The sequence below is a fragment of the Chiloscyllium plagiosum genome, unplaced genomic scaffold (genome assembly GCF_037043375.1).
Source record: "Chiloscyllium plagiosum isolate Xiang-an unplaced genomic scaffold, Cpla_swu_hap1 HiC_scaffold_47, whole genome shotgun sequence".
Lineage (NCBI taxonomy): Eukaryota > Metazoa > Chordata > Chondrichthyes > Orectolobiformes > Hemiscylliidae > Chiloscyllium > Chiloscyllium plagiosum.
Window position 1 is genome coordinate 40,715,632 of NW_028270185.1, and position 144,179 is coordinate 40,859,810.

Below are 144,179 nucleotides of genomic sequence, written 5' to 3' on the forward strand. Positions count from 1 at the left end.
TTTATAAGCCCCTACCGCTACGAACCGTGACTCCAATCAACACCTCTTCCTTCTCCATCAAGTCACAATTCTAAATCCATTTTAATCAGTTTGTTCAGATGCATCGCGAGATACATCTGTGAGCTTTACACCTAGACCGTTGTGCCCTGAGGTGGGGACACCAGCACCACTCCGCAATACCCATAAAGCTGTAACAGTATTTTCCTCTGTGTTTGTTCATCAGCCTATTCTGACATGATGTGACATACCTCTGCAACAGGCAGGACTTGAATCCAGGCTTTCTAGTCCAGACCTAGGAACACTACCACACAAGTTCTGGAATTGGAATAAAATCCAGAGCTCTGGATCAGAGACAGGGACACTACCCACTACACTACCATACCCAGATTTTGAGTCATATTTTAGTGTCCACTTTCAGCTCAGTGTGGATTTATTATAATCAGGTTACCATTACTGAATTACACAAAACACTTTGTATTGTTAAACAAATGCAAGATATTTGTCTCACGTGCTGACCCATCGAAACTATGATCGTCTTTAATCGCTATTATCTATAGTCTGCAATATTAAGGAAATACATCCTGCAGACACACTCTGCACAATGAAGGGTCTCAAATGGATATTTATTACTGAACACCAGAGACGAAGGAAGAGCTTAATTTCTGGCTCCAAAACACCGATTACTCGTACCAACCTCTAACGTGCGACTGCCCTCTTCCTAAAACCATGAAATGATACCAGGCCGCTGATTACAGTCCAGCCTCTCCTCCACACTGACAGTATGTGCAATCTGTCCCTCCTCTCCCTAACCACACAAGGCAACTCAAGCTCAGGGCCTTTCTGAAAATCAAGGCAGGAGTGTGCAGGCCTCCTGGAGAGGGGGATGGGTATTTTAAAATTGAAGGGGAAGGGTGAGATGGCAGTAATGTCTCACACTGGGCTAAAGAATGGCAGATGGAGTTTAGTTTGGATTAATGCGAGGTATTGGATTTGGTAAATTAAACAAGAGTAGGACCTATACAATTAAAAGTAGGGTTTTTGGTAGTATTGTAGGACAGAGACCTAGGCCGTCAGGTATAATTCTTTATAATTTGCATCTTATTCAACTAGTGTGGTTAAGAAGGTGTTTAACACACTTGAATCATCGGTCAGACCTTTGAATATCAGAATTGGGACATCATGTTGAGGTTGTACTGCACATTGGTGAGACCTCTTCTGGAACACTGTTTCCAGTTCGGTCACCCTGCCCGCTCATTCCATAGGCACACCACTCTCTGGGTGAAAAAGCTGCCCGCTAGGTCACTTTTAAATGTTTCCCTCTCATCTCAAGCCTATGCCCTCTAGTTTTGGTCTCCCCTATCCTTAGAAAATACCTTGACTATTCACTTTGATATTATTTACCTTGATATTATTAAGCTGGAGAGGGTTCCGAAGAGATTAACCTGGATGTTTCTGCGAATGGTGGGAGTGAGCGATAAGGAGAGGCTGGATAGGCTGGGACTTTTTTCACTGGAGAGTATTAGATTAAGGGGTAACTTTACAGGGCTTTATAAAATAATGAGGGTTACAGAGAAGCTGAAGGGCTGATGTCTTTTCCCTCGAGTTGGGGATTCAAAGCTGAGGGATATTTTAAGGTGCGAGGAAAAAGATTTACAAAAGTCACGAGAGATAAATATTTTAGACAGAAGCTGGCTTGTGTGTGAAATAAGCTTCCAGAGAAAGTGGTAAAAGCAGGGACAGTTACAACGTTTAAAGGACATTTAGATTAGTCCATGGATAAGACATCAGTTTGGATGGTGCTGTGAGCAGTTACCCTCCCCCTCCCCCTCTCTGAATGAATCCCTGTTGGTTTTCACCCTCTGCCAATGCCTGTGTAGTGGCGTGTAGAGGCCAGCAGAGGATGGCATTGCATAATGTTAAGCACCAAAGAGACTGCCAGACCTGCCCCACACAGAGATAAACAGACACACACACATGGGAATGGTTAGTACACGACGTGAAGCTCAACTGGTAACTTAAATGAAACATAAAGAAATGCTCAATTCGCCTCGTAAACTGTTAAAATATGAGGGGCAGATCTGCTAAATTCCACTGTTTAAATGAAAACATAAATTTATTTTTTCACTCTGAAAGTGAACATTTTACATCAACTATTCACAAATCTGCGACCCCCTTTCTCTTAATCACTTATTACCCGACCCCAGCTCTACAGCAATATACTGTTTCTGGGCCTGCCATCCTCTCGTATCACATGAGCTTGTAAAATCTCTGTTCAGAACAGCATTCACCTTCGCTTAAAGGTACAGTACACACTTTCAACTTCATCACATTATACCCTGATGAATATAGATAAATGGAACCTATCCTATTTCTCTTGCTCTGTGGTTTGTCAATATTTCATCTAGTCTGTCTCGTATGTGTCAGGAGTTTTGTTGCTCCATTGACAGCATGTCATTATTCGACTCTGTCCGTGGGAATATATCAGTATTTCACATGCACAAGTTGTGAGCATGACATGATTGCAGTTGTTTCATGGGGACTGTGATGCTATGACAATCTCAATGTTTGTAGATGGCACCAAACGTAGAAGAACTCTGCAGTCGATGGAGGACAGTGTGGAACTCTAGCAGGACAATCACACGTTGATGTAGTGTCCAGATTAATGGCAGATGGGGATAAATGCAGAGCTGTGTGAGGTGATGCACTTTGGTAGGAAAGACAATGAAAGACAATATAAAACAGGCTGTGCCATTACAAAGGGGCTGCAGGAGCAGAGAGCGCTGGGTGTATATGAGCACAGATTGTTGAAGATATCGGGACAAGAGGGGAGAGCAGTAACTATCTCAGATTAGTTTCAGTATCTGAGCTGTTTCCGGGGGAGATGTAGGAGGGAGTCACCGTGCTCCCTTTCTGGGAGGTAGTGGTGACGATGTGTTGTGAGCCCATCTCCTGCCCACCGAGACCGTGGGGAATCCATTTGTACCAGCTCAACACAAAAGGGAGATAGCATCAGGGCCACGACTTCTAAGTTGTGCCGGGGAGAAACGGAGCTGCCAGTGGGTTTAAAGTGAGAATTGCCCTCCACTGAAAATTCCTCCTTATTCGGTCGGTGGGACGTGGATGTTTCAGAATCTCCACACGAGGTGTCCCGGTCCTCTCCGGGTCGTACCAGGGTCCTCACTACATGGCAGGGGGAGGGGGTGAGGGAACGGATATCGGGCAATCCACCACCCTGCTTGGCCCTTTCTGTCCTATTCCAGGCTGTTTCTCCTAGAATGGGAGAAGGGGAGGGAGGGAGTGAGGGTGGGAGTGGGTGGCCCTATTGAAGTTCTGGTGTAGGTGGGGACTTGGGAAGGGATCCGGAGGGAGTCAGTCCACAGTGTTGGATCCATGAAGTGTTATTAATGTGAGGGGTAAAGTGGAGGGAGGGAGTGACAGAGAGAGAGATGGGAGAGAAGGGAGAGAGAGAGAGAGAGAGAGCGCACGGTGGGGGGAAGGTGCTGTAACAGATATACAGTGAGTGTGAGGGAGCAGAGAGAATACGGTGACCCTTATCCTGACAGAGTGGGAAAGGTTCTTCATGCTTATCCTGTTTTGCTGGAAATTTCTTCAGACCGCAGATCCTGCACTGAGCTCAGACCATGCACGATGGGTATGGTGGTGTGGACCCCTCTGGGAAGTGAATGGTCCCCTTCTGTACTAGCCCATTCACCAGGACCTCTGTGCCCCTGTCGACAAACCGTGCTGTAAATGCCACTTATCTGCCATGCTCAGGGAAAACCGTGCAGGACAGCTCCGAACAGAGAAAGCTCAACTCAGTGCCCATTGGCCTTTTAAAGGTGGCACCAGTGCCAGGGATCAAGGAATACCCAGGGTTATCCGCGCGAAGGTGAGTACCTTCAGTCCTGATGGGTGGAAGAATCGGGCTGGAATTGAATGAGAAGGACACCGTGGTGTGGGCTGGGTAGTTAATGAGGTGAGTCCGATAAGTTAGCACCAGGAAACTAGCTCGGTCTCGTGCGGATGAGCCCTCTGTCACACTCAATTAAATGGCACTGAGAGAAATTATTGTTGGAATCTGCTCAATGAGCATTGGACTCTGTTGAAACCACTCCCATGTACAAAGCTGTAGAACAAATGTTCATCCAAAACTCTCCATCATTTAACCTCACACCAAAATCCCCTTTAACCGTCTTTACAAGGAAGGCTGACTCATGTTACCGGTTGCAATCGAAGTGTCGACATTTCAGCATTCTGAAACCTGGGAACACATCCTTCCATGATACTGTCTCTCAGTCTCCCCATCTCTGTCTATTTCCCTAACCCCTCCCATGTGGTGATATTTTAACTCATACCCCCTCCATCTCTGTGTCTCGATGTCAGTGATATTCACACCCACATCGCCCCCTTGTCATGGCACAATGGAGATATGGAGCTGTAAATGGATGGGGGGTGCATATCCTGTCACTTCCAGCATGGGCTGCAAGTTTCCCCACACTGGGCAGTGATCTAACGCAGTGTTCCTGAGCAATGTACTGGGGTGGTGTACACAGCCCTACATACTGGGAGGGTAATGCTCCTCGTTGAGAGATAAATGCACTGGGGTGGTGTGCACAGTCCAACATGCTGGGAGGGTAACTAATCCTGGTTTACAGATCAATGCACTGGGATGGTGTACAGAGTCCTACATGCTGGGAGGGTAACTGCTTCTGGTTTACAGATGAATTCACGGCTGATCACTGCACAGGTCGCTGTGCTGGTCAGACTGTCTGGCTGAGGTTTATAGATAATGCAATGATGTGGTCTGTGCAGCTCCCGGTGCTGGACAGATACCTAGTTCGGGTTTATAGATCAATGCCCTGCTGTGGTCTGCACAGCTCCCGGTGCTGGACAGATATCTAGTCCGGGTTTAGAGATCAATGCACTGCTGTGGTCTGCACTTCTCCCCGTGCTGGGCAGATATCTAATCCGGGTTTATAGATCAATGCCCTGCTGTGGTCTGCACAGCTCCCGGTGCTGGACAGATATCTAGTCCGGGTTTAGAGATCAATGCACTGCTGTGGTCTGCACAGCTCCTGGTGCTGGACAGATACCTAGTCCGGGTTTATAGATCAATGCACTGCTGTGGTCTGCATCGCTCCCCATGCTGGGCATATATCTAGTCCGGGTTTATAGATCAATGCACGGGTGTGGTCTGCACTGCTTCCCATGCTGATTACTTGCTGGAGGAACGCAGGAATCCAAGCAGCATCAGGAGGTGTAGAAGTTGATGTTTCGGGTGTAGCCCTCCTTGCAGAATTGTTACACCCGAAATGTGGACTTCTCCATCCCTTGATGCTGCCTGGTTTGCTATGTTCTCCCAGCTTCCTGTCTTTCTACTTTGAATTCCAGCATCTGCACCTTTTCTGTTTCTATCCCGGCTTCCTAAACTGGACAGCGGTTTAGTCTGCGTTTGAAGATATGTGCTCTGACAGGATTTGGGCATTGTTTCACTCTGGACAGATTCCCGGATTGTATTGACCAGAGCAATGAATGAATCTGCACAGTGTTCCACTCTGGCCAGATTGCTGGGTTGTACTGAGCAGTAAACGTTGCTTGGTCTACACAGTGTTCCACGGTGAACAGATATCTCCTCTGGGTTGATGGTGTCTGGGATGGTTCTGGGAGGCGGATTGAGAATATGGTATGCTGGAAATGTGTTGCTGGAAAAGCGCAGCAGGTCAGGCAGCATCCAGGGAACAGGAGAATCGACGTTTCGGGCATAAGCCCTATTCCTGAAGAAGGGCTTATGCCCGAAACGTCGATTCTCCTGTTCCCTGGATGCTGCCTGACCTGCTGCGCTTTTCCAGCAACACATTTCCAGCTCTGATCTCCAGCATCTGCAGACCTCACTTTCTCCTCTGAGAATGTAGTATAACTAAACATTTCGGTTGATCTGGAAATGCCTTTAGTTCCCATTCCTGTGATCGGACCCTCCATCTCTCACATATGTTACAGTGTGGCCAGGCACAGTACATCATGTTTATGGGGTGGATAGGGGGGTGGGGGTGGGGGGTTAAAGCTGATGGACAGGCAAGGGGTTTCGCTAAACGTTCTGTCCCTGACATTCTATAACTGACATTACCCGGAACGTTCTGTCCCTGACATTATATAACTGACATTCCCAGAAAGTTCTGCCCCCAACAATCTATAACTGACATTCCCCGAAACGTTCTGTCCCCGACATTCGATAACTAACATTCCCAGAAAGTTCTGCCCCCAACATTCTATAACTGCCATTCCCCGAAACGTTCTGTTCCCAACATTCTATAACTGATATTCCCCGGAACGTTCTATCCCTGACATTGTTTGTGAACTGCCGAACGTCATTGAATTGAACAAACGATAAGATCCCGAGGGAAGAGATCACGTTCCAGGGAGAAGGAGACACTGTTCCCAAGGCCCCTCAGGCAATTAAAGGGGTGAATACGTTTTCCCTCCGTTTACATTTCTCCACGACACAAGATCGACCACAATTTAGACCAAAATACAGGAATTCTCAAACTCTGTTTGTCTTCAGGAAACTGGGAGAGAATCCTTCAGGACAGCAACGTTTCCACCCTCCGTATTAGGAACTGGGAAGGAGTGACCTGTGTCTGCTCTCGAGTGATCAATTGTGTGGGAATGTTCTAGAAACCATCAGTCCTTATTGATGTGTTTGGGGAGGGAGGGTTTATTGTGGTTTATGTCACATTTTGTCAGTAATTCAGACCTTCCCATTTGTTATTCCAGATCCAATTATTTTAATAAATCCCTGAATACAAGGACACATTTGAAACTCTCACTGGGTCCCCGATCAAACGAGTCTTTTTGCCTCCAGGCTGATGGATAATGAGTTTGTTTTCCTTCCTCACAGTTAACGTAGTGACCATCTACGTCCTGCTTTATAAAGATTGTGGATTGTCTCCATGTGTCAGACGTTGCCTGGGGGCCATGGCGGCGGTGGATCTCCTGGTCATTATCCTCGACCTGATAATGAGACACATTCCCATTGTTTATCAGGAACAGTTTTATTTCCTGAGGGACTCCGTCCCAGTGTGTAATATCCACGCCGTCCTGCTTTATGCAGCCACTGACTGCTCTGTCTGGTTCACCGTCACTTTCACCTTTGATCGGTTTGTGGCCATTTGTTGCCAGAAGCTGAAAAGTAAATATTGCAGTGAGAAAACGGCGGCTGTGGTTCTGGGAGCAGTGACTGTGCTGAGCTGTTTAAAGGACATTTCCTGGTATTTTATGCTCAAGGCTCGGTATCGGCTGCTGAACAATCCCTGGTTTTGTGATGTAACAGACGCTGTTGCAGTCTCCATTGTCTGGGTCACAATCGAGTTCCTCCACCACATTCTAACCCCGGGGGTCCCATTGTTCCTGGTTCTGCTGCTCAATGTTCTCACCGTCAGACACATTGTAGTGACCAGCAGAGCCCGCAGGAGACTCCGCACTCACACCAATGGGGACGCTCAGTCTGATACTGAAATGAGAAACCGAAAAAAATCCATCATTTTACTATTCGTGATCTCGGCCAATTTTATCCTGTTATGGTCAGCGTTAATGCTGTATTCTATTTGGCTGCGGCTGATTGCTATTGTGTATATCCTTGTGTATCTCCATGACTTTGTGCGGGAATTGGGCTTCATGCTGCAGCTCCTCGGTTGCTGCACAAACACCGTGATTTATGCCGTGACCCAGACTAAGTTCAGGCAGCAGCTGAAGAATGTGCTGAAATATCTTTTTACCCAAATCCATCCATCCATCAAATTCCCTCATTAATCAATCCATCCGGGATTTTCTCATTTCAGTTCAGTGTTTCAGCGATGGAGCAGCCTGTCGCTATGGTAACAGACTAACGGTAGCGCTGGTTTGGCCATCCTTCTCCCACAGGGGGGTTTCAGGGACACATTTCAATGTTTCTTACAACTCAGGGGCCGGTGAGAAAAGGCACCATCCCACTGACTGTATCCATCACTTCCATTTGTAAACAATAAAAATGTTGATTAAAGCGTGCCGAGCAGCAGATTGACCGATGTTGTTGTGTGTCTTTGTGTTGGACAAACTGAGCTGGAGAGAGACAGACTCAGCCCCAAGTCTTGGTCGTCAGGGAAGGGGAGAGCACTGCGCCCTGAGCTCAGGAGTTGGGTTTAACTCCTTCTGTCCTTACTTTCATCTCTGGGTCTCCAACTCCAAATTGGCTCTCAGCAGAATTCACCTTGCTCCCTTTGTCACTCTCTCTGTACATATCCCTCTCACTCTCACACTGCACTGCTATTTCTCTCTCATTTTCCCATTTACACACTCAATTCCACTGTCGTTGCCTTCCCCAATCTCATTCTCTCCCTCTCCATCTTGCAAACATAACCTCCCAATGTTACTGTCTTCCTTGAATCCTTCAGTGCTGGGGGAACCGAAGAGAGTTGTCGATCTTCAGGCTAATGTTACGGAACAGATATTGGGACGACATGTCAGGCCATTGTCAGGGCAACAGTATGGAGCTTGGGCCAAATGCCATTGCTCGGGGACATAGTGGGTGTGAGAACACGAGCCGTTACTAGGGGGTATCAGGTGGAGTGGTACCGTAGGCTGTGGCTGAGACTGGTACAACACGATATCACAAACAGAACATATTGTGTGGGACATACTTTCTGTTACTCAGGGAATAGAATGGGGATGTGGTTAAAGGCCATTTAGAGGGGATCAACTGGGTCGGTGTTCACAAGCAGGAGCTCAGTTTAAGGTGTGTGAGGAGTGTGATAGAACATAGAACATAGAACATAGAACACGACAGCACAGAACAGGCCCTTCGGCCTACGACGTTGTGCCGAACATTTGTCCTTGCTGAAACACCCATCCATGTACCTATCTAATTGCCGCTTAAAGGTTACCAAAGATTCTGACTCTACCACTGCCACAGGCAGCGCATTCCATGCCCCCACCACTCCCTGGGTAAAGAACCCACCCCTGACATCTCCCCTATACCTTCCACCCTTCAACTTAACTTTATGTCCCTTTGTAACACTCAGTTGCACCCTGATGGTGGGAGACTGCGTGGGCGTGTGAGTGTGATGCTGGGGTAGTGTGCAGGGGAATGAAAAGGACAATGGGAGTGTGCGATGGAGTGAGTCTGATGGTGGGGGAATGTGTGTGGAAGTGAGCGTGACGGTGGCGGTGGTGTGGGGCAGTGTGTGTGAGGGTGATGTAGTGTGTCGGGGTGAGCGTGACGGTGGTGGTGTGGAGCAGTGTGTGTGAGGGTGGTGGAGTGTGTGGGGTGAGCGTGACGGTGGTGGTGTGGAGCAGTGCGTGTGAGGGTGGTGGAGTGTGTGGGGGTGAGCGTGAAGGTGGGGATAGTTTGGGGCAGTGTGTGTGATGTTGGTGGTTGTGTGTGGGGGTGTGCGTGACTGTGGGTGGGGTGTGGGGCAGTGTGTGCGGCTAAGTGTGACAGTAAGGGTGGTGTGTGGCAGTGCGTGTGAGGGTGGTGGAATGTGTGGCGGTGAGCGTAACGGTGAGTGTGGTGTGGGACAGTGTGTGTGAGGGTGGTGGAATTTGTGGGAGTGAGCGTGATGGTGTGGGTGGTGTGGGGCACTACGTTTGAGGATCATAGAGTGTGTGGGGGGTGAGCGTGACGGTGCGGATGTGGGGCAGTGTGTGTGATGGTAGTTGAGTGTGTGGGTATGAGCGTGACTGTAAGGGTGATGTGGGGAAGTGTGTGTGAGGGTGGTGGAGTGTGTGGGGGTGAGCATGACGGTGAGGGTGGTGTGGGGAAGTGTGTTTGAGGGGGTTGGAATGTGTGGGGGTGAGCGTGACCACGGGGTTGGTATGAGGCAGTGTGCGCGAGTGTGGTGGAGTGTGTGGGGTAAGCGTGTCGGGGATTGTGGTGTGGGGTAGTGTGTGTGAGTGTGGTGCAGTGTGTGCGGGTAAGCGTGTCGGTAAGGGTGGTGTGGGGCAGTGCGTGTGAGGGTGGTGGAGTGTGTGGGGGTGAGCGTGACGTGGGGATAGTATGGGGCAGTGTGTGAGATGGTGGTAGATTGTGTGGGGGTGAGCATGACTGTGGTGGTGGTGTGGGGCAGTGTGTGTGATGGAGGTGGAATGTATGGGGGTGAACGTGACGGTGGGCGTGTTCTGGGGCAGTATGTGTGAGGGGGTGCAGTATGTGGGTGTGAGCATGAAGGTAGGGTGGTGTGGAAAAGTGCGTGCGATGGTGGAATGTGTGGTGGTGAGCATGATGGTGAGGGTGGTGTGGGGCAGTGTTTGTGATTGTTGTGGTGTGTTTGGGGGTGGGTGGAACTCTGGGGGTTGTGTCGGGAAGTGTGAGAGAGTGTGGAGGAGTGTGTAGGGTTGAGTATGACTGTGTGGGTAGTGTGGGGAACTGTGTGACAGTGTAGTGGAGTGAATCGGGGTGAAAGTGACTGTGGGGATGATGTGGGGCACTGTGTGAGATTGTGGTGGAGTGTATGGGGTGAGCATGACAGTGAGGGTGGTGTTGGGCACTGTGTCAGATGGTAATGGAGTGGGGGTGAGCGTGACTATGGGGGCGTGTGCGGCAGCGTATTTGATGGTGGTGGAGTGTGTGGGGGTAAGCGTGACAGTGGGGTTGGTGAGGGGCAGTGTGTGATGATGGGGTTGCTGTATGTAGCGGTGAGCGTGACGGTGGGGCCGTATGGGGCACTTTGTGTATTATGGTGGTGGAGTGTGTGGGAGTGGACGTGATGGAGGGTGATGGTGGTGGCAGTGTGTGTGACGGTGGTGGAGTGTGTGGGGGTGAGCGTGTCGGTGAGCGTGGTGTGAGGCAGTGTCTGGGAGGGTGGTGGAATTTGTGGGGGTAAGCGTGTCGGTGAGGGTGGTGTGGCGCAGTGCGTGTGAGGGTAGTGGAGTGTGTGGGGGTGAGTGTGATGGTGAGGATGGGGTGGGGAAGTGTGTGTGATGGTGGTGGAGTTTGTGGTGGTGAGCATTACAGTGAGGGTGGTGTGGAGCAGTATGTCAGGGCCGTGGAGTGTCTGGAAGTTAGTGGGAGTGTGTGGGTAGTGTGGGGCACTGTGCGAGTGTGTGGTTGAGTGTGTGGGAGTGGGCGTGATGGAGGGAGTTGTGGGGGCAGTGTGTGTGATTGTGCTGATGTGTTTGGGAGTGAGTGTGATGATGGTGGTAGTATGGGGCACGGTGTGTGAGGGTGGTAGAGTGTGTGGTTGTGAGCAGGAAGGTGAGGATGGTGCAGGGCAATGTGTGTGAGGGTGGTGGAGTGTGTGGAGCTGAGCATGAAGGTGAGGGTGGTGTGGGGAAGTGTGTTTGAGGGTGGTGGAATGTGTGGGGGTGAGCGTGACCGTGGGGGTGGTATGAGGCAGTGTGTGCGAGTGTGGTGGAGTGTGTGAGGGTAAGCGTGTCGGCGAGGGTGGTGTGGGATAGTGTGTGTGAGTGTGGTGCAGTGTGTGCGGCTAAGTGTGACAGTAAGGGTGGTGTGTGGCAGTGCGTGTGAGGGTGGTGGAATGTGTGGCGGTGAGCGTGACGGTGAGTGTGGTGTGGGACAGTGTGTGTGAGGGTGGTGGAATTTGTGGGAGTGAGCGTGATGGTGGGGGTGGTGTGGGGCACTGCGTTTGAGGATCATAGAGTGTGTGGGGGATGAGCGTGACGGTGCGGATGTGGGGCAGAGTGTGTGATGGTGGTTGAGTGTGTGGGTATGAGCGTGACTGTAAGGGTGATGTGGGGAAGTGTGTGTGAGGGTGGTGGAGTGTGTGGGGGTGAGCATGACGGTGAGGGTGGTGTGGGGAAGTGTGTTTGAGGGGGTTGGAATGTGTGGGGGTGAGCGTGACCACGGGGTTGGTATGAGGCAGTGTGCGCGAGTGTGGTGGAGTGTGTGCGGTAAGCGTGTCGGGGATTGTGGTGTGGGGTAGTGTGTGTGAGTGTGGAGCAGTGTGTGCGGGTAAGCCTGTCGGGAAGGGTGGTGTGGGGCAGTGCGTGTGAGGGTGGTGGAGTGTGTGGGGGTGAGCGTGACGTGGGGATAGTGTGGGGCAGTGTGTGAGATGGTGGTGGATTGTATGGGGGTGAGCATGACTGTGGTGTTGGTGTGGGGCATTGTGTGTGATGGAGGTGGAATGTATGGGGGTGAACGTGACGGTGGGCGTGTTCTGGGGCAGTATGTGTGAGGGGGTGCAGTGTGTGGGTGTGAGCATGAAGGTAGGGTGGTGTGGGAAAGTGCGTGCGATGGTGGAGTGTGTGGGGGTGAGCGTGATGGTGAGGGTGGTGTGGGGCAGTGTTTGTGATTGTTGTGGTGTGTTTGGGGGTGGGTGGAACTCTGGGGGTGGTGTTGGGAAGTGTGAGAGAGTGTGGAGGAGTGTGTAGGGTTGAGTATGACTGTGTGGGTAGTGTGGGGAACTGTGTGACAGTGTAGTGGAGTGAATCGGGGTGAAAGTGACTGTGGGGATGATGTGGGGCACTGTGTGAGATTGTGGTGGAGTGTATGGGGGTGAGCATGACAGTCAGGGTGGTGTTGGGCACTGTGTCAGATGGTAATGGAGTGGGGGTGAGCGTGACTATGGGGGCGTGTGCGGCAGCGTGTGTGATGGTGGTGGAGTGTGTGGGGGTAAGCGTGACAGTGCGGTTGGTGAGGGGCAGTGTGTGATGATGGGGTTGCTGTATGTAGCGGTGAGCATGACGGTGGGGCCGTATGGGGCACTGTGTGTATTATGGTGGTCGAGTGTGTGGGAGTGGACGTGATGGCGGGTGTGGTGGGGGCAGTGTGTGTGACGGTGGTGGAGTGTGTGGGGGTGAGCGTGTCGGTGAGCGTGGTGTGAGGCAGTGTCTGGGAGTGTGGTTGAGTGTGTGGGTGTAAGCGTGTCGGCGCGGGTGGTATGGGGTAGTGCGTGTGAGGGTGGTGGAGTGCGTGCGGGTAAGCGAATCGGTAAGGATGGTGTGGGGCAGTGCGTGTGAGGGTGGTGGAGTGTGTGGGGGTGGGTGTGATGGTGAGGATGGGGTGGGACAGTGTGTGTGATGGTGGTGGAATGTGTGGTGGTGAGAGTGACAGTGTGGGTGGTGTGGAGCAGTGTGTGTGAGGGTGGTGGAGTGTCTGGAAGTTAGTGGGAGTGTGTGGGGCACTGTGTGAGTGTGTGATTGAGTGTGTGGGAGTGGGCGTGATGGAGCGAGTGGTGGGGGCAGTGTGTGTGATTGTGCTGGTGTGTTTGGGGGTGAGTGTGATGATGGTAGTGGTGTGGGGCACGGTGTGTGAGGGTGGTAGAGTGTGTGGGTGTGAGCGGGAAGGTGAGGATGGTGCAGGGCAGTGTGCCAGATGGTGGTGGAGTGTGTGGGGGTGGGGGTGACGGTGAGGGTGGTGTGGGGCAGTGTGTGAGATGGTGGTGGAGTGTGTGGGTTTGAGTGTGACGGTGGGGGTAGTGTGGGGCAGTGTGTGAGAGTATAATGGAGTGTGTGGGTGTAAGCGGGAAGGTGAGGATGATGAAGGGCAGTGTGCGTGATGGTGGTGGAGTGTGTGGGTGTGTGCGTGACGGTGAGGGTGGTGTGGGGCAGTGCATGTAATGGTGCAGCGTGTGGGGGTGAGCGTGACGGTGGGGGTGGTGTGGGGCACGGTGTGTGAGGGTGGTCGTGTGTGTGGAGATGAACGTGACGGTGAGAGTGGTTTGGAGAAGTGCGTGTGAGGATGGTGGATTGTGTGAGGGTGAGCCTAACAGTGGGGGAGATGTGGGGCACAGTGTGTGAGGGTGTTGGAGTGTGTGGGGGTGAGCGTGCCGGTGGGAGTATTGTGGGGCTGTGTGTGAGGGTAGTGGAGTGTGTGGTGGTGAGCGTGACGGTGAGATGGAGTGGGGCAGTGTTTGTGATGGTGGTTGAGTGTGAGGGTAAGAGCGTGACTGTGGGTGGTGTGGGACAGTGTGTGTGAGGATGGTGGAGTATGTGGAGGTGAGCGTGACGGTGAGTCTGGTGTGGGACAGTGCGTGTGAGGGTGGTGAAGTGTGCGCAGTTGAGCGTGACTATGGAGGCGTGTGAGGCAGCGTGTGTGATGCTGGTGGAATGTGTGGGGGTAAGCGTGACAGTGGTGTGGTGTGGGGCAATCTGTGATGATGGGGTGTTGTATGTAGGGGTTAGCGTGACGGTGGGGGTGATGTGGGGCACTGTGTGTGTGTTATGGTAGTGGAGTGAGTGGAGGTGAGCGTGATGGTGAGGGTGGTGGGGGCAGTGCATCTGAGGGTGGTGGAGTGTGTGGGTTTGAACGTGTCTGAGGGCGGTGTGGAGCAGTGCGTGTGAGGGTGATGGAATTTGTGGGAGTCAGTGTGACGGTGGGGGTGGTGTGGGTAACTGCGTTTGAGGATCATAGAGTGTGTGGTGGGTGAGCGTGACAGGAGGGTGTGTGTCTGTCTGTGTGATCGTGGTTGAGTGTGTGGGTATGAGCGTGACTGTGAGGGTGATGTCGGGAAGTGTGTGTGAGGGTGCTGGAGTGTATGGGGGTGAGCGTGACCATGGGGCTGGTGAGGGGCAGTGTGTGTGAGGGTAGTGGAGAGTGTGGGTGTGAGCGTGAAGATGAGTGTGGTGTGGGGCAATGTGTGGGAGTTTGGTTGAGTGTGTGGGGGTAAGCGTGTCGGCGAGGGTGGTATGGGGTAGTACGTGTGAGGGTGGTGGAGTGCGTGCGGGTAAGCGTGTCGGTAAGCGTGTTGTGGGGCAGAGCGTGTGAGGGTGGTGGAGTGTGTGGGGGTGAGTGTGTTGGTGAGGATGAGGTGGGGCAGTGTGTGTGATGGTGGTGGAGTGTGTGGGGGTGAGCGTGACAGTGAGGGTGGTGTGGAGCAATGTGTGTGAGGGTGGTGGAGTGCCTGGAATTTAGTTGGAGTGTGTGGGTAGTGTGGGGCACTGTGTGAGTGTGTGGTTGAGTGTGTGGGAGTGGGCGTGATGGAGCGAGTGGTGGGTGCAGTGTGTGATTGTGCTGGTGTGTTTGGGGGTGAGTGTGATGATGGTGGTGGTTTGGGGCATGGTGTGTGAGGGTGGTAGAGTGTGTGGGTGTGAGCGGCGAGGTGAGGATGGTGCAGGGCAGTGTGCCTGATGGGGGTGGAGTGTGTGGGGGTGAGAGTGACGGTGAGGGTGGTGTGGAGCAGTGTGTGAGATGGTGGTGGAGTGTGTGGGTTTGAGTGTGACGGTGGGGGTAGTGTGGGGCAGTGTGTGAGAGTATAATGGAGTGTGTGGGTGTAAGCGGGAAAGTGAGGACGATGAAGGGCAGTGTGCGTGATGGTGGTGGAGTGTGTGGGTGTGTGCGTGACGGTGAGGGTGGTGTGGGGCAGTGCATGTAATGGTGCAGCGTGTGGGGGTGAGCGTGACGGTGGGGGTGGTGTGGGGCACGGTGTGTGAGGGAGGTCGTTTGTGTGGAGATGAACGTGACGGTGAGAGTGGTTTGGAGAAGTGCGTGTGAGGATGGTGGATTGTGTGAGGGTTAACCCATCAGTGGGGGTGGTGTGGGGCACTGTGTGTGAGGATGTTGGAGTGTGTGGGGGTGAGCGTGACGGTGGGTGTATTGGGGGGCAGTGTGTGTGATGGTAGTTGAGTGTGAGGGTAAGAGCGTGACTGTGAGGGTGGTGTGGGGCAATGTGTGTGAGGTTGGTGGGGTTTGTAGATGTGAGCGTGATGGTGAGTCTGGTGTGGGGCAGTGCGTGTGAGGATGGTGGAGTGTGTGCGGGTGGGCGTGACTATGGGGGCGTGTCAGGCAGCGTGTGTGATGCTGGTGGAGTGTGTGGGGGTAAGCGTGACAGTGGTGTGGTGTGGGGCAGTGTGTGATGATGGGGTGCTATATGTAGGGGTTAGCGTGAAGGTGGGGGATGTGGGGCACTGTGCGTGTTATGGTAGTGGAGTGTGTGGAGGTGAGCGTGATGGTGAGGGTGGTGGGGGCAGTGCGTCTGAGGGTGGTGGAGTGTGTGGGTTTGAACGTGTCTGAGGGTGGTGTGGAGCAGTGCATGTGAGGGTGGTGGAATTTGTGGGAGTGAGCGTGACGGTGGGGGTGGTGTGGGGCACTGCGTTTGAGGATCATAGAGTGTGTGGGGGGTGAGCGTAACAGGGGGATGTGGGGCAGTGTGTGTGATGGTGGTTGTTTGTGTGGGTAGGAGCGTGACTGTGAGGGTGATGTGGGGAAGTGTGTGTGAGGGTGGTGGAGTGTGCGGGGGTGAGCATGACGGTGAGGGTGGTGTGGGGAAATGTGTGCGAGTGTGGTGGAGTGTGTGAGGTGAGCGTGTCGGTGAGGGTGGTGTGAAGTAATGCGTGTGAGGGTGGTGCAGTGTGTGCGGGTAAACGTGTCGGTAAGGGTGGTGTGGGGCAGTGCGTGTGAGGGTTGGTGGCGTGTGTGGGGTGAGTGTGATGGTGAGGATGGAGTGGGGCAGTGTGTGAGAGGGTGGTGGAATGTGTGGGGGTGAGCGTGACGGTGAGGGTGGTGTGGGCACCATGTATCAGGGTGGTGGAGTGTCTGGGATTGAGTGGGAGGGTGGGGGTGGTGTGGGGCACTGTGTGAGTGTGTGGTGGAGTGTGTGGGAGTGGTGGTGGTGTGGGGCACGGTGTGTGAGGGTGGTAGTTTGTGTGGGTGTGAGCAAGAAGGTGAGGATGGTGCAGGGCAGTGTGCCTGATCGTGGTGGAGTGTGTGGGCGTGAGAGTGGCGGTGAGGGTGGTGTGGGGCAATGTGTGAGATGGTGGTGGATTGTGTGAGGGTGAGCGTAACATTGGGGGTGGTTTGGGGCACTGTGTGTGAGGGTCATGGAGTGTGTGAGGGTGGTGAGCGTGACGGTGAGGGTCGTGGAGTGTGTGGGGGTAAGCATGACGGTGGGAGTGGTGTGGGGCAGTGTGTGTGAGGGTGGTGGAGTGTGTGTGGGTGAGCGTGACGGTGGGGGTGGTGTGGGACAGTGTGTGTGATGGTGGTGTAATGTGTGGGGGTGAGCTTGACGGTGAGGTGGTGTGGAGCAGTGTGTGTGAGGGTTGGTGGATTGTCTGGGAGTGAGTCGGAGGGTGTGGGTGGTGTGGGGCACTGTGTGAGTGTGTGGTTGAGTGTGTGGGAGCGGGCGTGATGGAGGGTGTGGTGGGGGCAGTGTGTGTGATTGTGCTGGTGTGTTTGGGGGTGAGTGTGACGATGGTGGTGATATGGGACACGGTGTGTGAAGGTGGTAGAGTGTGTGGGTGTGGCTGGGAAGGTGAGGATGGTGCAGGGCAGTGTGCCTGATGGTTGTGGAGTGTGTGGGTGTGAGAATGACGGTGAAGGTGTGGGTCAGTGTTTGAGATTGTGGTGGAGTGTGTGGGGGTGAGCGTGACGTTGAGGGTGGTGTGGGGCACGGTGTGTGAGGGTAGTCGTGTGTGTGGAGATGAACGTGACGGTGAGGGTGGTGTGGAGCAGTGTGTGTGAGGGTGGCGGATTGTGTGAGGGTGAGCGTAACAGTGGAGGTGGTATGGAGCACTATGTGTGAGGGTCATGGAGTGTGGGGTGGGGTGAGCGTGGCGGTGGGGGTATTGTGGGACAGTATGTGTGAACGTGATGGAGTGTGTGGGTGTGAGCGTGACGGTGGGAGTGGTGTTGGGCAGTGTGTGTGATGGTGGTGGAGTGTGTGGCGGTGCGCATGACGGTGAGGGTGGTGTGGGGCAGTGTGTGTGAGGGTGGTGGAGTGTGTGGTGGTGAGCATGATGGTGAGGGTGGTGTGGGGCAGTGTGTTATATAGTAGGCGTGAGGGGGTCAGTATGAAGGTGAGTGTGAGGGGAACAGTGTGACAGTGATGAAGGGAGCATCAGTGGGTCAGGGTGACGGTGATGGAGTGAGTATAATGGGGTCAGGGTGCGGATGATGGAGCGTGTAGGAGGGGGTCAGTGTAACAGTGATGGAGTGAGTGTGAGGGGGTCAGGGTGACGGTGATGGAGTGAATGTGAGGTTTACAGGGTGACGGCAATGTAGTGAGTGTGAGGGGGTCAGTGTGAGTGTCATGGAGTGAGTGTGAGGTGATCAGGGTGACGGTGCGGGAGTATGTGTGAGGGGTCCGAGGTGAGGGTCATGGAGTGAGTGTGAGGGGGTCAGGGTGACGATGATCGAGTGAGTGTGAGGGGGTCAGGGCGAGGGTGATGGAGTGATTCTGAGAGGGTCAGGAAGATGGTGATGGAGTGAGTGTGCGAGAGTCAGTGTGGCAATGATGGAGTGAGTGTGAGAGGGTCAGTGTGACAGAGATAGACAGAGAGAGGGTGTCAGCGTGACGGTGACAGAGTGAGTGTGAGGGGTTCAGCGTGACGTTGATGGAGTGAGTGAGAGTGGGTCAGTGTTACAGTGATGGAGTGAGTGTGTGGGGGTCAGTGTGACGGTGATGGAGTGACGTATGGGGGTCAGTGTGACGGTGATCGAGTGAGTGTGAGGGTTTCAAGGTGACGTTCATGGAGTGAGTGTGATGGGGTCAGGGTGACGGTGATGGAGTGAGTGTGAGGGGGTTAGGGTGACGGTGATGTAGTGAGTGTGAGCGTTTCACGGTGACGGTGATGGAGTGAGTGTGAGTGGTTCAGGGTGAGGGTGATGGAGTGAGTGTGAGAGGTTCAGGAAGACGGTGAGGGAGTGAGTGTGCAGGATTCAGCTTGGCAGTGATGGAGTGAATGTGAGCCGGTCAGTGTGATGGAGATGGAGTGAGAGTGCCGTGTTCAGTATGACAGTGACAGAGTGAGTGACAGGGAATCAGGGTGACGGTGATGGAGTGAGTGTGAGGGATTCAGGGCGACGTTGATGAAGTGATTATGAGGGGTTCAGGGTGAGGGTTAAGGAGTAGTGTGAGGGGGCAGGGTGACAGTGATGGAGTGAGTGTGAGGGCATCAGTGTGACGGAGATGGAGTGCGAGGGGCTCAGGGTGGCAGTGATGGAATGAGTGTGAGGTGGTCAGGGTGAGGGTGATGAAGTGAGTGTGAGAGGGTCAGGAAGAGGATGATGAAGTGAGTGTGCGGGAGTCAGTGTGGCAGTGATGGAGTGAGTGTGAAGGGGTCAGGGTGACGGTGTTGGAATGAGAGTGAGGGTGTCAGGGTGACGGTGATGGAATGAGAGGGAGGGGATCAGGGTAGCAATGATGGAGTGAGAGTGAGGAGGTCAGGGTGACGGTGATGGAGTGAGTGTGAGGGGTTCAAGGTGATGGTGATGGAGTGAGTGTGAGGGGGTCAGGGTCAGTGTCATGGAATGAGTGTGAGGGGGTCAGGGTGACATTGATGGAGTGAGTGTGATGGGGTCAGGGTGACGGTGATGGAGTGAGTGCGACTGGATCAGCGTGGCGGTGTTGGTTTGAGTGTGAGGGGGTCATTGTGACTGAGATGCAGTGGGTGTGAGGGGGTCAGCGTGACGGTGAAGGAGTGAGTGTGAGGGGTCAGGGTGACGGTGATGGAGTGATTGTGAGGGGTTCAGGGTGATGGTGATGGAGTGAGTGTGACGTGTTCAGGGTCAGTGTCATGGAATGAGTGCGGGGTGGTCAGGGTGACGGTGATGGAGTAAGTGTGAGAGGGTCAGGGTGACAGTGATGAAGTGCGTGTGAGCGTGTCAGGGTTACGACGATGGAGTGAGTATGATGGGGTCAGTATGACTGTGATGAAGTGAGTGTAACTGGATCAGCGTGGCCGTGATGGTTTGAGTGTGAGGGGGTCATTGTGATGGAGGTGCAGTGGGTGTGAGAGGGTCAGCGTGACACTGATAGAGTGAGTGTGACGGGGTCAGAGTGCGGGTGATGGAGAGAATGTGAGGAGGTCAGTGTGATTCTGATGGAGTGAGTGTCAGGGTAAGGGTGATGGAGTGTGAGGGGTCAGGGTGACCGTGATTTATTGAGTGTGAGGGGTCAATGTGACAGTGATAGAGTGAGTGTGAGGGGGTGAGGGGTAGGTGATGGAGACAACATGCGGGGGTCAGTGTGGCGGCGATGGAGTGAGTGTGAGGGGGTCAGCATGGCGGTGATAGAGTGAGTGTGAGGGGGTCCGGGTGCGGGTGATGCAGAGAATGTGATTGGCTCAGGGTGACAGTGATGGAGTGAGTGTGAGGGGAACAAGGTGAGGGTGTTGGAGAGACTGTGAGAGTGTCAAGAAGAGGAGGATGGAGTGAGTGTGTGCGAGTGACGGTGGCAGTGCTGGAGTGAGTCTGAGGGGACAGGGTGACAGTGACCGATTGAGTGTGAGGGGTTCAGGGTGACGGTGATGGGGAGAGTGTGAGGGGTACAGGGTGAGTGTCATAGAGTGAGCGTGAGGGGGTCAGAATGACGATGACGGAGTGAGTGAGAAGGGGTCAGGTTGACGGTGATGGATTGAGTGTGAGGGCGTCCGTGTGACAGTGATGGAGTGAGTGTGACAGAATCAGGGTGACTGCGATGGAGTGAGTGTGAGGGGGTCAGAGCGATGTGACTGAGTGAGTGTGAACAGGTCAGTTTAAACAGGTCAATGTGAGTGGGTCAGGATGACGGTGATGGAGAGAGAGTGAGGGGGTCAGGGTGACGGTGATGGAATGAGTGAGAGGGGGTCAGGGTGGCAATGATGTAGTCACAGGTTGAGGGTCAGGGTGGCAATAATGGAGTGAGAGGGAGACGGTCAGGGTGACGGTGATGGAGTGACTGTGAGGGGGTCAGGGTGACGGCGATGGAGTGAGACTGAGGGGGCCAGGGTGACGGTGATTGACTGAGTGTGAGGGCGTCAGTGTGACAGTGATGGAGTGAGTGTGACGGAATCAGGGTGAGCATGATGGAATGAGTGTGAGGGGGTCAGGCTGATTGTGATGGAGTGAGTGTGAGGGGGTCATAGCGATGGTAACTGAGTGAGTGTGAACAGGTCAGTGTAACGGTGATTGAGTAGGTGTGAGGGGGTCAGGGTGACGGAGATGGAGTGAGTGTAGACTGTCAGGGTGACAGAGATGGAGTGATTGTGAGGGGATCAAGGTGGTAATGATGGAGTGAGTTTGAGAGTGTCAGGGTGTCGGGGATAGTGTGAGTTTGAGAGGGTCAGGGTGACATTGATGGTGTGAGTGTGAGGATGTCAGGGTGACTGTGATGGAGTGAGTGTGAGGGGGTCAGGTGAGCGAGTGTGTGTGAAGATTCCAAGGTGAGGGTGATGGAGTGAGTGTGAGGGGTTCAGCGTGACGGTGATGAAGTGAGTGAGAGTAGGTCAGGGTGGCAATAATGGAGTGAGAGGGAGAAGGTCAGGGTGAAGGTGATGGAGTGACTGTGAGGGGGTCAGGGTGACAGCGCTGGAGCGACCCTGAGAGGCTCAGGGTGACGGTGATGGACTGAGTGTGAGGGCGTCAGTGTGACAGTGATGGAGGGTTGTGTGACGGAATCAGGGTGACCATGATGGATTGAGTGTGAGGGGGTTAGGCTGATTGTGATGGAGTGAGTGTGAGGGGGTCAGAGTGATGGTGACTGAATGAATGTGAACACGTCAGTGTGATGGAGATGGAGTGAGTGTGAGGGTCTCAGGGTATCGGGGACAGTTTGAGTTTGAGAGGGTCAGGGTGACATTGATGGAGTGAGTGTGCGGGGGTTAGGGTGACAGTGATGGAGTGAGTGTGCGGGGGTCAGGGTGACATTGATGGAGTGAGTGTGATGATGTCAGGGTGACGGTGATGGAGTGAGTTTGAGGGGGTCAGGGATATGGTGAGCGAGTTTGTGTGAAGAGTCCAAGGTGATGGTGATGGAGTGAGTGTGAGTGGCTCAGGGTGACGGTGATAGAAGGGGGTCAGTGTTGCAATGATGGAGTGACAGGTTGGGGAATCAGGGTGGCAATAATGGAGTGAGACGGGGAAGGTCAGGGTGACAGTGATGGAGTGATTGTGAGGAGGTCAGGGTGATGGTGATGGAGTGAGTGTGAGGGGTTCAGGGTGACCGTGATGGAGTGAATGTGAGGGCGTCAGTGTGACAGTGATGGTGTGAGTGTGACAGAATCAGGGTGACCGTGATGGAGTGAGTGTGAGGGGGTCAGTCTGATTGTGATGGAGTGAGTGTGAGGGGCTCAGAGCGATGGTGACTGAGTGAGTGTGAACAGGTCAATACAACGGTGATGAAGTAGATGTGAGGGAGTCAGGGTGTCGGAGATGGAGTGAGTGTGAGGGTGTCAGGGTTTCAGAGATGGAGTGATTGTGAGGGGATCAAGGTGGCAGTGATGGAGTGAGTGTGAGAGTGTCAAGGTGTCGGGGATTATGTGACTTTGAGAGGGTCAGGGTGACCTTGATGGAGTGAGTGTGAGGATGTCAGGGTGACGGTGATTGAGAGAGTGTAAGAGGTTCAGGTGAGCGAGCATGTGTGAAGAATCCAAGGTGAGGGTGATGGAGTGAGTGTGAGGGGTTCAGCGTGACGGTGATGAAGTGAGTGAGGTTGGGTCAGGGTGACGGTGATGGAGAGAGTGTGAGGGGTCAGGGTGACGGTGATGGAATGTGTGAGAGGGGGTCAGGGTGGCAATGATGGAGTCACAGGTAGGGGTTCAGGGTAGCAGTAATGGAATGTGAGGGAGAAGATCGGGGTGACGGTGATGGAGTGACTGTGAGGGGATCAGGGTGACGGCGATGGAGTGAGCCTGAGGAGGTCAGGGTGACGGTGATGGACTGAGTGTGAGGGGGTCAGTGTGACAGTGAATGAGTGAGTGTGACGGAATCAGGGTGACCGTGATGGAGTGAGTGTGACGGAATCAGGGTGACCGTGCTGGAGTGAGTGTGAGGGGTTCAGGCTGATTGTGATGGAGCGAATGTGCGGGGGTCAGAGTGATGGTGACTGAGTGAATGTGAACACGTCAGTGTGACGGAGATGGAGTGAGTATGAGGGGGTCTGTGTGATGGAGATGGAGTCAGTGTGAGACTGTCCGGGTGACAGAAATTGAGTGATTGTGAGGGGATCACGGTGGCAGTGATGGAGTTAATGTTAGGGTGTCAGGGTGTTGGGGATAGTGTGAGTTTGAGAGGGTCAGGGTGACATTGATGGAGTGAGTGTGAGGGGGTCAGGGTGACATTGATGTAGTGAGTGTGAGAATGTCAGGGTGACGGTGATGGAGAGAGTGTGAGAGGTTCAGGTGAGCGAGTATGTGTGAAGAGTCCAAGGTGAGGGTGATGGAGTGAGCGTGATGGGTTCAGCGTGACGGTGATGACGTGAGTGAGAGTGGGTCAGGATGACGTGATGGAGAGAGTGTGAGGGGGTCAGGGTGACGGTGATGGAATGTGTGTGAGGGCGTCAGTGTGACGGTGATGGAGTGAGTGTGATGGAATCAGGGTGACCGTGATGGAGTGAGTGTGAGGGGGTTATGCTGATTGTGATGGAGTGAGTGTGAGGGCGTCAGAGCGATGGTGACTGAGTGAGTGTGAACTGGTCAGTGTAATTATGATGGCGTAAGTGTGAGGGGGTCAAGGTGACGGAGATGGAGTGAGTGTGAGACTGTCAGGGTGTCAGAGATGGAGTGATTGTGAGGGGATCAAGGTGACAGTGATGGAGTGAATGTTAGAGTGTCAGGGTGTCGGGGATAGAGTTTGAGAGGGTCAGGGTGACATTGAAGGAGTGAGTGTGAGGGAGTCAGGGTGACAGTGATTGAGTCAGTGTGAGGGGGTCAGATTGACGGTGATGGAATGAGTGAGAAGGGCTCAGGGTGGCAATGATGGAGTGACAGGTAGGGTGTTCATGGTGGCAATAATGGAGTGAGAGGGAGAAGCTCAGGGTGACGGTGATGGAGTGACTATGAGGGGGTCAGGGTGACGGCGATGGAGTGAGCCTGAGGGGGTCAGGGTGATGGCGATGGAGTGAGCCTGAGGGGGTCAGGATGACGGTGATGGACTGAGTGTGAGGGCGTCAGAGTGACAGTGATGGAGTGAGTGTGACGCTATCAGGGTGTCCGTGATGGAGTGAGTGCGAGGATCAGGCTGATTGTGATGGAGTGAGTGCGAGGGTGTCAGGCTGATTGTGATGGAGTGAGTGTGAGGGGGTCAGAGTGATGGTGAATGAGTGAGTGTGAACAGGTCAGTGTAACGGTTATGGAGAAGGTGTGAGGGGATCAGGGTGACGGAGATGAAATGAGTGTAAAGGGGTCAGTGTGACGGAGATGGAGTGAGTGTGAGGGGATCAGTGTGATGGAGATGGAGTGAGTGTGAGAATGTCAGGGTGACGGTGATGGAGAGAGTGTGAGAGGTTCAGGTGAGCGAGTATGTATGAAGAGTCCAAGGTGAGGGTGATGGAGTGAGCGTGATGGGTTCAGCGTGACGGTGATGACGTGAGTGAGAGTGGGTCAGGATGACGTGATGGAGAGAGTGTGAGGGGGTCAGGGTGACGGTGATGGAATGTGTGTGAGGGCGTCAGTGTGACGGTGATGGAGTGAGTGTGATGGAATCAGGGTGACCGTGATGGAGTGAGTGTGAGGGGGTTATGCTGATTGTGATGGAGTGAGTGTGAGGGCGTCAGAGCGATGGTGACTGAGTGAGTGTGAACTGGTCAGTGTAATTATGATGGCGTAAGTGTGAGGGGGTCAAGGTGACGGAGATGGAGTGAGTGTGAGACTGTCAGGGTGTCAGAGATGGAGAGAGTGTGAGGGGATCAAGGTGACAGTGATGGAGTGAATGTTAGAGTGTCAGGGTGTCGGGGATAGAGTTTGAGAGGGTCAGGGTGACATTGAAGGAGTGAGTGTGAGGGAGTCAGGGTGACAGTGATTGAGTCAGTGTGAGGGGGTCAGATTGACGGTGATGGAATGAGTGAGAAGGGCTCAGGGTGGCAATGATGGAGTGACAGGTAGGGTGTTCATGGTGGCAATAATGGAGTGAGAGGGAGAAGCTCAGGGTGACGGTGATGGAGTGACTATGAGGGGGTCAGGGTGACGGCGATGGAGTGAGCCTGAGGGGGTCAGGGTGATGGCGATGGAGTGAGCCTGAGGGGGTCAGGATGACGGTGATGGACTGAGTGTGAGGGCGTCAGAGTGACAGTGATGGAGTGAGTGTGACGCTATCAGGGTGTCCGTGATGGAGTGAGTGCGAGGATCAGGCTGATTGTGATGGAGTGAGTGCGAGGGTGTCAGGCTGATTGTGATGGAGTGAGTGTGAGGGGGTCAGAGTGATGGTGAATGAGTGAGTGTGAACAGGTCAGTGTAACGGTGATGGAGAAGGTGTGAGGGGATCAGGGTGACGGAGATGAAATGAGTGTAAAGGGGTCAGTGTGACGGAGATGGAGTGAGTGTGAGGGGATCAGTGTGATGGAGATGGAGTGAGTGTGAGACTGTCAGGGTGACAGAGAAGGAGTGATTGTGGGGGGATCAAGGTGGCAATGATGGAGTGGAGTGAGTGTGAGGGGTCAGTGTGATGGAGATGAAGTGAGAGTGAGGGGGTGAGGGCCGTCGTGATGGAGTGAGTGTGAGCGGGTAAAGATAACGGTCATGGAGTGAGTGTGAGGGTTTCAGTGTGTGGGTGATAAAGTGAGTCTGAGTGGGTCAGGTCGACGGTGATGGAGTGAGTGCGCCTGAGTCAAGGTGGTGGTGACAGTGTGAGTGTGAGAGTTTCAGGGACAGTGTCATGGAATGAGTGTGAGGTGGTCAGGGTGACGGTGATGGTGTAAGTGTGAGAGTGTCAGGGTGACAGTGATGAAGTGAGTGTAAGGGGGTCAGGGTGACATTGATGGTGTGAGTGTGAGTGTGTCAGGGTGACGACGATGGAGTGAGTGTGAGGGGGCCAGGGTGACGGTGATGGGGAGAGTGTGAGGGGTACAGGGTGAGTGTCATGGAGTGAGCGTGAGGGGGTCAGAATGACGATGACGGAGTGAGTGAGAAGGGGTCAGGTTGACGGTGATGGATTGAGTGTGAGGGCGTCCGTGTGACAGTGATGGAGTGAGTGTGACAGAATCAGGGTGACCGCGATGGAGTGAGTGTGAGGGGGTCAGAGCGATGTGACTGAGTGAGTGTGAACAGGTCAGTTTAAACAGGTCAATGTGAGTGGGTCAGGATGACGGTGATGGAGAGAGAGTGAGGAGGTCAGGGTGACGGTGATGGAATGAGTGAGAGGGGGTCAGGGTGGCAATGATGTAGTCACAGGTTGAGGGTCAGGGTGGCAATAATGGAGTGAGAGGGAGACGGTCAGGGTGACGGTGATGGAGTGACTGTGAGGGGGTCAGGGTAACGGCGATGGAGTGAGACTGAGGGGGCCAGGGTGACGGTGATCGACTGAGTGTGAGGGCGTCAGTGTGACAGTGATGGAGTGAGTGTGACGGAATCAGGGTGAGCGTGATGGAATGAGTGTGAGGGGGTCAGGCTGATTGTGATGGAGTGAGTGTGAGGGGGTCATAGAGATGGTAACTGAGTGAGTGTGAACAGGTCAGTGTAACGGTGATTGCGTAGGTGTGAGGGGGTCAGGGTGACGGAGATGGAGTGAGTGTGAGACTGTCAGGGTGACAGAGATGGAGTGATTGTGAGGGGATCAAGGTGGTAATGATGGAGTGAGTTTGAGAGTGTCAGGGTGTCGGGGATAGTGTGAGTTTGAGAGGGTCAGGGTGACATTGATGGTGTGAGTGTGAGGATGTCAGGGTGACTGTGATGGAGTGAGTGTGAGGGGGTCAGGTGAGCGAGTGTGTGTGAAGATTCCAAGGTGAGGGTGATGGAGTGAGTGTGAGGGGTTCAGCGTGACGGTGATGAAGTGAGTGAGAGTGGGTCAGGGTGGCAATAATGGAGTGAGAGGGAGAAGGTCAGGGTGAAGGTGATGGAGTGACTGTGAGGGGGTCAGGGTGACGGCGCTGGAGCGACCCTGAGAGGCTCAGGGTGACGGTGATGGACTGAGTGTGAGGGCGTCAGTGTGACAGTGATGGAGGGTTGTGTGACGGAGTCAGGGTGACCATGATGGATTGAGTGTGAGGGGGTTAGGCTGATTGTGATGGAGTGAGTGTGAGGGGGTCAGAGTGATGGCGACTGAATGAATGTGAACACGTCAGTGTGATGGAGATGGAGTGAGTGTGAGGGTCTCAGGGTATCGGGGACAGTTTGAGTTTGAGAGGGTCAGGGTGACATTGATGGAGTGAGTGTACGGGGTCAGGGTGACAGTGATGGAGTGAGTGTGCGGGGGTCAGGGTGACATTGATGGAGTGAGTGTGATGATGTCAGGGTGACGGTGATGGAGTGAGTTTGAGGGGGTCAGGGATATGGTGAGCGAGTTTGTGTGAAGAGTCCAAGGTGATGGTGATGGAGTGAGTGTGAGTGGCTCAGGGTGACGGTGATAGAAGGGGGTCAGTGTTGCAATGATGGAGTGACAGGTTGGGGGGTCAGGGTGGCAATAATGGAGTGAGACGGGGGAGGTCAGTGTGACAGTGATGGAGTGATTGTGAGGGGGTCAGGGTGATGGTGATGGAGTGAGTGTGAGGGGTTCAGGGTGAGCGTGATGGAGTGAATGTGAGGGCGTCAGTGTGACAGTGATGGTGTGAGTGTGACAGAATCAGGGTGACCGTGATGGAGTGAGTGTGAGGGGGGTCAGTCTGATTGTGATGGAGTGAGTGTGAGGGGCTCAGAGCGATGGTGACTGAGTGAGTGTGAACAGGTCAATACAACGGTGATGAAGTAGATGTGAGGGAGTCAGGGTGTCGGAGATGGAGTGAGTGTGAGGGTGTCAGGGTTTCAGAGATGGAGTGATTGTGAGGGGATCAAGGTGGCAGTGATGGAGTGAATGTGAGAGTGTCAAGGTGTCGGGGATTATGTGACTTTGAGAGGGTCAGGGTGACCTTGATGGAGTGAGTGTGAGGATGTCAGGGTGACGGTGATTGAGAGAGTGTAAGAGGTTCAGGTGAGCGAGTATGTGTGAAGAATCCAAGGTGAGGGTGATGGAGTGAGTGTGAGGGGTTCAGCGTGACGGTGATGAAGTGAGTGAGGTTGGGTCAGGGTGACGGTGATGGAGAGAGTGTGAGGGGTTAGGGTGACGGTGATGGAATGTGTGAGAGGGGGTCAGGGTGGCAATGATGAAGTCACAGGTAGGGGTTCAGGGTAGCAGTAATGGAGTGAGAGGGAGAAGATCGGGGTGACGGTGATGGAGTGACTGTGAGGGGATCAGGGTGACGGCGATGGAGTGAGCCTGAGGGGGTCAGGGTGACGGTGATGGACTGAGTGTGAGGGGGTCAGTGTAACAGTGAATGAGTGAGTGTGACGGAATCAGGGTGACCGTGATGGAGTGAGTGTGACGGAATCAGGGTGACCGTGCTGGAGTGAGTGTGCGGGGGTCAGGCTGATTGTGATGGAGCGAATGTGAGGGGGTCAGAGTGATGGTGACTGAGTGAATGTGAACACGTCAGTGTGACGGAGATGGAGTGAGTGTGAGGGGGTCTGTGTGATGGAGATGGAGTGAGTGTGAGACTGTCCGGGTGACAGAAATGGAGTGATTGTGAGGGGATCACGGTGGCAGTGATGGAGTTAATGTTAGGGTGTCAGGGTGTCGGGGATAGTGTGAGTTTGAGAAGGTCAGGGTGACATTGATGGAGTGAGTGTGAGGGGGTCAGGGTGACATAGATGTAGTGAGTGTGAGAATGTCAGGGTGACGGTGATGGAGAGAGTGTGAGAGGTTCAGGTGAGCGAGTATGTATGAAGAGTCCAAGGTGAGGGTGATGGAGTGAGCGTGATGGGTTCAGCGTGACGGTGATGACGTGAGTGAGAGTGGGTCAGGATGACGTGATGGTGAGAGTGTGAGGGGGTCAGGGTGACGGTGATGGAATGTGTGTGAGGGCGTCAGTGTGACGGTGATGGAGTGAGTGTGATGGAATCAGGGTGACCGTGATGGAGTGAGTGTGAGGGGGTTATGCTGATTGTGATGGAGTGAGTGTGAGGGCGTCAGAGCGATGGTGACTGAGTGAGTGTGAACTGGTCAGTGTAATTATGATGGCGTAAGTGTGACGGGGTCAAGGTGACGGAGATGGAGTGAGTGTGAGACTGTCAGGGTGTCAGAGATGGAGTGATTGTGAGGGGATCAAGGTGACAGTGATGGAGTGAATGTTAGAGTGTCAGGGGTCGGGGATAGAGTTTGAGAGGGTCAGGGTGACATTGAAGGAGTGAGTGTGAGGGAGTCAGGGTGACAGTGATTGAGTCAGTGTGAGGGGGTCAGATTGACGGTGATGGAATGAGTGAGAAGGGCTCAGGGTGGCAATGATGGAGTGACAGGTAGGGTGTTCATGGTGGCAATAATGGAGTGAGAGGGAGAAGCTCAGGGTGACGGTGATGGAGTGACTGTGAGGGGGTCAGGGTGACGGCGATGGAGTGAGCCTGAGGGGGTCAGGATGACGGTGATGGACTGAGTGTGAGGGCGTCAGAGTGACAGTGATGGAGTGAGTGTGACGCTATCAGGGTGTCCGTGATGGAGTGAGTGCGAGGATCAGGCTGATTGTGATGGAGTGAGTGCGAGGGTGTCAGGCTGATTGTGATGGAGTGAGTGTGAGGGGGTCAGAGTGATGGTGAATGAGTGAGTGTGAACAGGTCAGTGTAACGGTGATGGAGAAGGTGTGAGGGGATCAGGGTGACGGAGATGAAATGAGTGTAAAGGGGTCAGTGTGACGGAGATGGAGTGAGTGTGAGGGGATCAGTGTGATGGAGATGGAGTGAGTGTGAGACTGTCAGGGTGACAGAGAAGGAGTGATTGTGGGGGGATCAAGGTGGCAGTGATGGAGTGGAGTGAGTGTGGGGGGTCAGTGTGATGGAGATGAAGTGAGAGTGAGGGGGTGAGGGCCGTCGTGATGGAGTGAGTGTGAGCGGGTAAGGATAACGGTCATGGAGTGAGTGTGAGGGTTTCAGTGTGTGGGTGATAAAGTGAGTCTGAGTGGGTCAGGTCGACGGTGATGGAGTGAGTGCGCCTGAGTCAAGGTGGTGGTGACAGTGTGAGTGTGAGAGTTTCAGGGACAGTGTCATGGAATGAGTGTGAGGTGGTCAGGGTGACGTTGATGGTGTAAGTGTGAGAGTGTCAGGGTGACAGTGATGAAGTGAGTGTAAGGGGGTCAGGGTGACATTGATGGTGTGAGTGTGAGGGGGCCAGGGTGACGGTGATGGAGAGAGTGTGAGGGAGTCAGTATGAAGGTGATGGACTGAGTGTGAGAGGGTCAGCGTGACTGTGATGAAGTGAGTATGACTGGATCAGCGTGGTGGTGTTGGTTTGAGTGTGAGGGGGTCATTGTGACGGAGATGCAGTGGGTGTGAGGTGGTCAGCGTGAAGGTGATGGAGTGTATGTAAGCGTCAGCGTGAGGGTGATGGAGTGAGTGTGAGGGGTTAAGGGTGACTGATAGAGTGAGTGTGAGGGGGTCAGGGTGATGGTGATGGAGTGAGTGTGAGGGATAAGGGTGACATTGATAGAGTGAGTGTGAGGGGTCAGGGTGATGGTGATGGAGTGAGTGTGAGGGGGTAAGGGAGGCATTGATAGAGTGAGTATGAGGGGGTCAGGGTGCGGGTGATGTAGAGAATGTGAAGGGGTCAGCGTGGCGGTGATGGAGTGAGTGTGACGCTGTCACGTTGAGGGTGATGAAATGTGAGTGGGTCAGGGTGACAGTGATGGAGTGAGTGTGAGGGGGACACGGTGAGGATGATGGAGAGAGTGTGAGAGCATCAGGAACAGGATGATGGAGTGAGTGTGTGGGAGTCAGGGTGACAGTGATGGAGTGAGTCTGAGGGGGAAGGGTGACGGTGACGGAGTGAATGTGAGGGGTTCAGGGTGACGGTGAAGGGGAGAGTGTAAGGGGTTCAGGGTGAGTGTCATGGAGTGAGCGTGATGGGGTCAGGATGACGATGATGGAGTGAGTGAGACGGGGTCAGGTTGACGGTGATGGAGTGAGTGTGAGGGCGTCAGTGTGGCAGTGATGGAGTGAGTGTGACAGAATCAGGATGACCGTGATGGAGTGAGTGTGAGGGGGACAGGCTTATAGTGATGGAGTGAGTGTGAGGGGGTCAGAGTGATTGTGACTGAGTGAGAGTGAACAGGTCAGTGTAACGGTGTGAGGGGATCAGGGTGACGGAGATGGAGTGAGTGTGAATGGGTCAGAGTGACGGAGATGGAGTGAGTGTGAGTCTGTCTGGGTGTCGGGAATAGTGTGAGTTTGATAGGGTCAGGGTGACATTGTTGGAGTGAGTGTGTGGGGGTCAGGGTGACAGTGATTGAGTCAGTGTGAGAGGGTCAGGGTGACGGTGATGGAGTGAGTGTGAGAGGTTCAGGGAGATGGTGTTTAGCATGTGTGAAGAGTCCAAAGTGAGGGTGCCGGAGTGAGCGTGAGGTGTTCAGCGTGACGATGATGAAGTGAGTGAGAGTGGGTCAGGATGACGGAGATGGAGAGAGTGTGAGGGGGTCAGTGTCACGGTGATGGAGTGAGTGGGAGGGAGTCAGGATGGCAATGAAGGACTTACAGGTAGCGGGTCTGGGTGACAATAATGGAGTGAGAGGGAGGAGGTCAGGTTGACGGTGATGGAATGCCTGTGTGGGAGTCAGTGTGACAGTGATGGAGTGAGTGTGACGGAATCAGGGTGACCATGATGGAGTGAGTGTGATGGGGTCAGGATGATTGTGATGGAGTGAGTGTGAGGGGGTCAGAGTGATGGTGACTGAGTGAGTGTGAACAGGTCAGTGTAACGGTGATGGAGTAGGTGTTAGTGGATCAGTTTGACGGAAGATGGAGAGTGAGAGAGTCTCAGGTTGAGAGAGATGAAATGCTTGTGAGGGGATCAAGGTGGCAGCGATGGAGTGAGTGTTGGGATGTCAGGGTGTCGGGGATAGTGTGAGTTTGAGTGGGTCAGAGTGACATTGATGGTGTGATTGTGCGGGGGTCAGGGTGACGGTGATGGCGTGAGTGTGAGGTGTTCAGGGTGACCTTGATGGAATGAGTGGGAGGGGGTCAGGGTGACGGTGATGGAATGAGTGGGAGGGAGTCAGGGTGGCATTGATGGAGTTAGGGGGAGGAGATCAGGGTGACAGTGATGGAGTAGCTGTGAGGGGGTCAGGGTGACGGCGATGGAGTGAGCCTGAGGGGGTCAGGGTTACATTGATGGAGTGAGTGTGAGGGGTTCAGGGTAATGGTGATGGAGTGAGTGAGAGGAGTTCAGGATGACAGTGATGATTTGATTGTGAGGGGTCGGGGTGACATTGATGGAGTGAATGTGAGGGGATCAGGGTGGCGGTGATGGAGTCAGTGTGAGTGGGTTAGAGTGGTGGTGATGGAGTGAGTGAAAGTGGGTCAGGTTGATAGTGATGGAGTGAGTGTGAGGGGGTCAGCGTGACAGTGATGGAGTGAGTGAAAGTGGGTCTGGTTGACAATGATGGAGTGAGTGTGAGGGGGTCAGCGTGACGGTGATGGAGTGAGTGTGAGGGGGTCAGGGTGACGGTGTTGGAGTGAGTGTGACGGGGTCAGTGTGACGGAGATGGTTTGAGAGTGAGGGGGTGAAGGTGGCAGTGTGGAGTGAGTGTGAACGGGTCAGGGCGACATTGATGGAGTGATTGTGACGGTGTCATGGTGACGACGATGGAGTGCATGTGAGGGTTTCAGTGTGACGGTGATCGAGTGAGTGTCAGGGGTCAGGGTGATGGTGTTCGTGTGAGTGTGAGGGTTTCAGGGTGACGTTGATGGAGTGTGTGTGAGGGGATCAGTGTGACGTTGATGGAGTGAGTGTCAGGGGGTCAGAATTTCGGTGATGGATTGAGGTGTGAGGGTATCAGTGTGTCGGTGATGGAGTGAGTGTGAGTGGATCAGGGTGACATTGATGGAGTGAGTGTGAGGGTTTCAGGGTGATAACGATGGAATGCATGTGAGGGATTCAGTGTGACGGAGATCGAGTGAGTATCAGGGGGTCAGGGTGACGGTGATGGAGTCAGTGTCAGGGGGTCAGAGTGACGGTGATGGAGTGAATGTGAGAGGTTCAGGGTGACAGTGATTGAGTGAGTGTCAGGGGGTCATAGTGATGGTGATGGAGTGAATGTGAGGGGGCCAGGGTGACGGCGTTGGAGTAAGTGTGAGTGGCTCAGGGTGACGGTGTTGGAGTGAGTGTGATTGGGTCAGAGTGATGGTGATGAGTGAGTGTGAGATGGTCATGGAGATGGTAATGGAGTGAGTATGAGGGGGGTCAGGGTGATGGTGTTGGAGTGAGTGTGAGGGGGTCAGTGTGACGGAGATGTAGTGAGATTGAGGGGGTGAGGGACGCCGTGATGGAGTGAGTGTGAGCGGATCAGGATAACGGTGATGGAGTGAGTGTGAGAGTTTCAGTGTGTGTGTGATAAAGTGAGTGTGAGTGGGTCAGGTCGACGGTGATGGAGTGAGTGCGACTGGGTCAAGGTGGTGGTGACAGAGTGAGTGTGAGGGGTTCAGCGACAGTGTCATGGAATGAGTGTGAGGTGGTCAGGGTGATGGTGATGGTTTAAGTGTGAGAGTGTCAGGGTGACGGCGATGGAGTGAGTGTGAGAGGTTCAGTGTGACGGTGATGGAGTGAGTGTGAGGGGTTCAGTTGACGGTGATGGAATGTGTGTCAGGGGTTCAGTGCGACGGTGATGGAGTGAGTGTCAGGGGGTCAGGGTGACGGTGATGGAGTGAATATGAGGGGGTCAGGGTGACGGTGTTGGAGTAAGTGTGAGTGGTTCAGGGTGATGGTGATGGGGTCAGGGTGACAGTGATGGAGTGCGAGTGAGGCGGTCAGGTTGAGGGTGATGTAGTGAGTGTGAGGGATTCAGTATGAAGGTGATGGACTGAGTGGGAGAGGGTCAGGGTGGATGTGATGAAGTGAGTGTGACTGGATCAGCGTGGCGGTGTTGGTTTGAGTGTGAGGGGGTCATTGTGACGGAGATGTAGTGGGTGTGAGGGGGTCAGCGTGACGGTGATGGAGTGTATGTGAGGGGTCAGCGTGAGGGTGATGGAGTGAGTGTGAGAGCGTCAGGAAGATGATGATGGAGTGAGTGTGTGGGAGTCAGGGTGGCAGTGATGGAGTGAGTCTGAGGGGGCAGGGTGACGGTGACGGAGTGAGTGTGAGGAGTTCAGGGTGACGGTGATGGGGAGAGTGTGAGGGGTTCAGGGTGAGTTTCATTGAGTGAGCGTGAGGGGGACAGGGTGACGATGATGGAGTGAGTGAGACGGGGTCAGGGTGACATTGATGGAGTGAGTGTGAGTGCGTCTGTGTGACAGTGATGGAGTGAGTGTGACAGAATCAGGATGACCGTGATGGAGTGAGTGTGAGGGGGTCAGGCTGATTGTGATAGAGTGAGTGAGAGGGGGTCAGAGTGATGGTTACTGAGTGAGTGTGAACAGGTCAGTGTAACGTTGATGGAGTAGCTGGGAGGGGGTCAGTGTGACAGAGATGGAGTGAATTTGAATGGGTCTGCGTGAGGGAGATGGAATGAGTGTGAGGGGGTCAGTGTGATGGAGATAGAGTGAGTGTGAGTCTGTCAGGGTGACAGAGATAGAGTGATTATCAGGGGATCAAGGTGGCAGTGATGGAGTGAGTGTGAGGGGTTTAGGGACAGTGTCATAGAAAGAGTGTGAGGTGGTCAGGGTGACGGTGATGGTGTAAGTGTGAGAGTGTCAGGGTGACAGTGATGAAGTGAGTGTGAGGGGGCAGGGTGACATTGAAGGTATGAGTGTGAGCATGTGAGGGCGACGACGATGGAGTGAGTGTGAGGGGTTCAGTGTGACGGTGATGGAGTGAGTGTGAGGGATTCAGTGTAACGGTGATGGAATGTGTGTCAGGGGTTCAGTGCGACGGTGATGGAGTGAGTGTCAGGGGATCAGGGTGACGGTGATGGAGTGAGTGTGAGGGGGCCAGGGTGACAGTGTTGGAGTAAGTGTGAGTAGTTCAGGGTGATGGTAATGGGAGTGAGTGTGATGGGGTCAGGGTGACAGTGATGGAGTGCGTGTGAGGCGGTCAGGTTGAGAGTGATGTAGTAAGTGTGAGGGGGTCAGGGTGACTGTGATGAAGTGAGTGTGACTGGATCAGCATGGCGGTGTTGGTTTGAGTGTGAGGGGGTCATTGTGACGGAGATGCAGTGGGTGTGAGGGGGCCAGCGTGACGGTGATGGAGTGTATGTGAGGGGTCAGCGTGAGGGTGATGGAGTGTGTGTGAGGGTGTAAGGGTGACGGTGATGGAGTGAGTGTGAGGGAGACAAGGTGAGGGTGATGGAGAGAGTGTGAAAGCGTCAGGAAGAGGATGATGGAGTGAGTGTGTGGGAGTCAGTGTGGCAGTGATGGAGTGAGTCTGAGGGGACAGGGTGACGGTGATGGAGTGAGTGTGAGTGGTTCAGGGTGACGGTGATGGGGAGAGTGTGAGGGGTTCAGGGTGAGTGACATGGAGTGAGCATGTGGAGGTTAGGATGACGATGATGGAGTGAGTGTGATTGCGTCTGTGTGGCAGTGACGGAGTGAGTGTGAGGGTGTAAGGGTGTCGGGAATAATGTGAGTTTGAGAGGGTCAGGGTGACATTGATGGAGTGAGTGTGCGGGGGTCAGGGTGACAGTGATTGAGTCAGTGTGAAGGGTCAGAGTAACGGTGATGGAGTGAGTGAAAGTGGGTCAGGTTGACAGTGATGGAGTGAGTGTGAGGGGGTCAGCGTGACAGTGATGGAGTGAGTGAAAGTCGGTCAGGTTGACAATGATGGAATGAGTGTGAAGGGGTCAGCTTGACGGTGACGGAGTGATTGTGAGGGGGTCAGGGTGACGGTGTTGGAGTGAGTGTGACAGGGTCAGTGTGACGGAGATGGTTTTAGAGTGAGGGGGTGAAGGTGGCAGTGTGGAGTGAGTGTGAGCGGGTCAGTGCGACATTGATGGAGTGAGTGTGACGGTGTCAGGGTGAGGACGATGGAGTGCGTGTGAGGGTTTCAGTGTGACGGTGATCGAGTGAGTGTCAGGGGTCAGGGTGACGGTGATCGAGTGAGTGTGAGGGATTCAGGGTGACGTTGATGGAGTGTGTGTGAGGGGATCAGTGTGACGGTAATGGAGTGAGTGTCAGGGGGTCAGGGTGACTGTGATGAAGTGAGTGTGACTGGATCACCGTGGCGGTGTTGATTTGAGAGTGAGTGGGTCATTGTGACGGAGATGCAGTGGGTGTGAGGGGGTCAGCGTGACGCTGATGGAGTGTATGTGAGGGGTCAGCGTGAGTGTGACGGAGTGAGTGAAAGTGAGTCAGGTTGACAATGATGGAGTGAGTGTGAGGGGGTCAGCGTGACGGTGATGGAGTGATTGTGAGGGGGTCATAGTGACGGTGATGAAGTGAGTGTGACTGGATCACCGTGGCGGTGTTGATTTGAGCGTGAGTGGGTCATTGTGACGGAGACGCAGTGGGTGTGAGGGGGTCAGCGTGACGCTGATGGAGTGTATGTGAGGGGTCAGCGTGAGTGTGACGGAGTGAGTGTGAGGGTGTAAGGATGACATTGATGGAGTGAGTGTGACGGGGTCAGGTTGCGGGCGATGGAGCGAATGTGAGGGGATCAGCGTGGCGGTGATGGAGTGAGTGTGAGGCTGTCAGTTTGAGGTTGATGCAGTGTGAGTGGATCAGGGTGACAGTGATGGTGTGAGTGTGAGAGGGACAAGGTGAGGGTGATGGAGAGAGTGTGAGAGCGTCAGGAAGAGGATGATGGAGTGAGTGTGTGGGAGTCAGGGTGGTATCGATGGAGTGAGTGTGAGGGGGTATGGGTGATATTGATAGAGTGAGTGTGAGGGGGTCAGTGAGCAGGTGATGGAGAGAATGTGAGGGGGTCAGCGTGGCGTTGATGGAGTGGGTTTGAGGGTGTCAGGGTGAGGGTAATGAAGTATGAATGGGTCAGCCTGACAGTGATGGAGTGAGTGTGAGGGAGATTAGGTGAGGGTGATGGAGAGAATGTGAGAGCGTCAGGAAGAGGATGATGGAGTGAGTGTGTGGGAGTCAGTGTGGCAGTGATGGAGTGAGTCTGAGGGGGCAGGGTGACGGTGATGGAGTGAGTGTGAGTGGTTCAGGATGACGGTGATGGGGAGAGTGTGAGGGGGTCAGGGTGAGTGACATGGAGTGAGCGTGAGGAGGTCAGGATGACGATGATGGAGTGAGTGTGAGGGCGTCTGTGTGGCAGTGATGGAGTGAGTGTGAGGGTGTCAGGGTGTCGGGAATAGTGTGAGTGTGAGAGGGTCAGGGAGACATTGATGGAGTGAGTGTACGGGGGTCAGGGTGACAGTGATTGAGTCAGTGTGAAGGGTCAGAGTGACGGTGATGGAGTGAGTGAAAGTGGGTCAGGTTGACAGTGATGGAGTGAGTGTGAGGGGGTCAGCGTGACAGTGATGGAGTGAGTGAAAGTGGGTCAGGTTGAGAATGATGGAGTGAGTGTGAGGGGGTCAGCGTGACGGTGATGGAATGAGTTTGTAGGGGTCAGGGTGACGGTGTTGGAGTGAGTGTGACGGGGTCAGTGTGACGGAGATGGTTTGAGAGTGAGGGGGTGGAGGTGGCAGTGTGGAGTGAGTGTGAGCGGGTCAGTACGACATTGATGGAGTGAGTGTGACCATGTCAGGGTGATGACGATGGAGTGCGTGTGAGGGTTTCAGTGTGACGGTGATCGAGTGAATGTCAGGGGTCAGGGTGATGGTGATCGAGTGAGTGTGAGGGGTTCAGGGTGACGTTGATGGAGTGTGTGTGAGGGGATCCGTGTGACGGTGATGGCGTGAGTGTCAGGGAGTAAGGATTTCGATGATGGATTGAGGTGTGAGGGTTTCAGTGTGTCGGTGATGGAGTGAGTGTGAGTGGATCAGGGCGACATTGATGGAGTGAGTGTGAGGTTGTCAGGGTGACGACGATGGAATGCATGTGAGGGATTCAGTGTGACGGTGATCGAGTGAGTATCAGTGGGTCAGGGTGACGGTGATGGAGTCAGTGTCGGGGGTCAGAGTGATGGTGATGGAGTGAATGTGAGAGGTTCAGGGTGACGGTGATTGAGTGAGTGTCAGGGGGTCATAGTGACGGTGATGGAGTGAGTGTGAGGGGGCCAGGGTGACGGCGTTGGAGTAAGTGTGAGTGACTCAGGGAGACGGTGTTGGAGTGAGTGTGATTGGGTCAGAGTGATGGTGATGAGTGAGTGTGAGATTGTCATGGAGACGGAGATGGAGTGAGTGTGAGGGGGGTCAGGTTGATGGTGTTGGAGCGAGTGTGAGGGGGTCAATGTGACGGAGATGATGTGAGATTGAGGGGGTGAGGGTCGCCGTGATGGAGTGAGTGTGAGTGGGTCAGGATAACGGTGATGGAGTGAGTGTGAGGGTTTCAGTGTGTGTGTGATAGAGTGAGTGTGAGTGGGTCAGGTCGACGGTGATGGAGTGAGTGCGACTGGGTCAAGGTGGTGGTGACAGAGTAGTGTGAGGGGTTCAGGGACAGTGTCATGGAATGGGTGTGAGGTCGTCAGGGTGACGGTGATGGTTTAAGTGTGAGAGTGTCAGGGTGACAGTGATGAAGTGAGTGTGAGGGGATCAGGATGACATTGATGGTGTGAGTTTGAGTGTTTCATGGTGACGGCGATAGAGTGAGTGTGAGGGGTTCAGTGTGACGGTGATGGAATGAGTGTGAGGGATTCAGGGTGACGGTGATGGAATGTGTGTCAGGGGTTCAGTGCGACGGTGATGGAGTGAGTGTCAGGGGATCAGGGTGACGGTGTTGGAGTAAGCGTGAGTGGTTCAGGGTGATGGTGTTGGAAGTGAGTGTTGGTGGTTCAGTGTGACAGTGATGTAGTGCGTGTGAGGCGGTCAGGTTGAGGGTGATGTCGTGAGTGTGAGGGGGTCAGTATGACGGTTATGGACTGAGTGTGAGAGGGTCAGGGTGACTGTGATGAACTGAGTGTGACTGGATCAGCGTGGCGGTGTTGGTTTGACTGTGAGGCAGTCATTGTGACGGAGATGCAGTGGGTGTGAGGGGGTCAGCGTGACGCTGATGGAGTGTATGTGAGGGGTCAGCGTCAGTGTGACGGAGTGAGTGTGAGGGTGTAAGGTTGACAGTGATAGTGTGAGTGTGACGGGTTCAGGTTGCGGGTGATGGAGCGAATGTGAGGGGGTCAGCGTGGCGGTGATGGAGTGAGTGTGAGGCTGTCAGTTTGAGGGTGACGCAGTGTGAGTGGGTCAGGGTGACAGTGATGGAGTGAGTGTGAGGGGGACAAGGTGAGCGTGGTGGAGAGAGTGTGAGAGCGTCAGGAAGAGGATGATGGAGTGAGTGTGTGGGAGTCAGTGTGGCAGTGATGGAGTGAGTCTGAGGGGGCAGGGTGACGGTGACGGAGTGAGTGTGAGGGGTTCAGGGTGACGGTGATGGGGAGAGTGTGAAGGGTTCAGGGTGAGTTTCATGGAGTGAGCGTGAGGGGGTCAGGGTGACGATGATGGAGTGAGTGAGAAGGGGTCAGGGTTACAGTGATGGAGTGAGTGTGAGTGAGTCAATGTGACAGTTATGGAGTGAGTGTGACAGAATCAGGATGACCGTGATGGAGTGAGTGTGAGGGGGTCACGCTGATTGTGATGGAGTGAGTGTGAGGGGGTCAGAGTGATGGTGACTGAGTGAGTGTGAACAGGTCAGTGTAACGGTGATGAAGGTGAGAGAGAGTGGGTCAGGTTTACGTGATGCAGAGAGTGTGAGGGGGTCAGGGTGACGGTGATGGAATGAGTATGAGGGCGTCAGTGTGACAGTGTTGAGTGAGTGTGGTGGAATCAGGGTGTCCATGATGGAGTGAGTTTGAGAAGGTCAGGCTGATTGTGATGGAGTGAGTGAGTGGGACAGAGTGATGGTGACTGAGTGAGTGTGAACAGGTCAGTGTAACGGTGATGGAGTAGGTGTGAGGGGGTCAGGGTGACGGAGATGAACTCAGTGTAAAGGGGTCAGTGTGACGGAGATGAAGTGAGTGTGACGGGATCAGTGTGATTGAGATGGAGTGAGTGTGAGACTGTCAGTGTAATAGAGATGGAGTGATTGTGAGGGGAACAGGGTGGCAGTGATGGAGTGAATTTTAGGATGTCAGTGTGTCGGAGATAGTATGAGTTTGAGAGGCTCAGGGTGACATTGATGGAGTGACATGTAGGGGGGTCAGGGTGGCAATAATGGAGTGAGAGGGAGGAGGTCAGGGTGAAAGTGTGAGGGATTCAGGGTAACGGTGGTGGAATGTGTGTCAGGGGTTCAGTGCGACGGTGATGGAGTGAGCGTCAGGTGGTCAGGGTGACGGTGATGGAGTGAGTGTGAGGGGGCCAGGGTGACAGTGTTGGAGTAAGTGTGAGTGGTTCAGGGTGATGGTGTTCGGAGTGAGTGTGATGGGGTCAGGGTGACAGTGATGTAGTGCGTGTGAGGCGGTCAGGTTGAGGGTGATGTAGTGAGTGTGAGGGGTCAGTATGATGGTGATGGACTGAGTGTGAGAGGGTCAGGGTGACTGTGATGAAGTGAGTGTGACTTGATCAGCGTGGCGGTGTTGGTTTGAGTGTGAGGGGGTCATTGTGACGGTGATGGATTGTATGTGAGGTGTCAGCATGAGTGTGACGGAGTGAGTGTGAGGGTGTAACGGGGGACATTGATAGAGTGAGTGTGATGGGGTCAGGTTGCGGGTGATGGAGCGAATGTGAGGGGGTCAGCGTTGCGGTGATGGAGTGAGTGTGAGTCTGTCAGTTTGAGGGTGATGCAGTGTGAGTGGGTCAGGGTGACAGTGTTGGAGTGAGTGTGGGGGGACAAGGTGAGGGTGATGGAGAGAGTGTGAGAGCGTCAGGAAGAGGATGAAGGAGTGAGTGTGTGGGAGTCAGGGTGGTGGTGATGGAGTGAGTGTGAGGGGGTAATGGTGATATTGATAGAGTGAGTGTGAGGGGGTCAGTGTGCGGGTGATGGAGAGAATGTGAGAGAGTCAGCGTGGCGGTGATGGAGTAAGTGTGAGGCTGTCAGGGTGAGGGTAATGAAGTGTGAATGGGTCAGCGTGACAGTGATGGAGTGAGTGTGGCAGTGATGGAGTGAGTGTGACAGAATCAGGATGACCGTGATGGAGTGAGTGTGAGTGGGTCATGCTGATTGTGATGTAGTGAGTGTGAGGGGGTCAGAGTGATGGTGACTGAGTGAGTGTGAACAGGTCAGTGAAAGGGCAATTGAGTCGGTGTGAGGGGATCTGGGTGACGGAGATGGAGTGACTGTGAATTGGTCAGAGTGACGGAGATGGAGGGAGTGTGAGGGATCAGAGTGATGGAAATGGAGTGATTGTGAGGGGATAAAGGTGGCAGTGATGGAGTGAGTGTGAGGGTGTCAGGGTGTCGGGAATAGTGTGAGTTTGAGAGGGTCAGGGTGACATTGATGGAGTGAGTGTGCGGGGGTCAGGGTGACAGTGATTGAGTCAGTGTGAGATGGTCAGAGTGACGGTGATGGAGTGAGTGAAAGTGGGTCAGGTTGACAGTGATGGAGTGAGTGTGAGGGCGTCAGCGTGACAGTGGTGGAGTGAGTGTGAGGGGGTCAGGGTGACGGTGTTGGAGTGAGTGTGACGGGGTCAGTTTGACGGAGATGGTTTGAGAGTGAGGGGGTGAAGTTGGCAGTGAGGAGTGAGTGTGAGCGGGTCAGGGCGACCTTGATGGAGTGAGTGTGACGGTGTCAGGGTGACGACGATGGAGTGCGTGTGAGTGTTTCAGTGTAACTGTGATCGAGTTAGTGTCAGGGGTCAGAGTGACGGTGATCGAGTGAGTGTGAGGGGTTCACGGTGACGTTGATGGAGTGTGTGTGAGGGGATCAGTGTGACCGTGATGGCGTGTGTGTCAGGGGGTGAGGATTTCGGTGATGGATTGAGGTGTGAGGGTTTCAGTGTGTCGGTGATGGAGTGAGTGTGAGTGGATCAGGGCGACATTGATGGAGTGAGAGGGGTTCAGGGACAGTATCATGGAATGAGTGTGAGGTGGTCAGGGGGACGGTGATGGCTTAAGTGTGAGAGTGTCAGGGTGACAGTGATGAAGTGAGTGTGAGGGGGTCAGGGTGACATTGATGGTGTGAGTGTGAGTGTGTCGTGGTGACGGCGATGGAGTGCGTGTGAGGGGTTCAGTGTAACGGTGATGGAGTGAGTGTGAGGGATTCAGGGTGACGGTGATGGAGTGCGTGTCAGGGGACCAGGACAACGGTGATGGAGTGAGTGTCAGGGGGTCAGGACGACAGTGATGAAGTGAGTGTGAGGGGGCCATGGTGACGGTGTTGAAGTAAGTGTGAGTGGTTCAGGGTGATGGAGAGAATGTGAGGGAGTCAGCGTGGCGGTGATGGAGTAAGTGTGAGGCTGTCAGGGTGAGGGTAATGAAGTGTGAATGGGTCAGCGTGACAGTGATGGAGTGAGTGTGGCAGTGATGGAGTGAGTGTGACAGAATCAGGATGACCGTGATGGAGTGAGTGTGAGTGGGTCATGCTGATTGTGATGTAGTGAGTGTGAGGGGGTCAGAGTGATGGTGACTGAGTGAGTGTGAACAGGTCAGTGAAAGGGCAATTGAGTCGGTGTGAGGGGATCTGGGTGACGGAGATGGAGTGACTGTGAATTGGTCAGAGTGACGGAGATGGAGGGAGTGTGAGGGGTCAGAGTGATGGAAATGGAGTGATTGTGAGGGGATAAAGGTGGCAGTGATGGAGTGAGTGTGAGGGTGTCAGGGTGTCGGGAATAGTGTGAGTTTGAGAGGGTCAGGGTGACATTGATGGAGTGAGTGTGCGGGGGTCAGGGTGACAGTGATTGAGTCAGTGTGAGATGGTCACCATCACCGACACACTGAAACCCTCACACATCAATCCATCACCGAAATCCTCACCCCCTGACACTCACTCCATCACCGTCAAACTGACCCCGTCACACTCACTCCAACACCGTCACCCTGACCCCCTCACACTCACTCCATCACAGTGATGGAGTGAGTGTGAGGGTTTCAGTGTGACAGTGATGTAGTGCGTGTGAGGCGGTCAGGTTGAGGGTGATGTCGTGAGTGTGAGGGGGTCAGTATGACAGTTATGGACTGAGTGTGAGAGGGTCAGGGTGACTGTGATGAAGTGAGTGTGACTGGATCAGCATGGCGGTGTTGGTTTGAGTGTGAGGGGGTCATTGTGACGGAGATGCAGTGGGTGTGAGGGGGTCAGCGTGACGGTGATGGAGTGTATGTGAGGGGTCAGCGTGAGGGTGATGGAGTGAGTGTGAGGGGGTAAGGGTGACAGTGATAGTGTGAGTGTGACGGGTTCAGATTGCGGGTGATGGACCGAATGTGAGGGGATCAGCGTGGCGGTGATGGAGTGAGTGTGAGGCTGTCAGGTTGAGTGTGATGCAGTGTGAGTGGGTCAGAGTGACAGTGATGGAGTGAGTGTGAGTGGGACAAGGTGAGGGTGATGGAGAGAGTGTGAGAGCGTCAGGAAGAGGATGATGGAGTGAGTGTGTGGGAGTCAGGGTGGTGGTGATGGAGTGAGTCTGAGGGGGCAGGGTGACGGTGACGGAGTGAGTGTGAGGGATTCAGGGTGACGGTGATGGGGAGAGTGTGAGGGGTTCAGGGTGAGTTTCATGGAGTGAGCGTGAGGGGGCCAGGGTGACGATGATGGAGTGAGTGAGAGTGGGTCAGGGTGACAGTTATGGAGTGAGTGTGATTGCGTCAGTGTGCCAGTTATGGAGTGAGTGTGACAGAATCAGGATGACCGTGATGGAGTGAGTGTGAGGGGGTCAGGCTGATGGTGATGGAGTGAGTGTGAGGGGGTCAGAGTGATGGTGACTGAGTGACTGTGAACAGGTCAGTGTAACGGTGATGAGGCTGAAAGAGAGAGGGTCAGGATTACGTGATGTAGAGAGTGTGAGAGCGTCAGTGTGACAGTGATGGAGTCAGTGTGTGGTGGGCAGGGTGACATTGATGGTGTGAATGTGAGCGTGTGAGGGTGACGACGATGGAGTGAGTGTGAGGGGTTCAGTGTGACGGTGATGAAATGTGTGTCAGGGGTTCAGTGCGACGGTGATGGAGTGAGTGTCAGAGGGTCAGGGTGACGGTGATGGAAAGTGTGAGAGGGCCAGGGTGACAGTGTTGGGGTAAGTGTGAGTGGATCAGGGTGATGGTGTTGGGAGTGAGTGTGATGGGGTCACGGTGACAGTGATGGAGTGCGTGTGAGGCGGTCAGGTTGAGAGTGATGTAGTGAGTGTGAGGGGATCAGTATGACGGTGATGGACTGAGTGTGAGAGGGTCAGGGTGACTGTGATGAAGTGAGTGTGACTGGATCAGCGTGGCGGTGTTGGTTTGAGTGTGAGGGGGTCATTGTGACAGAGATGCAGTGGGTGTGAGGGGGTCAGCGTGACGGTGATGGAGTGTATGTGAGGGGTCAGCGTGAGGGTGATGGAGTGAGTGTGAGGGGGTAAGGGTGACATTGATAGAGTGAGTGTGAGGGGGTCAGGCTGCGGGTGATGGAGCGAATATGAGTGGGTCAGCGTGGCGGTGATGGAGTGAGTGTGAGGCTGTCAGTTTGAGGGTGATGAAGTGTGAGTGAGTCAGGGTGACAGTGATGGAGTGAGTGTGAGGGGGACAAGGTGAGGGTGATGGAGAAAGTGTGAGAGCATCAGGAAGATGATGATGGAGTGAGTGTGTGGCAGTGATGGAGTGAGTCTGAAGGGGCAGGGTGACGGTGATGGGGAGAGTCTGACGGGGTGAGTGTGACGGTGTTGGAGTGAGTGTGAGTACGTCAGTGCGACAGTGATGGGGTGAGTGTGACAGAGGAGAAGGTGAGGTCTGCAGACGCTGGAGATCAAAGCTGAAACTTTATTGCTGGAACAGCACAGCAGGTCAGGCAGCATCTAGGGAACAGGAGAATCGACGTTTCCGGCACATGCCCTTCTTCAGGAATGAGCAGAGAGTGTTCAGCAGGAGAAGATAAAAGGTAGGAAGGAGGGACTTGGAGGAGGGGCGTTGGAAATGTGATAGGTGGAAAGAGGTCAAGGTGAGTGTGATAGGTTGGAGTAGGGTGGAGGCGGAGAGGTCAAGAAGAAGACTGCAGGTCAGGAAGGCGGTGCCGGGCTGGAGGGATTCGGCGGAGACAAGGTGGGGGGAGGGGGGATGAAGAAACTGGTGAAGTCCAAGTTCATCCCCTGTGGTTGGAGGTTTCCCAGTCTGAAGATAAGACGCTCCTCCTCCGACCGTCGCGTTGTTGTGGTTTGGCGGTGGATGAGTCCAATGACCTGCATATCCTCGGTGGAGTGGGAGGGGGAGTTGAAATGCTATGCTACAGGGTGATTGGGTTGGTTCGTCCGGGTGGCCCAGAGGTGCTCTCTGAATCGCTCCGCAAGTAGGCGGCCTGTCTCCCCAATATAGAGGAGGCCACACCGGCTGCAGCGGATGCAGTAGATAATGTGGGTGGAGGTGCAGGTGAATCTGTGGCGGATATGGAAGTTTCCTTTGGGGCCTTGGAGAGAAGTGAGAGGGGAGGTGTGGGCGCAAGTGTTGCACCTCCTGCGGTTTCAAGGGAAGGTGCCGGGAGTGGAGGTTGGGTTGGTGGGGGGTATGGATCTCACAAGGGAGCCGCGGAGGGAGTGGTCTCTACGGAAAGCTGATAGAGGAGGGGAGGGAAATATATCCTTGGTGGTGGGGTCCGTTTGGAGGTGGCGGAAGTGACGGCGGATGATGCACTGTACATGGAGATTGGTGGGGTGGTAGGTGAGGACCAGTGGGGTTCTGTCCTGGTGGCGGTTGGAGGGGCGGGGCTCAAGGGCGGAGGAGCGGGAAGTGGAGGAGATGCGGTGGAGGGCATCGTCGTACACGTCGGGGGCGAAATTGCGGTCCTTGAAGAAGGAGGCCATTTGTGTTGTGCGTATTTTGAACTGGTCCTCCTGGGAGCAGATGCGGCGGAGACGAAGGAATTGGGAGAATGGGATGGCGTTTTTACAGGGGGCGGGGTTGGAGGAGGTGTAGTCCAGGTAGCTGTGGGAGTCGGTCGGTTTGTAGTAGATGTCTGTGTTGATTCGGTCGTCTGAGATATAAACAGAAAGGTCTAGGAAGGGGAGGGAGGAGTCCGAGACTGTCCAGGTGAATTTGAGGTCGGGGTGGAATGTGTTAGTGTAGTGGATGAACTGTTCGACCTCCTCATGGGAGCACAAGGCAGCGCCGATACAGTCATCAATGTAGCGGAGGAAGAGATGGGGGGTGGGGCCAGTGTATTTGCGGAAGATGGATTGTTCCACATACCCTACGAAGAGGCAGGCATAGCTGGGGCCCATGCGGGTGCCCATGGCTACTCCTTTTGTTTGGAGAAAGTGGGAGGATTGGAAAGAAAAGTTGTTCAGGGTGAGGACCAGTTCAGTCAGTCGAAGGAGGGTGTGGGTGGAAGGGTACTGGGTGGTACGGCGGGAAAGGAAGAAGCGGAGTGCTTTGAGTCCTTCGTGATGGGGGATGGAGGTGTACTGGGACTGGATGTCCATGGTGAAGATGAGGCGTTGGGGACCGGGGAAGCGGAAATCCTGGAGGAGGTGGAGGGCGTGGGTGATGTCACAGACGTAGGTGGGGAGTTCTTGGACTAATGGGGACAGGACCGTGTCGAGGTAGGCGGAGATGAGTTCGGTGGGGCAGGAGCAGGCTGAGACAATGGGTCGTCCGGGGCAGTCAGGTTTGTGGATTTTGGGCAGGAGGTAGAAACGGGCGGTTCGGGGTTGTGGTACTATGAGGTTGGAGGCGGTGGATGTGAGGTCCCCTGAGGTGATGAGGTTATGGATGGTCTGGGAGATGATGGTTTGGTGGTGGGGGGTGGGGTCATGGTCAAGGGGGCAGTAGGAGGAGGTATCTGCGAGCTGGCGTTTGGCCTCAGTGGTGTAGAGGTCGGTGCGCCAAACTACTACTGCGCCTCCTTTGTCAGCTGGTTTCATGGTGAGGTTGGGGTTGGAACGGAGGGAGTGGAGGGCTGTGCGTTCCGAGGGTGAGAGTTTGGAGTGGGTGGGAGGGGTGTGGGAGTTCAGGTAGCGGTTAATATCGCGGCGGCAGTTTGCAATAAAGAGGCCAGCACGGGGTGTCCAGGTGGACGGGGTGTGTTGGAGGTTGAAGAAGGGGTCGTCAGAGGGTGGGTGAGGGTCTTGATTGAAAAAGAAGGCACGGAGGCGAAGGCGGCAGAGAATCGTTCAATGTCACTCCGTGTATTGAATTCATTGACCCGAGAACGTGTGGGAACGAAGGTGAGACCCCTGCTGAGGACTGATCTCTCATCCTCAGAGAGCGGCAGGTCCGCAGGGATGGTGAACACACGGCAGGGCAGGGAGCTAGGAGGAGAAAGTGAGTCTGCAGATGCTGGAGATCAAAGTTGAAACTTTATTGCTGGAACAGCACAGCAGGTCAGGCAGCATCCAGGGAACAGGAGATTCGACGTTTCGGGCACAGGCCCTTCTTCAGGAATGCAGCAGGAGAAGATAAAAGGTAGGGAGGAGGGACTTGGAGGAGGGGAGTTGGAAATGTGATAGGTGGAAAGAGGTCAAGGTGAGGGTGATAGGTCGGAGTAGGGTGGAGGCGGAGAGGTCAAGAAGAAGACTGCAGGTCAGGAAGGCGGTGCCGGGCTGGAAGGATCCGGCTGAGACAAGGTGGGGGGAGGGGGGATGAAGAAACTGGTGAAGTCCAAGTTCATCCCCTGCGGTTGGAGGGTTCCCAGTCGGAAGATAAGACGCTCCTCCTCCGACCGTCGGGTTGTTGTGGTTTGGCGGTGGATGAGTCCAATGACCTGCATATCCTCGGTGGAGTGGGAGGGGGAGTTGAAATGCTGTGCCACAGGTTGGTTGGGTTGGTTCGTCCGGGTGGCCCAGAGGTGCTCCCTGAATCGCTCCGCAAGTAGGCGGCCTGTCTCCCCAATATAGAGGAGGCCACACCGGCTGCAGCGGATGCAGTAGATGATGTGGGTAGAGGTGCAGGTGAATCTGTGGCGGATATGGAAGTTTCCCTTGGGGCCTTGGAGAGAAGTGAGGGGGGAGGTGTGGGCGCAAGTGTTGCACCTCCTGCGGTTGCAAGGGAAGGTGCCGGGAGTGGTGGTTGGGTCGGTGGGGGGTGTGGATCTGACAAGGGAGTCGCGGAGGGAGTGGTCTCTACGGAAAGCTGATAGGGGAGGGGAGGGAAATATATCCTTGGTGCTGGGGTCTGTTTGGAGGTGGCGGAAGTGACGGCGGATGATGCGCTGTACAGGGAGCTAGGACCTGGTGTGGGACTGGAGCTGGATGTGGGGGCGGGGTTAGGCCTGGGGGCGGGGACAGAGGTCGGCGGGGGGGGCGTGGTTAGGCGCGGTGACGGAACTCGGCCGGGGGGCGGGGTTAGGCGCGTTGACGGATCTCGGCCGGGGGGCGGGGTTAGGCGCGGTGACGGAACTGGGCCGGGGGGCGGGGTTAGGCGCGGTGACGGAACTGGGCCGGGGGGCGGGGTTAGGAGCGGTGACGGAACTCGGCCGGGAGGCGGGGTTAGGCGTGGTGACGGAACGCGGCGGGGGGGCGGAGACACATGCGGCGATGTCCGAATGCAGGTCGCGACGTCACTGGAGGCGGAAGTAGCTGCGGCGACCACGGAGACAGAGTTTTTCCCCATACTCGCGGAGGTTTCCAATCTGTTGGCAATCTGAAGGGCAGGAGAGGCTGAAATGACAGAGTAACAATATTAACCAAAATGATGCAAGGAACGGGGTGGAGGGTGCAGTGGGAAAAGAGAAGAAACAGAAGATGGGGTTGTAAATTACAGGATCCTTACCAACTGTCATCTGAAAGGGATCGAAACAAAAGAAAACTGACAGCGATAACAAAGAGAGATACTCTGTCATGTCCCCTTCACTGTTTACAGGATGCATGATGACTGTCAGATTCTGAATCAATTCTTTCTGTTTCTCATTGTTAACTCAAATATGCCCATTTACTCTCAGTTTTCAGGAAATGGACCTGGAGTCAAGTGACCAATTCATTGGTTTTACAGAAATTCTGTTCCAACCCAGTTTCAGTGGGAGGACACAGGCAAATGTCCTCAGGCTGTTGGTGCAATGGGCCTGTCTTCTCAGGGCACTGTCATATCCCAAGAATTCTGTACTAACCAAAAACCCACTCTGTCTGTCACTGATGAGCAATCTTTGTTGACATGACAAAGAAAATTTACAGCCCAGGAACAGGCCCTTCAGCCCTCCAAACCTGATCCGATCCAAATCAACTGTCTAAACCTGTCGCCCAATACCTAAGTATCCCTCTGCTCCCCACCTACTCATGCATCTGTCCAGATACATCTCAAATTAATCTGCCATAGCTGCCTCTACTACCTCTGCTGGGAAGCCATTCCAGGCACCTACCACCCTCTGTGTAAAGTACTTGCCGTGTGTATCCCCCTTAATTTTTTCACCTCTCACCTTGAAAGTATGACCTCTCATTATTGAATCCTTCACCCTGGGAAAAAGCTCATCTCTACCTAGGAAAAAGTGAGGACTGCAGATGCTGGAGATCAGAGCTGAAAATGTGTCACTGGAAAAGCGCAGCAGGTCAGGCAGCATCCAGGGAACAGGGGAATCGACATTTCGGGCATAAGCCCTTCTTCAGGAATGAGGATTCCTCATTCCTGAAGAAAAGCTTATGCCCGAAACGTCGATTCTCCTGTTCCCTGGATGCTGCCTGACCTGCTGTGCTTTTCCAGTGACACATTTTCAGCTCATCTCTATCTACCCTGTCTCTCCACTTCATGATTTTGTAGACCTCAATCATGTCCCCCTCAATCTCCTTTTTTCTAATGAAAATAAACCTAACCTACTCAACCTGACCAGAACTATATGCAGTATTCCAAATGTGACCAAACCAAAGTCCTATACGAGTGTAACATGATCTGCCAGCTCTTATAGTCAATACCCTGTCCGATGAAGGCCTTCTTGACCACTCTATCCACCTGTGCCGCAACCTTGAGGGTACAATGGACCTGCACTCCCAGATCTCTCTGCTCATCAACTTTCCCTGAGGCTCTTCCGTTTACAGTACAATTCGCTCTAGAAATAGACTTCCCAAAATGCATCACCTCACGTTTACCTGGATTGAACTCCACCTGCCACTTCTCTCCCCAACTCTCCAGTCTATCTATATTCTCCTGTATTCTTTGACAATCCCCTATGCTTTCTGATAGTTCACCAATCTTCGTGTCATCTGCAAACTTGCTGATCATACCAACAGTGCCCTCTTCCAGATCATTTATGTATATCACAAACAATAGAGGCCCCAGTACAAACAACAGTGTCCCTGCAGAACCTTTCTCCATTTCGAGAAACTCCCTTCAACTACTACTCTCTGTCTCCTGTTGCTCAACCAGTTCTTTATCCACCTAGCTAGGACACTCCACACACCATGTGGCTTCACTTTCTCTATTGGTTTACCATGGTGAACCTAATCAAATGCCTTACTAAAGTTCATGTGTTTGACATCTACAACCCTTCCTTCATCTATCAACTTGGTCACTTCCTCAAAGAACTCTATTAAGTTGGCAAACGCACAATCTCGCCCGCACAAAACCATGCTGCCAATCATTGATAAGCCCATTCTGTTCTAAGTATATATAGATCCTATCCCTCAGTACCTTCTCCTACATATTTCCCACCATTGACATCAGGTTCACTGGTCAGTAGTTACCTGGAATATTCCTTCTACCTTTATTGTACAGGGGCACAACATGAGCAACCCTCCAGTCCTTCTGCACCTCACCTGTTTTTAGGGATGCTACAAAGATATCTGTCAGGGCCCCAGCTATTTCCAGTCTCGCCTCCCTCAGCAATCTGGGATAGATCCCATCTGGTTCTGGGGATTTGTCCATCTTAATAACCTCTAGCCTACCCAAAACAACTTCCTGACTGATGTTAACGTGATCCACGCTAATCAAATATGTATCTCTAATCTCGACATTCATCATGTCCCTCTCTTCTGTGAATATTGATGCAAAGTAATCATTCAGAATCTAACCCATTCTCTCAGGTTCAACACACAGCCTTCCTTCATTATCCTTTAGTTACCCGCTTGCTTCTTATATAAGAATAAAAGTCTTTGGGATTGTCCTTAATTCTGCTTGCTAAAGTTATTTCATGACTCCTTTTAGCCCGCTTGATTCATCATTTAAAACTGGTCCTACTCTTCCAATATTCTTCCAGGGCCCGTTCTGTTCTTAGCTGCCTTGACCTGATGTACGCTTCCCCTTTCCTCTTGGTTAGTTGTATAATTTCTCCTGTCATCCACAGTTCACGAATTTTGCCTTTCCTATCCTTTGCTTTCAATGGGACATGCCTACCTACCCTGCACTAACTTTAAGCTATCTTTGAAAGCCTCCCAAATATCAAATGTGGACTTCCTTTCGAATAGCTATGTCAAATCCACATTTCCCAGCTCCTGCCTAATTTTGATATAACTGGCCTTGACCCAGTTTAATACTCTTCCTTTAGGACCACTCTCATCTTTGTCTACAAGTATTCTAAAACTTATAGAATTGTGGTCACTGTTCCTAAAGAAATCCCCCTCCACAACTTTTACCACCTGACCTTGCTCTTTCTCCAACACCAAGTGCAATATGGCCCCTTTCCTCATCGGAATATTGACATACTGCTCTAAAAACATTCTCCTGGACGCTTCTTATAAGTTATGCCCCATTCAGACCTCTGACACTACGTGTATCCCAGTCAATGTTGGGAAAATTAAAATCTCCCATCAGTACTACCCTGCTGCCTCTACATCTTTCCAAAAAGAATGTTTACCTATTCATTCTTCTACTCACGCTCACTGTTAGGAGGCCTGTAATACAGCCCTAACAATGTAACTGCACCCTTATTTCTCAGCTCCACCCATAATGCCTCGCTACTCAAGCCCTCCATCGTGTCCTTTCGCACAGCCGTGCTATCATCCCTGACCAGCAATGAAACTCCTCTCCCACCTTTGATTCCCTGCCTGTCCTATCTGAAGCGTCTATATCCTGGAGAGATAATGAAGGGGCTGGAACAGGATAAGGAGGGTGTAGGTGCTGGAAGGAAATTATAGAGATAACGAGGGGTGTTGGAGCTGGAGGAATTTACAGAGGTATGGGTTGGAGGCTGTTGGAGAGATATGGAATAATGTTGATGGTCAAGATGGCTTCTCACACAGGGAGGGATGTAACTGCTGGATGGTGACACAGAAAGAGGAAGGGATGTCGGGGATAGGGACAGATGCAGTGTCTGGGGAATGTTACAAAGATAGGGATGAGTTTGGTTGGATGGTGGAATTGAAAGAGATAGTGAGGTTTGTAGGTTTGGAAGGATTCTAGGTGCTTTAGGAGGTTACAGAGATAGGGATGGGTGCTGGGGCTGAGGGACGTTATAGTGAGGGTTTCAGTAACTCCCTGTTTGATCGCAGTGAGGCCTCTTGAACTGGACAGGTCAAAGTGTGACCTCACCGTGTACATCACAGAGAGAGCTCAGACATCACAATTGGTTTATAAACTGGCTTCATCGGAGACACGAGGCTGCTCCAGGAAACACAGGGAAGGAAACACTGACTGTGCCTCTGTCTGATCTGTCTGAGAGTGAATGTGATCAGCAAGAAGATCAAAACAGTTTCATTTCACAGACACCACATTATATTGTGTAAATCCCATTAGCGAGGTGATCAGGCAGAAGGTGGTGAGGTTTGAAAGGTCCCTGAAAAAAATCTTTGTCTTGAGGTTTTGGTGGAGATAGGGGAAGACAAGACAAGCTGCTTGATCGATGGGAGGAATGAATCCAGTTTGTGGCTAGAAGGAGAGATGAGGGCTGGGAAGGGAGTCGGGGATAGGAAAGGGGGTTACTTGAAATTGGAAAACTCAGTGTTGAGTATTCCGTGTTGCAGGCTGCCCAGATGGAAGATGAGGTGTTGTTCCTCCAATTTGTAGTTTAATTTGTTGTGGCAGTAGAGGAAGCCAAGGATTGTCATGTCAGAAAGGAAGTGGGAAGGGGAATTAAAATGGCCTGTGACTGGGAGGTCTCGTCGGCCTCTGTGAGCCTGGCTGAGATGCTTGGAAAACCATTCACTAAGTTTACCTTTGGTCTCCCAGATGTAGAGAAATCCACACCAGAAGCACTGGACACAGTAAACTAGGTTGGAGGAGAGGCAGGTGAACCTCTGTCTCACCAATGATGCAAAACCTACCAGCACACCACCCCCATCACCTCCATCCAGTGCCCCAAACAGTCCTTACAGGTGAGACAATTTCAGATAACCCCCTTTCCCATCCCCTGATTCCCTTCCTAGCCCCTCCCTCTCTCTCCCTTCCATTCCTCTCATCGACCCTTCCTCCAAGCCACCAACCGGATTCACTCCTCCCATTCACCAACCAGGTCATCCCCTCTACCTGTCTTCACCGATCCCCATCACCTTGCCCCTGCCAACCCCTTTATCTGCAGCTCCCCACAAACCCACCCCCAGTCCTGAAGAAGAGTTACCCCCAAAATATTGCCTTCTCCACCTCCTGATGCTGCCTGGCTTGCTGTGTTCTTCCAACCTCCTGCTTGTCTCCCTTGGAATTCAACATCTGCAGTTTTGTTTTGTCTCTGAGCAAGGAAATGGTCAGCCTGTGGAATGTGGGATTCTGGGAGGTTTCCTATCTCCTGGAAATGTGACAGTGTGCATCAACTGGAGTTCTGTTTTCGAGAATGGGAGTAACTGTAGGCCATCCACGGGACTGAGGATGAGGGAAATAACACATTTATGGAGGTGGCTACATCACAGTTAGTGTGTATGGGCAAATAAGGAATACGTGACAGCCAGGTATCTCAGCAGTCCCCTGAGATGATCGAGATCAGACATCAGTTTCCTGCTTTGGAAGCTTGTAATGGAAAGAATTCATCAGAGGAATGCAGACAGAGTCACGTCAGCTGGACAGGGTGGTAGGAAGAGTGGGTACACAATACTGATAATGGGTTCGTTAGTTAGGGAAACAGAGTGGAGTTTCTACAGTTATAAACATACCTTCAGCATGCGATGATAACCTCCTTGCTACCAGGGTCAAGGAAATCACAGAACAGCTGCAGGAAATTCTGCTGCAGGAAGATCAAACGACAGAGGTATTGCTCCATGTTGGTGACAAAGACCGAGGTGGGAATGCAGGGATGTGGTCCATGAAACAGATTTGAGGCAGCAAGGAATGAGATTGAAAAGCAGGATGTGGAACACAGTATTCTCAGAATCACTGCCAGTCCCATGTGTTGATCAGAAACGAGCAGAATAATTGGATGGTCGAACATGTGTCTGGAAAACGGGTTCAGAAGGTCAGGCAGCATGTTTCAAGGCATTAGGACCAGCTCTGGAGCAGGTTAGAACTCAACAAGATGGACAGTTTACGTCTTGGTAGGACTGGAATGAACATCCATACAATTCCCCCAAATAGGTTTGTGAGTGCTGTTGGGGAGGTGATAATCAAGATTAGAAATGGCTTGGGAATGTAAGTGGCATCTTGGCTTCAAGGGAAGGCTGCATTCATAGCAGAACATCGAACACTTTCATATTGAGTTTATGCAACAAGACTCACAGAATCCGAAAAAACAAATGAAATCAGTGGAAGAACATGGAACATTTTGGATACACGAGTGAGAATTTAAAATGAGAATTTGGAGGACAATATGCCTGTGTTGGTTCTTGCAATCACAGGATGATCAGGGAAAATTGGGATATGCTGGGATACGCAAAGCAGGAGGGAGGAAGACATTTGGACAAAGTAAAGGTATGGAGTTTATAATCTAGTCTCAGTCGATATTTTAAATTCTCACTCATGTATTCAGGATGTTCAGAAAGAGAATAAAAGTGAATGGGAGAAGTGGTGTTAAAAATGTTTCAATACATCGATAACTCAGCGAATGAGCATCATTATAATATCTGTAGGTGGTGTAACAGTACCACGGAACATTGTTAATGATCATTTCGGCTTCAAATAAAAAATAGTTGGGAATATTCTTTAAAGAAAGGAAAATTCAGATTATTGCTAGAACCCTCATTACAGTTTTCTCTGTGCAATACTGAGATGTCATCTGATGAATACAAATAGCAACAAATCGATCAAAAGAAAAAGTGACAGTGAACCAAACAGAACAATCAACTGTCAAGCAGCTCAGGGCATAGATGGCGCTACAAACAAGAGTCATGTCCAGAAGGCACCATGGATAATAATAGTAAGTAAACTTATGAAGCATGATATCAAAAGTAACGTACAGTAGATCAGACACTGCCATGGTTACCAGATAGCGAGTGGTGCATGTCGAACGACCACACTTTCCCACAGACAAGATTAGAATTGCTGCTGGACTAACTGTGAGAGAGAGAAAGGAAAAAAAAGAGACAAAGTTACTGGTCAAATATTCTCTATGCATGATGTATTTTAGCACAAAGATAATTGTTGCTCTGTGTCTTATCATCTGAACCATTATAGTAACACCTCTCAAATCAAACAATTGCCCTTCTAGAGACACATAGGGAAATGCATCAGGAGCAAATCACTCCCAGAAACATGTTAATATACTCAATATTAACAATATTAATATACTCAATATTTTTGGGGGAAAGTAGAAGTTGTTTCTTCTCTTTCAGAGGTTACTGTGACTGGCAGGAGTTTCCTATAAGACCACAACATCTGTTCCTCTCCCCCACACACTAACTCTCTGTTCCTCTCCCCCAACACACACACACTCTCTTTCTCTCTCTCACACACACACACACACACATAAGTCAATGAGTGAATTTGCATTTGCAGAATTGTATTTGCAGATGCATTCTATTTTATATTATTGACCAGAGACAAAGTAATTTGTGTTTTAACTCATCCATAAACACAAAAGCAAAAGCAAATTCAGCAAAACAGTGTGATTCTCATTGCGGTCTTCTCATTCTAACGCAGCAAACTGAAATACTGAAAGAACCCTCAAGATTATTTTGTAGCAGCAGAGAGAGAGCTCTATTGACAGTTTTAATTCCAAAACACCAAGTTCAACAACAGATAGCAGAATCTAAAACTTTGGGAGTTTGTGAGCCTGACTCCATCCACTCAGGATGTTGTGTAAATTTTAAAAATATCAAAGCTATTTACTCTGCTTTCCAAGGATCAGACACCTCACCATTAGTTGACAATAGCTCTCTTCAAGAGAAACAGGACAAAATAAATCTCTCTTAAAGGCATATTTCCGACACACTGTAGTCCCATGTAGACCAGACTGTGTTAGAATGAAAGCTTTCCTTCTCTGAAAGACATTTGTGAAGGAGATGGGATTCTTTTTTCCTGACAACTGATAACAGTTTAGTGGTCACCATTAGACTGTTAAGTCTAGATTTGTATTGAATTCACCATCTGCCATTGGGGATATCGAACCCAGCTCCCCTTGTTCTCTGAACTCATTGTCTCACAAGACCAAAACATCATCATCTCCCCTAATCTTTGACATTGGACTGGATCCACAGCAGCAGTCCCTGATACCATGCTCCAAAAAGGCAGTGGAGTAGGATGTTCCAGCCAGAACTCATCTGCGCCACGTGTTCTTCTTTCTCTTTTCCTGTCCTTTTCTTCCTGGCCGCTGGTGAGCAATGATTCCTTGCCTGTAGAGATGATTCCCAGCCTCTGGCAACCACTCCCGTCCTCTGGGGAGCAAAAGTCCTTGCCAGCAGAGATGATGTGCACCCTTTGGTGATGACTCTTGGCCTGGCACAGAAGCCTCCTCTCACGGTCTCTTGGCCTGGCCCAACAGCTTCCTGGCATGTTGTGGGCAGCCTTATGGTTCCCATAGCAGCATTCCGGTGAGGCGTGACATCCTCCTGGCCTGTTGCAAGGGCCTCCCAGCCTAGCGCAGCAGCCTTTCAGCATGGCGTGCCATCCTCCCATCCTAGCGCAGTGGCCTCTCAGTGTGGCATCCTCCTGACCTGGTACAGTAGCCTTACAGCACAGTGACCTCCCTGCCTGGTGCAACAGCCTCCCGGGGTAATATGGCAACGGTCTAGTCTGGCGTAGCAGCCTCCTTGCATAGCGGCTTCCCGGCATTGTGTGTCACTGGTGCGAACTGAAAACTAGCTGCCAGCGTGGTCTGCTGTCCTGAACTTTTACTTTTGTATCTCAGTCGGTACTGTAATTGGTGAGGTATAAACTCCTCACTGTACTCACCGTGTAAATGTGACAATAAAGGCTATTCTATGTTTGCTCTCCTAGAACAAAATTGTGGTGTAATTCTGGTGATCTCCATGGAGAGTGCTAGTTAAACCATGAAGACTCCTAGCCCTAGTGTGTGCTCCAAATCTGGGAGGGGGATTTCCATTCACAGGGAGAGGGACTAGGAGAGAAGGTTGGGTGCATGAACCTGGACATCAGGTAAGAAGCTTTACTGAATCCCAGATAAAGTATCTGATTTCTAAACTGGAAAGATGCAATGAACTATGTTACATGGAGTCAGATTTTATTGGGTGTGAAGACTGTGGTTTAAAGGCTTGAACATGTGGAGGAATTCCATCACAAATATTGGAAGTTGGGTGGCATGGTGGCTCAGTGGTTAGCACTGCTGTCTTGCAGCACCAAGAAGACAGGTTCAATCCCAGCTTCTGGTGACTGTGTGCTGATTACACATTCTTCCTGGGTCTGTATCAGTTTCATCTGGGTGCTCTGGTCTCCTTACACAGTCCAAAAATGTGCAGGGTCGGTGGATTGGCCATGGGAAACACAGCATTACTGGGATTGAGAGGCAGGTGTTTGAGTGGGACGCTCTTCAGAGAGTTGGTGTGGACTTGTTGGGCTGAAGGACTTGTTTCTACACTGTGCAGATTTTTTTTTAAAAGCACTTCTTTTAATTTTGGTGCAATCTAACCTGGGACATGGTGGTTGGATTCACTGCTGAATACCTTCAAAGTTCTGATTGTCAGTATGTTCAGTCCTGTGCATGAGGGAGTGACTCAATGTCCAATCATTCACCTGTCCATAATGTTGAGGGCATCCATTTCTGGTTACTGTGAAGTGATTCCATATCTTGTACTGTCCTTCATAAAGTGTGGATATAAAATTCTGGAGGCAATCTGAGCTGTGGAGACTCCAAAACTGAATGCAAACATTTTGCAGTTAATGTCCATGTCAGGTGTCTCCCATTCTCTACTTTATTGATCCCAGATGTCTTCTTGTGGATGTTGTGGTCTTATAGGAAACTCCTGCCAGTCACAGTAACCTGTGAAAGAGAAGAAACAACTTCTGCTTCCCCCAAAAAATATTGAGTGGAGTGTTTAGAGGTGGAGTGTTCGATAGCCACATTTGATACCCATGAGGATGGCCTCAACGGGATCTGGGGTTCATGTTCCACTACAGTTGACTCCACTACAATATACGCACACATACACACACATTCTTATATGCACATACACTCACATTGACCCACTCACATACATATTCTGTCTCTCAGCCACACACACATATAATCCCCACTTGCACACCCTCTCATAGGTTATACTCCGTCACACTCACAGTCTATCAAGCATACACACACACTCGCGCGCACACACACTCCCTTACACACACACATGCAGACACATGCATGCACATACACACACCCTCCTCTCTCCCTCACATGTACACACACAGACATTTAAGTCAATGGGCTGAATTGTATTTGCAGATACAATTTATTTTGCTCAAAAAGCACATAACTTGCAGGCAGTGAATGCAGGCAGTTAATCCATGTAACATTTTATAAGTTCCTACGTTGGAACTAGAACCAGTCTGACTCAAGGATGGAATACAGATCGTCTCTAACCTCACACATTTAATGCATTGTCTGAGCAGTATTGTCAATTTTTTTGTAAAACCTTAAGTTATCTCGGGAATATGACTTGAAAGAAATTCTGGAATTTACATATTAATGAACTAAAACCCGCAATCCTTTCTAAAAGAAAGACTTAACAGCAATCTAGATTTCTTCAATATATTGTATCAGTTGCATGACACTATGATCTTGTGCTCTAAATTCTGTGTCTTATGAACCTGCCCCATGAGCTACCTGATGAAGGAGAGGTGTTCCGAAAGCTACTACAGGTAGACAATCCTTTATCTGAACCCTCGGGACCAGTTGGTTTTTGGAATTCGGAAGTTTTTGCATTTCAAAATAAGTGACTGTTTAATTGTGAAATTTTTAAAAATTGTACTGAACAGCAGTCTCATTGGTGAGTATTACAGGCCCTGAGACAGAATTGATGCCAGCCAGTGCTGGGTCATGCCCCCACATTACATCTGAGTGATGTGGGTTGAGTGGTTATGGAGTTGGGTTAACTGTTTGCACGCCAAACAACTTTGTGAATGAGAAAAATCTTCACAAAAGGAACTTTGGATTTGGGAGCTTTTCGGATTTCAGGATTTTGAATAAAGGATTGACTACCTGTGCTTCTAAATAAACCTGTTGAACTATAAAAGCAAATTACTGCGGATGCTGGAATCTGAAACCAAAAGAGAAAATGCTGGAAAATCTCAGCAGGTCTGGCAGCATCAAAGCTTTGACAAAGGGCCAGTTAGACTTGAAATGTCAGCTCATTTCTCTCCTTACAGATGCTGCCAGACCTGCTGAGATTTTCCAGCATTTTCTCTTTTGGCTGTTGAACTATAAGTTGGTGTCGTATGATCTGATTAAGATCTGATTAAGGAACAGATATTCTGTAAATGCAATTCAAACAGTCCTGAGTTTGTCACACTTTAGAGTTAACACTTGCTTCTTTGGAAGCGGCTGGGAATAAAAAATGGGCAATGTGTGACATAGTCGGGACAACCGACAAAGTCAGAATATTTGTCATTATCATACGAAAAGAAGACAAATGCCCGCAACTCGAGAAATTGGATTTGTGAGTTCTGTTAGTGACATTAAATATGCTGGGCAAAATCGAGTCGTAATGTCTTAAGTCAAATGTCTCATTCAAGATTTTCTCTATTTAATGGCCCACATTCTGCATTCTGTACTGTTAATTCTCTGACATACTCTCAAACTCAATTATTAATCATAGTCACAATATTGCAGATACTAAACTCAGTTATTTGTTGAAACAGATATTTTTATTCCTATTAATATTTTTTTATTCCTGTATGTCCATCCTCCTATTCACGTGTCCACTCCACCCCCTTCCATGAACCAATCACAATTACCCCCACCTGCATCCACCTATCACCATCTCACCTGCCCTTCCCCCAGCCCTACTCCCCATTTATTTCTGAGCTCCCGTCCCCTTCCCTCCCTCGTCCCAATGAAGGATCCCAGCCCAAAACATCATCGACTTCCCTGCTCCTCCAATGCAGACTGACCTGCTGTGCTTCTCCAGCTCCACATTGTTGACTTATATTTGTTTATCTCCAGCGGATCATTTAACTTTGGAAACTTTGGACCAAACATATCCACCCAACTGAGAATATTTTCCCACATGCAATCCATCACATTTCCAAGCTACATTCATGGCTCCATTTGTGAACAGATCAGAAATGATAAATATAATAAAAATAAAGCATCACATGGTTTCAAATAAGTTATCATTCTATTTCCCACTGCAGTCAGACATTCCATTGCATTCAGTTCCTCACAAACAATTACAATTTATAGTCTGAGATATACCTCACGGGTATTCTGCTATTAGTGCTCCACATTTACTCCAATACTATATTTACAGATACCCACAGAAAAACAAGAATACTGGCTCAGAAGTTCATATCTGAGCAGTTACCCACACTCTGTACAATTCCACAATGACACATCCTCTTAGCAACATGAGGTTCCAGCCTGAGGTTTATGATCCCCATTCAGTACAATTCCATGATCAGAGTGATTCCTGGAGATCTGGATCAACAGTACACAACATTACAATCAATCTCTGGATAATGCAGAGTGTCTGTGAGCTACAGACAGAGTTTCTTTCCTCAGTTGAGGAATTACACCATAGAGTAAGTTTGAAAATGTTAACTGCAGACATTAATCTCACACAATGGAAACTCGCATTAACCCAGTGATCTGTCCTCACCAATGTCATGACCCCACACATCCACTGACTGATAAAAACCCACAAGATGGTCAAAGCCATCTCGGCTGACCCTCACTTTTTACTCCATAATAACCTGCTGTATCCATTGATTAGCACTGCTGCCTCACAGCGCCTGAGACCCGGGTTCAATTCCCTCCTCGGGCGACTGTGTGGAGTTTGCACTTTCTCCCCGTGTCTGCGTGGGTTTCCTCCGGGTGCTCCGGTTTCCTCCCACAGTCCAAAGATGTGCCGGTCAGGTGAATTGGCCATGCTAAATTGCCCGTAGTGTTATTTAAGGGGTAAATGTAGGGGTATGGGTGGGTTGCGCTTCGGCGGGTCGGTGTGGACTTGTTGGGCCGAAGGGCCTGTTTCCACACTGTAATGTAATCTAATCTAAAAAATCCTCCAAACCTGGCAATATCCTTGTAAATCTTCTCTGAACCTTTTCCAGTACAATATCTTTCCAAAAGGAAGGAGACCAGAATTGCACCCAATATTCCTAAAGTGGCCTAACCAATGTCCTGTACAGCTGCAACATGGCCTCCCAACCCCTGTACTGAATACTCTTGACCAATAAAGGGAGGCATAACAAACGTCGCCTTCACTATCCTATCTACCTGTGACTCCACATTCAAAGAGCTATGAACCTGCACTCCAAGGTCTTTTTGTTCAGCAACACTCCCTCGGACCTTACTATTAAGTGTATAAGTGCTGCTAAGATTTCTGGCTGTGACAGTTGCTCCATTTTTGAGGTTGTTTTAGGTGTTTGAGGTGATTTCCTCGAATTCCAGGAGTAGCAATTACTGTTTTATTTGCTGTTGTATTGTTATGGAACTTTGGAGAGTTATTGATTAGATTCCCTACAGTGTGCAAATAGACCCTTTGGCCCAACAAGTCCACACCGACCCTCCAAAGAGTAACCCACTCAGTCCCATTTCCGTCTGGCTAATGCACCTAACATTATGGGTATTTTAGCATGGCCAATTCACCTGACCTGCACATCTTTGGACCTGTGGGAGGAAACCGGAGCACATGGAGGAAACCCACGCAGACACGGGGAGAATGTGCAAACTCCACACAGTCACCCAAGGCTGGAATCAAACCTAGGACCCTGGTGCTGTGAGGCAGCAGCACGAACCACTGAGCCATCGTGCCGCCCAAACTGAGAAGGTGACCAAACTGATGGAGGAGGGTAAAACTGTTGATGTGGTGTATATGGATTTCAGTCAGGCGTTTGATAAGGTTCCCCAGGGTAGGCTAGTTCAAAAAACTATGGAAGCATGGGATTGAAGGTAATTTAGTGGGTTGGATCAGAAATTGGTGAGCTGAAAGAAGACAGAGGGTGGTGGTTGATGGTAAATGTTCATCCTGGTGTACTGCAAGGATCTGTGTTGGGTCCATTGCTGTTTGTCATTTTATAAATGACCTGGAACAGGGCACAGAAGGATGCATTAATAAATTTGCGGATACCACTAACGGCGATGGAGTAGTGGACAATGCCGAACAATGTTACAGGTTACAGAGGGACATAGATAAACTGCAGAACTGGGCTGAGAGGTGGCAAATGGAGTTTACTGTGGGAATGTGTGAGGTGATTTACTTTGGAAGGAGTAACAGGAATAAAGAGTACTGGCCTAATGATAAGATTATTGGGAGCGTAGATGGGCAAAGATCTCAGTGTCCATACAAAGACCCCTGAAAGTTGCCACCCACGTTTAGGTTTAAAGAAGGCATACAGTGTGTGAGGTTTTATTGGTAGAGGGATTGGGTTTTGGAGCCACGAGGTCATGTTGCAGCTGTACAAAACTCTGGTGCAACTGCACTTGGAGTACTGTGTACAGTTTTGGTCACTGCATTATAGGAAGGACGTGAAACCTTTGGAAAGGTTTCAGACAAGATTTACTAGGATTGCCTGGTATGGAGGGAAGGTCTTATGAGGAAAGGCTGGGGGACTTGTTTACATTCGAGACAAGAAGGTTGAGAGGCGACCTAATTGAGACGTATAAGATAATCAGAGAGTTAGATAAGGTAGACAGTGAGAGCCTTTTTCCTGAGATGGCAATGGCTCATACGAGGGGACATAACTTTAAATTGAGGGGTGATAGATATGGGACAGATGTCCGAGGTAGTTTCTTTACTCAGAGAGTAGGAGGGGCATGGAAAATCCTGCCTGCAACAATAGTATACTCACCACCATCGAGGGCTGAATGACCTCTCCTGCGCTGTATTGTTCTGTGTTCTATTTTCACCGTGAGGAATTGAATGGAAACTAAGTTTGCTATTGTTGAATATAAATGTGCAATTCAAAGACACAGAGACCTGACACTATGTTATTTCCTCTTTTAAACTTCTCATGTTTTTGTGTTAATTTGCCCAGACGTGTGTGTCAGAGTATTCAGTGAGGAAGAGTGAACAGGAGCCTGTCGTTGCATTTCCCTCTCTGGCCTGCAGTGAAAGATTACATTCCTGCCTCAGGTAACTGTCTGTGTGGGGTTTGCACATTCTCCCTGTGCCTGCGTGGGTTTCATCAGTTTCCTCCCACAATCCAAAGATGTGCAGGTCAGGTGAATTGGTAATGCTAAATTGCCCACAGTGTTAGGTGCATTCGTCAGCAGCAAATATAGGGGAATGGGTCTGGGTGGGTTACTCTTCAGAGGGTCAGTGTGGACTTGTTGGGACAAATGGCCTGCTTCCATACTCTGAGCAATCTAATCTCATCTCATCTAATACTCACCTACCTCCATATCATTTATTTTTCTACCCACTTCATTCACTGAGAACAGATTACTTGATATGAATGTTACTTTTGTGTGTATGTAATTCATCTCTTGGTTTTGCTTGTGTTGTTCCACTTCCTACTAATTGTTGCTGATTACTAACAGCACTTTACACTGGCTTTACACCTCCAGTCTCTGTCATTTTGCCCCTCAGATGGAGTCATTCCTTGCCCATGAGGAAAGGAGTGTTATCATGTTGCTGCTCCTCCTTCTCCTTTCGGTCCATTCCTCACGTGGACTCCTCGTTCCGTTCTCTGCTGCACCTAATGTTGGCTCTGAGTTACTTTGATTGATTCACCAATTGAATTATTTTTATAACTGGATATGTCATGGCGTACTTTAACTGGTCTCTGAAATGTTTCTGTGTCACCACATAAATAAGGGCATTTGTGCAGCAACTGAAGTTCCTCAGCATGTATCCAATCTGACCAAAGAGACGAAAAGAAACTTTATCCAAGGAATAACCAGCATTAAAGAAATATAAAATATGCAACAACCAGAGAAGTATGAAGCTGGCAGATATGGCAAAGAATACAATCACAGAATTCTTCCTGCTCTCCACCTCTGGATCATTCTGTGTTTTTCTCTGACCTCTCAGTTCCTTCCGCACCTTAATGGCCTCGAAGATATGTCTGACAGTCAGAATGTTGATAAAGAGAATAAAAGTGAATGGGAACAATGGTGTTAAAAAAGTCTCAAAATATCTAAAACCTATCCACCGAGGATCATTATAATAACCAGACCAGGTATAACAGTACCATGGAACATTGTTGATCATCTTTCCAGGTCTATATACAAAGGCATTTGAAATGTTCTTTAAACAAAAGAAGATGCAGATTGTTGCTAGAACCCTGGTTGCAGTTTTCCCTGTGCAATACTTAGTTTTCATCTCATGTAAACAAATGGCAACAAATCGATCAAAGGAAAAAGCAATGGTGAACCACACAGAACAATCAATGGTCAAGCGGTTGAGGACATAGAGAATGGTACAAACAGGAGTGATTTGCAGGAAACACGGTGGATAATAATAACGTTGAAATCGGTGAAGGATGATACAAAAAACAATGAACAGTAGATCTGACACTGTCATAGCCACCAGATAGTGAGTGCTGCATGTAGAAAGGCCACATTTGCCCCAAGCTAAGTTTACAATCACCACTAGACTTACTGTAAGAGAAAAAAAAAAGGTTTTAAGTTATTAATCAAAGTTTTTTTGTGCCTGAGCCCAGACTGTAAGTAATGACACAAAGATAATTGTTGTTCCATGTCATATGAAGCTTAAAGAATCTGAACCACATCTCTCTAAATTAATCATTTGCACTTTTAAAGGATATAGGAGAACATGAGCAGCAGATTACTCACAGAAACACGGTCATATACTCAAGGTGGTTTTGGGTCAGCAGCTGCTTTACAGGTTAGTCTAACTGGCTGACATTTCCCCTAAGTCCCCAGCATTCACACAAAGACACCTGGTATTAGGAAAACAAAGAACATCAGACACCTAACATGGATATTGATCGCAAAATTTCTGTATTCGGTTTTGGAGTCTCCATAGTTCAGTTTGCCTCCAGAATTCTATATCCACACTGTATGAACTGCAAGAGAGGGCATTTAATCACTCCACAATGTCCAGGAAGGCTGGGTTCTATATTATGGACGAACAAATGATAAGGCATTGAATCTCTCCCTCGTGCACAGGATTGAACATCCTGACCATCTGAACCATGAAGGTGTTCAGCAGCAAATCCAATCACATTGTACCAAGTTGGATACACACTACAATCAGGAAGACTTCAACATTTGACCCAACTCCTCCACCTGTCCAAGTTTGTACAACATAGCCCTCAGCAAATAAAACCTGAATTCATGCAACTTTGGTCACTCTAACTGTCCTGAAGAAGAGCCCTGCTTGAGACCTCTACTTTCTTCCTCCTGAGATGCTGCCTGACCTGCTGTGCCTTTTCCAGCACCATGCTCTATCTGCAGCCCCCATAGTCTCCTCATTCCTAATGACCTGCTGAACCCACCCATTGCCCTGCTTTATCTGGGCTCCCATTTGGAGCGAGCTGCCTGAGCAAGATCCACCAACACAATCCCTTTCCATCAAGGAATGGGAAACACCAGGTGTCACTGAGAGGTGGGTTGTTACAAAACCCATCTGACCGATAGCAGACTGTGAACTACCACAGAGAGAGGGTGGTCTTCCAAAACTAGCCAGGGGCCGGTGATCAGCCAAACTCCATTAATGTGGTCTCTGTCTAAACCCATTCTGCACATTTTAGAAAAACACAATGCTGAGGACCCTCCTAACTGACAAACTTTAAACTCAGTCAGTAAGGACACTATTATCTGACAGTGGGATTTGCCTTCCTAAACGAAAATATATTATTATCAGTTGTTGATAGAGCATAGAACATTGCAGCGCAGTACAGGCCCTTCGGCCCTCGATGTTGCGCCGCCCTGTCATGCTCATCTGAAGCCCAACCCACCGACACTATTCCATGTACGTCCATATGCCTGTCCAATGACGACTTAAATGCACTTAAACTTGGCGAATCTACTACCATTGCAGGCAAAGCATTCGAGACCCTTACTACCCTCTGAGTAAAGAAACTACCTCTGACATCTGTCTTATACCTATCTCCCCTCACTTTAAACTTGTGTCCCCATGTGTTTGCCGTTCCCATACTTGGAAAAAGGCTCTCTCTGTCCACCCTATTTAACCCTCTGATTACCTTGTATGTCTTATTAAGTCACCTTCCAGCCTTTTTGTCTAATGAGAACAGCCTCAAGGCCCTCAGCCTTTCCTCGTAAGACATTCCTTCCATACCAGGCAACATCCCAGTAAATCTCCTCTGCACCCTTTCCAAAGCTTCCACATCCTTCTTATAATGCGGTGACCAGAACTGTACACAATACTCCAAGTGTGGCTGTACCAGAGCGTTGTACAGCTGCAGCACAACGTCCTGGTTCCGGAGCTCAATCCCTCTATTAATAAAGGCCAAAGCATCCCCTCTATTAATAAAGGCCTTCTTAACATCCCTATCAATCTGGGTGGCAACTTTCATGGATCTGTGTACATGGACACCGAGATCTCTCTGCTCATCTGCACTCCCAAGAATCTTACCATTAGCCCAGTACCATTCCGATTACGCCATCCACACTTGTCCACATTAAACTCCATTGCCACCTCTCAGCCCAGCTCTGCATCCTATCTATGTCTCTCTGCAACCTACTTCATCCTTCTTCACTATCCACAACTCCACTGCCCTTAGTGTCGCCCGCAAATTTACTAACCCACCCTTCTAAGCCCTCATCCAGGTCATTTATAAAAATGACCAACAGCAGTGAACCCAATACCGACCCTTGCAGTACACTGCTAGTAACTGGACACCAAGATGAACATGTTCCATCAACTACAACCCTCTGTTTTCTTTCAGCAAGCCAATTACTGATTCAAACTGCTATGTCTCCCACAATCCCATTCCTCCGCATTTTGTATAATAGCCTACTGTGGAGAACCTTATCGAATGCCTTGCTGAAATCCATATACACCACATCAACCAGTTTAATCTCATCTATCTTTTGGTCACTTTGTCAAAAAAGTCAATAAGATTCGTTAGGCACGACTTACCCTTCACAAAACCGTGCTGACTGTCCTGATCAGATTATTCTTTTCTAGATGGTTATAAATCCTGTCTCTTATAACCTTTTCCACCACTTTACCAACAGCTGAAGTTAGACTCACTGGTCAGTAATTACCAGAGTTGTCTCTACTACCCTTTTTGAACTAGGGAACCATATTTGCTATCCTCCAGTCCTCAGGCACTATTCCTGTAGACCCAATGGTGATTTGAAGATCAATATCAAAGGCTCGGCAATCTCTTCCCTTGCTTCCCGGAGGATCCTAGGATAGATCCCATCCGGCCCAGGAGACTTGTCTATTTTCACACTCTGCAGTATTTCTAATACCTCTTCCTTGTGAACCTCAATCTCCTCTAGTCTAGATGCAAGTATCTCTGTATCTTCCTCACCAACATTTTCATTTTCTATAGTGAACACTGTCGAAAAATATTTATTTCATGCTGCCCCTATCTCCTCTGACTCCACACACAACTTCACACTATTATGTTTGATTGGCCCTAATTTAACACTCGTCATTCTTTTATTCCTGACATACCTATGGAAAGCCTTAAGGATAATCCTGATCCTATCCACCAACAATTTCTCATGTCCCCTCCTGGATCTTCTGAGCTCTCTTTTTAGGTCTTTCCTGACTTCCTTGTAATCCTCAAGTGCCCTAATTGAGTTTTCACATTTTGTCCTAACATAAGCCGCCTTCTTCTTCTTGACCAGGGATTCCACTTCCTTAGTAAATGTTTTAAAAAATTCTCAAGGTCAGGTTTGTAGGAGAGTAGTCTGACACAGAACAAACAGCCAAGAGGCGAGTCTGCTAGAATATGAGCATTTTATTCCCCGCAGCGTCGCCACAACCAGGTCTCATACTTACAACGGGTCTGGCTTATACTCACTCTACATGTAACCGGAACTGGGAGCCGTCAGTTCTCGTAGAGCGGTTGCCAACAACCCACGCTCGGCGGTTAAACGTAACCCCGGAGCAGACTCCCGGGTCTGGCTTATACTCACTCTACATGTTACCGGAACTGGGAGCCGTCAGTTCTCGTAGAGCGGTTGCCAGCAACCCACGCTCGGCGGTTAAACGTAACCCCGGAGCAGACTCCCGGGTCTGGCTTATACTCACTCTACATGTTACCGGAACTGGGAGCCGTCAGTTCTCGTAGAGCGGTTGCCAACAACCCACGCTCGGCGGTTAAACGTAACCCCGGAGCAGACTCACCAAACTGGAGACTTTTCCAGCTGATATACTCTTTTCGAGATAAACATTCATGTGAACAGCAGAGCAAGGCTAAAAAACACATTCCATACTGGTTACATACAGATAAGAAGGTTCACACGGGACTAAGCAACACCTTAGATTCACACATGTATTGGGACATAATTTTAACTCTTTCACCACAGTAAACCACAGCTCAAGTGCTCTATATCTTCTTCCCTGCCTGACAGGTACATACTTATCTAGGACACACAGGAGCTTTTCCTTGAATAAGCTCCACATTTTTAATGTGCTCATCCCCTGCAGTTTCTTTCCCCATTCTACGCTTCCTAAATCTTCCCTAATTGCATCGTAATTTCCCTTCCCCCAGATGTAACTCTTGCTCGGTGGAGCACACCTATCCCTTTCCATCACTAAAGTAAACCTGACAGAATTGTGATTGCTGTCTCCAAAGTGCTCACTTACTTCCAAATCTAGCTCCTGGCCAGGCTCGTTACCCTGTACTAAATCTAAAGTGGCTTTGCCCCTTGTAGGCCTGTCTACATACCGTGTCAGGAATCCCTCCTGCACACACTGGACAAAAACTGACCCATCTATAATACTCGTACTGTAGTGATCCCAGTCAATATTTGGATAGTCGAAGTCCCCCATGACAACTACCCTGCCTCTCTCACTCCAGTCGAGAATCATCTTTGCTATCATTTCCTCTACATCTCTAGGAGTATTCGGAGGCCTATAGAAAACTCTCAGCTTGGTGACTTCTCCTTTCCTGTTTCTAACCTCAGCCCATACTACATCAGTTAATGAGTCCCCAAATATCCTTTCTACAACTGTAATATTGTCCCTGATCAACAAGCCACACCTCTCCCTCTTTTACCATCTTCTCTGTTCTTACTGAAACATCTGAATCCCGGAACCTGCAACAGCCTTTCCTGTCCCTGCTCTATCCATGTCTCCGTAATGGCCACAACATCGAAGTCCCAGGTACCAGCCCACGCTGCCACTTTATTTCGGATGCTCCTCTCGTTGAAGTACGCACACTTCAATCCAGGTTCTCGCTCGCCAGTGTCAGGTACTTGATTTGGGAACTCCCTACTCTCATCCTCTTCTGTACCTCTCCTACAATTTTGGTTCCCATCCCCCTGCTGTATTAGCTTACATCCACCTTAATCACTTTAGCGAATTTCCCACCCAGGACATTGGTACCCCTCTGGTTTAGATGAAGACCATCCTGCTTGTAGAGGTCCCACCAACCCCAGAAAGAGCTCCAATTATCGAAAAACCCGAAACTCTCCCTCCTGCACTATTCCTGTAGCCACGTGTTCAACTCCTTTCTCTCCCTGTTCCTCACCTCACTAGCACGTGGCACGGGCAGCAAACCAGAGAAAACAACTCTGTTTGTCCTAGCTCTAAGCTTCCATTCTAGCTCCCTGAATTTCTGCCTCAAGTCCCCATCTCTCTTCCGACCTATGTCATTGGTGCCAATGTGGTCCATGACTTGGGGCTGCTCTCCCTCCACCCGAAAGATCCCAAAAACACGATCAGTGACATCGCGGACCCTGGCAATCGGGAGGCAACACACCAACCATGAGTCGCTCAGAGAACCACAGAACCTCCTATCTGTCCCCCTATATATCGAGTCCCCAATGACTACTGCTCTGCTCCTCTTCCCCCTTCCTTTCTGAGCAGCAGGTGCGCCTCAGCTTTCCCCTGGTAAGTCACCCCTCCCAACAGTATCCAAAATGGTCTACTTATTGTTGAGGGGAATGGCCACAGGAATAAGGATGATTCAATGCAGAGTTTTGTATGAGCTAAGTTGTTACAAGACTTACCAGGAACACCAACCACAGCGAGGATGGTGTCAAACACCTGATCCACCCTTTCTCTGAGAAGATGCATTTTGTTGTTTCTTTCCCTTCCTGCTGCTGGCAATCTGTTGGAATCAGAGAATTCTCTCGGAGATGGAGCTGACACACTTCCAGAGACTTTATTTTATACTGTGTGGTATCTCCACTGGGAAACCGTGATTACATCTTCAAATTTTTATATCATTTTGAACAAACAATTAATTACAACACATTTATTTTAATGATATGATATCATTGAGATTTAAGTCTGTATTTGAATACTCAAAAGACTACATTAATCTGATCCTGTTAGGTCTCAAATGTTCATTCCAATTTGTCTTCAACAACAATACTTGCAATATTTCACTCACTATCAATCCCATCAATATCTGAATATCTTTTGATATCCTTTTCAGTGATGACCTTCATTCTGCTGAGGTTATTCAGACATTCAATACCTCATGTTGTCGAGCTCCTTGAGAGCTGTTCCACTGCTCCCTGTTATCCCACAGCTTTCCTTGTTAATTCAGTTACACGACTGCTTTGGGAAATTCTCTCTGTGAATGAGCACTCTCATACAGAACCTGAAGCTGATACCGACCACACCGACAGCTGGAACTTCCACTCGGTCGCATTTTCTCAAAACAAAAATCAGAACCTTACATTCAAGTTAATACCATGATGGCATCATTCGGGATAAATGTCCCGTTTGGTCCATCGAGTTTGTACCTCCAAAATTACATGAAAAGCAGCACAAGTCTCAGTCCCCAGCACTTCGTCCATGGTCTTGAATGTTTTGACATTTCAGTGCATATCCAAGTACTTTGTGACGGTTTTGAGGATTTCTACCTCAACTCCCCTCCTGGACGATGAAGCGCAGGCCCCTATCCTCTGGGTGGCATGTCCTCTCTAAACCATTTGCCATTCAGCTTAAAATTACACCATCTTGTTAATTGCCTTCTGACTAAGGGGGAAAACTGCTTTCCATTCACCCTGTCCACATCTCCTTTGGTCTTATATACCTCGATCTCTGCTCTAAAGAAAGCAGCCTGAGCTTATCCAGCCTCCCCCTTCACAGCGAAACTGCTGCAGCCCAAGCCTGTTCTGGTGAATGTCCTTTACCCTCCCTCCAGTGCAATCACATCCATCCCATGGTGCAGTGACCAGAACTGCACACAACACTCCAACTGTGGCCTATCCAAATGGCTGTAGAGCGCCAACAGGACCCTCCCTGCTCTGATAATCTCTGCCTCAAAGGGTAAATACATGTTTCCTATCTGCCTTCTTAACTGCCCATTTAACTCACTGGCCTCCGCACTGGGACTCGAGTCCCAGTGCAGAGGTCAGTGAGGGGAATCGAGTCCCAGTGTGTGAATGTGTGTGTGTGTGTGTGTCTGAGAGTGTGTGTGTCTGAGAGTGTGTGTGTCTGTGTAAGTGTGTGTGTGTGGACACACACACAGAGACACACAAACACACACACAGACACACACACTTACACAGGCAGATAAACACACATACACAGATAGACACGCAGACATGCACACACACAGACACGCACACACACAGATATGCACACACACAGACACAGACAGACATACACACATACAGACACAGATAGACATACACACATACAGACACAGATAGACATATGCAAACACAGACACAGATAGACATGCATAAACACAGACACAGATAGACATACATAAACACAGAGACACACACAGACATACATAAACACAGAGACATACACACACAGACAGAGACACACACACACAGACAGAGACACACACACACAGGCACACACTCAGACACACTGACAAACACAGATACACACTGACAGACAGAGACAGACAGAGACAGATACACCACAAAGACTCACACACATAGACGGAGATACACGGTCACACACACACACACACACAGACTCTCACAAACACACATACACAGTCTCATACAGACAAACAGGCACACACACACAAACACCCTGATTCTCTGACTTCTCATTTCCCTTTATTGACATTTCTGTTTATATTTCATGGGATAGACTGGACGCCAATGTCTATCATAAACACCTTGCCTATACATCCACACATCCTGCATCCTGCAAAGACTGTATTCCATTCTCCAACTTGGCAGCGGTCCTCAAGGCAGGCCAATTCCTCCAGAGCAGTCCCACCTCCTTGCAGGCATGACACCGCATAGCCTTCACTGACCAGAATGCCAGGTAAGCAAAGACCTCCTTTAGACCAAGCAGTACTGACCCCATCCCTGAAAACATCTCCCCGAGCTGGCAAAGGTGTGATGGAAGTAAATCAAATGGAAAAAAGGGCAGGATGTTCAACAAAATGACCCTCTGGGAAATTACCTCCAGAGGGTCAACAGGCAATACCATCGTAGTGACAGTAAGGCCCTTCTCCAGGGTGGGTTGCACCACCTGCTCAGTCTTCAGGAAGAACACTGCCTTCCCATAAATCTTTGATGCAGCGACAATGGTGGGGAACCAGACTAGCCCCATCAAGGCCGCTGACAGGTCTTAATGGTCAGGTTGGGGTGAATGTAACATTTCATCCCGAGCTGGTTTGTTAAATAAGGAAAGGGTGACGATGCCCCGGGAGGGGCTGGTGGGGGAGGTGAAAGATGCATCCACCCCCATGTAGGAATGACTGGGCCCCACCCTCGGTGTTGTTTTACAGAGTCCTGTGATTACCATCGCCCCTCACAACCTAGACAAACACCTCCCCACACACAAATAGACAGTAAAGGAAACTGAGAGAGTCCTGTCAGGCTTGACCTGTCAGTCCAGTCACCCTGGCAACCATGCCCTGACCTGCTACCCAAACCACAGGTGCAAAGCAATTGCTCCCCAGTGCCCAGAGCACTAGTCCCTGGCAGCAAATAGGTTACAGTCACAAAGCAGCAGCCAAAAGGAGATGGTCCAGGCTCCAAATAGTTCCAGGACTCCAACATACAGCCACTCACTGTAAGTGTTCAGCTCCCTCTCCCCCCTCCAAGAAATTAGTGTCCATGCCAGAATCCCCAAACTGAAGAAGTCATCCAGGCTCCAGAAACAAATCTTCCAGGCACCGGTGAATAGAATTGCAGACCCTCAGGCTTCTCAGGGCAGCAGCAGCAGTGACAGCAAGTCCCAAGTTTGGTCCCCTCCAAGCTGCAGTACCTAAGGCCCAGGCTGTAGGCCCCAATCCTCAGCATTTTCTCCCCTGCATAGGAGGTGCAATTACAGCAGTCTTCAACTCACTGAGGAAAAATACAGGCCACCAGGCTTACAAAGGCAGTAAAAGGATCAAAGAATCCCAGGTTCAAGTGCTTCCAGGCAGGCAGGCTGCAGTGCTAGAGACTTCATGTTCTAGGCCTCAACCGACTCAGCTGCTCTCAGTTGCAACAACTCAGCATCTATTTTCCAAGGACAGCAGCAGCAGAGTGCAGACTCCCTACACACTGCCCTCTATGGGAGAACAATCCTCTGCCGTCACTCTGTCCCCTGACATTAAGCCAGTTTTGTATCCAAGTGGCAAGATCACTCTGAATCCCTTGCGATCTAACTCGATTAATTAGTCTACTTTGTGGAACCTGTTCAAAGACTTTACTAAAGTCCAAGTATACAACATCTACTGCTCTGCCCTCATCCATCTTTTAGGTAACTTCTTCAAAAAGCTCAATTACATTTGCAAGACACGATTTTCCTCATACAAATGGATGCTAACTATCCTGAATCAAATTCTGCCTCCATAAATATCCAAAAATCTTAGCTTTTGAGCTCACCTTCAACAATTTAACAACAACAGATGTCAGTCTCACAGGTCACTAGTTCTCCTTACAACCCTCCTGAAATAAAGGCACAATATTAGACACTGTCCAGTCACCAGGCACCTCACTTGTAGTATAGATGATGAAAACATTTTGCAAGGGGCCCTGTAATTCCCTCCCTTACTGTGTATATCTGAGTGGGATGCATTAGACCAGGTGCCAGAGATTAATCCATCTTTATATTCCCTAAAACCTCCAGAACATCATCTTCTGTGATGTGAACTGTTTTTAAAACATTAATATTTATTATTACATTAAAGGAAGAGGCTAATTAAAATATCAGGTGTCATTTTATGACAGTGAATTCAGAGCAATTTAGAACCCAGCAAAGGAGGACCAAGAAACTGCTCGGGAAATCAAAAGGAGAACGTGAATGCAAACAAGGAACAAACAAATGGACAAAAAGCTTCAATCGATATTAGAAAGGGAAGTGAAAGCAAAGTCCAATGTGGACCAGTGAATGTGTGGACAGGATAAATTATTGTAGAGAACAGGGAAATTACTGGGAAAATAAACAACTACTTTGTGTCTGTTTTCATGGAGGAAGATCCAGAAAATCCCCCAGAAACACCAAGTGACCGTGGGTCTTGTGCAAATAAAGAAAATAAAACCCTTCGTATCAGGGAGGAGGTAGGATTTGGAAATAAAGCTGGATTGAGCATTGATAAGTCTGATAGATGAAATGTACTTCATATCAGAATTCCGGAGGAAGCAGCAATAGAAGCATTGATTGCATTGGACAGCATTGGGTTTTGCTCTGGTCATTTGCAAAGGCAGGAGTCCATTCTGGGTAAGTGGAAGGTGATTAATGTGGGAGACAGTATGCACTGCAGATGTTGGAAGTCAGAGTCAACAAATGTGAAGCTGGAACAGCAGAACAGGTCAGACAGCCTCCAAGGAACAGGAAAATCAATGCTTCAGACCAAAACCCTTGGATAACCGGAATGTTATGAACTTAATCTGACTACTTGTGAAGGGAAGAAGAGGGAGATTGGCGACCTACAGATCTGGTAACTTGTTATCCACAGTCAGGAATCTGTTAGATTCTATGATAAAGAATATGATCTTAGATATTTAGAATGTAACAGGAAAATTGGGGAGAAAGATTATGCATTAATGAAAGGGAAATCATTACTGAGAAATGTTTTTCAAAGTATTTGAAGTGTATTCCGGATGATTTTTGAAGACCTCACACAGTGAGTTGGCAAATAAAGTTAAAGGTGAGAGCATTGGCAAGAACATGTGCAAATGGAAAAGTAAAAGTTAGGTTTGCCTTCATTGAAAGGGATTTGGAATATTGAAGGAAGACATCCTGCACCAGTTGCAGAGAGTGTTGGCGAGACTGTATCTGGAGTGTTATGTTCTGGTCTCCTGATCTGAGGAAGAACGTGCTGAGTACAGATGAACTACAATGGAGATTCTCCAGATTAATTCCTCAGGAGGGAAAGTTGTCTGATGAGGAAACATGGCCTGTGCTATTGAGAGATTCAAAAGAATGAGGCATGATCCAGGCAGAGAAGCCCAACTAACACAGAGACATGGAGAAATGCTGGCAGGCAAGATGAGGAAGAATCCCAAAATATTCCACATGCACATCAAACAGAACAGAGAACCAGGGAGCAATTAGGGCCCATTAAAACCAAACAAGGCAATCTGTGTGTGAAGCTGATGAACATTGGCAGATACTTACATGAGCGCTTCATATCTGTTTTACTTTGGAGAAAGAGGATGCAAGTACAGATTTCAAGAATGTGGACTATGAAGCTCTTCAGCAGATTGGTATAAAATGCAGGCAGGGGTTGATGGTTTTAGTTGGTATGCATTTGGTCAAATCCCCTAGTCTGAATGACTTGTGTCTCAGGACACTGTGGGAGAGCCAACAGAGGAAAAGGCCTGACCAAAAGTTTTAAGTCAACTTTTGTCACAGATGTGGTGCCAGAGGGATAGAGAACAGCTGGTGTGGTTCCACATCACAGGAAGGGTGCTGGAGATAGACCAGGCAACTTTCAACCAGCGAATATCAGATCAGTGTCAGAGAAACCATTGGAAAAAGCTGGGAAGGAGAAAATCGATCTTCATTTGGAGAGGCAAGGTTTGATCAGAGAGAGACAGCATGAATTTTATCAGAGGGTAGTCTTGCCTAACGGATTTGAGTGACTTATTTTTGAGAAAGCTGTTCATCTTGATTCTTAGCAAGATCATGAGAAAACTCCACATGGGAAATTGATAAACAAAGTAAAGTCTCATGGTGTCTTGGCAAGTTACATCCAAAATTGTCATCGTGGCAGGAGACAGAGGGTGGTGGTAGAAGGCCACCTGTGTGACTGGAGACCAGTGTCCAGTGGGTGTACCACAGCAATCAGTGCTGTGTCCCATATTATTTGTGGTACTCATGATGTAGATGTGAATGTGGAGGGGGTGTGGGGGGGGGGGGTGTTAGTTTGTGCGGACTGTGATGAATAAGTTTGCATTTGACACCAAAATTGGCTGGTGGTTGACAGTTAAGAGGAAGGTCTTATGTTACAGAAAGATATAGATGGAATGGTCAGATGGCAGATCATTGACAGATAGGCTATAATCCTGATAAATATGAGGGAATGTACTTTGGAAGAAGGAAGCAGACAGGGGCATACACAATGAATGGCAGCATGTGAGGAAGCTCAAAGGTTGCTTCTCCAGAGATCCCTGATTTGAAAGGTTATGAGGTTACTCAAGAAGGCATATGGGACCATAGACATAACCATTCTTCATTGAGCCATAGATTATACGAGCTATTTGGGACTTTGGTTAGACCACAGAGGAATACTGTGTGCATTTCAGGATTGCACAGGAAGAGGAGATTTACTAGGATGTTCCCTGGGATGGAACGTATCAGCTATCAAGAGCAACTGGGTAAGCTTGGGTTGTTTGCTCTGAAGCAGAGAAGGCTCATGGGGATGTGATTCAGAAGGATAAGATTACGAGAGGCATGGACAGGGAGGATAGACAGCACTTGTTCCTTTTAGTCCAAGGGTCAAGAACAAAGGAATACATTTTTAAAGTAAAGAATTTGAGGGTTAAAGAGGTTTTGAGGATTGTTTTTCACCCAGAGGATGTTGGGAACTGCAATGCACTTCCTGTTGTCACGGGTAAACTCACAATCGTTAAACAGGACTTGGAGGAGGACTGGAAGTGCCATAACATTCACAGCTATGGGCCTCGTGAAGGAAAGTGGGACTAATGCAGATTGAGCTGGATTTCAGATGGTACAGAGTCTGTGCTTCTGTGGCTGTGGAAGATCAATTAACCTTATGACAGGAATTGATGTATTTCTGAAGAGTATATGAACAAGGGTTATAAGAATGAATTGGAACATCTTCTAAAAGAATGTCAATGGGAAAGGTTAACGAAAACAAGTGCAGCTTCCTTTCCAGTCTGAAACCCGAGAATGCAGAACAGGGAAATGGCAGAATGAGGAAGCAACTACTTCAGTTCTGTCTTCACAGGAGAAAACAAAACAAAAATAGCTTCCTAACAAGAGAAGGAAACCTCAGTCTGGTGAGAAAAACAATGAACAGAATGGAATTAGGAAATAAATGGTTTTGGAGAAATGATTGGGAGTGAAGTAATGGACAGAGACAAAGTTAACATAGATTTATGAAATGGGAATTATATTCGAGAAAATGATTGGTACTTAAATTATATAGAAGTAATGGATGTGATGCATTCGGATTTTCAGAATGGCTTTTGATAAAGTTCCAATTCTAGTTTGTAAAATCATTCTATGGGATTGGGGCTAGTATATGGACATGATTTTAGAATTAGAGAACTGATAGGAAATAGTGAATCGGAATAAAATAATATTTTTGGAGGATTAGACTCATAGGCTGTCACAGGGTTGGGTGCTTGGCCCCAGCTGTTCACAATCCTGATCAAACACGGGTTTGAGGGACTCACATGTAATATTTCCAAGCCTGATGATGGCTCTAAACAATGTAGGATTGTGAGTGGGTGAGGCAGATGTAAAATAACTCCAAGGTGATTGAGACAAGTGGAGTGGATGGGTAAATATGCGGGAGATCAAGAGCAATGTGGATAGATGTGACATTGTATACATTGGAAGTAAACATAGAAAGGCAGCCTGCTGTTTGATAAAGGATTGATTGAACGACCTAGATCTATAAAAGGACTTACATTCCCTTTTTTATTCATCTTCATCTGCCAATTGATTCCCCAAGGTCTCTATTTTATCGTCTTTCTGGTGCCCTTTCACATGTACTACAGCAATCTCTTGTGGCAGCAACAAATCCTCCAAGATCATGGCTACTAGTTTCTCGTGGACCAACTCCTTTCCTCTACTATTTATCATTCCCCTTTCCTTCCAGATCTTCCCAAAGGTATGTACTACCCCAAAGGCATACTTAGAGTCAGTGTAGGTTGTCCCGGCTATTCCCTTTAAATTCCTCAGAGCCCGGTGCAAGGCGTACAATTCGCACGTTTGTCCGATCCTCCCCTGACTTCCCTCATCCATTTGTTCACGCTCCATTTCATACATCCCTTCTCTTTCCCTTTTAAACTCGGGACAATCCCTTTTGAAGTGTCCCAGTTTCCCGCAATGGTAACATCCGGCCACCTGAGGCCGCTCAATTCCATAAGATCCTCCTCTCTCACTTCTGCCCCGTCTCGCTTCTCTCCCTCTCCAACTTTCCTTCGACATTCCTCTTTCGACCCCATAACCTCCCTCCCCCATTCCGGTGGACTTACAAACTTCCCATACGGCTGCCACCATCATTTTAGTCTTATGTTTCTCCCTTATTACATTCCTCTGAACGTACACCTTCTGTGCTTCCCGGAATAATTCTGCAACATCTTTTTCAGCCCAATCCTCCACTTTATGTAATTTCTTCTGAATGTCAGGCCATGACTTAGTCACAAAGTGCACCTTAAGCATGCCCTTGCCTATTTCCCCATCGGGGTCCAAACCTAAATAGTTTCGCATGGACTCCCGCAAATGGTCTAAAAACTCACGCGGGGATTCATCCTTTTTCTGTCCAACTTCGAATGCTTTCGCTAAATTCCACTGTTTGGGCACGCAGGTTTGGATCCCCCTGATTATAAGGCTTCTGAGATCTGTCATATTGGCCCGCCCCCCCCCCCCCCCGCGTCGATATGATCCCACCGGGGGTCCTCTAAGGGGTACTTTTGCTCTCCACGCTGAGGGCCGTCCTGATGCTCCCTATCCCAAATGGCCATTGCACTATTCCGGATCATAACAATTTCATCGTAATTACATAGTATTCTCATCATGGCCTGCGGTTCAGCCCATGTGTATATATTGGGCCCCAGAAATTGGTCCAGTTGTATTCCCACACTGATGGGGTCGTCCAGTAGACGGGATAGTTCGTTACGGAGTTGCCAGATATCCCCAGAATTTAAAGGTTGTACTACGAACCCGGTCCGTTCGTTCCCAAATGGCATCTCTCGTAAGGGGTTCAGCTGTTCAATATTGTCACTTCTCCCAGCTCTCAATCCCTCTTCTCGGTCTCTCCGCATCTCGAGTCGGACTGATTTCCTAGTGCCAGGGGTGGGTTCTGTGCCCCCTCCTGTGCCCCCTCCCTGCCTCACTGGTCGTAGCCTGCTGGGAATCGGATTTATCCGTCGCAGGAGGGAGGTCCGCGCTGGACGCCTGGTCGTGCGCGGGTGGTATATACAGGGGCGGGGCGGACGGTGGCAAACCATCAGTGAGGATGTCCCAAGATTTCTGGGACTTCCTCGGGTCTGTTCGGGGAATCAGAGGATAGAGACGCATGGGACTCTCGCCGTCGCCCGCCAACCAGGCGGCGTATTTGCTCTCTTCTGGGTCAAACGGTTATTTTCTGTTAACATATACATTTAGGATTTGACACACCCAGTCTTCATCAGACCCATACTCAGGCCAAACTACCGAGGGAGTGCGGATAGGTTCTTTGGTCCATATAAAACAACAATATTTTATCATGGTCTCTTTCTGGGCGGCATGGTGGCACAGTGGTTAGCACTGCTGCCTCACAGCGCCAGAGACCTGGGTTTAATTCCTGCCTCAGGCGACTGACTGTGTGGAGTTCGCACATTCTCCCCGTGTCTGTGTGGGTTTCCTCTGGGTGCTCCGGTTTCCTCCCACAGTCCAAAGATGTGCAGGTCAGGTGAATTGGCCATGATAAATTGCCCGTAGTGTTAGGTAAGGGGTAATACGTATGGGTGGGTTGCGCTTCGGGCCTGTTTCCACACTGTAATGTAATGTAATGTAATCTAATCTAATCTTCTTTAAGTCCTTCGTTCTACTACTGTCCGTCCATAGACTTAACTTCCGACCTAGTGGACTATCGGGGGGTATTTCTTTCCCATTTGCAGTCTTCCCTGACTTTTCCGGAGTAAATCTAGAAGTCTAATTTCCCATGGTGTATCTTCGGTCCTGGTCTTAAACGCCTAAAATGTTTTCACAGATGACGGTCAAAACCACAATTTCCCGTGGTTTATCTTCGGTCCTGGTCTTAAACGCCCAAAGTGTTTTCACAGATGACCGTCAAAACCACGCGGCCAACAAGGACGAACAAAAGAAACTCTCTTACCTTGATCCGTGCACGGAGTTGTCTGGCCTTTTTAAATGTGTGTACCCCCGTGTATAGTCACTAACCGGTCGTCCCAGCACTCGTCCGTGTGTTCCTTTTTCCAGGATTCAAAATTATTTTTAAATGAGCCGGGTCACATGCTCTCTTGGCCGACGGACCAAGCTGATCAGTGAGAAGTATAAATATATACTAGACGCGTCTTTGTTGTGATCAGGCTTGATCCGTGAGCCGGAGACTTCCCCCCGGCAATAATTATTTCATCCCAGAAGAGCCACCAATTGTGCGAGATAAGCGGCTCTCTGGCCCCATCTCCGGCACTTTTATTTCCCTTCCCAGGAACAAAGACACGGAGGAGTCTGTCCAAAACTTTTCATTCAACTTTGCAAAGTCGGGTGCAGTGCCTCGTGGTACACACATGAATAATAATCTCCACACATTACATACACGTATATGTGGGCTGGGTCTCCGACTGCTGTCTTGACCAATGAGTGCTAGGGTTCCCCACTGTTTTCCTTATTTGGGTTCTGGTGCCTGCGATTATTTTGTTACTCACTTGGCCAATCAGTGTTCGAGTTCCCCGTTCTTTCCTTATATGGATGATGTTGTACAACTGTGGTTAAGGGCGGTTTCTCAGCTATCGAGGAAAGCTGTTCCAATTGTTTCATTCATAAAAACATGGGGGAGGTCCGGCACCAGTTTCGAGTATCTGCTTGTGTTTACTATAGGGTAGAAAAGACTAAAATGCAGCTAACGGTTTAAAATTAAACTACCCCCTACATTTCGGGCAAAAGTCTTTCATCAGGAATACAGGCAGAGAGACTGAAGGGTGGAGAGATAAGTGAGAGGAGAATGGGAGTGTGGAGAACGTAGCATAGAGTACAATGGGTGAGTAGGGGAGGGGATGAAGGTGATAGGTCAGGGGGAGGGTGGAGTGGATAGGTGGAAAATAAGATAGGCAGGTAGGACAAGTAATGGGGACAGTGCTGAGCTGAGGTGGGGGAAGGGGAAATATGGAATTGTTCAAGTCCACATTGATGCCCTGTGGTTGAAGTGTTCCGAGGCGAAAGATGAGGCGCTCTTCCTCCTGGCGTCTGGTGGTGAGGGAGCGGCGGTTAAGGAGGCCCAGGACCTCCATGTCCTCGGCAGAGTGGGAGGGGGAGTTGAAATGTTGGGTCACAGGGCGGTGTGGTAGATCGGTGAGGGTGTCCCGGAGATGTTCCCTAAGGTGCTCTGCTAGGAGGCGTCCAGTCTCCCCAATGTAGAGGAGACCGCATGTCCAAGGCTCCTTTAGGCCTTTGGATAGAGTTGAGAGTGGAGGTGTGGGCGCAAGTATTGCAATTCCTGCAGTGGCAAGGAACGGTGCCAGTTTGGGAGGGTGGGTTGTAGCGGGGCGTGGATGTCAACAGGTAGTCACGGAGAGAACGGTCTTTGCGTAAGGCCGAAATGGGTGGGGAGGGAAATATATCCCTGGTGGTGGGGTCCATTAGGAGGTGGCAGAAATGTCGGCAGATGATTTGTTTTATACGAAGGTTGGTAGGGTGGAAGGTGAGCACCAGGGGCGTTCTGTCTTTGTTACGGTTGGAGGGGTGGGGTCTGAGGGCGGAGGTGCAGGATGTGGACGAGATGCGATGGAGGGCATCTTTAACGACATGGGATGGGAAATTGTGGTCTATAAAGAAGGAGGTCATCTGGTGTGTTCTGTGGTGGAACTGGTCCTCCTGGGAGCAGATACGGCGGAGGCAGAGGAATTGGGAATATGGGATGGAATTTTTGCAAGAGGTAGGGTGGGAAGATGTGTAATCCAGGTAGCTGTGGGAGTCGGTGGGTTTGTAAAAAATGTCAGTGTCAAGTCGGTCGTCATTAATGGAGATAGAGAAGTCCAGGAAGGGGAGGGAGGTGTCAGAGATGGTCCAGGTAAATTTAAGGTCAGGGTGGAATGTGTTGGTGAAGTTGATGAATTGCTCAACCTCCTCGCGGGAGCACGAGGTGGCACCAATGCAGTAATCAATGTAACGGAGGAAGAGATGGGGAGTGGTGCCGGTGTAATTACGGAAGATCATCTGCTCTACGTAGCCAACAAAGAGACAGGCATAGCTGGGACCCATACGTGTGCCCATGGCTACCTCTTTGGTCTGGAGGAAGTGGGAGGATTCAAAGGAGAAATTATTAAGGGTGAGGACCAGTTCGGCCAAATGAAGAGTGTCGGTGGAAGGGTACTGTTGGGTACGTCTGGAGAGGAAAAAACGGAGGGCTTGGAGGCCCTAGTCATGGCGGATGGAGGTGTAGAGGGATTGGATATCCATGGTGAAGATGAGGCGTTGGGGACCGGGGAAACGGAAGTCTTGGAGGAGGTGGAGGGCGTGGTGTTGTCTCGAACGTATGTGGGGAGTTCCTGGACTAGGGGGGATCGGACAGTGTCGTGGTAGGTAGATATGAGTTCAGTGGGGCAGGAGCATGCTGAGACAATGGGTCGGCCTGGGTGTTCAGGCTTGTGGATCTTGGGAAGGAGGTAGGACCAGGCAGTGCGGGGTTCACGGACAATTAGGTTGGAAGCTGTGGGTGGGAGATCTCCTGAGGTGATGAGGTTCTGTATGGTCTGGGAGATGATGGTTTGGTGAAGGGGCGGGGTTGGGTCATGGTCGAGGGGACAGTAGGAAGAGGTGTCCTCGAGTTGGTGTTTAGCTTCAGCGGTGTAGAGGTCAGTGCGCCAGTATATATATATATATATATATATAAAACCTGGAAATTTTGAGTCTCCTCAGTTAAGGGCATTAACTCTGTGCTGTCTGTTTAAATATATATAACCAGGAGATTTAGAGTCTCCTCATTTAAGGGCACTGATCCTGGGTTAGCTGGTTAAATAAATAGATATATCCAGGAGATTTAGTATCTCCTCAGTTAAGGGCACTGACTCTGTGCCTGCTGTTTTAATATATATAAAACCAGGATATTTAGGGTTTCCCCAGTTTTGGGCACTGACTCGCAACTCTACATTTTAATAAATATATATAACGAGGAATTTTAGAGTCTCCTCAGTTTGGGGCACTCATTCTGTTGGCTGGTTAAATATATATGACCTGGAGATTCAGAGCCTCGTCATTGAATGGGACTGAGTGTCTGCTGGCTGGTGGAATAAATAAATATATAACCAGCTGATTTAGATTCTCCTCTGTTTAGGGCATGGACTCTGTGCTGGGTGGTTAAATAAACATATACCCAGACGATTTAGGGTCTCCTCATGTTTAGGTGACTGACTCTGTGCTGGCTGGTTAAATGAATATATGTAACCAGGAGATGTAGAGTCTGCTCATTATAGGGCACTACCTCTGTGTTGGCTGGTTAAGTACATGTTTACAACCAGGGGATTCAGTGTCTCCTCAGTTTAGTGCACTGACTCTATGCTGATCGTTTAAATATATATATATATAACCAGGATATTTAGAGTCTCCTCAATCGAGGTACTGACTGTGCTGGCTGGTTAAATATATATCAAAGATTTAGAGTCTGATCATTATAGGGCACTGAGACTGTGCTGGCTAGTTAAATAAATATATAAACAGGAGATTTAGAGTCTCCTCAGGTTAGGCCATTGACATTCTGCTGGCTGATTAAATAAATATATATAACCATTAGATTCAGATTCTCTCCGTTTCGGGCACTGACTCGGTGTTGTCTGGGTAAATATATAGAGCCAGGAGAATTATACTCACCTCAGTTTGTGGTACTGACTTTCTGCTGGCTGGTTAAATAAATATATATAACCAGAAGATTTAGGGTCTCCTCAGTTTAGCGCACTGTCTCTGTGCTTGCTGGTTAAATAAATAAATATAAGCAGCACATTTAAACTCTGCTCATTATAGGGCATTGAACCTGTGCTGGCTGGTTAAATACTGAAATATAACCAGGATATTTAGAGTCTCCTAAGTTTGGTGCACTGACTCTGTGCTCGCAGGTAATTATATATAACCAGGAGATTTAGAGTCTCCTCATTTTAAGGTCCCGACTCTGTGCGAGATGGTTAATTAAATATAACCTGGAGATTTAGAGACTCCTCATTTTAAGGCACTGACTGTGTGGTGGCTGGTTAAAACTTTTAGTGTCTCCTCCGTTTGGGGAACTGACTCTGGGCTGGCTGGTTAAATGAATAGATATAACCAGGAGATATAGAACCTGTTCAGTTTAGGGCACTGACTCTGTGCCTTCTGGTTAAATATATAAAACTAGCATATTTAGCGTCTCCTCCGTTTAGGGCACACACTCAGTGCTGGCTGTATATATATATATAAAAAACCAGGAGACTAAGAGTCTCCTTTAGTTTATGGCACTGACTGTGGGCTGGTGGCTTAAATAAATATACATAACTAGGAGATTTACAGTCTCCTCAGTTTAGGGTTCAGACTGTGTGCTGAATGGATTAATACATATATACAGCCGGGAGATTTCGAGTCTCCTCAGTTTAGGGCACTGCCTCTTTGCTGTCTGTTTAAATACATGTATCCTGGATATATAGAGTCTCCTCAATTTGGAGCACTGACTCTGGGCTGGCTGAGTCAGTATACATGACCAGGAGATGTAGAGAATCCCCACTTTAGGTCACTGACTCTGTGCTGGCTGGTTAAATGTATATAGCCAGGAGGGTTAGAGTTTCCTCAGTTTGCGATACTGACTCTGGGCTGGCTGGTTAAACAAATAGCTATAACCAGGAGATTTAGTGTCTGTTCAGTTTAGGGCAATGACCCTGTGCCTGCTGTTTAAATATATATAGAACATAGAACATAGAACAATACAGCACAGAACAGGCCCTTCGGCCCACGATGTTGTGCCGAACTTCTAACCTAGATTAAGTACCCATGCATGTATCTATCCAAATGCCGCTTAAAGGTCGCCAATGATTCTGACTCTACCACTCCCAGGGGCAGCGAATTCCATGCCCCCACCACTCTCTGGGTAAAGAACCCACCCCTGACATCTCCCCTATACCTTCCACCCTTCACCTCAAATTTATGTCCCCTTGTAACACTGTTGTACCCGGGGAAAAGTTTCTGACTGTCTACTCTATCTATTCCTCTGATAATCTTATAAACCTCTATCAAGTCACCCCTCATCCTTTGCCGTTCCAACGAGAAAAGGCCGAGAACTCTCAACCTATCCTCGTACGACTTCCTCTCCATTCCAGGCAACATCCTGGTAAATCTTCTCTGCACCCTCTCCAAAGCTTCCACATCTTTCCTAAAGTGAGGCGACCAGAACTGCACACAGTACTCCAACTGTGGCCTAACCAAAGTCCTGTACAGCTGCAACATCACTTCACGACTCTTGAATTCAATCCCTCTGCTAATGAACGATAATACTCCATAGGCCTTCTTACAAACTCTATCCACCTGAGTGGCAACCTTCAAAGATCTATGTACATAGACCCCAAGATCCCTCTGTTCCTCCACCTGACTAAGAACACTACCATTAACCCTGTATTCCGCATTCTTATTTGTTCTTCCAAAATGGACAACCTCACACTTGGCAGGGTTGAACTCCATCTGCCACTCCTCAGCCCAGCTCTGCATCATATCTAAGTCCCTCTGCAGCCGACAACAGCCCTCCTCACTGTCCACAACTCCACCTATCTTCGTATCATCTGCAAATTTACTGAGCCACCCTTCGACTCCCTCATCTAAGTCATTAATGAAAATTACAAACAGCAGAGGACCCAGAACTGATCCCTGCGGAACTCCACTTGTAACTGGGTTCTAGGCTGAATATTTACCATCTACCACCACTCTCTGCCTTCGACCGGTTAGCCAGTTTTCTATCCAATTGGCCAAATTTCCCTCTATCCCATGCCTCCTGACTTTCTGCGTAAGCCTACCATGGGGAACCTTATCAAATGCCTTACTAAAATCCATGTACACTACATCCACTGCTCTACCCTCATCCACATGCTTGGTCACCTCCTCAAAGAATTCAATCAGACTTGTAAGGCAAGACCTACCCTTCACAAATCCGTGCTGGCTGTCCCTAATCAAACAGTGCCTTTCCAGATATTCATAAATCCTATCCCTCAGTACCCTTTCCATTACTTTACCTACCACAGAAGTAAAACTAACTGGCCTGTAATTCCCGGGGTTATCCCTATTCCCTTTTTGAACAGGGCACAACATTCGCCACTCTCCAGTCCCCTGGTTCCACTCCCGTTGACAGTGAAGACGAAAAGATCATTGCCAACGGTACTGCAATTTCCTCTCTTGCTTCACACATAATCCTAGGATATATCCCATCAGACCCGGGGGACTTGTCTATCCTCAAGTTGTTCAAAATGTCCAACACATCTTCCTTCCTAACATGTATCTCCTCTAGCTTACCAGTCCGTTTCACACTCTCCTCTTCAACAATACGGTTCCTCTCATTCCTAAATACTGAAGAAAAGTACTCATTCAAGACCTCTCCTATCTCTTCCGACTCAATACACAGTCTCCCACTATTGTCCTTGATTGGACCTACCCTCGTTCTCGTCATTCTCATGTTTCTCACATACGCATAAAATGCCTTGGGGTTATCCTTGATCTTATCCGCCAAAGATTTTTCATGCCCTCTCTTGGCTCTCCTAATCCCTTTCTTCAGGTCACTTCTGGCTGTCCTGTAAACCTCCAGTGCTCTGTCTGAACCCTGTTTCCTCAACCTTATGTAAGCCTCCTTCTTCCTCTTTACAAGGCATTCAACATCCCTCGTCAACCAAGGTTCACTCACAGGACCATTTCGTTCCTGCCTGACCGGTACATACATATCAAGGACACGTCGTATCTGTTCCTTGAAAAAGTTCCACATTACCACGACATCCTTCCCCGACAGCCTATGCTCCCAACTTATGCTCCTCAGATCCTGTCTTACAGCATCGTAATTACCCTTCCCCCAATTGTAAAACCTACCCTGTTGCACGCACCAATCTCTCTCCATAACCAAGGTGAAACTCACCGAATTGTGGTCACCTTCACCAAAATGTTCACCCACTAACAAGCCCATCAGTTGTCCCGGTTCATTACCGAGTACCAAATCCAAAATGGCCTCCCCTCTGGTCGGACAAGTGCCTCAGCCTTTCCTCATACGATCTTCCTACCATACCAGGCAACATTCTGGTAAACCTCCTCTGCACCCGTTCCAGTGCCTCCACATCCTTCCGATAGTATGGGGACCAAAACTGCACACAATACTCCAGATGCGGCCGCACCAGAGTCTTATACAACTGCAACATTACCTCAGGACTCCGGAACTCAATTCCTCTACCAATAAAAGCCAGTACGCCATATGCCTTCTTCACCGCACTATTTACCTGGGTGGCAACTTTCAAAGATTTGTGTACATGGACACCAAGATCTTTCTGCTCATCCACACTACCAAGTATCCGACCATTAGCCCAGTACCCCATATTTTTATTACTCTTAACAAAGTGAATCACCACACACTTAGGTACATTGAACTCCATTTGCCACCTTTCTGCCCAGTTCTGCAGCTTCACCTTTGGTGAAGGTGACCACAATTCTGTGACTTTCCCCTTGGTTATGGAGAGAGATTGGTGCGTGCAACAGGGTAGGTTTTACAATTGGGGGAAGGGTAATTGCGATGCTGTAAGACAGGATCTGAGGAGCATAAGTTGGGAGCATAGGCTGTCGTGGGCGGCACGGTGGCACAGTGGTTAGCACTGCTGCCTCACAGCGCCAGAGACCCGGGTTCAATTCCCGACTCAGGCGACTGACTGTGTGGGGTTTGCACGTTCTCCCCGTGTCTGCGTGGGTTTCCTCCGGGTGCTCCGGTTTCCTCCCACAGTCCAAAGATGTGCAGGGTCAGGTGAATTGGCCATGCTAAATTGCCTGTAGTGTTAGGTAAGGGGTAAATGTAGGGGTATGGGTGGGTTTCGCTTCGGCGGGTCGGTGTGGACTTGTTGGCCCGAAGGGCCTGTTTCCACACTGTAATGTAATCTAAAAAAAAATCTAATCTAATATCCCGCTGTAACCTGCCACATCCTTCCTCACTGTCTACCACTCCTCCGACTTTCGTATCATCCGCAAACTTGCTCACCCAACCTTCTAACCCCTCCTCCAGGTCATTTATAAAAATGACAAACAGCAATGGTCCCAAAACAGGTCCTTGCAGAACACCGCTAGTGACAGCACTCCAAGATGAACCTTTGCCATCAACTACTACTCTCTGTCTTCTTCCAGCCAGCCAACTCCTAATCGAAACCTCCAACTCACCCTCAATGCCATACCTCCATATTTTTTCCAGTAGCCTACCATGGGGAACCTTATCAAACGCCTTACTAAAATCCATATACACCACATCTACTGCTTTCTCCTCGTCCACCTCCTTAGTCACCTTCTCAAAGAATTCAATAAGGTTTGTGAGGCACGACCTGCCCTTCACAAAACCATGCTGACTATCCCGGATCACATTATTCCTATCCAGATGTTCATAAATCCTATCCATTAAAACTCTCTCTAAGATTTTACCCACAACAGAAGTGAGACTCACAGGCCTATAGTTACGAGGGTTATACCTACTCCCCTTCTTAAACAAGGGAACCACATTTGCTAGCCTCCAATCTTTAGGCACTACTCCTGTAGACAACGAGGACATAAAAATCAAGGTCAATGGCTCTGCAATCTCCTCCCTTGCTTCCCAGAGAATCCTAGGATAAATGCCATCAGGCCCAGGGGACTTATCTATTTTCACCCTTTCCAGAATTTCCAACACCTCTTCTCTACATACCTCAAAGCCATCCATTCTACTTAACTGTGACTCAGTATTCACATTGACAACAATGTCCTGTTTCTGAATGAATACTGACGAAAAGTATTCATTCAGTGTCTCCGCAATCTCTTCAGCCTCCACACGCAACTTCCCACTACTATCCTTGACTGGACCTATTCCTACCCTAATCATTCTTTTATTCCTGTTATACCTATAGAAAGCCTTAGGGTTTTCCCTAATCCTACCAACTAAGGACCTTTCATATCCACTCCTTGCTGCTCTTAGCTCTCTCTTCAGGTCCTTCCTGGCTACCTTATAACCCTCAATCGCCCCAATTGAACCTTCACGCCTCATCTTTACATAGGCCGCCCTCTTCCTTTTAACAAGGGATTCCAATTCCTTATTAAACCACGGCTCCCTCACACGACCCTTTCCTCCCTGCCTGACGGGTACATACTAATCAAGGACACTCAATAGTTGCTCCTTGAACAAGCTCCACATATCAATTACACCCTTGCCTTGAAGCTTACTTTTCCAGGCCACACATCCTAAGTCATGCCTCACCGCATCATAATTTCCCTGCCCCCAACTATAACTCTTGCCCTGTACTGCACTCTTATCCCTCTCCATCACTAGAGTAAAAGTCACCGAATTGTGGTCACTGTCCCCAAAGTGCTCACCTACCTCTAATTCTAGCACGTGGCCTGGTCCATTACCCAGAACCAAATCCAGTATGGCCTCACCTCTTGTTGGCCTATCTACATATTGTGTCAGGAAACCCTCCTGCACACATTGGACAAACACTGACCCATCTAACGAACTTGAGCTATAGCTTTCCCAATCAATATCAGGAAAGTTAATGTCCCCCATAACAACCACCCTATTACTTTCACTCTTCTCTTGATTCATCCTCGCAATCCTAAATAACCAGGCAGCACAGAGTCAGTGCCCTAATCTGAGGAGTCTATACATATCCTTGTTATATATATTTAACCAGACATCACAGAATCCCGTGCCCTTAACTGAGTAGACTCTAAATGTCCTGGTTGTATATATTAATTTAACTCACCAAAAGAAAGTCAGTACCCTAAACTGAGAAGACTCAATCTCCTGGTTATGTATATATTAAACCAGCCAACACGCATTCAGTGTCCTAAACTAGAGACTCTACATCTCCTGGTTGTATCCATTTATTTAACTAGCCAACACAGTCTGTGTCCCAAACTGAGGAAAATGTAAATATCCTGGATGTGCATGTTTATTTAACCATCCATCACAGAGTCCGTGCCATAGACTGAGGAAACACTAAAAGTCCTGGTTACATATATTTATTTAAGCAGGGTGTAGATTTGCTCGCTGAGTTTGATATCCGGATGTTTCATTACTGGCTCGTTAACATCATCAGTGGCGACCTCCAAGTGAAGCGAAGCTGTTGTCTCCAGCTTTCAATTTATATCTTTCTCCTGGATGGGGTTTCTGGGGTTTGTGGTGGTGTCATTCCTGTTCATTTTCTGAGGGATTGATAGAAGGTATCTAGATCTATGTGGAAAAAGTGAGGACTGCAGATGCTGGAGATCAGAGCTTAAAAATGTGTTGCTGAATAAGCGCAGCAGGTCAGGCAGCATCAAAGGAACAGGAGAATCGACGTTTTGGTTATAAGCCCCTCTTTAGGAATGAGCAGGGTGTGCCAAGCAGGCTAAGATGAAAGGTAGGCGGGAGTGAGTTGGGGGAGGGGGGCTGGGAATACGATAGGTGGAAGGAGGTTAAAGTGAGGGTAATAGGCCGGAGGGGGGGGGGGGAAGTTGGGAAGAAAATTGCAGGTCAAGAAAGTGGTGATGAGTCTGACTGTTGGGACTGAGAAAAGCAGGGGGAGGGGAAATGAGAAAGCTGCAGAAATCTGCATTCATCCCTTGTGGTTGGAGGGTTCCTAGGCAAAAGATGAGGCGGTCTTCTGCAGGTGTCATGTTGCCATGGTCTGGCGAGGGAGTTGGCCAAGGACCTGCATGTCATTGACGGAGTGGGAGTGGGAGTTAAAGGGTTCAGCCAAGGGGCGGTTGGGTTGGTTGGTGCAGGTGTTCCAGAGCTGTTCCCTGAAACGTTCCGTAAGTAGACGGCCTGTCTCCCCAACGTACAGGAGGCCACATTGTGTGCATTAAGTGATGTGTGTGGAGGTGCATGTGAATTTCTGATGGATATGGAAGGATCCCTTGGGGCCTTGAAAGGAAGTTAGGGGGGTGGTGTGGGCGCAGGTTTTGCACTTCTTGCGGTTGCAGGGGAAGGTGCCGGGAGTGGAGATTGGGTTGGTGTCGGGTGTGAATCTGACGAGGGAGTCGCGGAGGAAGTGGTCTTTCTGGAACGCTGAAAGGGGTGGGGAGGGAAATATATCCTTGGTGGTGGGGTATGTTTGGAGTTGGCGGAAATAGGTCTATGTGTTTGTTTATGGCATTGTGGTTGGAGTGCCAGGCCTCTAGGAATTATCTGACATGTCTGTGCTTAGTCTGTCCCAGAATAGATGTGTTGTCCCAGTCGAAATGGTATTTTTGTTCATCTGTGTGTAGGGCTACGAGGGAGAGAGGGTCGTGTCTTTTTGTGGCGAGCTGGTGTTCATGTATCCTAGTGGCTAACTTCATTCCTGTTTTTCCTACGTAGTGTTTGTGGCAGTCCTGGCATGGGATTTTTGTAGACAACGTTGGTTTTGTCCATGGGATGTACTGGGTCTTTTAGGTTTGTTAGTTTTTGTTTGAGAGTGTTGTTGGGTTTGTGTGCTACTAGGATTCCGACGGGTCTTAGTAGTCTGGCTGTCATTTATTTAACCAGGCAGCACAGAGTCAGTGCCCTAAACTGAGGAGACTGTAAATCTACTAGATATATAAATTTAGTTAACCCGCCAGCCCACAGTCAGTGTCCTAATCTGAGGAGTCTAAAGATATTCTGGTTACATATATTTAACCAGACATCACAGAATCAGTGCCCTAAAATGAGCAGACTCGAAATGTCCTGGTTGTATATATTTATTAAACTCACCAGCAGAAAGTCAGTGCCCAAAACGGAGAAAACTCTAAATCTTCTGGTTATATATATTAAACGATCCAACACACAGTCAGTCCCCGAAACTGAGGAGACTCTAAATCTCCTGGTTGTATTTATTTATTTAACCAGCTCTCACAGAGTCAGTGCCCTAAATTGTGGAGAATTTAAACCTCCTTGTACTTGTTTATTTAACCATCCAGCACAGAGTCAGTGCTCTAAACTGAGGAGAATCGGAATCTCATTGTTTTACATATTTATTTAACTAGCCCGTAGAAATTCAGTGCCCTAAACTGAGGAGACTATAAATCTCCTGGTAGTTTATATGTATTTATAAATTCAGCACATAGTCTGTGCCCTAAACTGAAGAGACTCTAAATCTCCTGGTTATATATATTAAACCAGCCAATACACAGTCAGTGCCCTACACTAGAGACTCTAAATCACCTGGTGGTATCTATTTATTTAACCAGCCAGCACAGAGTCAGTGACCCAAACTGAGGAGACTCTAAATATCTTGGTTATACAAATTTGAACCAGCCACCACACAAAACGTCCTGTTTATATACAATTAACCAGCCAATACAGAGTCAGTGCCCCAAACTGAGGAGACTCTAAATATCCTGGTTATAAAAGTTTTAACCAGCCACCACACAGTCAGTTCCCAAAAATGAGGAGACTCTAAATCTCCTGGTTATATTTAATTAACCAGCTCATTATATATATTAAACAGACATAACAGAGTCAGTGCCCATAACTGAGTAGAGTCTAAATCTCCTGGTTATATATTTTGAAATACACAGCTTAGAGTCAGTGCCCCAGAATGAGCAGACTCTATATCTCCTGATTATATATTTTTTTAACTAGCCAGCACAGAGTCAGTGCGCTAAACTGTGGAGAATTTAAATCTCCTGGATATACATGTTTGTTTAACTCTCCAGCACAGTGTCAGTGCCCTTGACTGAGGAGACACTAAAAGTCCTGGTTACATCTATCAATTTAACAAGGGTGTAGATTTTCTCGCTGAAGTGTAGGTTTGATATTCAGATGTTTCATTACCTGGCTAGGTAACATCATCAGTGGCGATCTCCAAGTGAAGCGAAGCAGTTGTCTCCTGCTTTCTATTTATATCTTTCTCCTGGATGGGGTTTCTGGGGTTTGTGGTGATATCATTTCCTGTTAGTTTTCTGAGGGGTTGATAGATGTCATCGAGATCTATGTGTTTGTTTATGGCGTTGAGGTTGGAGTGCCAGGCTTCTAGGATTTATCTGTCATGTCTTTGCTTACCCTGTCCCGGGATAGCTGTGTTGTTCCAGTCGAAATTGTGATTTTTAACATCCATGTGTAGGGTTATGAGGCAGAGAGGATCGTGTCTTTTTGTGGCTAGCTGGTGTTCGAGTATCCTGGTGGCTAACTTTCTTCCAGTTTGTCCTACAAAGTGTTTGTGGCAGTCCTTGCATGGAATTTTATAGAAGACATTTGTTTTGTCCATGTGATGTACTGAGTCTTTTCATTTTGTTAGTTTTAGTTTGAGAGTATTGTTGGGTTTGTATGCTACTAGGATTCCGAGGGGTCTTTGTAGTCTGGCTGTCATTTCTGAAACTTCTTTGATGTATGGTCAGGGGGTTAGGGTTTCTGGCTGTGTTTGGTCTGCTTGTCGTGGCTTCTTCTTGAGGAATCTGCGCACTATTTCTTTGGGTATCCATTCTTCTTGAATACGTTGTATCGGTGGTTCTCCTCTGTTTTCCGAAGTTCGTCTGTGCTGCAGTGTGTGGTGGCTCATTGGAATAGTGTTCTGATATAGCTTTGTTTGTGTGTGTTGGGATAGTTGCTGGTGTCGTCAAGTATTTAGTCTGTGTTTGTCAGTTTTCTGTATATGCAAGTTTGTAGTTCTCCGTTGTCCATTCCTAGACGTCACAGTCGAAAGAAGAGTCTCCTCAGTTTAGCACACTGACTGTGTGGTGGCTGGTTAAATAAATGGATACATCCAGGAGATTTGGGGTCACTTCAACTTAGGCCATTGACTCTGTGCTGGCTGGTTAAAGATATATAACCAGGGGATATGGAGTCTGCTCATGTTAGGGCACTGGTTCTATGCTGGCTGATTAAATAAATATACATAACCAGGAGATGTAAAGCCTGCTCATTCTTGGGCACTGACTCCCTGCTGGCTGGTAAAATAAATATACATAACCAGGAGATTTAGATTCTCCTCTGTTTGAGGCACTGAATTTTTGCTGTCTAGTTAAATAAATATATATAACCAGGAGATTCAGAATCTCCTCAGTCTAGGGCACGGACTCTGTGCTGCATGGCTAAATAAACATGTATATCGAAGAAATTTAAAGTCTCCACTGTTTAGGGCACTGACTCTGTGCTGGCTAGTCTAATAAATAAACCATTAGATTCAGATTCTCCTCAGTCTATGGCACAAACTCTGTGCTGTATGGCTAAATATACATGTATATCCAGGAGATTTAAATTCTCCACAGTTTAGGGCAATGACTCTGTGCTGGTTGGTCTAATATATATAACCAGAAGATTTCGAGTCTGCTTATTCTAGGGCACTGACTCTGTGCTGTGTATTTAAGTATACGTAATCAGGAGATTTAGACTCTACTCAGTTATGGGCACTGACTTTGTTCTGTCTGTTTAATATATATAATGAGCTGGTTAATTAAATATAACCAGGAGGTTTAAAGTCTCCTAAACTTAGGGCACTGACTATGGGCTGGCGGGTTAAATACATTTATATAACTAGGTGATTTACAGTTTCCTCACTTTAGTGCTCAGACTATGTGCTGTATAGATAAATGCATTGCGATTTAGAATCACCTCAGTTAAGGGCATTGACTCTGTTCTGCTGTTTAAATATATCCAACCAGGAGATTCTGAGTCTCCTCAGTTTAGGGCACAGACTCTATGCTGCCTCGTTAATACATATATATATTATCACATTTAGTATCTCCTCAGTTTAGGGCACTGACTGTGTTGGCTGATTAAATATATACAACCAGGAGATTTAGAGTCTCCTCATTTTGGGGCACCGACTCTGTTCTGGCTGACTAAATAAATATACATAACCAGGAGATTTAGAGGCTGCTTATTGTCGGGCACTGACTCTGGACTGGCTGGTTAAGTAAAAACATATAACCAGGATATTTAGAGTCTCCTTAGTTTCGGGCACTGACTGAGGCTGGCGGGTTAAATAAATATATATAATCAGGAGATTTAGAGTCGCCTCAGTTTAGGGTTCAGACTATGTGATGGATGAATATATATAAGATGTATCAGACTATGTGATGGATGAATATATATAAGATACTCAGTACCAGAAACTGAGGAGACTCTAAATCTCCTGGTTATATATATTTAAACAGACAGCACACAGACAGTGCCCCTGACTGAGGACACTCTAAATCTCCTGTTGTTTTGAAATTAGTCAGCCAGCATAAAGTCAATGCTGACTCTGTGTTGGCTGGTTAAATAAATGTATGTAACCAGGACATTTAGAGTCTCCTCAGTTTGGGGCACTGACTCTGGACTGGCTGGGTAAATCGATATATAACCAGGAGATATAGAGTCTGCTCATTTTAGGGTTCAGTCAATGTGCCTGCTGTGCCCATAACTGAGCCAGAACAGAGTTGGTGCCCCAAAATGAGGAGACTCTAAATCTCCTGGTTGTATATATTTAATCAGCCAACACAGTCAGTGCCCTAACCTGAGGAGATACTAAATGTGATAATATATATATGTATTAACGAGGCACAGCACAGAGTCAGTGCCCGAAAATGAGCAGACTCTAAATCTCCTGGTTATGTGTATTAAACAAGGCAGCACAGAGTCAGTGCCCTAAACTATGGAGAATTTAAATCTCTTGGATATGCATGTTTATATAACCATCCAGCACAGATTTTGTGCCATAGACGGAGGAGAATCTGAATTTCGTGGTTATTTTTATTTAAACAAACAGCACCAAGTCAGTGCCCTTGACTGAGGAGATGCTAAATGTCCTGGTTATATATATTTATTTAACTAACCAGTAAAAAGTCAGTGCCCAAAAGTGAGAAGACTCTAAATCTCCTGGTTATATATATTTAACCAGCCGACGCAGAGTCAGTGCGCAAAACTTTGGAGACTCTAAATCTCATGGTTATACGTATTTTTTTAACAAGCCAACCCAGAGTCAGTGCTCCAAACAGAGGAGACTATAAATATCCTGGTCATATATTTGTTTTAAATCCGCCAGCCTGCAGTCAGTGCCCTCACCTGAGGAGACTCTAAATCTCCTGGTTATATATATTTATTTAAATCACCAGCACAATGTCAGTGCCCTAAATTGTGGAGAATTAAAATCTCCTGGACATACATGTTTATTTAACCATCCAGCACAGAGTCAGTGCTCTTGACTGAGGAGAATCAGAATCCCGTGGTTTTACATATTTATTTAACTAGACAGTAGAAAATCAGTGCCCTGAACTAAGGAGACTCTAAATCACCTAGTTATATCTATTGTTTTAACCAGCCATCCCAGAGTCAGTGCCACAAACTGAGGAGAGTCGAAATATCCTGGTTATACAAATTTGAACCAGACACCACACAGTCAGTGCCCTAAACTGAGGAGACCCAAAACGTCCTGGTTATATACAATTAACCAGCCAGCACAGTCAGTGCCCCAAACTGAAGAGACTCTAAATCTCCTGGTTATGTATATTTGAATACGCAGCAGAGTCAGTGCCATAGAATGAGCACACTCTTAATCTCCTGTTTATGTTTCTGTATTTAACCAGCCAGCACAGTCAATGCCCTAAACATTCTCTAAATCTCCTGTTTATATGTATTTATTTAACTTGCCAGCACAGTCTCAATGCCTTGTAATGAGCAGACTCGAAATTTTTGGTGATATTTATTGATCCAGCCAGCACAGAGTCAGTGACCTAGACTGAGATCATTCTGAATCTCCGAGTTAGATATGCTTATTAAACACACAGTCAGTGGCCGAAACTAGAGACTCTAAATCTCCTGGTTGTATCTATTTATTTAACCAGCCAGCACAGAGTCTGTGCCCGAAACTGAGGAGACTCTAAATCTCCTGGTTATATATAATTAACCAGCCAGCACAGAGTCAGTGCCTTAACTGCGGAGACGCTAAATCGCCTGGTTGTATATATTTAAACGGACATCACAGTCAGTTCCTTGAAATGAGGAAACTCTAAATCTCCTGATAATCAACCAGCCAGCACAGAGTCAGTACCTTGAAATGAAGAGACTCTAAAACTCCTGGTAATTTATGAGTCTTTATCCATCGAGCACAGAGTCAGTACCCTAAACTGAGGAGACTCTAAATTTCTGGTTATATATATTTAATTAGACAGTGCCATTTACTGAGGTCACTCTAAATCTCCTGTTGTTTTGAAATTAGTCAGCCAGCATAAAGTCAGTGCTGACTCTGTGTTGGCTGGTTAAATAAATATATGTAACCAGGAAATATAGAGTCTGCTCATTTTAGGGTTCAGAAAATGTGCTGGCTGTGCCCATAACTGAGTAGACTCTAAATCTCCTGAGTATGTATGTGTTAGGACACAGCACAGAATCAGTGCCCGAAAATAAGCAGACACTAAATGCCCTGGTTATATATATTAAACCAGTCAGCACAGAGTCAGTGCCTAAACTGAGGAGATTCTAAATCTCCTGATTATATATATTTATGTAACCAGCCAGCACAATGTCAGTGCCCTAACGTGTGGAGAATTTAAATCTCCTGGATATGCCTATTTAATTAACCACCCTGCACAGACTTTCTGCCTTGTCTGAGGAGAATCTGAATCTCGTGGTTATATATATTTAAACAGACAGCACAGAGTCAGTGCCCTCACCAGAGGAGACTCTACATCTCCAGGTTGTATATATATATATGTTTAACCAGCTAACACAGAGACAGTGCTCAAACTGAGGAGACTCTAAATTTCCAGGTTATATATATATTTAAACCGATGGCACATAGTCAGTGCCCTTAACTGAGGAGACTTTAAATCTTCTGGTAATTTATGTGTATTTATAAATTCAGCACATTGTTTAACCGGAAACTGAGGCGACTCTAAATCTGGTTATATCTAGTTATTTAATCCGCCAGACCACAATCAATGCATTAACTGAGGAGATTCTGAATCTCCTCGTTATATGTGTTTATTTAATCATAGAGTTGAGAGCCAGTGCCCAAAACTGGGGAAACCCTAAATATCCTGATTATACATATATATATATATATATTTAAACAGCAGGCACAGAGCCATTGCCCTAAACTGAACTGACACTAAATCTCCTGGTTATAGCTATTTGTTTAACCAGCCAGCCCAGAGTCAGTATCGCAAACTGAGGAGACTCTAACCCTCCTGGCTATATACATTTAACCAGCCAGCACAGAGTCAGTGCCCTAAATTGAACAGAATTTAAATCTCCTGGTTACATGCATATATTTAACCAGCCAGCACAGAGTCAGTGACCTAAAGTGAGGATTCTCTATATCCCCTAGTTATGTATATTGACCCAGCCAGCCCAGAGTCAGTGCTCGAATATGAGGAAACACTAAATATCCTGGATACATGTATTTAAACAGGCAGCAAAGAGGCAGTGCCCGAAACGGAGGAGACTCGAAATCTCCCGGCTCTCTCTCTCTCTCTCTCTCTCTCTCTGTGTGTGTGTGTGTGTATATATATCTATATATATATATATATTAATCCATCCAGCACATAATCTGAACCCTAAACAGGGGAGACTGTAAATCTCCTAGTTATATGTATTTATTTAAGCCACCAACCCACAGTCAGTGCCCTAAACTGAACAGGTTCTAAATCTCCTGGTTATATGTATTCATTTAACCAGCCAGCCCAGAGTCAGTGCCCCAAACTGTAGAAACTGTAAATATCCTGGTTATAAAAGTTTTAACCAGCCACCACACAGTCAGTGCCTTAAAATGAGGAGTCTCTACATCTCCAGGTTATATTTAATTAACCATCTCGCACAAAGTCAGGACCTGAAAATGAACTCCTGTGAGGAGGTTGAGCAATTCATCAACTTCACCAAAACATTCCACCCTGGCCTTAAATTTACCTGGACCATCTCTGACACCTCCCTCCCCTTCCTGGACCTCTCCATCTCCATTAATGACGACCAACTTGACACTGACATTTTTTACAAACCCACCGACTCCCATAGCTACCTGGATTACATCTCTTCCCACCCTACCTCTTGCAAAAATGTCATCCCGTATTCCCAATTCCTCCACCTCCGCTGTATCTACTCCCAGAAGGACCAGTTACACCATAGAACACACGAGATGGTCTCCTTCTTTAGAGACCGCAATTTCCCTTCCCTCGTGGTTAAAGATACCCTCCAACGCATCTCGTCCACATCCCACACCTCCTCCCTCAGACCCCACCCCTCCAACCGTAACAAGGACAGAACACCCCTGGTGCTCACCTTTCACCCTACCAACATTCACATAAACCAAATCATCCGCCGACATTTCAGCCAACTCCAAACAGACCCCACCACCAAAGATATATTTCCCTCACCACCCCTTTCCGCCTTCGGCAAAGACCGTTCCCTCCGTGACTACCTGGTCAGGTCCACGCCCTCTCCCAACCTGGCACCTCCCCTGCCCCCGCAAGAACTGTAAAACCTGCGCCCACACCTCCTCCCTCACCTCTATCCAAACCCCTAAAGGAGCCTTCCACATCCACCAAAGTTTTACTTGCACATCCACTAATATCATTTATTGTATCCGTTGCTCCCGATGTGGTCTCCTCTACATTTGAGAGACTGGGCGCCTCCTAGCAGAGCGCTTTATGGAACATCTCCGGGACACCCGTACCAATCAACCAACCGCCCTGTGGCCCAACATTTCAACTCCCCCTCCCTCTCTGCCGCGGACATGGAGGTCCTGGGCCTCCTTCACCGCACCTCCATCACCATCAGACGCCTGGAGGAAGAACGCCTCATCTTCCACCTCGGAACACTTCAACCCCAGGGCATCAATGTGGACTTCAGTTTCCTCATTTCCCCTTCCCCCACCTCTCCCTAGTTCCACACTTCCAGCTCAGCACTGTCCCCATGAGTTGTCCGGACTTGTCCTAACTGCCTATCTCTTTTTCCACCTATCCACCCTGACCTATCACCTTCATCCCCTCCCGCACTCACTCATTGTACTCTATGCTACTTTCTCCCCACCCCCACCCTCCTCTAGTTTATCTCTCCACTCTTCAGTCTCACTGCCTTTAATCCCGATGAAGGGTTTTTGCCCGAAACGTCGATTTTGCTGCTCCTTGGATGCTGCCTGAACTGCTGTGCTCTTCCAGCACCGCTGATCCAGAATCCACCCCTGTGTTCTCTGTCTATACCATGATGTTTAGATTGATTCTAATCTAAAAAGTGAGATAATGGAGTTTTACATAAATTCATGCGGCAAGACGTGTCTGAGTGTGGACATGGATACCACTATTACGCATTGGATCACCTCCCACCTTTTGCCTGGCAGGTACTCATGTGACTCAGCCAACTTTGTCTATCTTATACGTTGCAGGCAAGAATGCCTGGAGGCATGGTACATTGGGGAAACCGAGCAAAGGCTACAACAACAGATGAATGGGCACCGCACAACAGGAGGGTTCCCTCCCAGTTGGGGAACACTTTAGCGGTCCAGGGCATTCAGCCTCGGACCTTCGGGTGACCATCCTGCAAGGTGAACTTCGGGACAGGCAGAAGAGAAAAGTGGCCGAGCAGAGGCTGATAGCTAAGTTCGGTACCCATAGGGAGGGCCTCAACCGGGACCTTGGGTTCATGTCACATTACAGGTGATCACCATTGCACTATACACACACACACACACACATACACACACACACACACACACACACACATATTTCTACACACACACACACGGACACAGATACATACAGACGCGCACACAGACACCCACGCACAGCTTTATAGACACGCACACTCCCACACTCACACATGCACCCCCTCACAGACTTAAGACACTCTGCACTCACTACACACACAGACACACACACACACACACACACACACTTTCTCACACTCATAACCCCCACCCCAGACAGACACACCCACACAGACAGACAAAGACCCACATGCACACAGATATTTTGTGGGTGAGTTTGTACTTGCATGCAGTTTTTGTACTTTGCTCAAAAACTGCATTCATTCATGTAGAAATCTGGAGCTCAAAAACTATGAATTTATGTAAAACTTACTCCCTGACTCTTTTCTCTGACCGTCTGCCTCATGACTTTTTAAAATTCTGTAAGGCCATTCCTCAGCCCTGAAGCCCCAGGGAAAACTGTCGAAGCCTATTCAGCTTCGTGCTATTGTCCAAACAGTGCAAACCTTGCAAACCTTTTCAAATACTTTCTAAATTGCACCACGTTCGTTACTGAATGCACGATCTGTTATTGCTGAAGTGAAGCGACGCTGAAACATTAGTAATGACAATTTTGTGCGCTTTTCGCCTGTAGGGTAGCGTGGCCGAGTGGTCTAAGGCGCTGGATTTAAGCTCCAGTCTCTATCGAGTCGTGGGTTCGAATCCCATCGCTACCAAGATCGCGGCTGTTCTTCTTCAGGCAGAGGAACTTAGCAGGCCCTGCACATTTTCGTTGTTGCGTTTGCAGCCGGTCAGGCCTCTAATCCAGACTGACTCTGGGACAGTCAGTGGGACACTTTGCTGTCGGAGCCCCCTCATCTGCACTGCTTTACGATGAATATCGTACCAGTTTCTGTGTCTCAAATAGTCAGCACGTTTGGCTGCAAGTTTGGTGGTTCGAGCCTGCCCTTCGCACCGAGCCTCAACGATTTCAGTTCAAGCATTGAGACCAACCATGTACTGACACTGCAACAACGAGAACTCAGCAGAGTCCGCAGCTGGATGTGGCCCCAATCTCTCCAAGGCCCCGCTGCCTACAGAAAGCGGCTACTGCAGCTTCAATCACCGGCTTCCTGCTCAGCCCTGGGACACAGCACATGGAAAATCCTTCCCCAGGAACGGCTCTTCCCGTGTGAGAGGGACAACAATTCCACTTTAAGTTGAGAATGGCTTCAGAAGATTGTTGCAGTCCTTGGAGTGTTTCATAAACAAAACTCCTGTGTCGCAAATAAGAAGTGGGGAAAGTTGTTGGCAGGAAGGATAGAGAAAGTGCTGACTGTGAGGACTCTGTCTCGGCAGCAGGTGGGATTGCTTACACCCGAAACAGGAATGATTGCGTTTCCTTAGGGAATGTCCCAATTGATTTAACGTCTGCCAGAGTGATTGGGAATCATTCCGGCCACCTAAAGATGAGGATAAAAATATGAAAATATGTATATTGAATCTTAAATCCAGAGATAAGTGCTAAAAAGATAATAATGTTCTGAACGAATACTAGCTGAGAAATGGAAAGTGTGGATGATGACATTTGTGATTGGGAGGAATGAACTGGATCCTTGCAAATTGCAATGCCAGGTGAAATATGCTCAGTATGAAATGACACACTAATTAATCGTGAGCCAGGCCCAGCTACTTTAGTCGGTACAGCATGAGATGCTTAATCTCAGGGCCGTAAGGTTCAAGCCTCACGATGGGCCCTTTCACTCCTTTAAAGAAATCCAGCCCTCTACTCCACTTGCAGGATTGCAACCCAGTGCAGGGGTCGTTTTTGACACGTGGATCCGACTGTGTTTCATCACACGTCGGTTTCTGAGTGAAAGCTGTCTCCACTTTCCTGGAAGTGCCAGAGACAGGTTTATCAGTGCGGCCGAATATACGATGAATTGTGTCTCTTTCAAAACGTCAGGTTCCACTCCAAACGTCCACCAAACAGAGTGCTCAGAGACACAGAACGCGAATGTCTACTTGTTGGGGGGACGGGGTCTGACAGTGACTGCTCAATGTCAAATGGTCCTGAACCAAAATGAAGTGATTCAGACCGTTCTGACGGAAACCTAGGCGAACTCGCCTGAACGTTTCACAATTCACACGGAAAATGATCTTGTGTGCTCATGGGGGTTCACGTAATGGACAGTTTATTGTCAGTAACAGGGGTGGGGGTGGGGCAGGATTGTGAGGTTTCACAGTGGGACAGAAGTGATCTGGGTGAACGGGTACGTCTCACATCCCCAAAGCATGTAAGAGCTGATTGGTCCAGGATCACTACCATCTTCTGTTTCGGAACCAACAAATGAAATTGCTGAAAATCTCAGCAGGTCTGCTTGCATTTTGGAAAGGAAGAGTGTTAAGACTTCGGGACTCGTGAAATTTCTTTTTGCATGCCCATCTCCCTCTGGATTTGTACAGTCTTCCTTTTTATTGACTATCTTCTGACTTCCAACTTTATTCTCTTGTATTTTATTTTCCTCTCCAACCATGTTCCCAGCTTTTAAATTTGTATCAGATCTGTCCCATCTCTCACTTTGCTCATTTATGACCGAAGAACTTGGAAATGAACAATTAACTCTGTTTCTATTTCCTTAGATACCAGATGACCAGAGACCGGAATGTATAGGATGATGGTTAGAGCTTTCAGCCCATAATCTGCTCTGCCATTCTATCATGGCTAATATTGCTCTCAATCCCATTCTCCAGTCTTCTCCCTGTAACACTCATTCCCCTTGAATTTAAGACCCAGTCTTTTTTCCCAGACTGGGTCTTCATCCGCCCCAAACCCCTCCACATCTGCTGGCGGCTGTTACACCGTGTCTCTGGGTGATCGCGCTGAGTTTCAGTCGTGCACGGCAAACCCAATCTGTTCTGAACAACGCAATCACCGCTGGGGGACAGCTCGATCAGGTCTCTGGCCCCACTGTGTTTGTGCGGGGGAGCAGTTATCACCTTCACCTCCCATGGGAAGGATCGGTCCTTCAAATATCCGGGCAGTAAAAACAATTGGCTTGTGTGTTAACATAGATGAAGGTAATTGCTTTCTGATCTGGTCAGTAAACCTTACTCTGTATGTCCCTGCCCATTCCTGCCGTTGTCGTGAAAGGGAATGCACGTCCAATTAATTGCCGTGTATGGTTTTATTCAATACACATTCTTCCTTGTTCAGAATATAGGTGGATGTTTCCAGCACAGATAATTACTATTTTCAAGAATGCAGTCGGCGGGCAATGATACCTTTCTGGAGAGTAGAAGCATCAGTTTCTGCAGAAAGTGGCCTCGTTCAGAGCTGAGCAGAAATATTGTTGTTCCCACTTTAAGGGCGACAGTTTCCCAGATGGTGTTCGATGGGGCTTTATTGCAGCCTCATCATCAAACCTTGTTTTGCATTTACTCGCCCATCACTACTCTAGTGGTAAAAAGAAGTATCATTCCAAATAACTGCTGCGTGAATTTCTTTTCAAATGTCACTGCGCTGTGGCTGTGAATATGTGGCGATGTCTACAGCCCTGCTGGCCATCCTGTTTAAGTGTGCAGTTAGGAACATTCCTCTGTCTCGGCGCTACAAGGAAAATTGCCCGCGCCTATTCAGCATCGCCCTACATTCCAAACTCGGCAAACCTGGCAACCTGTTTGTCAGTATTTCCTGAGCATTTTCACGTGATATCCTTTTTTTTCAATCGTGCTAATAACCCTGGCCAACATTGGTCTATTCGGAACGGAAATGTCAGTGATAGATAAAGAGCAGCTGGCTCGGTGGCTCGGTTGTGACCTCGTTGTTCCATTTGGGTCGCACCCGAAACACCTCTAGTTCAAACCAGGCAGGAGCGACTTTGTTCCCTTGGGAAAAGTGGATTGGTGGGAATGGAGCGTTCCTGCTTGTTGTTCTCTTCAGCAAACCTGGCTTTGAACTTGCTAGCCCACATCTGCTGCCATGGTGAAAAGGAATACCATTCCGATTAATTGCTGTGTCAAACTTCGTTCAATTTCTCTCCTCGGATAAAGTGAGGGCTGGAGATGATGAAACGCTCCTAAAACAAACGGCAGTTCTCCTGCTGCTCGGATGCTGCCTGCCCGGATGTGCTTTTCCAGCACCACACTCTCAACTAAGTTTCTCTCCTCCTGGGTCGACGATATGAGTCGAATTGTGGATCTTCTCCCGCCGTCCATTTTAAGGGTACAGTTGCCAGCACTGATCGTTTCTGCACCAAAACTATCGCATTTGCTTTACATGTGAAGGCATCCTCGTTCAGTGACAAGGTAAGCTCTCATTTGCTCGGGTCACAGCGAACATTGGTTACCTGATGTCATCTCTGTCAAATGTATCCCAAAGTAGGCTCTGAAACGCCTCATTTGGACCCGAGCATTTCTAAACCTGCGTGAACCAAAACCAGAAAACCTCAGTCATGATTTGGAGCAGTTCACATATTCGAGTGTCCAAGCAGAAGGCATGGTTACCGCTCATTCAGTCAACAACAGGAATGAGAAGATTTACATCCTCAGATGAACTTCTTGACTCATGCTCTCATACAGTCACTAATTCACTTTTCTGGATAAATGTAAGGGCGTCTTCTGCCTTCCCTTGTAGTCTAGTAGCCAGTCTTTGGCGCTCTCGCCGCCGTGACACCGGTTCTATTCCCGGTCAAGGAATGCGTGCTTTATTCTGCACACACATCGTGGTAAGAATATTTCTGACCACTTTTCCAAAGTTGGCAGAACATCGGTTTTAAAGTTGAATAGAAAACCAAGAGATGCAGATGTTGGAAATCTGAACCAAAAACAAGAATTGACGTGCAAACTGAATAGTCCTGGCAACATCTGTGGAGAGAAACAGAGACAATGATACACAACGACAGAACCAGATTAGTTCTTCATTTCTAGACCACAATGCCGCGATAATGGTCAGTTTTATCTGAGGATTGTTATCAAAATCTTTTATTTTTTGCCAGTTAGCAGCCATGTCGACCCGAGATCTGATTTGTTCAGTGTCTACCTCCAGATAGGCCTCTAATTTCCTGTCTCTATCTCTGTGTATCTACCTCACCCTTTTTCATATTCTTTGACCCTTTTTTTGCCAATATCCCTCATTTCCCATCCCTACTCTATGAAAAGCCTGACGTTCGGGGATAGTTTGAGAATGGAGCTGCTGAGAGGTTTTCTGGAACCTGGCAGGAGGCTGCACAACATGGCTCACATTTTACGGATAATACGTCTGGCACTTGGATGTGATGCAAGGGGCCATTTCTTCCTCAAATCATTATAACCCTTTCGAAATTAAAGTTGCATTTCTTATCCAAAGAAAAATAAACTAACTATAGGAGAACGTGGAAACATTAATGATGCTGTAAAATGAATGAATGGCGACAGCAGAGAATGAGGGTGATCCACTCGTGGTTTCTGTGCCATGACCACAACATTCCACGGCCTTTCTGCAGTGTTTCCTGCCTCACCTCGTTATTCCCACCAAACTTGGAATGAAGGAGGGAGAATAAAAGTGGGGGAGAAGAAGGAGTCCTATTAGAACAGCAGTAAGAAACTCTAGGTTGGTGTATTGGTTAGGAAGGACAACCTGCACTGCTGGAACTAAACCAGGAAAAAGGAGCGGATTTGCCAAACCATAACAGGCTCGAACTCAGGCAGGATGCTGCGTCGCTTCATCAGCAACAGGATACTTTATAAAAGGTGAACCTCCGAGCTTTCAATACAACAAGCGGGCGCAACTGCGATTGGACCGTATGGTCAGCTGCTTACCAAGGAGGGGTTTTAAATAACTAAGCAACGTCCATATGTGCAGTTCATTAACCACATGACCACATGAACTCGGAAATACATTTCTGTATCAATATTACTCAGTGTGATTTGCAATCAAACCCCTCTTTTGCAAAACCAGACATTTCACGATTGATCGTTCTTCAATGCAAAGGCACATAAAAGGCTAATCTTCTCTTGCATTGGTTTCAAACAGATATGTGTATCTGTTTAAGCTGACAGGACAAAGGGAACATTTTTCATCCTCTTGGGGCGTATTGACGGCTTTCATACACACAGAGGGAATTTCACACGAAAAGGAACAGTGTCATTGCCATGAATTGACCAGGAATGGTGTGTGAGCCAATGTAAACAGTTTGCTGTAAAGGCTAAACCATTAGCAGTGACACTGAGCCTTGCACCACCAGATGCAGACTCACTTCCTGCCTCATGCCTCCCAGTCATCATTGTCATTCACGTCAATTTCACTTCCCTGCTCCACTTCCAAACTTACTACCGATTGGAACCTACCACATTTAGGAACGCATTCCTGGAATAAAGATATCACTCAATGCAATAGGACTCGCTGTCCATCCCTAAATCCCCCAGAGATGGAGGAGATGAGTTGCTCTTGTGAACCATTGAACTCCTTCACACGGAGGTACAGCCATTATGGTGCAAGTGCGGGAGTTCCTGGATTTACACCCAGAGACACTGAAGGAACACAACATATTTCCAACTCAGGAAGGTGAGATGATTGGAGGGAGATTTGAAGGGGTCACTATCGTATCTGTCCGCTGTCATTGTCCTTCTACATGGTTCAAGCAATCACTGGGCTGATTCTGGAGGGATCCCGGTATGTCTTCTATGTGAAACGAGGAAAGCGTTTTCAGTCAGACAATTCACATGAAGAGAATTAAACCTTCATTCCCTGAATTGGAACTATATCCATTTCTGGACGATACAAACTTTGACTCCTCAGCACGGGCCCCCGGTAATGCTGATAGTATCCAAAGCAACCTGAATTGTACTCACCCTTGTGCCTGTCCATCCCTTCATAACCACCTTCGGCAACAACGTTTCTCTCTTCAATTTTGCAAACGCTTCATATGATCGCCCTGGGTTTCAAAGTAAAGAAAGTGGAGCTGTGGTGATCTGATGTTGGTCAGTAGGTGCAATGCAGGAATGTACAGAACAGGTTTTGATGCGTGAGATTGCACTGAAGGGATTCCACCACTAAAAGGCGCTGTTCATCTCCTCTGTTCTCCATCGCGAGATTCAAACCAACAGAGGTTTCTCTCTGGACTGGCTCAGGGTCTTGACTGGAAAAGGTCATGACGCAAGGTATGAAAAGATATTTCACTGGAGTGAATCAAAAAATCGCAGACTGACTGTGAATAAAATGATGGCAACTTCCAGCAGAGGCTCAGGCGACCCGGAAGCAGGTACCTGAGGGCAAATATGTTGCCTTGGCTATTGAAAGACATTGCTTCACGAAGTGGGACATCCGATGTGAAACAGTGACGATAATTATTTTTACTGATTGTTCACCTTGTGAATACTGTTTACCCCGATGTCCATGTTTCCATTTCATATCGACTACCTGTCGAACCTCCAGCTGCCGTTGGGCCAGTGACGTAATGGATAATGCCTCTGACTTTTGGTGGTTCGATCCTTCCTGATTTGTGTGCAATTTACTGCAGGGATTGGATCAGTGGGTCTCGAATTTGGTAGTAATGCACCTCAATGTGCGACAGATTTTCAGGAGCTGCAGACTTTGGATCAGTGTGTTTTCAAATTTGAAAGTTGCATGTGAGGCAATTGTCCATTTTAAATTCCAGCTCAACGCAACGTCTCTCATGGTCTGTAAAACTGAATTTAGTTGCGCCTAAAGCTGCCTTTTGTCGGAGAAACTTCTGTGTGTGTGTGTGTGTGTGTGTGTATAGGTGGGGTGTAGGGGGCGGGGTGGGGCTTGGTCTTAAGTCGGTGGAGAGCGGTACTGAAGCACAAGGAGCTGGTATAATCCCGAAAACTCTGCCCTCCTCCCCCCACCTCCGGGCACGTGTGTCTGTGACTCACTTTATGGATGAAAATGTGAATGGGTTGCTCGAGGGGATTTCACTTCAGTATGACGGTATATAACTCACTCCCAGTGTTGTCTCGTTTAAGATCGCAGGGATAATCTTTTTCTGAATTTTGCGGTGAAAACAACAGAACACACAAAGTATCCTGTCAAAGCTGGACACTGGATCGAAAACAGACGGCTATCTGATGAGCCATACTGCACGATAGGCCGAATGGTATTTTCCTTTCGTGTTAACAACACCTCGAAGACAACGAGAAACTAATGTGCAGCGAAAATGAACCAAAATGAAATGCATAAGTGGTTTCATTGAGAATAAATGCGACAGCTTCTGTTGCCTTCCCTTTTAATCTCACGGTTAGGAGTTGGTGCATTTTCTGAGGGGGAAAGGGTGATTCCTGGTCAGGGAATGGGCGATGCGTTCTGCAAAGATATCTTGCTAACAGTATTTCTGACCGATTTGCTGAAGCCGTCAGGTCATTGGTTTTGTCTCAAACGTTGTTAAGAATAATATGAAACAAAGGATTGCAGATGTTTGAAATCGGAACCAAAACCAAGGTTTGATAGAAAAACTTAGTACGACAGTGAGAGAAACAGAGTTAATGCTTCATATCGGCGGAGCGAGGTTATTTAGACATTTCTGTATTATACTTTTGGTAAAATGATCAGTTTTCCCTGTCAGGATATTTACCAAAATCTTTCATTAGCTTACAACCATCAATGTTGAAAATTTAAAATGACTTTGTTGGCTGTAAGAATCCTTCCGTTGCTCGGAGATGGTGAAAGGCTGTGCTTAATAGTTACCTTTTTTATTATTTGTTTCTGTAAGTCAGCAGCCATGTCGATTGGAGAATTGGTTCTTTCAGTATCTCCGTCAATATGCGTCTCCATATTTCTTTCTTTCTCTGTGCATGCACCTGACCCTCTTTCACATTCTCGGACTCTCGGTCTGCCCATATTCCTCATTTCCCATTTCTGCTCTTTGAAAAGTCTGACATTCGGAGACAAATTGAGAGTGGACCAGCTAACAGGCTTTCTGCCCTCTCGGTAGCATGTGTGGGATTAGGCTCACATTCTCCGAATAAAGTTCCCTAAACTTATGCCTGAGGTGAGGAGTCATTCCTTCCTCCAAATATTATGATCCTTTCGAGTTCTAAATAGAATTCATAATCCACAAGAAAAGAAACCGCACTCACAGTGCGAACCACAACGACAGGAGTGCAATGAAGTATTTCCTGTTGCTGTGGAATGAATGAATGTTGACAGCAGAGAATTAGGGTGAACAGCTATTGGTGTCTGCGCCATCACTGCAACATTCCCCGGCAAGCCTGCCATGTCTCCTGGCCCACCTCGTTATTCCCAACAAACTGGAAATGAACGAGGCGTAATAAAGGAGGAGTACAAGCAGAAGTTCTTGTCAAACGCAGGAAGGAAACTCCAGATTGAATTAATAGCTCGGAAGAAACAATATCCACTGGAGGAATTAAACCAGGGAATAGACGAGGGTCGAAACTGAAAATGTGTTGCTGGAAAAGCGCAGCAGGTCAGGCAGCGTCCAAGGAGCAGGAGAATCGACGTTTCGGGCATGAGCCTTTCTTCAGGCCCTTCTTATTCCTGAAGAAGGGCTCATGCCCGAAACGTCGATTCTCCTGCTCCTTGCATGCTGCCTGACCTGTTGCGCTTTTCCAGCAACACATTTTCAGCTCTGATCTCCAGCATCTTCAGTACTCACTTTCTCCTATCAGACGAGGGTCACCAAAACAGGCTGAGGCTCAAACAGGACGCATGGTTGACTGACGGGCAACACTGACTTGGGAGATTTTGAAACAACCATGCATTTGGTAAAATACACAGGCACCACTACGATGTGAAATCTTTGTGGGCTGTTTATGATGTCGGCAAGTGAACAAACTGAGTCACGACACCACACCACAAGTGTTTTTTTTTCATCCCAGTTCATTAACCAATTGATAACAGTAACTCGGAATTGTGTTTGCTGTATTAATGTTGCTCAGTGAGAATTGCATTCAACCCCCACTTTTGCGAAGACAGTTTATGGCTGAACTTTCTGCACTGAAATTGTACAGAAAAATACAATCTCCTCTTCCACTGGCTTCAAACTGATATGTTCAACTGTTTAAACTGGGAGGATAAGGAGAATGTACTCATCATCTCGGGGCCCATTAACTCTGTTAATATACACAGGGAACCTCACAAAAAGAGGAACAGGGTCATTGTGCTAAACTGACCTGAACTGCGTGTGAGTTAGTGTAAACAATATGTAATAAAGATTTGGAGTTGCCAGTGTTAGACTGGGGTGGACAAAGTTAAATAATCACACAACATCAGGTTATAGTCCAACAGGCTTATTTGATAGTACTAGCTTTTGGAGCGCTGTACCTTCATCAGGTGGTTGTGGAGCCTAACATCATAAGACAGAGAATTTATAGCAAAATATTACAGGGTGATGCGACTGAAATGACATATTTAAAAATAAAAGTGCATTGTCTGTTCAGTCTGTATACTTTTAGAAATACCATGTTAGATTTTATTCTTTCATATGTAAACAGTATGTACAAATAGCTAAATTCTCAGGTAAATCTTTAACAATAGATGCCACCACAGCTCAGATTCAGCCTTGAAGGTGTGAGGTTGAAATCTGCCTGTGCCCCAATGTTCTGTCGTGGCAGAAGCTGGGGGTACCCTGCCTCATGGCTTTCAAGATGCATTTGACATCGGCAGTGAGGTTCCCACATCGGATCCTATTGCCTAATATGATGGGACATCCTGGTGTGTTGGCTTTGTGTATCTTCGGAAGGCAGTAGAAGTGCCTTCAAGTGCATGGTATGAGGTTGATGGAACTCTGAAAGAGTGCATTTCAGAGCTTAGATCAGAGTGTTGCTGGAAAAGCACAGCAGGTCAGGTAGCATCCGAGGAGCAGGAAAATCGACGTTTCGGGCAAAAGTACTTCATCAGGATTTCGGAGGGGCTGAGCACAGAAACAGACCCTCCATTCCAGCTCGTCTCTGCTGACCAGATAACTGAAATTAATCTAGTTATATTTGCCAACATTTGACCCTTACCCCTTCAAACCCTCCCTGTCTGCATCCCATCCAGATGCCTTTTAAATAGAGTCATAGAGATTTACAGCATGGAAACAGACCCTGACATTACAAAGGATATTGACAGACTGGGTAAATGGGCAAAGTTGTTCAGGTTAGATCAGTGAGCGATACAAACCTCCATGCCGAACAGATGTCCCAACCCAATCTTCCCCCACCTGCCAGTATCCGGCCCATATCCCACCAAACCCTTCCTATTCATATACCATCCAAATGCCTCTTAAATGTTGCAATTCTATCAGCCTCCACCATTTCCTCTGGCAGCTCATTCCGTACCACCCCCGGGTGAAATTGTTGCCCCTTAGGTCTCTTTTATATCTTTCCTCTCTCACCCTAAACCCATGCCCGCTGGTTCTGGACACTCTGACCCCAAGGAAAAGACTTTATCTATTTATCCGCCTCATAATTTTGTCAACCTCTATAATGTCACCCCTCAGCCTCCGACGCTCCAGGGAAAACAGCCCCAGCCTGTTCAGCCTCTCCCCTTAGCTTAAACTCTCCAACCCTGGCAACAATGTTGTGACTATACCAGACTTTGGCACATCATTCCGCACACTCAAAACCTTCTGTGTATAAAAATTGTGTCTCAGATTCCTTTGTGTGTACCTGTACCTGCCTCCAGCTGAAACTCTCATTCCCCTCTATCTTGTCTGCTGTCACTGAGCCATTGGTGTCTTCATTCTGTTACTGACCCTTCAGTCCCAAGGGCATGAATTTTTCTCACAAATACAATTGGAGACCTTCTCTCATCCACGTGAAGGAATTGAACCCTGACAATTCCACTTACGCTGTCTCCCATCAGTCTTCATAGGATCCATATCGCAGAGGTTAAACAGTGTTCCCAGCAAACTGTCCCGGGCAGCGGGAGTACAGGGTTCAGACAAAGTAAAACATTATTTAAACTGTACCCATTTAAATCTCCAGGTCAGGTAGAGAATACAGTTAAATGAGAGTAAACCTCCCTGTACACTGCAGCTTTTCACATTCCCAGGCCATGTTCAGTGTGGCGGTAGATACTGATCAAATCTCTCACTTCCTCCATCCTGTTCACATCAAACACACTCAAGGCAGTTCCATCACTGGGTTAGATATAGACTATGTGTTCAGCGGCAATTTCTCCACCTGAATCTCCCAGAGTCTGGGGAGAATGGGGTTCGATACAGAGTCAAGATCTTCCATATTGTCCACATCGGACACTCCCAGGACAGGGACAACATGGGGCTATATACAGAGTAAAGATCCATCTGCACTGTACCTCCCAAACACACACAGGATAGGGACAGCACGGGGTGAGGAACAAAGTTAGGCAGCATTGTAGACAGTGCAGATAGTACCTTAACATTACAAAGGGATATTGATAGACTGGGTAAATGGGCAAAGCTGCATCACTTGTTCAGGTTAAATCAGTGAGAGATACATTTTTGTTCAGTGAGGGATATGGGCCAAAGGAAGGAATGTGGAGTTAGGCAACACATCAACCATGATGCCATTGACTGATGCAACAGGGTCGAGGGGCTGAATGGCCTCCTCCTGTTCCTATGCCATAAACTGTCCCCATCAAACACTCTCAGGGCAGGGAAAGGATGGGGTTAGATACACAATGAAGCTGCCTTTACTGTATCCCCATCAACCCCTCCAAGGGTAGGGCCAGCACAGGATTAGATACTGAGTCAAGCTCTCTCTCTCTCCACACTGTCCCGATCAACCACTCCCGGGATTGTTTAACAGAGCTTTAATATTTGAAAATGCTCATTTTCCTCTGTTATTCCTTGCCCCTCAGTAACTCTGTATGTGTGTGTGTGTGTGTGTGTGTGTTTATGTGTGTGGGAGAGGGAGACAGAGAGAGAGAGAGGGAGAGGGAATGACCGGGGCCCTGCATTCGTGGGTCATGTCCTCTGGTACTCCAGTATTACACATTATTTTCTGGATCCGTGAACAGAAATCACAGAAAGCTAACGTAATGGTGTCATCAAATATTAGGATGATTTGCCAATTATTACCAGGACATGGGACTAGGGAAGTGAGGAAGCCTTGCTGTGTCTGCAGACTCAGTCTGCAGGGGTAGTGAGTGTTCAGGAAGGGAAAGGGATTGTTGTTTTCATTCGTTCATGGGATGTGAGCATCACTGGCTGGGCCCAGAATTTATCCCCCCATTCCCATCTGCCCTTGAGAAGTTGGGAGGGAGCTGACTTATTGAACCGCTGCACTCCATCAAATTAATGTTTCTTGAGAAACAGAATGTAGTGGAAATTAAACTCCAGCTTCCTCTGTTCCTGCTCCCAATTAATATTCACCCGTTCAGTTTATACTGAGTTAGAGACTGGAATTTCATCGATGGTCTCAGTGAATCTATGTATTTCAGAACACAACAGGGAGTGAATTTCAGTCTGAAATCGATCTAAGGGATTTGGGCTACTTTCTCGACAGAGGAGCAGGTGCCAGTGAGTGAGTTACAGATCGGGGTATAGTCGAATGTGTGGCTCACATATTGACTAACCAATACTGGGAACGAATCTAATTGAGGAGTTTGAGCTTTTTATATATCGAATCACAGATACTTGAGAGTGAGACTCAGGCTGGAATATGTGGAAGGATTCGAGGAGTTTTATACATAGAATAACAAATACCCAGGAGTGAGTTACTGACTGGAAATTATAGAGATGATCGCGGTGATTCATATTTAGAATAACAGATGATTGAAAATTAGTTGCACATTGGTATTTTATCGTGGGTTTTGGGGTGTTCATTTATAGAGGAACAGATACTCATGAATGGTGTACAGACTGGAATGTAATCAAGGGGATTGGGGTGCTTTACATGTGGACTAACTGAGAACCCAATACTCGCTCTCTCATGCACAATCTCACTATTTTTTTTTCTCATGCAGAATCTCATCATCTGTCTCATACATTATACCAGTTTCTCACCCTCTCTCATACACAGTCTCACCATGTTTCCCTCTCATACAGAAACTATTTCTGTCTCACATGCACAGTCTCACTGTCTCTCTCTGTCACAATGTCACTCTTCCTCATCCTCAATCTTGCCAACTCTCTCATAGACAATCCCACTCTCTCCCATACTCAGTCTCACTATCACGCTCTCCCATACACAATCTAAACCAGTATGTTCCCGGCAGACAATTCATGTAAGCACAGCACTAGCATGGAGGTTACAAAGAGGGAAAAGCAAGTGAGACGAGCAACATCAGTACAGTTTGTGATTATTGAACATTGGTCCCCCACTAACATGTAAGATTCTCTGACACCCGCCCCTCAGCCCGACACAGAGGACTGGGCAGATCGTGGGTTTATTAGCTGAGGCTCTGTCTCAGAATATTCTTGCTGCTAGTGTGACTCCCAGATATAACTCTCCATGTCCATCTTCTATTTCTATATTTCCATCAAATGTGCCTATTTCTGTGTGTGTGTGTGTGTGTGTCCATCTGAGTGAAAGGTTTGAGTGTCAATGATTTTATACTGGAACTCCTAACTTCTCACACATACAGACACAATCTCACACATGAGCTGACACCTATACATGCACTAACACATACGTAAACATACAGTAACACATAAACACTCACACATACATGCTCATACACTCACATGCTACCATACTCAAACGTTTTCACACACCCACACACATGCACACTTACGTTCTCTCACTCGATCTCACTCACTCTTCCACTCAGTGTCGGTTCAGGAGGTCTATGTATCAAATAACATATACCCAGGAGTGAATTACAGCATGGAACCTAATTGAGGGTTCCGTGTGGACTTACACAGAGAGTAACAGGTACCGGGGATTGAGTGCAGACAGGAATCTAATTGAGTTCGGGACGATTTATATATGGAATAACATAGAGTTCAGAAGAGAGTTACAGACAAGAATCTAATCGGTGTTGGGGTGGGGAGTGGGGATAGGGTGATGTGGGGTTCGGGAGTAGACATTGTATACATAATGACAGATACCGGGGAGTGAGTTACAGATTTGAATCTAATCGAGCTTTGGGGGTTGATTCATCCATCCAGTAACTGATGCCTGGGAATGAGTTGTAAGTGTATCGGGATGCTTTATACACAGTGTGTCAGGTACCCAGGACTGTGTTACAGGCTGGAAATGAACTGAATAGTTCAATGTGGTTTTTATACAGAGTAACAGTTATTCAGGAGTGAGTTATCGAGATGATAGAAATTATAGAGTCATACAGCACGGAAACAGGTCCTTCGATTCAACTGGTCCATGCTGACCCGTTTTCCTGCACTGTGCTTACCCCCATTTGCACCATTTGGTGTGTTTCTGAAAAGGAAGCACAGACTTATGGAAGTGAGTTACACATTGGAATCGAATCGATTGGGTTCATGGTAGTTTTTCTACAGAATAAAACGTACCGAGCCATGAATTGCAGATCAAAGTCTGACTGAGGTTTTGAGGTGGTTTATGTAGAGAGCCATGGATAAATTGAAATCAGTTACAGATTGGAATTTTATCAAGGGATGCGGGGTGGTTTATATGTAGAATAACAGATCCCCAGGAGTGTGTTACAGACTGGAATCTAATCAAAGGTTTTGGGGTGGTTTATATTTAGAATAACCGATAAACAAGTGTGAGTTACAGAATGGAATCGAATTGATGGATCAGGAGGTTTATTTATAAAAAGAACAGATACTCAACTGTGAGTTGCAAACTGGAATCTACTTGTGGGCTTTGAGGAGGGTTATATGTAGAATAACTGATACCCAGGAGTGATTTACAGGCTGGAATCTATTCAAGGGGTTTGAGATGGTCTACATAAATTGCCACAATACATGGGAGTGAGTTATATACTGGAATCCTATTGAGGAATTCAGGATGGTTTGTATATCGAACAATGGAAGGCCATGATTGAGTCACAGTTTGGAATCTAACTGAGGGTTTTGTGCTGATTTGTGCATTAAAAAAAACAGACACCTGAGAGTGAGTTACAGACTGGAAGTAGTCAAAGTGGTCGGGCTGGTTTATACACAGAATACTAGAAACACGAGAGTGTGTTATAGACTGGAATAGAATTGAAGGGAGTGGATTATTTATATACAGAACAACCGGATATGAGAGGAGAGAAATCAAGGGAGAAAATACCCACCATAGACCAACTCAACAATGAGCTGAGCCAGACAGGATTCAACTCCTGTATGTGGAGGTTTCCATGTGTTCTGAAAGATGGGAGAGAAACAGGCAGACCCTCACACAGTGAGCACCAGGCAGGAAGGGACAGAAGGAGATTCGAATTTCTAAATGGCATCAGATCAGGACAGTGTTAGATTTAAACATTGACTCGGCAGAGATAACTTGGAAAGGGAATTGGAGAGGGGTTAAATCACATGAAGTTAACCTGCTCGTTCCACCAACAAATGATGTGTTCCCTATTATACCAGGAATCCGTGTGGGACAGTGAGGAAAAGGTATCAGATTATTGTTAGTCTGCACTGAGACATTTTAATTGATCTGTGATCGTTTCATTTTACAGTCATAGAGTCATAGAGATGTACAGCATGGAAACAGACCATTCAGTCCAACCCGTCCATGCCGACCATTACGTCTTGAAGTCATAAACTTCACTACTTCAGGTGACTCGCCATTTGCCTGCTTTGAACACCGTTCCCCTCTGTTTTCCCCATTCACTGAAGATATTAATATCCTTTTATAATGGGGCGGAGGTGAGAACTGCAGATGCTGGAGATTGAAGTCGAGGGATTCATGATGAAGGGCTTTTGCCCGAAACGTCGATTTTCCTGCTCCTCGGATACTGCCTGAGCTGCTGTGTTTCTCCAGCACCACATCTCGACTCCTTTTATAATGGCACTATCTCCATGCTGGTTACAGTGCTGTCTATCTCGCACTGTCTTATTTATCTTCAATCCTGTATAACTACAATGACACCAAAAAAACACACAACGTTACATCCTACAGCTTTGTTCATTTGCAGGTGCATTATTTTGTTTTATTTGTAGACAACACACAATTTGAACTCCCAGCACGTCAGAGTGGGATTTGATAAACACTTGATTTAGGGATGGGGTAGACCCACACAGGATTCAGACATGGAAATGGCTTTTGACACCCCCTCTCTCCCTTGCGGACAGAATTCCATAGCCAAATGTGTCAGGCAGACATGTTAGGTGTGTTCCCGGCAGCCAGTTTGTGTTACCACAGCACTGACGTTGACTTTATAAGCCTGGAAAAGCAAGAGAGACTGACAATGTCATTACAGTTTGAAAATATTGAACATTGGTCCCACACTAACATGTCAGATTCTCTAGGTTTTCAAAATTCATTTGTGGGACTTGGCCGTCTCTGGCTTGGCCAGCCTTGATAGCCCATCCATATTTGCTCTTGAGAAGGTGGTGCTGAGCTGCCTTTTTGAATCGCTGCAGCCCACTTGCTGTGAGTTCACCCACAGTGTCGATAGGGAGGGATTTCCAGGATTTTGACCCAACAACTGTAAAGGAATACCGGTATATTTCCAAGTGAGGGTGGTGAGTGTCTTGGAGGGCAACTTGAAGCTGGTGGTGTTCCTAAGTAGCTGCTGCCCTTGCCATAGAGTCATAGAGATGTACAGCACGAAAATAGACCCTTCGGTCCAACCTGTCCATGCTGACCATATATCCCAAAAATAACATAGAATACTTTGTGAGGAGCTAAAATGACCCGTCTGAGCCTGGTTTGGAACTAGATTATACCAGAACGGGATTGCATCAGCAACTGGGAAAAGTAAATCCATGCCACGGCAGGAGGGTGACAATGAGGGGACCTGAATTTCTCCAACACAGAGATTTGCATCCTGATATAATATTAAGTGTTATACCGACTCCCGAGTTAAAATATCGCGCAGTTAAATTATACATTTTAAAACTTCTGATGTTTCATTTTTTTACATGATTACGCTGAGTCAAATGTTTCGAACTCCTGAATTGCATCTTAGACTGGAGGCTATCTTGAGGAAAGGAATGATGTGAAATGTCAGCAAGTATAGAACTGCAATGGATCGTGGACAGTCAGTGCAGTGGATCTCATAAAACCAGTGTTCTCACATTCCTGCGTGTATCTGTGTTTGTGCAGTTATATTGATAGCAGCGCATTTCCTCCTTCCTACTTTAGGGAGTAAAAGGGCTTTGAGCTGGTTAATCTCCTTTACACCGTGTGGGTTTCAGATTCTGTTAGCTCTGACTGTTGAATGTCCAGAATCCGCTGTTGGCTTGGGTAACTGTTGAGGAGCACGGATTGATTTTTCCAATTACAGGAGTGATGAAGATTTGAGGAATATTTGTCTTCTTATGAAATCATGCAGCACAGAAACGGCACCTTTGTCAACTCCTCAATACTGACCCGGTATATAAAGTTAACCTCGTTCCATTTGCCGGCGTTTGGCCCATATCCATCTAAATCCTTCCTGTTTATATATCCATCCCTTTTAAACGTTTTAATCTTATCCACCATCTCTCAACTCGTTCCATCCATGTCTCGGTTCAAAGCTGTAATCTGCAGTGGGGTCTGCTGTTTTTGGATGGGGGGGGGGGGGAGGTGTCCCTATGAGGACAGACAAGTGCAACGGTCAGGTGTACATTCTCGGATTCCAAAGTATAGGATCTATTTAGAATTAAAAATAAATACCAGTTCCTTCGGACATGGTAAACATTGGATTTGTTATTACATTCTTCATTCCGCTTTCTGTGTCCCACCTGCATGTAGTTTTTGTTTTTTTCTGAATGAGTACAGAGCTACACACTGAGGATGACTTTCCTTTTTGACCGTGGTTATCAACTGGAATGCAAAATATACAACAAACCTGAGCATTCCTTAGACCCACAGGGACCAAGACCCATTCTCACTGAGAGAGCAAATCATTTTCTGTCAAATAACCCTCGACGATTTCCAATAGCTTCCCCCCGAATGTTCAGGTTGGATAATATTTATTAGATTTCAGTTCTCCGCCATTCTGATTGGTATAGCTCCCCCACCCCATAATCCGTCTCTGATCCTGGGTGTTCCTGCTTTTCCTCTGATTCTGGAAAATTTGGCAGCTGTTGTAACCACTTATTCTTCTGTTGTTTTTCTGCTGGATAAACTGGAGGGTTTTTAAATCTCTATTTCCTACAGGACAGTTCATAGCTTCACCTGGCTATTCCCAGACTGTTCCTTTACCTTCCCCCACTTTGACAGTGATCCTGGATTTGTTTTTCGGTAATGAAGATGGGCTGAACTCTCAGTGAGGTAGGCAGTAATCATAACTCAAGATTATCATGGAAACAGACAACGATGAGGGGGAAATCAAAGTTCTAAACCGAGGGAATAAGATCAGGTGTGATTGGACAAAGAGCAGAAACTTTTAACTAAATCCATGTCAGAGCAGTGGGATGCATTGAAGGCGGAAACTGGGAAATTGTAGGGTCACAATGTTCAATGAAAGATAAAACTTGATACTTGGAAATGCTGTGAACTCTGCATATCAGGGGATTTCCGGGATAAGTTCACTGGTCATGCAAAACTTGTTGCAAATTGGAATTCAATCCATGAATGAGAGCTGATGCACTTGGAGGGACACAGAACCCAAGGGTTACGTTATGAATGGTAGAAACCTGGGAAACACTGAATCAGGGGGATCCTGGTGCACATGAATACCTTAAGGTAGTAGGACAGGTCGATGAAATGGTTGAGAAGGTATTGGGATTTTTTGGCTTTTAAATGCAAGACATAGAGTTTAGGAGCAGCGACAATATGTATAAAATATTGGCTCGGCTACAGCTAGAATGTTGGAGTACTTTGATTGTCTTAAAGAAGGTGGAGACTTTCCAGGAAGACTCTAAGGTAGTAAAGTTTTGGGTATGAAGGGAGGTTGGATGGACTGGGATTGTTTTCCTTGGAGCAGGGGAGATTGATAGGCGGCATCATTTAAAAGTATATTGTTATAAAGAGCATAGACAGCACTGAAGCAATTATGTTTTCCCCTTTGTGATCAGTCAATGACCAGGGGCATAGACACAGAGAGGCAGGGGTTTGAGTATTCAACCAATAGTATTGTGACAATGTGTAACTTACTTCCTGTAAGTGTAGTAGAAGCAGATCCCCGATAGCATAGAACTCTTTAAATGTGCACTTGTAATGCCTGGGTTATGGACTTAATGCTGGAAAACTGGATGAGAATTCTGAGGCAACTGTTTCATGGACTCTATCGGGCAAAGCGCATTTTTCTTTTTTGTGCTAGAAGTCTCTATGTCTCCAAACCTTCTCCAACTCCCAGCTGGACCATTGTATTTTCAACCAGTACTTCCCCCAGAGCCATTGACTCCAACAATGATACTGACTGCCATTATCCCAAATTCTGTTACTGTTCGGGTTATCTTTCATTGTTGCAGCATCTCTGCCAGTTCAGCAACTTTCCCAGTGATGCAGCATTCCATGCTAGTCCCTTTGAAATTAGAGCAACCCCTCCAACATTGAGTAAGTCATCCTCAGGCATTTCACACTGTTCAGCTATAGACACCATGTAATGTGTCTTGCCTCTCAAGGTATTCGACTGGCTCTGCTGACAGACAGGGTTCCTCTTCCATCATCTCTGTCATTTACCATTTTTTAATAAACCCTGATTTGATTTGATTTATTATTATATTGTCACGTTTACCTCTGTATTGTGGGAAAGAAACTTGTTTTGCTTGCAGTGCAGTGAATCTTCAGTGCAAAGTCACAAATGCCACCGGACGATTGAACAGAGTGAGGGATACAGAGGTACAGCTACAAGGAAGGTGCACAAGAAGCAAGATCAACATTAGGTTTAAAATTTGAGGCCCATTCAGAATTCAAATAGCAGTGGGGAAGAAGCTAGTCTTGAACATGTTGTTCTGTCTGTTTATGATTTTGTATCTCCTGACTGATGGAAGAGGTTGGAGGAGAGTTTAACCGGGGTGGGAGGGTCTTTAATAGTGTTGGCTGACTTTCTGTGGCAACTAGAAATGTACATTCAGTCAATGGGTGGAAGGTTGGGCTTGTGTATGATCTGCCCTGTGTTCACAACTCACTGTAGTTTCTTACAGTCCTGGGCACAGCAGTAGCAGAGCACTTGGTACATTTCTGTTTGATCACGAGTTTCATTCCCTCTTATTTCCTTTAATCTACACTTATAGGGCTACACAAACATAAGTAGGTGTGACTGAAACTAATATTCACTTCTTTCAATGTAGGTACCTGTCCACAAGAAATCTTCTGTAACACTAAAGTTACAGTGTATGCCTGGAAAGTTTATTTTGCTGAAGGTGCACTGGGGATCTGCCCGAGCATCTCCCCAACACCCAGTTTACCTCGACTTTCTGCCTTTGTATATGTCACCTACATCTTTACATTTTAAACGGAATGATGAACAGCATATTATTAATTTTCAAAAACTTGCAGGAATCCAATTGAAAGTAAAGAATCCAGTATCAAATCATGCAAATATCTTCTTGGATTTCATGTTTTGATAATTGAGGAGCATTAATGCAGCTTTGCTGGAGTTGGCGATTTTCTTTTACTGTCACCTCGACGTCCGTGCATCCACAATGTTGATTCAACCGACAGGATATGCCCCTCATTCTCCATCATATTTGCAGATGATTGGGGTGAGCGCTTGACCAGAGTTACAATGATCCCACCTCCCTCATCTTTAATTGTGCTTCGAGAGTAAGCATTTGTCACATTTTTACACCATGTATTATCACTGCCGCGGATCATTATTACTTTGCAGTTGAACTGCATCTGCCCTCAAACTGATCATTAAAACAAACTTTCTCTACCTTTCTGCATCCCCTTTTTCTCTTTCATAAAAATCGATTTATATATGCCCTTTTTTGATATTTAACAGCTGTGATGTCTTTTATTCCCCCTCAAAAATTATTACTAGAATTAACTTAGAGATTTACTTCGCTTTTCAGAAGTTAGGGAATGGCCTCAGGCACACACACGCACACATACAGAGTCTCAGAGAGAGTGGCACACACACACACACACAGATACACACGCACACAGACACACTCACACACACACATAGAGTCTCAGAGAGAGGGACACACACACACACATAGGGAATACAAAATGAAAAAAAAGAGTGGTTAAACTTTTAGTACTTCCCTATCGTGTGGAGCCATCCAATTCTCTCACCATATTATCCAGCTGTATTGATACTTCTTGGGGGAAGCATGGCAACGTGTGGTGTAAATTCATCCTGCTAAATGTTACATGTTTTGGTGGGTACCTTTATGACTGGTATCCTAGATTCCAACTGCTGTTCGCCGGCTGCCTGTTTCTATTCAAGCTAGAAATTGGCAAGTTACACATTTAAAGTTTACATCACAATTCTTTTAATACTGGGTGATCGCATATCCCTGTCATAGCACGTATACAGATTGACTTTAAATTTATGCAGAAAAGAGTGTTCATTAACATGAAATCATTTTTCCATTATCCTTCTGACAGTGAATTTCGTGGCTATTATGATCCTCTCCCAGGGAATGTGTGGCCTCGCTATCTGCACAACATGCTATCTGGTGGCCATGGCAGCAGCAGATCTACTGGTCATTATCAGTGAGGACATACTGACGCAAATACATTTTTATTATTTCCCGGTATGTTTCCTGGACGTCATCATGTGTGCAGTGTTATCCATGTCCTGACCCGTGCATCCATAGACTGTTCTGTCTGGTTCACTGTCGCATTTACCTTTGATCGGTTCGTCAGCGTTTGTTGCCACAAACTGAAAAATAAATATTGCGCTGTGAAAAACGCATCTGCAATTCTCTCAATAACCGGTATTCTGTTATGTTTAAAAAATGTTCCTCGGTACTTTAGATTTGAGCCCAGAAAGATAATCAGAAACATACCATTTTACTGCAGGAATAAGCGAAGCTACTTCACTGACTCTCGCTGGATTGGATTCCACTCATTTGCTGTGGCTCTAACCTCATTGGTGCCATTCTATTTCATTGTGTTCCTCAATGTCCTGACAATCACACGCATTTTTTTAAATCAAGTCAAGTCCGTAATGGACCGAGGGGTCAGAGTAAGGAAGGGAAGCAGGTTGACCCCGAAATGAAGATTAGAATTAAGGTAGTCATTTTACTCTTCACCATATCTGGAAACTTTATCCTTCTCTGGCTGGTATATGTTTTATATATCCTTGATGTCCCAGATCATTTAAATGATTATGACTATGAAATCTTTGAACTTGTTGGGTACATGCTGCGCAATGTAAATTGCTGCACGAACACCTTATTTATATGGCAGCTCTGCCCACGTTCAGAGCTCAGTTCAATAGAGCGGTGAAATATCCAGTTTCCAGGCTTGTTGAACTAATCACTGCATAAATCTGACAAAAGCTCAAAGTCCCATGGGTAATGGGCAAGAAATGATCATGGAGGACCTAAGGGAACCCTTCTAGAGATGCAAATCTGTCAGAGAGATCAGAGAAGATAGAATATTTAGCAGACATCAAGAGAACCTAAAGCAGATGGAGATAAGGACACAGGTTTCCCATTCAGGGAGCAGAGGTAATATTTCTGTACTGGAAGAGGGTCACTGGACACGAAACATTCACTCGGATTACTCTCCCACAGATGCTGCCAAACCTGCCGAGTCTTTGCAACAATTCCTGTTTTGCTTTGTTTAAAATTTTGCGGACCAGTGAGAATGAGCTAGAGACACTGCATAGACCAAAGGTCAGTGGAGCAAGGGAAGGAGTCATGACTTTTCCAAGATAACCAGGAGGGAAGTAGCAGGAGCAGGGTCTCTGCTTCCTCTTGTATCAGAGGAAGTGATCCAGGGTGTCCATTCCAACTCTGCTGCTTCGGTTTTCAGCTTTTTCCATCCAAGAAAATAAACAACGTTTCTGTTTTCAAAATGAAAATCCTTGTCGATGCTGGACTGTTTTTTATGCTTCAATAAAATCATCCCAATTATTCATGTCATACTGGCTCTCCCACCAGTTGCTGGTACTGGGGGTATTCTGTTCTCCAGCTGCCTAGTGAGAGTGCTCGGGTGATTGGGAGGTGGGGGAGATGAGGGGTGGAGTGGAGATATTCTAGACAGATCATATCCATAAACATGATGATTGCGAACATTAAGTATCTCAGTCCAAGCAATCTGTCTAAAGGATTGGGAGAAAATCTGGAGACAGTTCCAGGAACTGAGTCTACATTCAGCGCAGGGGTCAATGTCATCGCCTGACGGCAGATCACACACTCCATACCTTCCCGGGTATTATCTCAGACAGTTCCCAATCTCAGTTTTAAATCCGAGCTTTTGGCTAACTTCGAACCAGGTCTCAGCATCAAGTGTGTTTGTTTGTGTTTAATTATTGCATCAATTCACATGCTGTTTAAATCTTCCTTCACCCTGTTCTTACATCATTACTGGAAATTTCAGACTCAGACTTGACATGTTAACCATGATTTTATTGTCAGTAGGCTTTATGTCGCTGAAGTGCCTGCTATCCATTAGGTAACACCATGTGGTTTCCATCTGAACTGCGCTGTCTCCAGCAACATCAAATTGGTTTCAAATTGGTCTTGCCTTGAAATCTGTATTTTAAAGTTATTTTGCTATCAGATATGCCAATGTTTTCACCCAGCCTGAAGCATCTATGAGTGTGCACGGCTCTATCTCTGTAAGTACCTCCAACCCGGAAACGTTCCCTGTTTCAGGAATCCATCCCAATAAGCAGCATTGGTCTTTACAGTCACCTAGCAACTCACTCAGAGTGGAAGAGAGTCATCCTCAATGTGAGAGACCCCAGTGATGCTGTGTGTCGAATGTGTTACAGGGCGATTTTGTGATTGAGGATCCAAAGGGATATTCATATCTTCAATGAAAGGGAAAATCTGACCGAGAGAGTTTCACAGCAGACTACCTGTGGGCTGCACGGTGGCACAGATGGGCTGGACGGTGGCACAGTGGTTAGCACTGCTGCCTCACAGCGCCAGAGACCCGGGTTCAATTCCCGACTCGGGCGACTGACTGTGTGGAGTTTGCACATTCTCCCCGTGTCTGCGTGGGTTTCCTCCGGGTGCTCCTGTTTCCTCCCACACTCCACAAATATGCACATTAGGTGAATTGGCCACGCTAAAAATGCCTGTAGTGTTACATTCAGGTGTCAATGTAGGGGAATAGGTCTGGGTGGGTGCGCTTCAGCGGATCGGTGTGGACTTGTTGGGCCGAAGGGTCTGTTTCCACACTGTAAAGTAATCTAATCTAATCTACCTCCCTGTCCTTATCCGGTCTGCTGTAAATAGCTGAAAATATATCATGTGTCCTCCTCCTCATTGACTCCACTATCAGTTACATTTCTGATACCATAAATCCCTCTGGATAATGATATTAAATAACTTCGCACTATTTTCATCCGAGTCATTCTGTTCTTTATATTTCTGTTCCTCCTACAAACGTGAACCACATGGTATCATTGTACCATCCTCCACCACTTCCTCTGACAGCTCATTAGCTTCACTCAGCAAGTCCCGGGGATGACAGGACTGTCCCATGAGAGGTTGGTTTATCTGGGCATATATTCAGGACAATGAGAGGGGGATCTGATGGAAGTGTATCCAATTCTAACGGTTGGACAGACTCGATACAGGGGGTGGGCTGCATCCCCTTGGCAGGTGTTCTCATAACAAGCATCACAGTTTCAGGGCATGGGCTCACCCATTTCTAACAGAGAGGAAGAGAATTATATTCACACAGAGTGATCAACCTGAGGAATTCTCTCCCACAGAAGGCTGTGGAGCGCAGGTTACTGAGTATATTCAGGAAAGATATTGATACTGTATTTTTACTGGTTAATGCTATCATGGGGTTTGGAGAGAAATTGGGAATATGGCAATGAGACAGAAAGTCAGACATGACAACACTGAATGGGAGAGCAGACTACAAGGGCAGAATGGCCTCTTCTAGTTTCTGTGTTTCTGTCAGTTTAATGTCCTTCTGAAAATCTCGCCCTGAAAAGTATCAGTGATTAAACCGGGGAAGCACACCAGTAGCTGTTTTCGTTCAAACGTTCCTGCGTCTTGAAAATGTGATTTTCTTTGCAGAGACGATGAACAGTCAGTGTGTGGATCAAAGTGGGCCACAGGGCTGCTGATGTTGTCTCAGTGAAACAGTCACAGGAAGGCTTCCTTACTGTCGATGGCCGATCGCTGCAATAAAGAACGACACTTCATGGAACTTCCGGATTGTTCACGGTCCCTGGATGTGAATGTTCTGTGTGAGTTTCGGGCAATATAAATGTCGCAGAAATACACTGAATATCCTCATTTAAACGGAGGAGTGGGCAGTTATAAAGCACTTTCTGATTTATATCTTAAGGGTATCCCAAAATGTTTTACAAGTAATCGAACTTTTCTGGAATTTATCTGGTATTGTAGGGAATGGAGGGAATTTAAGAAACAGGGCGACTTACAGACAATAATAAAGAGCCAGAGCCACAGGTACAGGATGAGGTTGTCCTGGAGATGTTTCCGAGCTCAATCTGTGACCCACACAAGACCGGGACACCAGTGGATGGAAGACAATCAAGTTTTGGTCATATGGAGAAAGTGTTTTATTATCTCTGTGATTGTTATGGATCTAGACTACCAAAAGGCCTTTGATAAGGTGCCTCATGGGAGGCTGCTGAGTAAGGTGAAGGCCCATGCTGTTCGAGGTGAGCCACTGGGATGGATTCAGGTTTGGCTGAAGGCAGAGAGGTGGGATAAAAGGTTTTTCTTCAGAATGGCAGTGAGCGAGAAGTGGTGTCCCGCAGGATTCAGTGTTGGGGCTGCAGCTGTTCACTTTATATATAAATGATCTGGATGAAGGAACTGGGGGCATTCTGGCGAAGTTTGCCGATAAGACGAAGTTAGGTGGACAGGAGGTAATACTGAGGATGTTTGAGGCTGCAGAAAGATTAAGACAGTTCAGCAGGGTAGTCCAGGAAATGGCTAATGAAATTCAATGTGCAGAAATGCGAGGTCTAAGAATCTAAGGGCAGCAAGGAGGGAACATGAAAGGTCCTTAGTTGGTAGGATTAGGGAAAATCCTAAGGCTTTCGTTAGGTATGTCAGGAATAAAAGAATGACTAGGGTAGGAATAGGTCCAGTCAAGGATAGTAGTGGGAAGTTGCGTGAGGAGGCTGAAGAGATTGGGGAGACATTGAATGATTACTCTTCGTCAGTATTCACTCAGGAACAGGACATTGTTGTCGATGTGAATACTGAGTCACAATTAAGTAGAATGGATGGCTTTGAGGAATGTAGAGAAGAGATGTTGGAAATTCTGGAAAGGGTGAAAAATGATAAGTCCCCTGGGCCTGATGGCATTTATCCTAGGATTCTCTGGGACGCAAGGGAGGAGATTGCACAGCCATTAGTCTTGATTTTTATGTCCTCGTTGTCTACAGGAGTAGAGGCAGAAGATCGGAGGCTAGCAAATGTGGTTCCCTTGTTCAAGAAGGGGAGTAGAGATAACCCTAGTAACTATAGGCCGGTGAGTCTCACTTCTGTTGTGGGCAAAATCTTAGACAGAATGGTAAGGGATACGATTTATGAACATCTGGATAGGAATAATGTGATCAAGGATAGTCAGCATGGTTTTGTGAAGGGCAGGTCGTGCCTCACAAACCGTATTGAATTCTTTGAGAAGGTGACTAAGGAGGTGGACGAGGGAAAACGGTAGATGTGGTGTATATGGATTTTAGTAAGGCATTTGATAAGGTTCCCCATGGTAGGCTACTGCAAAAAAATACGGAGGTATGGCATTGAGGGTGAGTTGGAGGTTTGGATAAGGAGTTGCTGGCTGGAAGAAGACAGAGGGTAGTAGTTGATGGTAAAGGTTCATCTTGGAGTGCCGTCACGAGCGGTGCACCGCAAGGATCTGTTTTGGGACCATTGCTGTTTGTCATTTTTATAAATGACCTGGAGGAGGGGTTAGAAGTTTGGGTGAGCAAGTTTGCGGATGATACGAAAGTCGGAGGAGTTGTAGACAGTGAGGAAGAATATGGCAGGTTACAGCGGGATATAGATAAGCTGCAGAGCTGGGCAGAAAGGTGACAAATAGAGTTCAATGTAACTAAGTGTGAGGTGATTCACTTTGGTAAGAGTAACAAAAAGATGGGGTACTGGGCTAACGGTCGGATACTTGGTAGTGTGGATGAGCAGAGGGATCTTGGTGTCCATGTGCACAGATCTTTGAGAGTTGCCACCCTGGTAAATAGTGTGGTGAAGAAGGCATATGGCGTACTCGATTTTATAGGTGGAGGAATTGAGTTCTGGAGTCCTGAGGTCATGTTAAAGTTGTGTAAGACTTTGGTGCGGCCGCATCTGGAGTATTGTGTGCAGTTTTGGTCGCCATACTATATGAAGGATGGGGAGGCACTGGAACGGGTGCTGAGGATGTTTACCAGGATGTTGCCTGGTATGGTAGGAAGATCGTATTAAGAAAGGCTGAGGCACTTGGGGTTGTTTTCATTGGAGAAAAGAAGGTGTAGGGGTGACTTGATAGAGGTGTACAAGATGATTAGAGGTTTAGATAAGGTCGACAGTGAGAATCTTTTTCCACGTATGGAGTCAGCTATTACAAGGGGGCATAGCTTTACATTAAGCGGGAGTAGGTATAGGACAGATGTTAGGGGTAGGTTCTTTACTCAGCGAGTCGTGAGTTCATGGAATGCCCTGTTAGTAGCAGTGGTGGACTCTCCCTCATTATGGGCATTTAAGCGGGCAATGGATAGGCATATGGAGGATAGTGGGCTAGTGTAGGTTAGGTGGGCTTGGATCTGCGCAACATCGAGGGCCGAAGGGCCTGTACTGCGCTGTATTCTTCTATGTTCTATGTCTTGCACTTTGGAAAACAAAATACAGGCATAGACTATTTTTAAACCGAGAGAAAAGTCCTGAAACTAAAGTACAAAGGGATCTGGGAGTGCTTTTCCAGGATTCTCTAAAGATTGACTTGTAGGTTGAATCTGTGGTTAAGGAAACAAATGCAATGTTGCCATTTATCTCAAGGGGGTTGGAATGTAAAAGCAGCGATGTGCTTCTGAGACTTTATAAAGCTGGGTTAGGCCCCATTTAGAATATTGTGTCCAATTTTGAGCCCCACACCTCAGGAACGACATACTGACACTGGAATATGTCCAGCGGAGATTCACACGGATGATCCCTGGAATGGTAGGCCTAACATACGAAAGGCTGAGGATCCTGGGATTGTATTCACTAGAATTTAGAAGGTTGAGGGGAGATCTGATAGAAACCTACAAGATAATGCATGGCTTAGAAAGGGTGGATGCTGGGAAGTTGTTTCTGTTAGGCGGAGAGACTGGGACCCGTGGGCACAGCTTTAAAATTAGAGGGAGCCAATTTGGAATGGAAATGAGAAGACATGGAAAGGATCTCGCGGAGAATGAAGGCTTACAGGAAGAGTGTGGGTAAGTGGAATTGAAACGCCCATCAGCCATGATTAAATGGCGGAATGGACTCAATGGCTAAATGGCCTTGCTTCCACTCCGAACTCTTATTTTATGATCTTATGGTCCTTGTCCTAAAAGGGTTTCATGGGCGAGATGTAAAGGCAGTTTTGCTCCTCATCTAACTCCATACTATACCTGTCCTGGAATTGGTTGATGGGGACAGTGTAGAGGAAGCTATACTCTGTACCTTATCCCATGCAGACCCTTTTTTCTGTGTGAGTTTGATGGGGTCAGTATCGGATGATTTAAACAAAACCTAACCTCACGCTGAACACGGCCTGAGTTTCCAAAGGGTTCCAGTCTATTATTAGGTTACTAGACAATGAGCCTCCAGAAGCAAAGAAAATATTTTTCTCCCGATCTAACCCAGCTGTTTTTGTCACTACCTCTCAAACTTATATCATTTTAGATTTTCTAAATTCTAGTGACACCATACTGGGCTTGTGTCATTTCCCTGGACATTGAACCCGTGCTGTCCAGCTATAGTTCTGTGAATCTACGCTGCATTCATTTGCACATGGACTCCCAAGTCCCCACTCGTTCTTCCCTTTCCCTGTTTATAAAGTCACTGTCAGTGCTGTGCTGACATGAAATGGCTGCTTTGAACAAACCTAAAATGGCTAACTGACTGACACTTCTGAAAACATTTGTTCTGCTTTGCAGATTAAAACACACCTTACACTTTGTACATTACCATCTCTCGGCCTCCTGCAGATGAAATAAAGCGAGATGTGAACCGACGTATTTTGGATGTTAGAGGAGGACAATCTAAACTAAATGGTACAATGTTAATCTGGGTGCAGGAACAGAGAAGGCTTCAGTTTGAGTTTGGAATTCAGTCAGCACAGGAAAGGGGCAAATGAATGAAAAGCCTTTTCCATTCATACATTCAGGCATTGTAGACATGTTAATTTAGAAATTAAACTGCAAAAGCAGGATATGGAGAACTATGTTACAAAGTTTCAATTGCTTAAGATGTGGATTCAAGAATCTGTTTAAAGTCAGTGCCCTGAGATAATTAAAAATGTCAGCAGTCTGTCCTACTTTCCAAACTTCAACCATTAAAAACGGTAGGAATACACAAAAGATCACATGACAGGACTGCTACTGAATTGTAGGTACATGGCCTTGTTCAGAATCTGTCAGAGTTTTGGCGTGAAATTATTCGCACCTTATCCAGAAAACAGGCATTTACCAAGTGTCTCACTGACGCACTTTGTTTATTTGAATCTTCATTGACTGCCAGGGCCATTCGTTAACATGTCTCCCTCTGTGCTGTAAGGAACAAACAAACACAAGAAAAAGGAGCTGGAGTCAGGAATTCGGCCCATCGGGTCTGCTCCGATATTTAATACAGTCATGGCTGAACTCATCTATGAAGTGCTTTGAGAGGTTAGGAATTGCACACATTAACTCCAGCCTCCCAGAATGCCTTGGTCCACTATAATGCACCTCCCATTGCAATAGATCCATACAGATGCCATCTTCCTCCCCTTCACTCATCCCTGGAACGTCTGGATAACAAGGACACCGACGTCAGACTCCGAGGTATTGACTTTAGCTCTGCCTTGATCACCATAATGCCATCGACACAGTCTGAGCCCTGGGACTCTTTCCTCACCTCTGCAACTGGATCCTCAACTTTCTGACCTGCAGATCAGAATCAATAAGGATGGTTGAGAACACGTCCTCTATGATAATCCGCAATACTGGTGCACTGCAAGGCTGTGTGCTCATCCCCCTTCTATATTTCTTACCCTCTCATGACTGTATGGCCAAATTAAGCTTCAACTCCATTCACAGATTAGTAATGACACCACCATAGTGGGTAGGATCTCAAGCAACTGTGAGACACAGTACAGGAAAGAGAGCTCAGTGGCATGTTGTAAAGACAACAATCTCCCTCAACGTCAGCAAGACAAAGGAACTGGTCATTGACTTCAGGAAGTGGACTGAAGGACATACCCTGGTCTCTGTCATTGGTGCTGAGGTGGAGGTGATTGAGAGCTTCAAGTTCTGAGGAATTAATATTACCAGCAATCAGTCTACCCATGTCAACTCGACAGCCACGAAAGCTCATCAATGCCCCTACTTCCTCAGAAGATGAAGGAAATTTAGCATTTCAGCAATGATTCTGACCAATTTTTATATTGCACTGTAGAAAGTATCCTATCCAGATGGTATGGTACCTGCTCTGCCCGTACTGCAAGAAATTACAGAGCGGCATGAACCCAACCCAGTCCATAATCCAAAATCACATTTCCTTTCTTCTGACTCGGTCTCGACTTCCCACTGCTTCAAGAAAGCAGAAATCATAATCAAAGGCCCCTCCCACTCCTGCATAACTCTCTTCCACCCTCTTCCATTGGACAGAAGGTACAAATGTTTGTGAGCATGTACCAATAGGTTCAGGAGCCGTTTCTTCCCTGCTGTTATCAGACGTATGACTGGACCTGTCATATATTAGAGTTCATCCTTCTTTACACATGTTTTATGGACACAGCACTATATGAACCCGATGTCCTGATATAAGGCATGATTTGTACTGGATATCACGCACAACAATACTTTTCACTGTGTCTCGGTATATATCATAATCAATTATCAAGTAAAATCAAAGCTCCTCACCAATAGGTTTGAGTCTGGTCTAGTCTCCTGTAGCCTGGGTAAAATACTTCGACTATCCATTATATCCATGCCTGTCAGAAGTTGGTAAGGAGCTATTAGATCACCCTCAGTTTCGACATTCAAGTGAAAACAATGATGTATTAAATTGTCCCCCATCATTCAGGATGGGATGTGGCAGGACTGCAGAGCTTATGCCTGATCCATGGGTGCAGGAGTCACTTAGCCTTGTCTATCTGTTGCTGTTCATGGTTTCTGGCATACAATAATTTCTGCTTTGAGCCTTCACCAACTTACTTTTAGATTTACCCAGTGAATGCACTCCTGCACTCTTCATTTAACAAGGTTTGATAACTGGCTCCATGTCATAACCTTCCCATTCATCTGTTTCCCCAGCCCCTCCATTTCTTCGTTGTCACATCTTTTGAATGTACTTCTTTTAGAGCTTTGCTAAATTTATGCACTGCATATTTTGGGCTCTCATTGATTTAAAAGAGGCAGAAGAACTGGGTAATACTTACAGACAGTCCCTAACACACTTATTAAAAGGCAGAGCGCATAGGAACAGCTGAAACAAAAATAAACTAGGTTTCTTCAGGATTAAACTGCCTTTTTACTGCAGAGAACAGAAAGCGCTCTTGAGCAGCTGAAGACTTCTCTGTACCTTGTTCAGGGTCCCAAGCTGTTTAGCTGCCTGAGAACCAATCACATCACTGTTAGCAGGCAGGCAGCCTTTGTCATTGGTGAACTAGTGGCCAATTATCAATTTGCATTTTGTTTCAAACCAAAGTTCCATCTGTGAATAACTCCGTTCACCTCCAACCAGACTTCAATCAATGGGTCACTCTCAGGTGAATTGCTGTCAAACCGTGCAGCAATCTTCCAATAATCGGCTGTTTGTAAGGTCACTGTTTTCACATTTTTGTCCAAATTAAACAGAAGACTTTTGAAAAAAAATTCTTTGATTTGCAGTCGCCCTGAGAAAACTAAAAAGCCATTTCAAAAACGCTTCTACTTGCAAAATACATAATGCACAAAATTTGCAAAAACTATTCTTTCTCCTTTCTTGCAATGTTATGCAATCATAGCATTCCTTAAATCTTTCACATATTCCAACATCTCCTCTTGGGACAATCCATCTGAATTCCCATTAAGTTATCCAGTAATGTGTATGACGTTATCATAAAATGGTGACAACAAAAGATTCGATCGGAATAGTCTTGCATTGTTTATTTGAACATTTTTAAAGAAGGCCAGTAGATTACAATCTGTGTAATTTAGTATTTCATTGTTCTTTGTTGGATAGACTTCAAAGTACTAAAGAGCCAACAGTCATCCCAAAGCCCCCTTTCCTATGGGAGAGTACTTTTCCAATGCGTGGTATTGTTTCTAATAGCAGCATCCTCCAGTCTTCACAATTCCTAACTCATCATCCTGGAACAAGACAGCACTTCGCCCCAATTCACCAGCATCAGCTGCCATTTTGATAAGACTGGAAAACTCAGGGATGGCCAAAAGTGGTTCATTGATTCAAATTGCTTTCACCTTTCAAAGGTAACCTCGCACTCTGGTAACTTCGCCACTTTTTCTTATTTCCATCACAAATTTGTTAAAGGCACAGCCTTCCTGCTAAAATCATGGACAACTTTCGAGTAAAATCAAATATTCCTTAAAAATCTATTAATTTCTCATTTAGTTTTAGGAACAAGGAATCTCTTAGTGTATTCACTTTTGCTGTCTCCATCAATATCTGTCTGTGTGTTTGTGTGTGTATGCCTGTGAGATTGTATTTGTATGTGTGTCTCTCTATGTGCTGCTGTATGTTTTTCTGCACATCTCTGTGTATGTGTCTCTGAGTATCTATATGTATTGACAACTGTCACACACACACAGACACACACACACAAACACGCATCAACATGACCACAAGCATTGTGTCACTTTAAACATAAGAGAAATAGACAGAGATACAGATAGAGGCGGGTTGAAGCCACATTTCAATACATAACGTTCCCAAAACAACAGGGAGCCCGCTGCACAGAGATACGGACACAGAGATACATAAAAATGGAGACACTCACGAATACACACAATGAGACACACACGTAATCAAAAAGACACAGATAGTCAAACAGAGATAGATGGGTAGACACAGAATGAAACGCAGAGACAGAAACACACACGATAATGCGCACACACATTCAGAGAGACACGTGCAAAAAGACAGACAGAATCTGTGTGCAGTGAGTGAGAGTGCCCTGAGCTTTACCATCTGTAACACAGTCTGTGCCCCATCAGCTCATTCCTAGCTTTTACAGATGGAATGTCCATGAGAAAGTGCAACAGTCGCGGGATGTCCCTTAGCCCATTGTCAGGGAAGAGGGGAATCTCTTTACAATCTCATGGTCATTTGTACAATAAACAGACTGGTAAAACAGATCCGTGTAATCACTGGTTGTCTGTCTGTGAAATGGATTAATGATGATGGAGAGTAGTTGTGTTCTCCATAATTAGATGGAATAAATTTTCAGTGCAGCTTGCTCAGCACCACAGCCACAAACAACCCCTGTCTCCACCACCGACACTCAGTGGCAGCAGTGTGTACCATAGACAAGATGTACTGGAGAAATTCCCCAAGGTTCCTTCCAGAGCAGCTTCCAGACCCACGTCACAATCATGTGGAATGCTGAACACAGCAGATACACGGGAACACCACCAGTTGACAATTCCACATCAAGCCACTCCCCACCCTGGCAGGGAAATACATCTCAGTCCCACAAGTGCCATTGGTTGGAAATCCTGGAACTCCCTCCCTTACATCATTGTGGGTTTATCTGCAGCAAATGAATGGCAGCCCTTCAAGGCAATACCTCACTGTCACCTTCACCAGAGCAATTATATCTGAGCAATCCGTGGTGACCCAGCGGCAATGAACCAGACACATTAATGAATCACAAAATAAAGTTCAGTATTTGGGACTCGTGTGCTCCAGTGCTGAGCATCTGAATAAATTGGGTCTATATTCTAGATAATTGAAAGGCGAACATTTGAATGTATCAGATTGTGATGAGGCTTGAGAGGGCAGATGCTGAGAAATTAATCCTGTGGGTCTGGGAATCTAAAATGCAAGAACACAGTCTCAGGAGTTGCTGGAAAAGCTCAGCAGGTCAGGTAGCATCTGTGCAGAGAAATCAGCGTTAATGTTACAGCATCCGCAGTTCATTCGGGTTTGATTGACCCCCTCTCAGGGTAAGGAGCAGGTTATTTGGAACTGAGCTGATGAGACAGCGCTTCACTCTAAGGCCTCTGAGTCTATAATATTCTCTCTCGCTGAGGACTGTGGATGCCCCCTCACTGAGTGGGGATCAGATTGGAATAGACAGATTGCCGGTGTCTCAGGGAGTCACAGGATTTGGGATGTGGATAGGAAACCAGATTTGAAATCGCAAACCAGCTCTGATTGGATTGACTGCCAGAACAGACTGAACAGTTTAAAGAGTCTGTATAGTCTCCTCCTGCTATATGTTCCTGAGCTGTTAGTTGTTTACTGAACCAACTCCCAATCCCATTAGATTTGGTTCCATGAAACCGTTTATCATTAAACCTCTGCAGCATCCACCCTATTACAAACTATCTCATTCTTTCTTCAGCGTTACCTCCATTGCAATTGCTCAGAAATCATTACTTTTCTAACTTCCTTCCGCTCTGCTGAATCCCCTCACCCTCATAACACACGGGTTAAACTTTCCCTTCTCCCTATAGATGTTGCCTGACCTTATCAGATTTCTCAGCATGGCCTGTGTTTATATCAGAGAGAATGACATCTCCCTGTTCCTGTTTCTGTGAGAGGATACATTCCCATCCGACTCCTTGATGTTCCGTTTGTTTACAGAGAAAAGAGGGATCGCTCTGTCCAAATTCATAACATGCACAGAAGGGCATCAATATATTGTGATTGTATTAACAATAAAACATCTTAAACCAAATGAAATCCATGAAGAAATGGAATGTTGCAATGGGGTCTGTAAGGGACAGGAATTCAATCCGCCCTCCCCCTGTTGTTATTGGGCATGATGCTCCTGATCCACTAATACACAGTTTCTGATTGAATGCACAAACAACCTCACTCCATCCATTTCATTCAGAATAAGATCAATAACAGGACGGATAAAACAAAATACAAACTGTGGTGAATGCTGCATGTAGGGAGTCATGTTACTGTAGAGTTTTTACCTGCACTGATTTCAGGCTGATCGGCTCATCATTCACATACCAGTCTAACCGTCTGGATTCCCTCTCGAAACCTCTCCAATTATCCAGATCCCTATCTGATTGAAGACTGTCAGTGTGGGGTTTGCAAATTCTCCCCGTGTCTGTGTGGGTTTCACCGGGTGCTCCGGTTTCCTCCCACAATCCAATGATGTGCAGGTTAGGGTGGGTTGGCCATGCTAAATAGTCCATAGTGTCCATGGTTGTGTAGATTAGGTGGATTCGCCATGGGAAATGCGGGGTTACAGGGAGAGAGTAGCGGGGGTGAGTCCTGGTGGGATGCATGATGGGCCGAATGGCCGGTTTCCACACTGTGGGGATTCTATGATTCCATGCTCCTTCCCATCTGCCTCTATGGATGAGGGAGACTATCACCTGACCCAATATCCCCTTTGGTGACTCAACGTTTGCTTTGTTTCCAACAAAGAACTGCAGATGCTGCAGATCTGAGAGACAGCACAGAAATTGCTGGTGAAAGTCAGCAGGTCTGGCAGCATCTGTGGGGAGGGAACCTTTCGGATCCAGTGATTGTTCTGCAGAACTGAAGGCTTCTGATTCAGGTGCTGACAGACCTGCTGGGCTTCCCCAGTAATTTCTTGTTTGGATTTCAACCCCAATCCAGTTGGTGATGATCACGGCCTTGTTAAGTGTGTTTGGGAATGGGGAGGGAACTGCTAGCAGGGTGATGGTGGGGATAGTGGTGAGCATAGCTGCCTTCCAAGCAGTTGACCCGGATTCGATTCTGCTTCTGGTGATAGTCTGCATTCAGTGAGAAGGAGGGCCGTGGGTCGGAAAGAGCTTGTCATTGTGCTGCGGGTTGGCTGTTCAGTCAAATATACAATCGGGAACTCAATCCACACAGAGTAATATAAGCTCAGAAACAAATCATTCAGTCCAACACATCCATGCCAAACTGATATCCGATGTCAATCTCATCCTATTTGTCAGAATTTGGCCCATGTTCCTCTGAACCCTTTTTAATTCATACACCCACCCAGATGCCTTTTAAATGTTCTAATTGTACCAGCCTCCACTACGTCCTCTGGCGGCTCATGCACACAGTGCCCTCTGCGTGAAAAATGTTCCTCTTCGGTCCCTTTTAGTTTCCCCTGTCAACTTTAACATATGCCATCTGCTTCTGGACTCCCGCACCACATGGAAATCACCTTGCCTTTTCACCCTATTGAGTTCCTTCATGATTTTGTGAACCTCTGTGAGGTTAACACTCAGCCACTGATGCTCCAGGGATAATAGCCTCAACCTAGACAGTCTTACCCTTTAGCACAAACGGTCCAACCTTGGCAACATCCTTGTAAATGTTTTCTGAACCCTCTCAAGATTCACGACACCCTTCTTATAGGAGGGAGTTCAGAATTACACACTATATACCAAAAGTGGTCAACCAATACCTCAACATGACCTCCCAACACCTTTCCACAATTAACTGAGCAATAAAGGCAAAAATGAAAAACGCCTTCTTCAGTATCCTAACGAAATATTAGTCCACCTTCAACGATCTATAAAGCTGCACTCCAGGTCTATGTGTTTAGCAACATCCCTAGTACCTTGTCATTCAATGTATATATCCTGCTCTCTTTTGCCTTTCCAAAATGCAGCACCTCCCATTTATCGAAATTAATCTCCATCTGCCACTCCTCAGCCCATTGGCCCATCTGATCAAGATCCCGTTGTCCTCTGCAGTAACCATCTTCACTGTCCTCCACACCTCCAATTTTACTGTCATCTGCAAACTTACTATCCATTCGTCCTATGGTCACATTCAAATCATTGATATAAATGACAAAACAACAATGGACCCAGCACCGATCCTTGTGGCACATCGCTGGTCACAGGCCGCCAGTCTGAAAAGCAACCCTCCCCCACCACCCTCTGTCTTCTACCTTCGAGCCAGTTTTCTACCCAAATGGTAATTCTACTGCCGCAACGTACAAATTTGAAATTATGACACCAGTCTCAAAAGTACAACAAGAATCTATTCCTGATTACAAAAGTTTGGCACTGGTGCTGTTTACACTTGGAATATACCTGGAGCAGAACAAGAATAGATAATTCTGTCAGCGGACGACTAAATGGGAGAATTGTTGCAGGGAAATACTGAATGGAAGAACTAGTGCACATTGCTTGGGGGAAATGGTGCTATGTGATGATGAATTGGAGAATTGGTGCGGGCCATCAGTAAATGAGAGACTTGGAGTACTGTGGAGCTAAATTAAACAATTGGTGCATGGCAACAGTAAATGGGAGAATTAGAGTAGCGCACCCTTAATTGGTAGAATCGGGCTCGGGCATCAGTAAATGGAAGAATTAGTACAGGGATATGAGTAAATGGGTGATTTGATGTAAACAATAAATGGGAGATCTGGTGCACAGTGCAGTTAATTAGAAAATTGCTGGGAGTGCCAATATATTGGCAAATTGGAGCAGAGCGTGTCTAAATTGGGAAATAGGGGCCAAGGAATCAATAAAAAGAAGAAATGTTGCAAGCATTGATAAATTGGAGATTCAGTTCAGTGCATCACTAAATGAAAACAATTCAGCAGAGCACCCGTACGTGGAAGATGTGTGTCAGGGAACAATTAAATGGAAGGAATTGATGCAGGGAAACAATAATTGGAGAATTCATGTCGGTGCCATTAAATTCTAAGTGGGAGGACTGGGGCAGGATAACCTCAATGGGAGAGTTAGTGAAATTCCCGAATTAGTGCAGGATTGGTAAATGGGAGAATTGGTGCAGGGAAGTGGAGCACTAATTACAGACTTAGAGATGTACAGGACGGAAACAGACCCTTTCGTCCAACTTGTCCACGCCTAAATTTAAGAATTCTGGCAGTTCTCCACTAAACTGGAAAATCATTGCAAGAAACTACGAAATGCAAAAATTGTAAAAGGGCTTATCAAACTGTGAGAATTTTAGGGCAGCAGGGCATCAGATAATGGGTGCATTAGTGCCGTTCAGCACTAATGGGAGAATTGGGGCAGGACATTACCTTTTGGGAGATTTAGAGTAGGGCTCTCTTAAATTGGGCGAGGGCATCAGTCAATCTGAGAACTGGTATAAGGCACAACTGAGTGGAGAACTCATTCAGGACATCAGTAATTGGGGGGCAATGGTGTTAAGCAACACTAATTTGGAGAACTGGTGTGGGGTATCAGTAAATGAGAGATCTGGTGCACAGTGGAGCTATATTGGTGCATGACAACAGAGAATTGGTGCATGACAACAGTGAATGGGAGAATTAGAGTAGCGCACCCTTAAATGGTAGAATCAGTAAATAGAAGAATTAGTACAGGGATATAAATAAATGGGAGATTTGGTGAAATTTGGGCGAAGGCATCAGTCAATATGAGAATTGGTGAAAGGCAAAACTGAGTGGAGAACTTGTTCAGGACGTCAGTGATTGGGGGAAATGGTGCTAAGCAACACTGAATTGGAGAATTCGTGCGGGCCATCAGTAAATGAGAACCTGGTCCACAGTGGAGCTAAATTAGAGAATTAGTGCGTGACAACAGTAAATGGGAGAATTAGAGTTGCGCACCCTTAAATGTTAGAATCGGGCTCGGGCATCAGTAAATGGAAGAATTAGTACAGGGTATGAGTAAATGGGAGGTTTGGTGGGAATCAATAAATGGGAGATTCGGTGCACAGTGCCATTAATTAAAAAATTGGTGGGAGTGCCAATATATTGGAAAATTGGAGCAGAACATGTTTAAATTGGGGAATACGGGCCAGGGATTCAATAAAAAATATTAGTAAATTGGAGACTCAATTCAGTGCATTACTGAATGAAAAACAAATCTGCAGGGCAACCGTACGCTGAAGATGTGTGTCAGGGAACAACTAAATGGAAGGAATTGGTGCAGGGCAACAATAATTGGAGAACTCATTAAATTCTAAGTGGGAGGACTGGGGCAGGATAACCTCAATGGGTGAGTTGGTGCAGTTCCCGGATTTGTACGGGATTGGTAAATGGGAGAATTGGTACAGGGAAGCAGAGCCCTAAATAGAACCGCAGAGATGTACAGTGCTTTAGCTCCCACAACAGTGACTGCACCGCACAAGGACTTCAGTTGCTATGAAGCATATTCAGAAATCCTGAATGTGTGAAAATACATTTATAAATACAAATCAAGCCTTTGCAATGAATATAAGATCCCAATACAGGGCAGGAAATTGATATCTATCGATCTCATCTCACCGGAGAGAAATCAGGGGGAAAAACTGTGTTTTTGATGTGATTGATACCTGAACAATTAAACACCAGTTAAGTTAAAGAGATAATTCACATCCAATGAAGTAAACTATTACTGACCAAATAAACATAGTCCAGTTCTGGATGCAATAACAGCAGAATACGATCACGTTACCCCACTGGAATGTGTGTGTCACCATAGTCTTACCAGACCACAGGGGCTGCTCTCTTCATTACAGAGAGAAGCAACTCATGATGATTTGACCAGAGGGCCCAGACCTCAGGCAAACGAAGAATTTGAGAAGAAGAGTCCTTCATGGTAACCTCAAACTGGTAATGGGAATTGAAACCACGCTGTTTGCATCACACCCCTCTGTAAACCAACAATGCAGCCAACTTAGCTAAACTGATCCCCCCTAACTGGAGTGTCACATGTGGGGATGAATAATTGAATCCCTTGCTACATACAGTGCAGGTTAACAGCCTCTTCCCACAATGTGTTCGTTGATGTTTCGTCAAATCATTGCTACTCATAAAGCTCTTCTCACAGTCTGAGCATTTACATGTTCTCTCATTGATGTGAACAAAGCCATAGCTGCTGAGATTGGAGAACCGAGTGAACCGCTTCCCACACAAGGAGCAGGTAAAAGGTGTGAATGTGCTGGTGCTCACTGAGTACAGATGACTAAATGAATCCCTTCCTACATCCGTGCAGGCGTACAGTTTCTCTCTCTCTCTCTCTCTCTTTCTCTCTCTCTCTCTCTCTCTGTCTCTCTCTCTCTCTCTCTCTCTCTTTCTCTCTCTCTCTCTCTCTCTCTCTCTCTCTCTCTCTCTCCAGTATGGCCACGCTCATGTATTTGAAGCTTTGCCGATTTAATAAATCCCTTCTCACACACAGAGCAGATGATTGGTCTCTCTCCAGTGTCAACTCAACGGTTGACATTAGGCTGAACTGGGAAGTTTATTCCTTGCCAAACAGAGCAGACAACACTTCTCTCCCGATGATGAAGGCGTTTGTCTGACATTAGGCTGGATCCCCAAGTTAATACCTTCCCACACATGGAACAGCTGAATACCTTCTCCCCCATGGGAACAGGTTGATGTTAAATTATGGCTGAAACATTTGTTGCTGGAAAAGCGCAGCAGGTCAGGCAGCATCAAAGGAACAGGAAAATCGACGTTTCGGTCATAAGCCCTTCTTCAGGAATGAGGAGGGTGTGCCAAGCAGGCTGAAATAAAAGGTAGGGAGGAGGGACTTCGGGGAGGGACGTTGGGAATGCGATAGGTGGAAGGAGGTTAAGGTGAGGGTGTTAGGCCGGAGAGGGGGTGGGGCGGAGAGGTTGGGAAGAAGATTGCAGGTCAAGAAGGCGGTGCTGAGTCTGAGGGTTGGGACTGAGATAAGGCCGGGGGAGGGAAAATGAAGAAGCTTGAGAAATCTGCATTCATCCCTTGTGGTTGGAGGGTTCCTAGGTGGAAGATGAGGCGTTCTTACTCCAGGCGTGGTGTTGCTGATTGAGGACCTGGCTGAAGAGCTTCAGGGCAGAGGAGATGATCTGGGGGGGTGCAGTTAGAGAGGGACTTGCTGAGATCCTTGTAGAGGGAGGAGGAGAGCTTCTCCAAGGAAGGCATCCTTGCAAGAGGATTCGCAGTAGGTTAAAATCAACGAGCAGAAAGTGAGGACTGCAGATGCCGGAGTTCAGAGCTGAAAAATGTGTTGCTGGAAAAGCGCAGCAGGTCAGGCAGCATCAAAGGAACAGGAGAATCGACGTTCCCGTCATAAGACCTTCTTCAGGAAGGAGATTAGTGTGCCAAGCAGGCTAAGATAAAAGGTAGGGAGGAGGGACTTGGGGGAGTGGCGTTGGGAATGCAATAGGTGGAAGGAGGTTAAGGTGTGAAATTATGACCATTGAATTTAAGACCTTTACACATCTTACAGTTTTTTTCCCCCCACAGTCGGGGAAAGGTCTCTTGTCAGTGTGAACCCACTGGTGTTACATGAAGCTGGATGACTGAGTAAATCCCTTCCCACACATAGAACAGATGAACTATCTCTCCACAGAATGTCTGTTTTGATGAGTCTCCAGCTGGTCTGGGGATTTGCAATCCTTCTCACAATCCAGATATTTCCATGGTGCTGATCTCCTCACATATCTCCAAGTTGGATAATGTGTTGAATCCTTTCCCATAAACACAAC

The 144,179-nt window shown here is 47.7% G+C and overlaps 1 long non-coding RNA gene and 1 other non-coding gene across 2 annotated transcripts; both read left to right on the forward strand.

Annotated features, from left to right (window-relative positions):
- The first annotated feature begins 57,058 nt into the window (after positions 1-57,058).
- Positions 57,059-109,526, forward strand: LOC148136113 (uncharacterized). The gene is made up of 3 exons (XR_015754670.1): positions 57,059-57,176; positions 63,213-63,310; positions 109,339-109,526. It is a non-coding gene; the product is annotated as an uncharacterized LOC148136113 (long non-coding RNA).
- Positions 102,029-102,110, forward strand: trnal-uaa (transfer RNA leucine (anticodon UAA)). The gene has a single exon. It is a non-coding gene; the product is annotated as a tRNA-Leu (tRNA).
- Positions 109,527-144,179: the final 34,653 nt, after the last annotated feature.